At 40.6% G+C, this 144179-nt stretch overlaps 1 protein-coding gene and 3 pseudogenes across 1 annotated transcript; 1 reads left to right on the forward strand and 3 right to left on the reverse strand.

Annotated features, from left to right (window-relative positions):
• Window positions 1–31516: 31516 nt before the first annotated feature.
• Window positions 31517–32801, reverse strand: LOC147463872 (monothiol glutaredoxin-S17-like; annotated as a pseudogene).
• Window positions 32802–32861: 60 nt separating this feature from the next.
• LOC147463873 (V-type proton ATPase subunit E3-like) lies at window positions 32862–38746 on the reverse strand (annotated as a pseudogene).
• Window positions 38747–39411: 665 nt separating this feature from the next.
• On the forward strand, window positions 39412–39973 carry LOC147463874 (mitochondrial adenine nucleotide transporter ADNT1 pseudogene; annotated as a pseudogene).
• A 21795-nt stretch (window positions 39974–61768) lies between these two features.
• Window positions 61769–63590, reverse strand: LOC147463875 (protein JINGUBANG-like). Its single transcript, XM_086491710.1, has one exon. It carries the CDS (start codon window positions 63357–63359, stop codon window positions 61929–61931), a length of 1431 nt encoding a protein of 476 aa, XP_086347836.1. The 5' UTR covers window positions 63360–63590; the 3' UTR covers window positions 61769–61928.
• Window positions 63591–144179: the final 80589 nt, after the last annotated feature.

A 144179-nucleotide genomic window follows, 5' to 3' on the forward strand; every position in this document is an offset into this window, starting at 1 on the left:
TTTTTAATTGCCAAAATTTTAAAATTTTAATAGGATTATATTAATAGAAGGGGATTTATAATTGATTTTAAAGAAAAACCCATAAGTTTTTTTTTAAAAACGGGGTCATTTTATTACCTTAAGCATGTAAGTAAAGGGGTTTTTTTAATAGACTTTGTACACACTCCCCAAGTCAAAATATAACGTACTTTATAGAGGAATATGAGACTGAAGAATTGTGCCATCACAATGAAATTCTATTCCACGGGTGATGGCTACAAAGAGCTTGCATGATCTATTGTCTTCTCCTATAAGATCCACAATCAGTCTCGTGGAGCTTCTGAAAATCAAACTATATTTGTGGGAAAAAATGAGCAAATTTTTTGAAAAAGATGGGATTGAGGATCCATCAAAAATATGAACTCCTAGACAAAATTAAGAAAATAATCATCTTGAGAAACCCAAAGCAGAACCTGGCCCAATGAATAAGGCAGTCAATTATTGCAAAGGACAAGAAGGAAAAACCACCTTACCCTTGGAATACAAAGGAGTAAAGATGATAGAAATACTTGACAGTGGGGTCAGAGAAATGGAATTTAGAAAATATGGGACAGATTAGTTCTCAAAAAAATGCGGATGAAATTTCAACTAGCCGAACGAGTATGTGGAGAAACCCTTAGGAACGTTGGAAAAAGTAATTGTATCCTCATGTGGGATAGAATATGAACATACCTTTGTTGTAGTAGATTTTGCAAAAGGCAATAGCTTTGAAGTTATTTTGGGATGATCATATATACATCAACTCAAGATGGTTCAAGACTGGGGTTATGATCATCTACTTACGACACAAGGGAATCGCAACCAGGGTTAACACCAAAGACCAAAGTCCGCTCATTGCGTCGTGCACACACACACACACACACACACACACACTCCACACAACACACAAGACATGTACAAGATACCAAGAGTATGAGGAAGCAGCATGAGAAGTTTCATTATCAATTCTCACCCATACAAAGAGTAGTGAATGTGCCAGTGCAAGCGTAATCTTCACCACGTAAGCCTAACCGATCCCTAATAATTACAAAATTTTGGATTATTTACCCATGGTAAAAATTGGGTATTGGCTTGAAAGAGATAATTATCACAAAAATATGGTGGACTAGAATATCTAGCCTCTCGTTAACACTAGTTTGGTACCAAAAAGGACACATTGTGTCCTCTTTAAACGAATTTAAATAAATTGGTACGTGAAATCTAGAACACATCTCAAGAAATGCTTTTGCAAACTTATAAAATGTTATTCAAAGTACTCATAGAAATTATAATCCATCACTTTTGATCATAACCTCAATAGTAGCTACACTCATGAAAAGAACCTATGCAAAACAACATCCAATGCTTCATTAAAACTCGTACTCTAGCCTAAGAAAAAAATGAACAGGGTGCATGCAATAATCCGTGGTAACTACTTATATATGTGTTTAATATTTTTGCAATTTTCATGTGAGAAAAAAATCCTTTGTGACTAGAATTAAATATAGAAAGTCCTGTGGGTCAAATATCTAACATTAACAAATTCAATTAACGATCACAAAAAACATTTGATTCATCTAAGTTTACAATGTCTTATGATTCATATATACCAGATCTATGAATCCATTTCATAAGGTGATAATTTTTAATGGTTATGCAAGCCACATTTGGTGATTTATTGCGTATCCAAAAAACTATACATGTTGTAATTCTAATTTTTTATTTATTAAAGATAAGCCTTAAAATAAAGTCCACTTTTAAATTTTTACCTTCATCTCATTGATTTGTATACAAATACCTCATATGGACACAATTGGGAGATTTATAAACACACTTTCATTAGTTTTTCATAGCAATGTTTTTTTTGCAAAAAATTAACACTACAATTTTTGAAAAATGAGCTTAAATTACAAGATGCCTATAACTTTGAACCCTTGAAAAATGCTTAGTTGATGGGTATTAAACTTTAGATACATTATGCACCTTAGGTTTTGTCCCATATAAACCTCATCATGTTAATGAATTAAAGAGGCCTTGAAAGACCAAAATTATCCTCTTCGTCAACATTTTCAAGAGTTTGGTCTTTTGATTATAACAAAAATCTAGTCCCATAACTAAGTTATGAAGCTCAATTTCTTGCTATAATAAATTTTTTCCTATCCATACACCTTGAAATCTATGCAAAATTTTACTTTGATGAGAAGTTATATTCAATTTATCAAAATTTTGTTAAAACTGCACTAAATTTCTATGATTTTTTCATCTTAAAACTTATCATTATAATCTTAATTTGGTAATAATTTTGGCAAAAGTATTCACCTCATAGTTGACCTAAGATATGAACGTGACCTATGAATATTATTTCTAGATTCACCGAATAATTATGACAAGTTGCTAGAAAAACAGGACACTTTAGTGTCTCAGGACATTTGAGTGTCCGATTTACAGAACTAGTGTTAAGTACAATTTTTTTTTATAAGACTAGATTCTACCCAAGTTTATGTATGAATTACAATGCCGACTTTAGGCAAAAATGAATAAATAAGTAAATGTCTTTTGTTGACTAGTCGAATTTGGCATGATCTGGTCCTCTGCCTCAACACTCCCCCCTCCCGGCTTCTTGTCGTCCCTGATAAGACTTTACTTTTTGAGCAGGGGCTTTCTTTGTTTCTGTTCATCCATGAACTGTTGAAAGTCCATCATCATTTGTTGCACTTGATCCTTCTCCTCTGGCTTGAATATTCTTGTAAGTGGGTTTTCTTGTTCATGGAGTGTATAGGCTACAGATCTAAGTCATAGATCTTTGTATATTGGCATGAGGATAGTTGAGTTGATTTCAAACTAGCCTATGTAGAAGGCTTCCTCAAATGTTTGCATGTAGTGGCTTGGAAGAAACATGATTCTTGAGAAGAGATAGTAGATGACCTTCATCCTTGGGGTATCATTAAGATTGAAAATAATACATTTGTACCCCTCCAAGTATGAAGTCAATTTGACTTTTGTGGCCTTTTTATTCCTAAAAGTATTGATACATGATGAGAGCATGTAGCAAATTTTCAGCATCATTTTGCAGGCAATGTCTGGTTTACCTCAAACCAAGCTAATCATTTGTTTGATTGCCTTCCTCATATATGCAAGTGAAGGTGCCTCTCTGGGTTTGGGCGGTGATTGAACCATGTAGTGTGAGAGACAAGAAGTTGCTCAAAGTCATCCCACCTTTTTCTTCTAAAGATTGGGGAATATGTGGGGTCAATCTGAATGTGGGTTGCAGAAAAGGAATTTTCCATTACTACTTGCTTGTTCTCCCCCATGAACTTGATTTTCCATTTGGGCCTTGCCTCTTTGATCTTCTCAATGGTCCATTCTAATAGATTCACATTCTTGTAGCTACCCTTAGCATCTGGGAAATTTGTCGATAATAGCTCCTTCTTTTTCTCTGTGGTCAGCCACTTTAGTAGTGTGCAGGGAAGTTTCGGTCCAGGAACCTCCTCTCGTAATTATTGTAGAGTGATATATTTCAACAAATCTAATTTCAAAAAATGGTGTTCGTAGAGGAGATTCTTGTCCGCAACATCCCTTGTCACCATCCAATAGATGTGAGTATTCTTGGGGTATTTTTCGTGGTTCAGATGAAGTATCAATAGTTGAACCCCCCGAGTATTTTTAAGAATTGATCTCTCAATTCCTCTGAAATTCCTCCACCTCCTTAACGAGTGTCTTGATGGCCTTCTTCTGCCATTCCTTTGCTCTTGCTGTGAAATGATTCTTCTAATGTTATTCTTGTTGTTTGCGTTAGGGAAAATTTGGACTCTCAAAGGGGCCCTATAAGGAGGTTTGACTTTGTCTGTCTTGTCCAAAGTGGGAAACCTGGTGAAGTACATAAACGCTTTGTCAAAACCCTATCAACCAACATATCATTGGAAATATCTTAGAGTAGGTTCTTAATTCCCAAACTCCAACAAATTTGGAGTTGATTTGTAGAAGTTATGGCCTCCCCATTGAAGCTAAAATGTGGGGAGTGATTCTATTTATAAGACGGAGTTGTCACATCAAAAAATGGAATCTTCTGCAATATAAGGAATGTGATGGCATGCTATATATCAATGGATAGGTCTCGATGAATGCATCCTAAATCCAAAAGGTCTAACAAGGTTTGATTTCATTTGTAAAACATGCGTCCGTTTTGGACAAGAAAGAGAAAGTCAAAGTCCTTATAGGGCCTATTTTTTTGAGAGTCCAAATTTTCTCGAATGTGAGACTTCAAGAGCCTACTGTAAATATGCAATCTGCTTCTTGTAAGCATCTGTCTGTTTTAATGCTACTTGAAGAGATAAGCATGGGGTTTTTTGTGAATCCCTCTAGCTGTTGATTTTGATCATCTATTCGACCTTTAATAACTTCAATGGACACCCTCTACTTTTGGACCAGATCTGCTGACTCCTTTGCACTTTGATGAGATTGCTAATATTGTTTTTCTTTTTATTCTAGGGCCAGTTTGTTGCTTTGTGATATAACTTCCTGCATTTGCATGGCCATCACTTCTTTTTCATAAAGTTGTTTGTACTTTGTAAGCTCGTCACACTGATGTGCTCGAGTTGGACATTTCTTCTTTGCAACTCCTCCACCAGGCTAGTGTTGGTCTCAACCAACTCCTTGTTCTCAACCTTTATTTTGTCCATATTTTGCCTAATACTCACTACTAATAAATTCAGGTCAGCATTTTTATGTTGCTCTTGTTCATATTTGAGTTTTATTTGGAAAGTTTCTCTGCTCATTTCATATACCAGCTCGGAGATCATAGCTTCCCTAGCCATATTTGACATTGGTTCTTGAAGGAAAGGTCCTTGGGAAATTTCCATTGTAGTTGCTATTGTTGTTGCTTGAACTGATTTCCCCATTTCTTTCATTTCTTTTTTTCTTGTTAATGTGATTGTAGGCTCACACTATATTGCAGCTGCTTTTTTAGATTCTTCCATGTGTAGAGTGTCTTTGTGTGAATGTCTAGGCAAGGGTTTTAGCCCTACCCTCTGATGTTTTCTCCACATCTTTTGTATCTTTGACATTGCCATTAAGACCTATTTTTGATCTTGTGCCTCTAATGAGAGAGGTACACCAGTTGTCCCGAGGTTTTCTTGTATTTTGAACAACCTTTAGGCTGATATACTTCTGTCTATACCTATTCATTTTTATCTTTTTCTTCTTGATCAAATATCATAGTGTTTTCTTGGAATTTCTAGCAAGCACTCAGACTGGTCATCTTGGCCTGCTGACTCCTTTTGTGTTTTTGGCTCCTAGTGTGGCTCTTCTATACATGTCATTGGTAATCCAGTCGTAGCTTGGGCCTCTTCCAGACTATATTCATCTGCCATGAAGTCTTTGATTATGTTTTTTGCTTTCTCTTTGGGTGTGAGGTTGGGTCCTCCACCTTCATGGGCCTCTTGCCTGGTGCTGGTTGGTTTGTTCAATGTGAATGTTAGTTTCATTGATCAGATGTTCATCTGCCATGAATTCTTTGATTATGTTTTTTGCTTTCTCTTTGGGTGTGAGGTTGGGTCCTCCACCTTCATGGGCCTCCTGCCTGGTGTTGGTTGGTTTGTTCAATGTGAATGTTAGTTTCATTGATCAGATGTTCCATATGGATCAAAGTGCTTGGCACAGCGCTTGGTATTTTTAATTCCTCAATATGTGTTTCTTGATATTTCTCCCGCTCTTGCCTTTCCTGATCTGTTGATAGATCTACTGCATTCAATCTCCTACGTTATCTACCATGGATTCGTCAATAGGGCCCTCCCTTGTAATAGTGGTTGCTTGATGGTGGTCACACTTTATGTTTTTCCTTACTTATTTAGAGGTGGAACCCTCTTCCTATTGCTCTTGGATCTTGGTCGTTTTAGCTTCCTCCTACTCCAATTCTCCTTCAGCTGGACTTTTTGATGTTTGACCAGTTTGTTCTCTTATTTTCTCCCTCATCATTTCTGACAAGCTTTGGGCTTGTTCTTATTTCCTTAGTCATTCAGCCTTTTTTATTCTCCTGAGAGGCCTTGGCTTTGCTTCCATTCCTCCTCAGCCCGTTGTTTTCTCTCATGCTCTTCCTTAGCCTTCTTCTTCCTTTGTTCTATTTTCTGGGTATAGATAGACGTTGGATTTCTCTCTTGAGATGCTGGGTCTATGGGTTGGAGTTCAACCTCTTCCTCATGAATCAATTTTTGATCCAATAGACTTGGAGCTTGTGGCCTTCATCTCTTACATCAAAACGAGGTGATGATGACCATGTAATAGAGATTCTACTAGGAAGCTCACCACCTAATAAAACTCCTTATCAAGTTTCACAAGCTCAACAAGAGGAGATCATGAGGCAAGTGCATGAATTTGTGGAAAAAGGGATGGTAAGGCCTAGATCCTCTCCGTTCTGTTCACTAGTACTTTTAGTGCAAAAGAATCACATGTGTGTCGATTATAGAGCACTAAATAGAATCACTATATAAAAAAAAGTTTTCCCGTGCCGAGGGTAGAAGATCTATTTGATAAGCTACAACTTTTGGCCTGACAAATTCTCCAGTCGCATTCAAACTCATGGTGGGCAAAAATCTTCAGGCCACTCAAATTCTCTTGAGGAGTACAAGAGACACCTCTAGGTAATCTTTCAAGTTTTGAGAGAGAATAAGCTCTGCATTAATCAAAAGAAAAGTGAATTTTTCCTACAAGAGATTCAATAATTCTTAAGTCACATTATCTCTAAAGATGGCACCTATATGGATCCAACAAAATTAGAGGTAATAAAAAAATGGCCTAATCCATGGAATTCATAGGAGCTACAAAGATTTATAGGTATGTGTGCATACTATAGATGCTTCATAGAAAAATGCTTGCTAATAGCAAGCCCATTACATGACATAACAAAAAAGAATGTTAAGTATTCATGAACTGTAAAAGAGCGAGAAGCTTTAGAGAAGCTTAAGGAGAAACTTATCCCTCAACTTGTGCTCACACTACTATATCTTTGAAAGCCATTTGAGGTCCAATGTGATGCTTGTGGTGATTTTCTTAGAGCTATTTTTCTTCAAGAAGGGCATGCCATAGCATATGAGAGTCAAAGACTCAACTCCAATAAGCGAGTATTTGGCAAATGAAAAAAAGAGATACTAGCCATTATGGGTACCCTAGACACGTGGAAACACTATCTCTTGGGGACTCCCTTCATCCTATGAACGGATGACAAAGCCTCAATAACTTCATGATACACACCAAGCTCTCTAACAAACAAATGAGGTGGGAAGATTTTCTTTTGCAATTTAAATTTCATATTTCTCACATTGCTGGCAAGCATAATCAAGTGGCCGATTCACTTTCACAATGTCCAAGGGTAAATGTGGTGTCAATAGCAACTCACAATGATCTATCTTTTATGATAGATGAGTATGCTATTGATTGAGACTTTAAGTATGTAATTACAGTCTTTGCATTAGGGAAGAAATAAGAGCCATTCACCTTGGACAATGGTTAGCTTCTAAACGGAAATAGGCTATGTATTACTCACCCATACAATAAGAAAGTTGTCATAATAATCAATATCTAATTCTCCTAAATGATTTTCTCATATTAAACTGATCATTTAATGTGGGGAAGTGCCAAGGGAGAAAAAGCTAGAATATTGGTTAAGTTAGCAGACCGGCCACAGTAGGGATCCAAAGGAGGGAAAATAGGGATCCAAAGGGGGGGCCATCTGCAAAAGAGCCATGTGAAACAACGGGCTAAAAAGACCCTAAGGTTCAGCCCATTAAGACTTCCAAAATGCTAAGGTTCCAAAATTCAAAGGTTGTGTCCAAAGGTCAACCTTAGGGAAAATTGGATGCTTAGTGTGTGCCCAAAAAGTCTTTCTACATCCCTACATGGGAGGGGGCGAGCCCCAAAGCTAGGGGATGAGAGAGAAAGCCACACACACACACACAGGCTCCCTTTACACAAAGGGAATGAGGGACACATGTCAGCTCCCTAGGCCAGATGCCCACAAGGTATGCCCAATTCCTATTGGAAGACCCTTGAAGTGGACCAATGAGAATTAGGCTAGAGTAAATCTAGTTTAATTAATTTAAAAACATTTAATAAAAGAAACCAATAAGAATTAAGTGTCCTAGAAGACTATTGGGCAGTCTCCCAAGGGGTCCAATGAGCATTCAGGAGCCCCATGGCTTGCCTGATTCCTATTGGCCAGGAGGCAAAAGGGTCCAATGAGAGTTTAGTTTAATTATTTAATTATCTAAAGCTCTCACAAAAGGGGAAAGGGGGACACATGTCAGAAGGCTATCACTTATGCTGCTTAATCCCTATTGGCTTGACCTGGGGAGGTCCAATGAGGCAAAAGCCAGACTAACTTAGCAGCTAGGGCTCGCCCAAGAGAGGGAGGGGGCTGATTTTTGCTTGGCATTGACACACACACACACTCTCACACTTGACCATGTGTGAAGGGAAAATACTCTATCTCCTCCCAAGATTTAATGGAGAGCTCATCACCTACTCCAAGCTTGTGAGATAGAAGCCTACATCAACACTCTCTTGGCATGTGGATGCAAATCCAACCAAGAGCCAAGCTTCAATGCATGCTCATCTTCTCTACCAAGCTAATTTCTAAGCTAAGCTATGCTAATATGAGTGATTATGTGAGGAGATGTACTTCTTTCTCGTAAGATACTTCTTTTTCCTCTCAATCTACTCTCATACCCTGCTAGCTCTCACCATCTTCGAAGGTGTGTGAGGTCTTGGGTCTGAGAACGGGGATAATTCAAGTTGTGTTTGATTAAGTGTTTTGCTTGGTGTATGAAGCTTCCATCTTCATTGCACTAGCTCGTCTTGAAGGAACACAAAGAATTGTATTGTACAATGTCTCTCTTGATGGGAGAAACCATAATACAAAGCCTTTTGGAGGGGGGACCGGCTCCATGCAAATCCGGTCCTCAACTGTTGTCAATAGCTTAATTGCTCTCTCTTTTGAAAGTATTGTCGATGCTATCTAACTAGGTGTTATGCTTTTTGTTGCTCTCTCCACCCAAGCACTCTTGTAATTCTCATTAGGAATCAACTCTAATGAAATGCTCACTATGTTCATGCTAATTTCCGCTACACATAAGATTTTAGGCCATTAAATGTTACATTTCATGTATGAATCTCATGCTTCTTGTTATGCGGGGCAAAGAGGGATTCCATAATCTACTCTTCAAGGAGTAGAAATGTATTTATGTTGGCCTACCATGAATAAACATACAAGAGTATGTTTCAAAATATGTGGTATGCCAAAAGTCAAAATTTGACCGTGGGAAGCAACTTGGATTATTTGAATGGACATGCTTAGCAAGAAAACACACTCTATGTCTGTCAAAGAGACTATTAATGCACATCAAATGGGATAGGCTTAGCAAGAAAACACACTCTATGCCTATCAAAGAGACTATTAAGGCACATCAAATGGAAACCCTCTTCAAATCTCAAATTTTCAAGTATCATGGCTTGCGAACATCCATAGTGTCGGATAGAGATCGTAGAATGACCAGTAATTTCTGGAAGGGTCTCTTTGAGAATCTAGGAATTAGATTAAATTTCTCTTTTAGTTTATCATCCACAAACAGATGATCAAAGTGAAATAACGATCTAGTGATTCTTGATCTACTAATATCATATCTCAAGGAAGTAGATTGGCGTTCTCAATGAGAGAAGTACCTACCTCTTATAGAGTATGCGTACAATGACATTGTACATACTTCTATGGGGAAAGCCCCTTTCGAGGTTTGAGAGGGAAGATCCAGAGTCTCTTACTACTTACTGTACATGGGAAGATCTTCGCATGCTGATGAGTATAGCCGATACTTACAAGAATCTTTTCCAAAGATTAAAGAGGTTATATCCATCTCACAGCAAATGAAAAAAGGGTTGCTACTAATAAGCACATAAGAGCCTTAGCCTTTGAGGAAAATGATTAAATCTTGCTAAAGTTTCTCAAGGCTCGTCTAAGGCATATTACGGACAATAATGCTATGGGCCACTAAGAGTATTATGCTAAACTAGCAAAAAGATACTATAGTCATTTTAAAATTCTTAAGCTAATCAATGAGATGGATTATCAATTAAAGTTTCCCAACCATTGTATCATGCACAATGTTTTCTATGGGAGCCTACTTAAGCCTTACAAAAGAGCGCCGCCAAAAGAAGCAATAGTTGCAGACCCTCCAGAAACCAAAGATCAAGAAGAGGTACGTCAATCTGAGTCCATCCTAAGACATGAAGACAAGGTATTAAGAAACGATAAGGTTATCTGACGATAACTTATTAGGTTTAAGAGCTATCCTTTTAAAGATTCTAGATGGATGCAAGGAAACCTAGCTTAAGGATAATATGAACTTTGCCACAATGCTTACAATGATGCCTTAGAGTAAGCATATGAAAATTCATTTTACATGAACAATGTTTTTGTCTTATAAGACTCTCTCTTTCTTTTATTGCGCACAAAATATAAGAAGTATGCTTGCTTAGGATAATGTTTGTCGTGAGGAAGACTCCCCAAACACCAAGTAGAACTTGTCACTCTACATTGAAGGCCTATTCAACTTGAGAGTAGCGGAAATTAATGAGAGTACTTTTGAGAAATGACTTTGTGAGCATAGCGGGTGAACATAATTGAAGATAGCAACATAATCATAGCAATTAGTTAACTTGGCATGAACAATACTTTTGCAAGAGAGAGAATTTAGAGAACATGACAACAGTTGAGGACCGGATTTATGTGAAGCCAGCGGTCCCCCCCTCCAGTAGGCATTTGTATTATGATTTCTCCCATTAAGAGAGACTTGCTACAATACAATCTTTGTGTTCCTTGTAACCTAGGTGATGCAATGAAGATGGAAATCTTCATGCATCACAAGCATAACATAGGCTAGAAGAAAGCTTTAACTATCCAAGCCTCAATCCCAAGACCTCAAACACCTTCGAAGGTGGAGAGAGCTAGCAGGTAATGAGGGTAGGGAAGAGGAAAAAAAAACATTTCATAGGAGAAAGAATTAGTTCCTCACTTATCATAACTCTTCTTGCTAGCATACATAATAGCATAGTAATGAAGAAGAAGGAGATGGAAAGCTTAAGAATTGAAGCATGGATCTTGGTTGGATTTGCACTCCATAGCCAAGAGTGTTGGTGTAGGCTCTCAGCCTCTACTTGCTTGGAGAAGGAGAGGGAGCTCTTGCACTTTGAATCGCACACAATGAGAGTGTTTGTGAGTGTGTGTGGGTGAGTATACCCCCTAAGAAACTCCCTATCTTTCTTGGGTCGACCACCCCTTGTAGCCCATGCTTGAAGCTCATTGGACCCCTCCAGGCCTAGCCAATTACAAGCAGGAGGCATTACAAGCAGTAAGGGTAGCCTTGGGACAAGTGTCCCCCTTTCCCCTTTAAGAGAGAGGACTTGATAAATGCAAAATCAATTAATTAAATATCCTAAATTATCATTGGACCCCTTGGGTGGCCAACCAATAGGCTTCAGGCACACCATGAGGACAACATGAGGAGGAACTTGACAAGTGTCCCTTTTGCTTTCTTAGTACCATGCATGCCTTGTGTGAGTGTGTGGGTGTTCTCTCTCATCCCCCCTCTTGCATGGCTTTCCCCTTCCTTGTAGGGATTTAATCTTGACCTTTTGACACCTCAAGCCCCTCATGCATAGGCCCAGTTCCCACCACAAGCTTGGCCCTTAAGCACTTTAAGCTTGGGTTGGGTTCTCACCTCAAGTGCAACCCTAGCATCTCAATCATGTCAATCACCTCAAGCATCTCAATCATCAATCACCTCAATCATCAAGAACCTCAAGCACCTTAGTCATCAAGCATGACAAGTAGGACAAGCACCTCGAGCTGGGTCAGGTTCCCGCCTCAAGCTCAACCCTAGCTTACCTAAGGTCAAAGGACTTTTACACACATTATTGGAGGTCTTCAATGAAGCTAACCCTAAGTTCTTATGCTCCATTGGTTAGCCTTGCTCTTTGATAGACCATCTCTCATTTGGGCCCCTTTACAATTGGCCCCATGTTGAAATAGATCTATAAGCACATGTCTATATCTTAACCCTTGTTCCCGTTTATTTTCCTACATTAAGTGATCAGTTTAATATGAGAAAATCATTTGGGTTGGTTAGATATTAGATATTAGATTTTATGACCCATTACCTCTCTCTTGAAATCATAGTCGTCCTCGACTATGAGGTAGAAGAGATAAAGCCTTAGTCATTAGTCAATTTTACTTAGCGGGTAGAGGATCCATTTTTACCCTACGACATCTTTCCAAGATGGATGACTAATCCATTTATTGCTTGGGAGACATAGCTCCCACAAGCATGTCTGCTCTTTGGTCAATTTCATTCTCCCAAAGTAGAGTGAGAAATTCTACTTGGTGTTTGAGAGACGTCGTCATCACAAACATGATTCTAAGCATGCATAGTAGTTAAATTTATGCACAATTAAAAAGATGGCCAGTCTTATAAGACAAAAACATGAGTCATTTAAAAGAAATTTGTACATCTGCTTACTCTAATGTAGCATTGTAATCATTGACAAGGTTCATACTATCATTAAGCTGTATTCCTTGCATCCATCTGCATCTTCAATAGGATAATTTTTTAGCTCAATAAGATACCGTCGGATAATCTTACCATGTCTTAGTACCTTGTCTTCATGCCGAAGGATAGCTTCAAGTTGTAGCACCTCTTCTTGGTCTTCAACTTCGGGAGGGTTTTCAATAATTGGTTCACCCGGTGGCTCTCCTTTGTAGGGCTTAAGTAGGCTTACATGAAAGGCATTGTGTATGTGCCAATGGTTGGGCAACTTGAGTTGATAAGCCGTTTCATTGATGGGATTCGAAAAGGACCATAGTATCTTTTTGCTAGTTTAGCATAATACTTTTGATGGCCCGTAGGATTTTTGTCCGTCGTTTGCCTTAATCGAGCCTTAGGAAACTTGAGTAAGACCCAATCTATTTCTTTGAACATTAAGGCCCTTCTGTGCTTATCAGCAATAGCTTTTTGTCTTTGTTGAGAGATGGATATAGCCTCCTTAATCTTTTGAAAAGATTCTTGTAGGTCACGGCTATACTCATCGGCCGGCGAAGATCTTCCCATGTACTTTGAGTAGCAAGGGACTTTTAGGTCTTCCCTCAATGATCTCAAAAGGTGCTTTTCCCATAGAAGTATGTACAGTATTATTGTACGCATACTCTACAAGAGGTAAATACTTTTCCCGTTGTGAGCATTAATCTACTTCGGTAATGTAAGTCTTGAGTAGATCAAGTATCATAAGATTGGCTATCTCACTTTGGCCATCTGTTTATGGGTGATAGGCTGAAGAGAAATTCAATCTTGTTCCTATATTTTCAAAGAGACCTTTCAAGAAATTACTGGTCATTCTAGGATCTCTATCTGACACAATGGATGTGGGTAATCCATGGTGCTTGAAAATCTGAGATATGAAGAGAGTTGCCATTTGATGCACCTTACTAATCTTTTTGACAAGAATAAAATGTGCTTGCTTGCTAAACCTGTCGGCTATTGTCCATATCCCCGTATTCCCATGGAGAGACTTGTGTAATCCAAAGATGAAATCCATGGATATACTCTCCCATGGTTAATTTGGGATAGGCAATGGCTGAAGTAATCCAGGTTGCTTCCCTTTATCATACTTGGTCTTTTGGCATACTACACCTTTTGACACATACTCTTATATGTCCACATTCATGGTATCCCAATAGAAGTATGTTTCTACTCCTCGGAGAGTAGGTTGAATACCTCTATGCCCCACATATGGAGGAGCATGGGATTCATACATAACTTTCTTACAAAGGAAATGTGTAACACATAGCCTATTGTCGTGGAGAAGATAACCATCTTGCAAGGTGAATGGTTCCTCTTTCTTCCCCAAAGCAAGGGCTGACATTATGTCTCTAAACTCAGGGTCAGTAGCGTACTCATCTAGCATAGAAGATAGATCATTGTGAGTAGCTATAGACACCGCATTAACTTTTGGTCGTCGTGAAAGTGCATCGGCCACTTGATTGTGCTTATCAGCAATGTGAGCAATATGAAAATTAAATTGCGAAAGAAAATTTTCCCACCTCATTTGTTTGTCGAAAAGCTTGGTTTGCGTCATGAAATACTTGAGACTTTGGTGATCAATTTGTAGAATGAATGGAGTCCCCAATAAGTAGTGCTTCCATGTGTCTAGGGCATGTAGAACATCAAAAAGATCTTTCTCATAAATGCCCAAGACTTGTTCATCAGTATTAAGCCTTCGGCTCTCATATGCTATGGCATGACCTTCTTGAAGCAAAACTTCTCCAAGGCAATCACCACAAGCATCACATTGGACCTCAAATGGCTTTGAGAGATCCAAAAGTATGAGGACTAGTTGGGAAGTAAGCTTCTCTTTGAGCTTATCAAAAACATTTTTCCCCTAAGCAGTCCATACATACTTAACATTCTTCTTAGTTGAGTCGTGTAGCGGTCCTGCTACTTGAGAGAATTTTGCTATGAAGTGTCTATAGTATGCACACATACCAATAAAGCTTCCTAGCTCATGTAGATTCCTTGGGTTAGGCCATGCTTTTATTACCTCTAATTTTGATGGATCCATATGGATACCATCTTGAAAGATAATATGACCTAAGTATTGAATCTCTTGAAGAAAAATTCACTTTTCTTTTGGTTGAGAAAAAGCTTATTCTCCCTTAATGCTTGAAAAATCACTTGGAGATGTTGCTTATGTTCCTCCAAGACTTGGGGTAGATGATGATATCATCAAAGAACACTCCAGTGAAATTATGATAAGGTCTAAAAATTTTCTCCATTAGACGATTGAACGTAGCTGGTGCATTAGTCAAGCCAAAAGGCATGACTACATATTCATAAAGACCAAACATTGTGCAAAACGCGGTCTTTAGGATATCTTCATCCACTATCCTTATTTGATGATATCCACTCTTAAGGTCAATCCTACTAAAGTAGGTAGAGCCTTGTAGCTTATCGGATAGATCTTCTACCCGAGGCACGGGAAATCTGTTTTTGATAGTGATATGGTTTAGTGCTCAATAGTCCACACACATATGGTGTGTACCATCTTTCTTTTGCACTAAAAGGACTAGAGAACAAAAGAGAGAGGAACTAGGCCTCACCATCCCTTTGTCTACCAGCTCTTGTACTTGCCTCATGATCTCCTCTTGTTGATCTTGTGAGACTCGATAAGGAGGCTTGTTAGGTGGTGAGCTTCCTGGAAGGAGCTCAGTGCGATGGTCATCACCCCCTTGTTTTGGAGGTAAGTCCATAGGGATATCATTGATGAACACCTCTTGGAATCCTTTTAGAAAATTAGACAAGTCTAAATCTTCTTGATTCCTACCATTTACATTTGATGAAACATTAGGATCTTTTACAGACTCTTTGACAAAAATCATGTATGCAAAAATTGAGCTCTTCATTGACTTATAAAAAGAAAGAGGATTTACAAGTGAAATAGTGCGACCACGATCAGTAGCATCTATATACATGTTCTTTCCCCTATAGGTGAAGTAGATTCTCCTTTCAAGGAGCTTCATGTTGGCAGCCATGCGGTCAAACCATGGCGCCCCTAGGATAGCATCCTCATGTTGGAGAGGAGAGATGAAGAAGTCTTCTTTTTCGACATAGCTTTGGACATGAAGCCTCAACTTCCCAATCAAGGGAGTTACGGAGGCCTATTGTCCCTTGAAAGTTGTGTCAACCATTACAATATCTCCGATCTCGAAAGCTTAAATGCCCAACTTGGTGGCCAACTCCGTTGATATGAAGTTGTGAGTAGAGCCAAGGTCAAACAAGATAAAGGCATCATGCTCCCTTATCTTTCCCCAAGCATAGGAAAGTGATGATCCTTTGCAATGAGCATCCTCTTTTGGAGCTTTGATGGTGGAAGCCCTAGGAGTCTCATTGCAAGTATTCTTCTTGGGGCAAGAACGATAGCAATGTCCTTGCTCCCCACACTTGAAAAACTTATGGTCCTTGCAAAAAGCTTCAAGCTCTTCAATAGAAAGTTTGTTTTAACTTTGTAAACTCCCTTCTCCTTAGACCAATTGTTGTTGTTGTTGTTGGAAGTGCATTGGGAAGAATTTTGAACATTGGTTTTCCCCTTTGCATAATTTTTGTCTTTGTTCTCCATGGGCTTGACATTACGTCTAGCCCCTTGATGGAAATTGATGCATGAAGCAACCATGATGTGATGGCTTACTTTGCTAATAGTGCTAGGCGGTTGAGAGTTGATGTATTTGGCCATCTCTTCAGGTAATCCCGCATAGAATTGCTGCCTTTGCTCGACAAAGTCTATCTTTTGAAGGACAGTAGCCTTGAGATGTAAATCCCAAAACTTGTCTACATATTTGTGGATAGACTCATGGGAGAGAAGCTTTAAGCTGTGCCATTCGGTAAGCACTTTGTCCTTTACATCGCTTGAAAGGAATTGCTTCATGATGAAAACTCGTAGAGTTTTCCATGTCTTTGGGGCTTCACCATTGCCACGAAGGCTAGAAAACCATTGACGAGCTTATTTTTGGAAGTGCATAGCTACATGGTGTAGCTTGGAGGACTCTTTGAAGCCCTCGTCTCCAAAGGCCGCATCAAATTGCTGGATGAAGGCCAACACTTTGTCGGTAGCACCAAAGGTGCCATCATAGGTGAGAAAAGAGATACTCTTTCCTCCCTCCTTGAACTTCTTAAGCTTTTGTGACCTTTTCCATGCAAGAAATGATTTGCAATGTCCTCCCCTCTTGTATTCTCTAGGAGAATAGCCATAGCTTTCATCAGAAGAGGAGGAAGGTGAAGAAGAAGGAGAAGAGGGTGACCTCTTGCCAACCCTTTTCTTCCTTTGTTTCATCTCTTCCCTTTCAGAGTGACAAGGAGAAGGACTATGTGTTGATCTTTTCCCCTTGGGAGGAGTGGGCGATCGTCAAGACCACTGTCTTCATGGAGCCACATCTTTAGAGGAACTTAAACTTTCATTGCTTTCTTGCTCTTTGAATTTTTGGGTGTCTCTTCAAGAGGCCTCCTAAGCTCTCTCTCCTCTTGGAGAGGAAGGGAAATTCCATAAGCACGAAGTTGTTGAGTAACTTTTGGCTTGCAAAGGAGGGTTGCCCATAGCTTGCTGCAACCTAGTGACGAGATAACTTTCATGTGCAGAATCAAAGCTATCAATGTTCATTCTACTCTCTTGATTATTGTCAGCCATGTTCAAATTTTATGTCTTTACTTAATGTATTCTTTGGCAATTTAAAACCTTAGTTGCCACTCCTCTTAGCCTTTGAAAATAGGCTCTTAAGTATCTACATCCATGGCTTAAAGTGGTTAATTATAGAGAGTAGAGGAGTAGGTCTAACATAGCAGAGTTGTTGAGGGCTAGCTCCTTTCGGACTTCTTATGGCTCAATAATGGTAAAGCCATAGGCAAGTCTAAAAAGACTCCATTATTAAGTCCAAAGCTCCCGAGGTATGCACCATATCCCACATAGTGGGCTAAACAAAACCAATAATAGATCCAAGTTCCACTTACCCTAATATAATTAACAACATCAACCATTTATAGGCTACTTAAGGACCTCTCTTCTTAAGCAAGAAAAGAGAAACCAAATTCTTTGATACCAATGTAATGAAATTGGCATGTTTAACTTGAGACTACCGGAAATTAATGAGAGTACTTTTGAGAAATGACTTTGTGAGCATAGCGGGTGAACATAATTAAAGATAGCAACATAATCATAGCAATTTATTAACTTGGCATGAACAATACTTTTGCAAGAGAGATATTTAGAGAACACGACAACTGCTGAGGACCGGATTTATGTGGACCCCCCTCCAATAGGCATTTGTATTATGATTTGTCCCATTAAGAGAGACTTGTTACAATACAATCTTTGTGTTCCTTGTAACCTACGTGATGCAATGAAGATCGAAAGCTTCATGCACCACAAGCATAACATAAACTTGAAGAAAGACTTAACTATCCCAAGACCTCAAACACCTTCGAAGGTGGAGAGAGCTAGTAGGTAATGAGGGTAGGGAAGAGGAAGAAGAAACATTTCATAGGAGAAAGAATTAGTTCCTCACTTATCATAACTCTTGTTGTTAGCATACATAATAGCATAGTAATGAAGAAGAAGGAGATGGAAAGCTTAAGCATTGAAGCATGGCTCTTGGTTGGATTTGCACTCCATAGCCAAGAGGCTCTCAGCCTCTACTTGCTTCGAGTAGGAGAGGGATCTCTTGCACTTTGAATCACACACAATGAAAGTGTTTGTGAGTGTGTGTGGGTGAGTATACCCCCTAAGAAACCCCCTAGCTTTCTTGGGTCGACCCCCCCTTGTAGCTCATGCTTGAAGCTCATTGGACCCCTCTAGGCCTAGCCAATTACAAGCAGGAGGCATTACAAGCAGCAAGGGTAGCCTTGGGACAGGTGTCCCCCTTTCCCCTTTGAGAGAGAGGACTTGATAACTGTAAAATCAATTAATTAAATCTCCTAAATTATCATTGGACCTCTTGGGTGGCCAACCAATAGGCTTCAAGCACACCATGAGGGCAACATGAGGAGGAACTTGACAAATGTCCCTTTTGCTTTCTTTGTACCATGCATGCCTTGTGTGAGTGTGTGGGTGTTCTCTCTCATCCCCCCTCTTGTAGGGCTTGCCCCTTCCTTGTAGGGATTGAATCTTGACCTTTTGACACCTCATCCCCTCATGCATAGGCCCAGTTCCCACCACAAGCTTGGCCCTTAAGCACATTAAGCTTGGGTTGGGTTCTCAACTCAAGTGCAACCTAGCATCTCAAGCATGTCAAGCATCTCAATCATCAAGCACCTCAAGCACCTTAGTCATCAAGCAGGACAAGCACCTGGAGCTGGGTCGAGGTCCCGCCTTAAGCTGAGCCCTAGCTTACCTAAGGTCAAAGGACTTTTACACACATTATTAGAGGTCGTCAATGAATCTAACCCTAAGGTATTATGCTCCATTGGTTAGCCTTTCTCTTTGATCAACCATCTCTCATTTGGGCCCCTTTACCATTGGCCCCGTGTTAAGATAGATCTATAAGCACATGTCTATATCTTAACCCTTGTTCCCGTTTATTCTCCCACATTAAGTGATCAGTTTAATATGAGAAAACAATGTATCTTGAAGTGTAATCAATTCAATATTTTTCAGCCTTTTCCCTTCTCTTTCACCTGCTCTTGTGTTATCCCGCATTGCCGGCAATGTGGATGTGTGTGCCCCACGGACCGCTAGTGCTTTGTGTGAGAGAGTGATATCGAGTAGATGTCTGCATGTGTAAGGGTTGAGAAGGACTGTGGAAATGGGTGTGATTTTTGTTGTGGTCTTGTGGAGTGTATGAGCATTGGAAAGTGAGCAACTAGTGGTCTACTAGTACAAATTGTATCTTTTGAAGGTGTTTTTGAGAGGGCAGAGGTGTTGTGGAGACCCTAAGCTATAGGCAGGCCTTTGGGTGTGTGTTGGGTGTGTTCCCCCGTTCCCCCTCTCCATCTTTTGATGCCCCCATTGAGGAGTACACTGATTTCTCCCAACTTGACAGGAAGTGAAGTTTTTTGCGTTGGAAATCATGGCGATTGAAGCTACGAACTGATTTTTCAAAAGCGAGGAGAATCTTGACAAGTGGATGTTGGATTTTGAGTTGTATATGCTATCACTACGTATGCCAAACAAGGATAGCAAAATGCAAACATTCCCTTTGGTGATGGGAGGAAAACTTCTGAGATATGGTATGAAGCTTTGAAGGAAGGTAAGTCGAGGCATGCTTGGTTGGCACTACGGGCGCGTTTTCTGCAGGACTTTCACAAAAGGAGGCATCCCCAATCAAGATGGATGCAAAACTGAAGGCACTCAAGCAAGATGTAGGTGAAGAGTTCAATTTATTTTTGGATCTTTTTAAAGAATGTTGGGCAGAATTAGCAGTAGCCATGTAGTTGGCTAATGGGGATTATTTCAAGCTGGATAAATTCATGGCATGTCTGCATCCTAAAGTGAGCGAAAAGGTCAATTTTGAAAGCCCAAAAAGTAACCTCAATTTTGTGGCTATTGCAAGGTCAAAGACCAAGAAGATAAAGAAGAAGAATGAGAAAGGTGTGTTCAGTTACAAGACGATGGCTCTTTCCCAACCATAGAGTCCAGGAGAGGTTGCTCATGAGAAGAACCATGGACACCGAGGTGTAGCAATTGTGCCACAAAATTGGGTGCGAACTTTCTAAGATCTATCCAATAAAATACAAGAGTTGTGGCTAATCATGATGGATAGATAACAACCAAGAGGAGCAAGGAGCAGGCAAGGCTATTGCCACACAAGCGTTGCAATTTTATTAAAGGTCCATTTAGAACCTTTTGTACCTTCATCTTTGAGTGCAAGTGGTTTGAAAATTTGTCTAGACGACATGAGAATGGAATCTACATGGTGGACTCTAGTGTGTATCACACGAGGAGGTATGACAACTTAGTTTTTCCATGGAATTGTGAGAGAGGGTGACTGTAAACATTATTTACCCTTATTTTCTTGATACATAATGCCAATGTCACTCACTTTGAACTTCTCTTCTATAGATCATCTATATTCCATCGATCCATCAACCAAAACTTTTGTTTGTAGTTCCTGTAACACCTTGGGGAAGAACCATTTTTTCCACTAATGAAGTGGAGATCATCTTCAACCCTCTCCCACCTATTACATTGGATGAGGGGGAGTGGATGAGGGGGAGATAGGGGAGAGAGATATTGATGATTCAAGTACCAGTATTGTTGAAGTAGAGGACCATCTCACGCCAAATCCTACTGGTCAACAAAATCCATTTACATATTTATCCATTTTTGCCTGAAGCCAACATTGTAATTCATAAATTTGGGTAGAATTTGGTCTTATTGAAAACTTATCTTTTTACTTAACGAGAGTCTAGATAGCCTAGTCCACCACATTTTTGTAATAATTATCTCTTTCAAGCCAATACCCAATTTTAACCAAGGGTATATAAGCCAAACTTTTGTAATTATTAGGGATCGGATAACTATTTGTCTTATGTGGTGAAGAGTATGCCTACAATGGCACGTTCACTACTCTTTAAATGGGTGAGCATTGCTAATAAAACTTCTCGTGTTGCTTTCTCTCACTCTTGGCATCTTGAACGTGTCTTGTGTGTTGTGTTTGAGTGTGTGTGTGTGTGTGTGTGCGATGCAATGAGTGGTTTTAGCTCTAGGTTGCCTCGTGAGTTTTCTCATTATGAGTTATTAATGGTGTTTTAAGTGAAACTAAGCATGGACAGAGGTAAGTAGGCCGTATTAGATTCCAAAAAAAACCCTCATTTGTCATTTTTGGTGAAGGTAAGAGATGGAAACGGTCATGGTTGCTCACCCACTGGATGATAACTTTACAGGTTTGGTTGTTAGGAACGTGTTGCCCATAGTCTAGAGGCCCCTAATATCTAGTTTCATGCCATTTGGAGTTCAAGACACCGTAACGACCATTTGAGTGATAAATAGACCATGTAGGAGACTTAGGCATTATCCCATTAGTTGCTTCCTGGCTTGAGAGTGACACCTTTCTCCTGAGTGTATTGTTGTTAGGACATTGCATTCAAAGTTTCCATGCACTATTCAGGTCAGTTACACCCTCGGATTGACATATTTATGTTAGTTTGAGTTCTTGCTAGCTACTACGTCCAATCATAACGGCCTTCAACATTGATGTCGTTGACAGGGACGTATGACTTACACTAGCGAAGGAAGTTGCAGTGAGATTCTTAATTATCTAGTGCCTAAGTGTTACAACTCATTACATTCATCTTTAGGTGGGAGAGTCAATGAGGCATGCTGAACTCTCAAGTAGACTGAGGAATCGAGTGTCCTCCTTTGGTTACCATATAGGTTAGGATGACCCTAGTTGTTTGTTTTAGTGCATTGTGCATTGAGTCCACGTTTGCGCCTTGTTGTAGTTTGTGTTGGTTATGGTGATTTGTGATTAGAGTCAAAACTTCCGCTATCTTTTACCCCGCTACCACTTCATTTTACTATTTTTGTATGTTTTTCTTACTTTATTGTTCTAGGTTAGAGATGGGAGCAATATTTAGATTAAGCCTTAATTTTGGTGTTGCATAGATCAATCAAAGTTGCTTTTGAGTGCTAGATTGCAAGTTTTGAGAGGTTAAGGTGACTGAACAGGCAAGAAATGTGCATAACTAGAGAATTACAAGTGCGAATTGAGAAATTCTTGCTTCTGCACTTGCATCTACCTTAAAAGGACTAATATGGAAGCTTTGGCTGATTTTTGAAGCCATCAAATGTGCCAAAAGAACAAATTTTCATTTATGGCAAGGTTGGAGAACCAACTCATCTGAACTAGTTTTAAGTGGTGATTTTCAGTGGTGCAGGGTGTCATTGAGTAGCACAAGAAGTGGGGAATCCATAAAAAACCATTCAGGTCCAAAAAGCTTACCAATGATCGTGGTCTTTGCCACTTGGCCCATTTTCACAAAAGAAGTTTCCCATCTGGATCCTCATCCTCTGTACAATAAGAATCCACTTATCCCAAGTCCAACAGATCTACAGATTGTCAGGTTGAGCCAAAATTGGCTTAAGTGGCCACAATTGAAGCTTTTGTGTCATTAGACTGACCAAATCTCATCAAATTAGGTCTAACATAAGGGCAAAAGACTCCACAGAGGAAACCCTAGCTACAGGAAGCATCAAATTTTCAAAATTTACCAAGTGACCGACACATACATGGCTAAATCTGGCAAAAGTGGTGCTAATTGACCCCTAGCAGCCCAAGGATCCCAAATATACACTTCATATCCAATTTGGATAGGGGAAAAGTCCTATAAACTGCCCAAGAACTAAAACCCAAGCTCTAATTATGGAACGAAGGTGAAACAGAGGCCAAAAATTGTCCGAACACTTCATACAAGGTGTATATAGACTCACTAGATAGTGGCCAATCGGCATGAATCGACTATGTTGAAAAAGCTTACCAATGGCGTAGCTATTGCGATCACTACCACCATGCTCAGGTTTAGGTTGTGACCATACCAACACATAGGCCATCTTGCAAGGTTTTTAGAAATACCTTGGTTGAGTTAAATAGACTCCATAATCACACTTAAAGACCTTATGGAAGTTAGGGCTTGAATTTTCACAATTCTGACCTAAATTTTAGATTTTTTTTGCAATTCTTGTAAATTTCAATGAAGATTCTGAAGGAAGTTTTGGACAAGCACTCAAAGGACCAAGAGACAAACTGTTTAATTTTGTGTACATGCATCCATGTTATCCAAAAAGCAAGGCAACAACCAAGGAAGACTGCAAATGGACTTGTGAGGTATAGGGTTTTGGTTGATTGTTGAAATAGTGATAAATATATTTATGTAAGATCAGGAAAGTATCTTCAGAGAGATCATAGAGCAAGTGTAGACCAAGCCATCCTAGTGTCAATAGAAGAGAGCATGAATAAAGCAGGTTTAGATCCCCTAGATCCACTCATAAAAGAGAGCAGTGAGACTGACACCTCTTCAGACCAATCTCTTTACTTTAAGGCTGACCAAAACATTGTAGCTCATCAATCAAGACAAGTTGAAGAAGGCAACACTTCCAGGAGTGTGGATTGGGCACCAAGGTATATGACCATCTTTAGAAGAATCGAATGCACATGGAACTTAAAAGTGTATGTACCGAAGAAAATCCGGCCATAGGAGTGCAAATAGTTCAAGTATATGATGATGGAGATAGGTTTTGAGATGAAGAGGGATTTCATTACCTCATTGTCAGAGATCCGAAAACATATAAGACATATGGAGACAATTTTGCAAAAGGGAAGTTGATTTCAAAGATGGCAGACATGCCGCCTCAAGTAGATCTCCCTAATGCCATGAGTCTTACCACACACCGAGCGAGGTTTTCCGAGCAAAGACAAACCCGAGCAAGTGTTTGTATATAATATAGTAAATTTTATCATCAACATAATATTTATTGTTTCTTATATATTGATGCACCTACAACAAAAAGAGTTTTCACTGGCTAAACTTGGAGGATTTTAGTGTAAAACTAGTTAAAAATCCAAAAAAAAAGTGATAAGATATTCAATGTTCTTTTTTCCATTGGTTCCTACAAAAGGTTTTGATGAACACTTTCATAGGATCCTCTCACTCTCTCTTTTTTAGTTAAGAGGATAGAGGATCCTTGGAACACCATTACTTTTCAAGTCATAACCAAAACTCCTATTAACTATTGTAGTATTCAGACCTCCACTCACAATTTTAATTGGCCTGGATCTTTTGATCATTCGAATTGTCTTGCTAAAAAGTGAATATTTACAACGTGACTTTATCAATGCTGATGACTAGCCTGTTGTACGGATATGGCACATCAAAAAGAAGCCAAACTATAAACTATTAGATAATGGCTCGACTTAAAACACCAGTTAGCAGGCATCATGGGCATTTTTCCCCCCCAACGCAATGAAAACTGGCTTAGACAAAGCAGACAGCTCCATCAAACCAGACTTTTAGCATGGTTAATAATAGAGCCACTTGCAAGACAGTGCGACAAGCTCTATAATTTTCAATTGCATTTACATCATTCCTCGAAATTGCATTGGTATGATCAACAAACTTTTGGAGGCACATTTGCTTCATAGAGCCAGGTATGTCTATGGCAGTGAGTTTGCCCTACTGCATAAAAACTTTAACATACCAATCCAAGTTATCGGATGAGATAGCATAGAGCAAAGGAGAAAGTGGGCACCCTTGTCTTATGGATTTATGCAATGGAGTAACATCTGTAAGAGTACCATTAATTGAAATTCTAGTTGACACATTCCCAAAAAGGAATGTGAAAAAGTTTCTGTCCAAACCCATATCATATAGACTTTGAAGTATGAACTCCCATTCCATTCTATCATAGGCCTTATCATACGCTCTATGGCCGATTGTTTGTGAGAAGATCTTTTAGAAGAGAGTTTTTTGCAATTTTGCAGTGGAGTGATCAGCATCATATCTATTAAGCAATGAATTATTATGCTCTTTGAATGTTGTACACTGGTGCTAGTACTACTACTTGTAGTCAGCTGAAATATTGGCAGCTGTAGGAATCATAACATAGTAGTGCAAGCTCGTGCTCATGCCTCTTGCTTCTTCCCAATATCGGATGGCCAATTAGCTCTAGCTTCCTAATTGCATGATTTACTACTTGATTTCCGCTGCAATGCTGCTTCATCTCCTTGGAGCTACATCACATTAACCAATTCTTGCGGACCATATTTTGCGTTGAATCGATCATGAGAGATGAGAGGCCAACAGCCTGATAGCGTCAGCAAGAAAATGTGCTGACAAGTGGGGACTCAAGTACTTGAACACTTCTAACACCTTAACATTGTCTCGCCCAAATGCCTCTTTAAGGGGATGATCACATAAGATATGCAATTTCTCAGTACTACTCTGGAGCTTGTGAGCCTTGATGTAGTCCCATACTCTCTTGACGGCATCAGGCCTCGGGGTCTCCGAGGTTTGCAAGATGGGAGCCAGGCTGGAGGAGACCCTATAGAGGATATAAGCGCCACCTCTGGGCTTGGGCTTGGGCTTGGGGTCAGGCTCGAGAGTGGTTTTGAGTTGGGCCTTGGGCACTTTCTTGCTCATCTATTCACCAACTCATGCAAAACGCAGAGCAGTCACACACTAGACCAGGGGCAAGATTCCAATCGATGGCAAGAAGACAAATTGGGATTGGGTGGGGTTGAGCGATCGAAGCTAACACTTGCACGTACAATACCCCATACTGTAGTAACAAGGTTGCATGATACAGCCGAGCATTGGACGGCCTGTACCAAAAAGCACCTGAATGGACAAGAAGAGAGAGGTAGTGGTGATGGCGAGGTACCTTTACACAGCTTGCCGGCGAGAGAGGAAAGTGCTGATGCGATGGGATGGCTGCAACATCACACACAGAAACCCTCGCTTCTCTCTCTCTCTCTCTCTCTCTCTCTCTCTCTCTCTCTCTCTCTCTCTCTCTCTCTCTCTCTCTCTCTCTCTCTTCCCCCCCCCCCCCCCCCCCCCCCGGGGAGGTCACCTAATAAAAATGTAAACCTATCACGTGAGTTCAACAGAAGGGTATTTAAAGTTCTTGAAACTTACATAAATATATATACAGAAGGGCATTATTTTTTCAAATTTGAAAAAAACTTACAGATTTTAAAAGAAAAGGGTATATTATATTCCTTAAAAAATTCACAGATAAGGGGTTTACAAACATGTCTTGAACGCAGGTGATATGGTAGTTTTACACAAAATGAACCCCCCGAGCTCTCTCTCTCTCTCTCTCTCTCTCTCTCTCTCTCTCTCTCTCTCTCTCTCTCTCTCTCTCTCTCTCTCTCTCTCTCTCTCTCTCTCTCTCTCTCTCTCTCTCTCTCTCTCTCTCTCTCTCTCTCTCTCTCTGGGGCGTGCCAATAGCCTGCATGAATTGAAATGAGCTATAAAGTTCAACAGTATGGCAAAAATCCACAACCTGCAAGTAACAAGCTGCCTCACTAAGTCGGATTGTTAGGGACACACAACCCTAACAGGTATTCAATGCAGGAAACATGCAGTTTACAGGAATCAGGAACAGTAAACCGAGTATTCGTACACCATACTACAAAGTAAATAAGCAAAGAGCACCATAAGGAAGAGGAAAAGAGACTGCCATCATAGTATATTCATCATCATCACCCAATCACAGAGTAAAAACAGCAGTACGAGATCAGGAGAGAGAGAACTGCATCGACAGTGATCTAAAAACTGCCTCACGCCATCAGATACCATAAGGCACATTCACAACTACCCAAAAATATAATTACTAATGTCCACATATCCCTAAGGTTCAAAAGTTAAAGGTCTTAGTCACAGTTCAAAATATAATATCCTGAATACCCTGAATGCCTTGACAGATCAGGCACTAACACTTGGCACACCTGGTGGGCAATGTTTCTCAAACATTGTGAGAACCCACAATATCCCTTGATCAAAAAATTCATCCACCAGCTGATCCTTGAATTCAGTCTGTTGTGAAACTGCTACTGCATTTGGAGTTTCCTTGTCAAGTTCTTCAACCTCTACATCCACCTGAACTGTAACTGCCTCCTTAGTACTTTTAGTCTCCTGACACAGTTTCTCATCCACAATCATTTGCACTGGATCATTTAAGTTGTGAATTCCTCCTGCAGCTTCTGTGTCCTCCTCTGCAACATCTTTAGCCTGTCCTACAGCTGCACCTTTTCCTGTGTCTTCAGTAATATACTCTTGAACTCCTACTGCCACATCAGTTCCTGCAAACACTTCAGAATTTTTATTCACAAACACATGCTCAGATTGTTGGCCTCCTTGTTGCTACAGCTGCATCTTCAGTTCCTCAAACTGCCCTTTCAGGTTTGTGTACCGCTGCTTCAGTTCAGTATTTTTCTTCTCCAAAAACAAGTTTTCCTCCTTCATCTCCTCCTCTGCAAACATCTGATATGGTTTACTCACCACATCATACACCATGACTTTCATTTTCTCCCAAACTCCCTTCATGTACTCCATCACTTCAGTCTTCATTTTCTCCACATTTACTGAATTGAGATACCTTCTACAAAGTAGAAAAATCTCCTCTTCTTCAAGTGATTTCAGGTCTTTAGGCCCATTTTCATATTCAAATACATATCCAAATTCAATAGCAGGTTTACGTTCAAGTTCAGGTTCATCTTCAGCTTTCCCTTCAAGAAGAATGAAGAAATATTCAAGGTAGGATGTAAACTTTGCAACCATTAGACATTGTCTCTTGAACACATCCAATATCTCTGCATGTAGATGCAACACTTGAAGACCTGATTAGACTCCGCATGCCAAAACAATTGATTTCCTTGAAAATCTTGATTCAAGAAAAACCAAAATTGATTTGCTTCTTCATCAAACTGATTTGATTCAAGGCTTAAAAATAACAAAGTGAACTCTTATTTACACATAGAAAACACCACCAAGATGGCTTGCTCACATTTCTCCTTGAAAATAGAAAGAAATCCACTTTGTAGCTGCAAAACTGTCCAATAAGTAATATCTCCCTGAAACTGAAAACTTTTAACTTCTGCTCCTTGAAAAACTTCCCTTATGTCATAAAGCATGAAGGCATAAAACCAATGAGATATAAGAATATCAACATCATCTCCTCCATCAACAACATCACATAGAAATGTAGAACCATCTTCAAGAAAACCAACTTCACCATCATCAGGAACTTGCAAAATACTTGCGTAATCATCAACCAAAACCATCTCCTCAGCATCAACAAAACCATTGACATTAGAAACTTGGTATAAATCATCAAGAATATCATCAGTAAAATGAACTTCATTGAAAAAAAATGGACTTCCAATATCCATGACTGAATTTGTAAAAGCACCAACATCATAAAGATCATTGATAACAACATCATCATTCAAGAAACCTTCTGTAACATCAAGATTTGAAGAAAACTCCACATTCTTGATTTGAGAAAGTTGAAGCTTCAAGTCCTCAATTTGATTATCCTTGTTCAAAACAACTTGCTTAAGAGCAGCATGAACTTCATAACAGTAAGAAATATGCAAGTCGGCTTCAGTTTGAACCTAAGAAATCTCCACCATCAATGATGCCTTCTCTTCTTGAAGTTGACTGATTTTGAGAAGCGCTTCATTTGCCGCAACCATACTTGAATGCCTCTCATTATCCAACTCTAATGAGAGATTGTTGATCATCTCTGCTTGAGAAATAGCAAGACTTCGATATTCAGCAAATTCAGGTACTGAACTCCTTTGCAAATCAGTTTTTTGCGGATCAGGGACCTGAATTCTACAACTCTGCAAATCGAGAACCTTCGATATCAAAACTTGTAATTCAAGGACCTGAAATTGAAGATCCTTGTCTTCGCAACCTGAATAATTCATATCCGCTCTTGGAAATTGGCTTTCGGTCTTCAAAACACTAAAAAACTCTTCTCCATCAACACAAACACCTTTCGCACTGTCACCTGTCGAATACTCCTCATCAAGATTCATCAAAAACTAATTCATCACATCATCCTCATCAGTAGCACACATTATGTCTTTATCTATCTTCGGATCTTCCACTGCATTACACTGAAATCTGATGTCTCCCTGAATTTCAACATCTTCAAGATTGATGTCAAATGTTGGTATATAGGTTTGTATGGGATATTGGTGGCTTCTCTTGCTCAATCCCATTTGTATTCCCTTCTTCTCAATCAGTAATTCTTCTTTTGGGAAACTTTCCTTCTCTTCCTGCAAAGAGGTGAGTCTCTTCGATGTGAGGTTTGGGGATAGCTGGCAATCCTCTTGGCTCCTTTGGTTCATGAGTTGCTCCTGGCTTCCTCCTTCTTCCTTCATCATCTTTTGGACTATATCTCCCTTGCATTGAACAAACTCTCCTTCCTGAATCAACTTCTTCTCTTCAATAATCTAAGTATCTACAACTTTGATCCCATATTCAAGAACATCAAAATCAGGTTGAAAAACTTCAAGTACTGAAAATTCAAATTCAGGCTTTGAAACTTCAGTTTTTGAAACTACAGGTGCCTGAAAAACTATTGGTACTTCAACATTGTGCAAACCCTTGAGTCTATTTGGAGTGTGGTTTTGGGATACTAAGTGCTCCTTTTGGCTTCTTTGGCTCTCAGGATGCTCCTTTTCTTCTGCCCTTTCCAACATCACCTTCTTGACTTCTTCAGGTTGGCTTTGTGCTTGAACTTCTTTCATTGATTTCAGACTTACACCAAGTGCATTTGGAGAAGTTAAACATGATTGTACCTGATTTTTCCCAACCAAGGGAAACATTGGTGTTGTAACTCCCCACTCATCATCACTTTCGTCTTCCTCCTGAAACTGATCTTCATACTTCTCTGTCAAGCCTTCAATTGCTTCTTGTAACACCTGTATCCTGCGCATACTAGAGCACGACTTTCTTCTTTTTCCTTCACGACCTTCATGCTAGTCTTCCGCCTTGTCAAGCAGATTAGAAAAATCATCCAAATCCTCTTGTGCATCACATAGCTCCTCATGATCTGATGCATCTCGAAAAGATCTGACGATTCGATACAACTTCTTGCACAGTTTATGCATACAGTATTTGACACATACATCTTCCTTTTGACAAGACTTACACATGTAAGGACATTGCTTTGCACAGTGCCCATCTTTTTGACAAATAGCACACTTTTTCTTCTTCTTCTTTGCCATTAATCACCCATCAAAAGAATAGAGAGAATTTGTACCTCTTTAAACCCTGAAACTGCTTAAACTGCATTGCAAATTGAAATACCTGAAACTGTAGTATGTAAACTGAAAGACTGAAACTGCATTCTGCAAACTGAAAAATTGAAACTGCATTTTGCAAACTAGAATGCTATAATCTGCAATATGTAAACAGTTGAACTGCAAACTGCAAAATGAAAACTGTAGACTGCACAAAAACTGTCTGCACAGAAACTGTCAAGAACCCCTATAAACACTTGCAACTTGTCAACAATTGTAATTTTGATTTCCCCTAGCAGATTCGGGAAGAAATCCTCCAATAACTTTGATGTATGTTCCTCAGACACTTCCTGCGGGGTTACACAATTCAAGAATTCCTGCAGGTGGTCGAGGTCGACTAACATGTCAAGAACCTCTTGAATTCTTGAGTGCCATATGCTTCAGGCTGTGAATTTGAACTAGTTGCAAGAACCGCTTTAGAGAGAAAGTGGCGGTTAGAGCACGAGAAAGAAACTTCGCATCATAACCGACTCATTGTTTTGCTTTGAGATTACTGTAATTCTCTCCCATGTCGATTAGGACACGCACAGCAGGATCGCCAAATGTTAGGGGCACACAACCCTAACAGGTATTCAATGCAGGAAACATGCAGTTTACAGGAATCAGGAACAGTAAACTGAGTATTCGTACACAGTACTGCAAAGTAAATAAGCAAAGAACACCATAAGGAAGAGGAAAAGAGACTGCCATCATAGTATATTCATCATCATCACCCAATCACAGAGTAAAAACAGCAGTACGAGAGTAGGAGAGAGAGAACTGCATCGACAGCTATCCCAAAACTGCCTCACGCCATCAGATACCATAAGGCACATTCACAACTACCCAAAAATATAAGTACTAATGTCCACATATCCCTAAGGTTCAAAAGTTAAAGGTCTTAGTTACAGTTCAAAATATAATATCCTGAATACCCTGAATGCCCTGACAGATCAGGCATTAACACGGACGATTCAAATGCTTGAGAGACCACAATTCTCAAATATTGCACAATAAACATATGAAAAAAAAGCCACAGTTACAAGGTCCAATGAATTGCAAGAATTCTATAATATATTGGGTACTTCAATGTGTAAATTTTGCACAAATTCATGAAGGTTTTACCAATTATGAGAGCTCTGCTGCCTTCAGCTCACCGCTTGCTGTTAGCTCCAGGATGATATGTCGCACCCTCCTATTAGTTCACCAAGTTGTGGATAAGTCGGCCAGTTGACATACTTCTTCATACCTTCTCAAACCTCATTATCACTAAGAATATCAAAGGTACCAAAAGATATACCCTCCTCTTGTAGTATGCTCACCACCTTGGAGTTGAAGCCACAACGCACCGCATTAGAAGAACCTTTCATGAAAAGCGTAGCGGGCGATGAATTTATCAAACACTTTAGTCTACTTTCAAGACTTTCTTTATGGACCACGCCTTTCTCCATCAGTAACTCCTTCAGTTCCCCGCTCTTCTACATCCTAGTATCTTAGCGACAATATCACAGCCACCGATGAATTCACCAGCAATATACAATTGAGGGTATGTTGGCCAGTTAGAAAAATATTTGAGACCTTGCCTGATCGCCTCATTCTCTAGAATATCAAAGCTTCCAATTTCGACGCCAGTATCTTGCAGAATCTCTAAAACCTTGCGGCTGAATCCACACCTTGGCTCATTGAGTGAGTCAATATCGACGCCTTGCGGCTGAATCCACACCTTGGCTCATTGAGTGAGTCAAAACCTTGCGGCTGAATCCACACCTTGGCTCATTGAGTGATCCACACCTTGGCTCATTCAGTGAGCCCTTCATGAACAACATTACTAGCTTGGAGGCAACAAGACTCTTTAGCTTTTCTTGCAAAAGCTCACCCTTTCATGCCTGCCTCTGAGTCATTTGCAGACATAACATAACCATTCATCTTACTTGCATCTAATTTCCTCTATTTCTGATGTCTTCTTCTAACATTACTAGCTTGGAGGCAACAAGACTCTTTAGCTTTTCTTGCAAAAGCTCACCCTTGCATGCATGCCTCTAAGTCATTTGTAGACATCACATAACCATTCATCTTAATTTCCTCTATTTCTGATGTCTTCTTCTAACCACCTCTAGGGCCTGTAAGCTCAGATACCTTTTGAGCCAATTCAGTTGGGTTGGCGCCCTCCAATTTATTTACCAAGACGCCATTCTTGAACAAAACAAAGAAGGGAACAGCTAAGACATTGTAAGCCTCTGAGAAATCCTGTGTCTCTGGTGCTTCAACCTTAATTTGAAGAAGTGGACGGTGGGATTGTCAAAGCAAAGGCGGGACACCATGACGCCCAAAAATGAAGAGCAGCCAAGCCCTTCTACTGCAATACCTCATCCAGCTCCGCTTTGCTACGTGAATCCTTGAGTGCTGCAGCCATCTTCCAGCTCCGTGGACTTCTCAGAATCGCCCTCCTCTCTCTCTCTCTCTCTCTTTGAAAAAATGAACTTGTTTAAGAATGAAGTTCTTGCAATGGAGACTTCAATTGATTATGATCCCTTCCAGTATCACGAAACCTTATCGCCCTCGAATGAAGAAGCAAAAAAACAACTAATACAAATGCTTCCTTTTATTAACTCGATTCGGCTAACTGACGAAACCAAAGAGAAAGTAGCTTCAACAAGGCCAAATGATCTCTATTGCAAAGCATGAAGAGGCAAAACTCATCTTTTGGCCAAAACCATCAGGAATTAGGCCCCTATCCCACCAAATAAGCGCCTCCGAATCTCAGGAAGCTTCTGCTTAAAGATCACTCCTAGCCTGGCATCCAGCGTATTCTCACAAACAATGCGCCCATCTTTTGATGCAAGAGTGTCCAGGCCTCTTGGGATCATGTGCAGGAGGTAAAAACTTTTGATTATCCACATGAATGTGCACATGGTCAAACATTGGCCTTCTCCATGTACTCATTCTTTGCATCCTCTAAGACCTCGCAGATGTGATCCACGTCACTTTCCCGACAGAGGGACAATAAAGATGGCTCTTTTAATCGAAGTAAAGCCTGAACAATCAGGTCTTTCAAAAGCTTTCTATAGCTGTGATGATGATGATTGACAGATGCCAATTGCTTCTCAGCAGCCTCTTTCATGCCTTGCACAAGATCGTCTTGTGCTTGTAGAACTTTCAAGCGAGAAGCATTCAGTTGCATGAAATAATCTATTCTCTTGCGTATCTCTAACTGCTTCTGTTGGGGTATAAAGCCCAATGTGGTCACCCAGGTAAGTGGGCGGGCCGCCAGGTATGTACACATATTCTTTTGTAAAAACCTAATAAGAACTCACTATGCTCTACACATTACAGTAGAGCGAGCTCACCATATCGTCGTGCTCTTCTTCTCGCACTCTCTCTCGCGTCGCACTTCCGCTCGTACTCCTTCAACTCGTATCAGAGCTCAGATCGAGGCTCGGGGCAGCACTGCAGGAGGCTAGAGTCACCAGCTCATATTGGAGTGAAATTCAACAGGCAAAGACACGGCCCCAAATCTTGTGGGAGGCCACGTAGGGCTTGGCGTGCTCAGAATTTCATTCTGAGGTCATCTCGGCCACCGTTCGGCTTCGACAAAGTTCTGTGCAGGCCATTTTCGACTACGTGGTCTCAGCGGGTGCAGATCCGACTCTGCAAATTTGGGTTTTTCGGCCTACGACTGTAGGTGCTGAGGATATCGACACTCCCAGAGTGTTGATTTGTGGTTGTTTACACATCGAAGGATGGCTCACAGTTCTTGGAGGCGTGTCACATACGACACGGGCGCATCTGCAGAATCTGAAGCTTTCTTGGTTCATTTGACATGTTGATATTGGTTCAGAGGTCAGTTTACAGGGGAAAATCTGCCGAATTTTCCCCAGAAAAGCAAACTACTGTGAAGCGTAGCTATGGCTGGATCACATGACACTGTTCTTTACAATATCAAGAAAATGGATGGAACCAATTTCCCATTGTGGAAGAAGCAGATTTGGCACGTGTTGGTACAAAAGAAGCAGATAAAACCTATAAATCTCAAGGGGATAAAACCAGAAGATATGGACGAAAATGAATGGAGCGAAATGGATGAATTAGCACTTTCTACCATTATGCTGACTTTGGCAAAAAGCGTTTACTTCAATTTAGCAGACGAGATGTCGGCTTATCAAGCATGGTTAAAGCTGAGTGATCTTTATGAGAAGCAGAGTGCAGCTTCACAGGTATACTGGCTTAAGAAGCTTGTTGACTTGAAGATGACAGAAGGGACACCTATGTCCAATCATCTGAATGAATTCAACACAATCTATAGTCAGTTGTCAGCTCAAGGTGTCAAGTTTGATGAACCTGTTAGAGCTATGTTCCTGTTGATCACATTGCCGGAAAGTTGGGACACTTTTCGCACAGCTTTGAGTAATTCTGCACCTCCAGATGGTTTGAACATAGCAGGTGTAGAAGGAAGTCTGCTTACTGAAGAAACCAATAGAAAGACAATGGACAAAGGCAAAGGAACAGCCTTAGTTGTCAGGGGAAGGACCAAAGAAAAGTACAAAGGTGGAAAGAGGAATCAGTCTCGTAGCAAGTCCCGCAGTGCTAAAGGCAAGAGTGACATAGAATGCTACCATTGTGGCAAGAAGGGTCACATGAAAAGAGACTGCAGAGAATGGAAAGCAGAAAAAGGCAAAGAGAAAGCTGAAGACCATGGTGAGAAGAACAAGTCCTCAATGAAGATTCAATAAATAAATGTGACAAACACTGTTGCAGAGGATGATAGTCTAGTGTCAGGAGACATCTACTTCTTGAAGAATACAATGGACTCAGCTCTTCTTACAGCATCTGATGGAAATGCACTGAGTGACTGGATTATAGACTCAGGGGCATCACTTCATGTGTCTCCAAACAAGGAGTGGTTTACCTCTTATGTGACCACTAAAGATCATGTTCGGCTAGGCAACGGGCAGACATGTGAGATCTTAGGTGTTGGAGATGTTCAATTGAAGTTTCAAAATGGCTCTTCTTTCACACTGAAGAATGTGAGACATGTTCCCACAATTTCAAAGAGCTTGATCAGCACAGGTTTACTTGATGATGCTGGCTACGTCACCACTTTTGGACAGAACATGTGGAAGATATCCAAGGGTTTTATGACAGTAGCACATGGAATAAAGTCTGGAGGACTTTACATGATTTATGTATCAAATGTCTGTAAAAATGTAATCAATGTAACCGAGCAGCCGAACGTTTCTTTGTGGCATAGCCGGTTAGGACATATGTCCAAGAAGGGAATGGAAATCTTGTCTCGTTCTGGTTATTTGCCTGGCTTTTCATTTAATGATTTTGAATTCTGTGAACATTGTCTGTATGGTAAGCAAACACAGCAGCCACATAAGCATAGAAGCAGTAGAAGAGATACACAGTTGGCACTTGTTCATAGTGATTTGTGTGGACCTATGCCTAACCTATCTCTAGGGGGAGCTTCTTACTTTATGACATTTATAGATGATTACTCGAGGAAAGTATGGGTTTACTTTCTCAAGCACAAGGATGAAGCGTTTAGTGTTTTCAAAATGTTTGTGACACTTGTGGAGAATCAGAGTGGCAAGAAGCTTAAATGCTTACGCACTGACAATGGTGGAGAGTATGTTTCAAAGGCCTTTCAGGACTTTTGTGAGTCAAAAGGTATAAAACGTGAACTTACTGCTCCTTACAATCCTCCTCAAAATGGTGTTGCTGAGAGGATGAATAGGACCATACAAGAGAAGGTCAGAAGTATGTTGTCTAATGCACAACTGCCAAATGGGTTTTGGGCTGAAGTTGTATCAACAGCTGTTCATCTTGTAAATAGATCTCCTAGCAAGGTTTTGCAGAAGGATTCAGTGCCAAAGATGGTATGGTCAGGCAAAATGCCCTCATACAAGCATCTCAGAGTCTTTGGCTGTGAGGCATATACTCACGTTCCAAAGGAATTTAGGAACAAACTTGAGCCAAAGAGTAGAAAGTGCATCTTTCTAGGCTATGGTAGATGGGGTACAGACTTTGGGATCCCGAATCCAGAAAGGTTGTCCGCAGCAATGATGTTCACTTTAATGAATCCAAATATCATTCTAAACCAGAGAGGGTTGAGGAGATTAGAAGAGTTGTCTTCCAAGAAGATGGACCTGCACGTGCAAGACAAAATGTCAGGGCTCAAGAGGAGCAAGGACAGGATAGAGTGGAACCACAAGTTGTGGCTGAGCCTGAGCCACCTATTGTGCGTAGATCTGGACGTGTCACGCGACCTCCTGATAGGTTTGTTCCATCTATGAACTATGTCATGTTGACTGATTGCAATGAGCCTTCATGTTACAAGGAAGCAGTGCAAATGAAGGACTCCGAGAATTGGCAATTGGCCATGCAGTCAGAGATGACAGCTCTGCATAAAAACAAGACATGGAAGCTAGTTAAATTACCACAGGGCAAAAAGGCTCTACCTTGTAAATGGGTTTACAGGTATAAGATCACCGCTCATGATAGTCAGCCAAAGTACAAAGCAAGGCTTGTTGCCAAGGGCTTTAAGCAAGAACAAGGCATTCACTTTGATGAAGTCTTCTCTCCGGTGGTCAAGATGACTACATTGAGATGCTTTCTTGCATTGGTTGCCATATTAGATTTGGTGTTGCACCAAATGGATGTCAAGACAGCGTTCTTGCATGGTGATTTAGATGTGGAAATTTACATGCAGCAGCTAGAAGGGTTTGTTGAGAAAGGCAAGGAAGATTGGGTATGCCAGTTGTTAAAGAGTCTTTATGGCTTAAAACAATCACCGAGGGCATGGTACCATAAATTCCACAAGTTTATGCTTTCTCAAGGCTACAAACGTAGTGAGTTCGATCACTGTCTATATACAAAGAAGGCTAAGGATGGTAGTTGGCTGATCCTTATTTTGTATGTGGATGACATGTTGATTGCTGGCAAGCACTTGGAAGAAATTTCAGCTTTGAAGTCAAAGATGGCAAAATCTTTTGACATGAAAGACATGGGTGAGGCAAGTCATATACTTGGTATGCGCATTGAGAGAGACAGATCAAAGAATTTGATTTGGTTATCTCAAATAGAGTATATTGACAAGGTTTTGCAACTTTTCAATATGGAGAAGGGAAAGGCACTGAGTGTTCCATTGCCACCATATGTGAAACTTAGCAAACAAGATTGTCCTTTGTCTGAGGAAGAAAAGGCTGAAATGGATAAGATTCCATATGCGTCTGCAGTGGGTAGTTTGATGTATGCAATGATTGCTACTCGCCCAGACATTGCATTTGCAGTGGGAGTAGTAAGTCGATACATGTCAAACCTAGGCAAGAAACATTGGGAGGCAGTGAAAGGAATATTGAGATACCTGAAAGCTACAAAGAGTATGCGTATATGCTATGTGAGTCAGGAGTTAAGTGTAAAGGGTTTTACAGACTCAGATTATGCAGGTGACTTAGACAACCGAAGGTCTACGTCAGGGTATGTCTTTACATTGGCTGGTGGAGCAGTATCATGGCGTTCTAGATTACAAGATTGTGTTACTCAGTCTACTACAGAGGCTGAATATGTTGCAGCATCAAAGGCATGCAAAGAATCAATTTGGCTTAATCGACTAGTAACAGATTTGGGAATCAAAGAAGAGATGCATGTGTTATATTGTGATAGTCAAAGTGCTATACAATTGGCTCGCAATCCAGTTTATCACTCAAAGACAAAGCATGTGGATGTGAAGTATCATTTCATCAGGGAAATGCTCGAGGATAAGCAACATCAGCTTGTCAAAGTTCACACCACAGAAAATCCTGCTGATCTACTTACAAAAGGACTTCCCTCAGAGATCTTTGCGCATTTTCACAAGCAGTTAGGTGTAGGGTAGTACATCTCTTGTATGTTAGCTTGTATAGTAGCTTCTCTCACACTTAAAGTACCACATTGGACTTTAAGTGGGAGGTTGTTGGGGTATAAAGCCCAATGTGGTCGCCCAGGTAAGTGGGCGGGCCGCCAGGTATGTACACATATTCTTTTGTAAAAACCTAATAAGAACTCACTATGCTCTACACATTACAGTAGAGCAAGTTCACCATATCATCGTGCTCTTCTTCTCGCACTCTCTCTCCCGTCGCACTTCCGCTCGTACTCCTTCAGCTTCTTTTTGCGTTCATATTCCTGCTTTATTTTTCGCTTCTCTGCTTCAACAATTTGAAGCTTTTCAATGTTGAATTCCTCTTCAGCAGAAACAGCAATTTCATTAGCTTTCTCTTCCGCTTCCTGTTTGATGAAGCGGACCATCTGTTGCACTTTCTTGGAGACCTCTGCATCGTTCATCTTGGCTTAAACCCACACGATCTCTTCTACGTTGTCGAACCAGTCAAAAAAAAAACTCTTTGAAAGAGCACGCTCTTTCAGAGAGTTTTTTTTTTTCGACTCAGAGAGAGAGAGAGAGAGAGAGAGAGAGAGAGAGAGAGAGAGAGAGAGAGAGAGAGAAAGGAGGGCGATAGTGATAGTGATGTTGGTGATAGTGATGGTGATGCTCGTGCATACATGAGCAGCATTGCTAATGCTGAGGCGGAGGAAGTGGGGCGCAAATTAGCGGCTGGGGTAGAAGGAGGTGAGGAGGCCGAGTTGTGGGCCAAGAAAAGAAATCACCGTTACAAGAAAGGGTACAAGAAGAAGGGCACAGGAAGGCATGGGTGGCGCAGGCCACCCTCACTAACTCAGCAAGCTACTTCGTCCGAGCATGTCTTCTGTCCGATTTTTGGTTTTGAATAAATAATACGATGTCTGCACTTGGGTATCAAAATGTGTTCTTTGTTGTAACTATTTTACCTTGTAATTTTTGGTGTAATTTTTGTCTATCTTGCCTTTTTGTAAGGAGAAATGTTCATCTTAAGGGTGTTAATGCTCCTTCTTTAAAAAACAAAATGAGAGAGAGAGAGAGAGAGAGAGAGAGAGAGAGAGAGAGAGAGAGAGAGAGAGGGAGAGAGCTCTTTTGTACCCTAAATTACTGGCAATCACCGGACATGGTTCGAGATAGGCTTACAGTGCAGACAGAGGATTCACCAATGCGCTATCGAGGAATGTCCATGGAGCGTCAATGATAATGAAAGAGGAAGGACCATTAGCGGTCTACAAAGGTTGGTTGCTGTTTGTTATTGGTGTCATCCGTATGTGGGTTTGAATATTGCGGTATATGAATCACTCAAAGACTGGTTGTTGAAGAGGAACATAGCAAGCAAGCTAGAAAAGAATGTTGATTTGAACGTCCTTACAAAAATTGGATGTGGAGTAGTAGCACGTACAGTGGGCCAGACCGTGGCATATCCACTTGATGTGGTACTGAGGAAGATGCAGATGGTGGGATAGAAGGATGCCTCCTCTGTCATCATTGCGGATGGTCAAATAAAGGCACCGGTTCAGTACACTGGGATGATTGATTGGAAGACTGTTCACAATGAAGGCTTTGGAGCCTTGTATAAAGGCCTGATTCCCAATTCTGTCAAGGTTGTTCCTTCTATTGCTTTGGCGTTTGTGACATATGAGGTGATGAAGGATCTTCTTGGAGTCAAATTCCAAATATCAGATTAAGCAATTGTAAATGGACAAACGATTTGAAAGCACATTGGCCGTAGTACTAATTTTTAAGAGTCTCTAATTTTTTAAAGAAGGAAAATTTAAATGATAAGTCCGGGTGTGTGCTAGTAGCGGGGGGGCAATCACTTTTACTCTTTTAATACTGAAAATCAAGAAAGATACCGCCAATTGCACGAGCTACCATTCGTTGAAGCCATTAGGGCTACCAATTGCAGGAGTCGGTAGCTGCCATAAGAACACGTAAAGAGGCGGTAGCAAAGACATGCGTAGAGGAGCTTTTGTGGCCCTTCGCGGACGGATCTCAAAGTGTGGTTGTGCTCTGCAAGGAAAAAGCCACAGGTGCTCTTATGGTCTACAAGATGAACTGGGTCCATGCCTCTGCAAGTAGACGACTAAAGAGTACAAAGTCTGCGGCCGGTGAAACCAGCTGCTCTCACGTTCATGCCGCACTAGAAGTCCACGGAAGGAGAAGGCTAGTCCATTTTTTTGTTGGGGGCTTTTTAAGCCTCAAACAAAAAGCTGCGGGTGGTGGGACGGTTAGCCCATGCTTCTTGGTTCTGGTCAGGGCAGGCAAAGATCAATTCTTGCATAGTTTTGCTTCGTGTCGTGAGGTAGTACTACTTCAAGTATCTTGGCTGGAATAATCTACAAAGTATCTACGTAATAAAAAGAGAAACGACCCAATAGATAAGTGTGGGTGTGCGCTAGTCTGGTGCTTTCATATCGAGAGAGAGAGAGAGAGAGAGAGAGAGAGAGAGAGAGAGAGAGAGAGATAAAGAGAGAGAAGTGTGATTTAGCAGCGACGCCACTCCGAAGGTCTCCTTTTGCTGCCTCTACCCATCTCCAACAGAAGTTTTGAAATCTTGCTTCGCAGGAGCGCGTGCTACTTCAACAGTCACGACAATTCTTCACATTCGATGCTTAATTGGGTTGGGGAAAACCTACTCAAGCCGCAACACCAAAAATGATTGTGCGACAAGAGATTAGGTCGGGCTGCATCAACATCCAGAAGCTCTCCTTGTGACAGAGTACAAGGTCGCATGGTGCACGACAGCACATATATGTTGATCCTACAGCATGCACAATCTCCACCTCCTCAGCCTCTTCCCTTCCAGCCTTCCCTGCCCATATATGATCCCCTCCTCCTCTCTCTCTCTTTCCCCTCCATCTCTCTCAATCTCTCTAAACAAAATTCCACACCGACGCGAGCTCTTTCAAAGACTTTTTTTTTAAGAGATTGAGAGAGAGCGAGGAGAGACAAAGAGAGGGGGAGGGGTTTAAAAAAAAAACCTAAGTTTAGTGTAATCCCACTTGCAAATTTTGAGATTTACCTCTACATTTTAAATTTTGAAAAGTGAGAAAACCTACAAAAAATCTAGAGAAATTTAGCGTCATTTGGTGTAAAAACCTTCAAATTTAATCAATTTACCACTAAAATTCTCATAGTGAGGTTTGCCAAGTTTTCTGAACATTTCTTTTTCGAGCATTGGCCCTACACGTACGTGAAAGAGTTCGCGTCTCTTTCAAAGAGATTTTTTGAAGGGTTTTGTTTATACTATATAGTTATTGAAAATGACGACGATTGAACTTTCCTTGCCCAACTCCTTCAAAACCAAATTTGTCAATGATTAGGACCCTGAGATTTACCTTTCCTAGCCAGCACAATTTTTTGAACATGGCACAATGTTGTTTGTTGTAGAACAACCAACCTCCCTGTTACCCCTTGGAGGGGGTCACCTTATGGGGTGCTAAGGACTGAGGCCTGGGCCACATCATTCTACAAGAGGACAGATGTAATGCTAGACTATCATCCATTTGAATTGTTATGAGGCATTGATGGACGTACAGCTCTCAAACAATAGAAAGAGTACAAAAAAATTGGAGGTCTAAGCCGCATTAGGAAAAGCATTTCAAAGGAATACAATGACAATCATACACCATGGCGCTAAGAAGTGTATTCAGCATAGGGGCATCACATGTTGGGTGAGCAATCTCGGTCGAGGCATAACGGACAACTCAAAAGACTAGGAACCCCGAGCAGTCTAGGAGCTTTGAGCTATGCTTATATAAACATGGAAAATTTAAGAGAAGGTTTTTACACTAAATCTCTCTAAAGTTTGTAGGTTTATTCACCTTCTACTTTGAATTTTGAAGATAAACTCTCAAAATTTGTAGGTGAAATTACACTAAACCTAGCTTTTTATCGATATGGGTAGGTGAAAGAGAACTAGCATGTGAACAAAGTTGTCATAAGAAAATTATTCGTAGCTTTATCGACCTTGCATACTCTTCTATCAAAGCACTTTGTATAAATCCCCCCCCCCCTCCCCGCCCCGATAGAAGGCTACCTATGATGGTGTGATCCAAACTTTAATATATACCATGATGTGGATTTTCTCAAAAGAATAGTCTCATTTCAATAATAGAAGTATTTTCAAGTTTCCACCGTTTTCTCTAGAGTAACTTAGAATTCATAATATGTTATCGTACATCAACCCACAATAACTTGAGGTAGAGCAAGAGAGAGGAGAAGAAGAAGCATAAGAAGAAGTGAAGAGAAGCTCGAGCTCCCAGACTCTCCTTATTCATGAGATTTGTTTGAGTGGCAACCACCTTACTCTTTTAGTGTAAGTCCCGTGGTCCTACATGTAGGGAGGTAGGAATAGGAGATCTATATCCATTGGAATCATGGTGCCACTATTCCCAACAAGGATCAATGGTGGTAGAAATGAGCTTCCAATATATGAGGGCAACTAGAAGAATATTAACATGCCATCGTATGGGTTCCAATTGTTCTAGCCCATCAAAGGAAACATTCTACCAAAACCTTGTTCAAGGGGTTTTTTTGGTCAAAAAATTGTGGTCGTTTTACCATTAAAATTAGGTGTAATCTTGTTTTAGTTTTTTTTTTTGTGCTTGAAGTCACCTAAAAAATCTTGTTTGGTTTTGTTTTGTATTGTGTGCCTTGGCCATTCTTGCTCGTTTTAGGGATTGCTCGAAAAATCTCGCTCGATATTTGAGATTCCTCTAATGCCATCAAGGTGTTTAACAAGAAGTTAGTGAAAGTTTAGCAAGACAAGGAGACATAGGAATGCATGAGTACACAAACGGTAGGGCCAAATCATATTTCAAATGCCTGACACCCTACGCATTAGAGCTAATCATGGAAAAGATTCTATACGTGTGACTCAAGCAAAGGGAGTAACATAAAGTATGTTGACAAGTATGGACGCAAATATGAGCCAATCCTTCTTAGGGATGTAGAAAGAGAGATAACTCCAAAAGTGCTGACACATGCTTATGAATAGAGGCTACGGCCCATACAAACCCCTAGCAATTCTAAAAATCCCTTCACAGATGATCACGACACCACATCGCATAGAAATAGGCAACCATTGCACAACCCTTAAGACTAGCAAGAAACACCGTTGTCATCGCAAGCATGGCTCCAACATTATGCAACATCAAAACAAAACTCAAACAAAGGTGGTTATCAAGAATGCAAAATCTAGTAGAGATAGGGGGGGGGCACATTGAGAACGAGAGCGAAGAGAGAGGGTTCAAAGAGAAGAACAACCACCTGCAAAACTTGCCAGGAATTATGGATTAGGATCACCCCTAGGGGCGGAACCCTTACAAACACTTAGACCAGAAAGACATGATAGAGGAGGCCTGGGAGACCCTATGCGTAGGTTTGTAGATCACCATGGGATCATACCATCTCAGGTCCATAAATGGGTGAGCAAGAAGTATTATGAGAAAAAAAATCCCAGGGATCACATGGTATCCTTTGTGCGCATAACTAGAGCTGCGGAAGTCATATATTTTCCAACACAATTTTTAAGGTTTGGATTGACTCTTAAAGAGGACATGCCACCGAGTTTGATTCCGTGGAACATAGGGATTTTGAGTCGATCAAAGAGGTGTTTGACTATTTATCAAGGAATTCTCTCAAAGAGGAATATCTCATAACATTGTCTCACAAATCCTAAATTCACGCAGAAAGAAAATGAATCTATATGAAAAGCTACCTTTAAGGCTAAAAAGATACGTTAAGTTCTATCCATTAGCAGAAGTACCAACCCAATCAAGGTTAATGCTCATTTTTATTAAAGGACTGAGGAGCGCATATCTCCAAAAAGATCTACACATGGAAAAGAGCACTACATTGAATGAGTTAACAAAAGAAGCTTTATACTTGGTAGATAATTTTGTTGTCTACTAGAAACGAGATTATAAGAACTTAGATGATGATTCCTCATCTCAGTATAGTGGATTCAAGTCTGCCAAGTCAGTATAGAAATTCAAATCTCCGCTAAATCAAGAACAAGTCATCGAAGAAGTGCTTAAGAGGATTAATCTGTTTGCTACGCTGCAAGTTAAGCAGCCTAAGTGGTGTGTGATAGAGAAAAAATGGACAAATCACATGATGGAAGAGTGCTATTACAATAAGGGATACGTAAAAAAATGCTAGTATGCCTTGCAATCCCTAGTAGCCCAAGCTCAAGTCTCACTAATGCCAAGATACTCGACAGGAACCCTTTCGGGACCAATAGGAGTTGAAAGACCACAACTAGTCTTAGGACACCAACCTTCACTACCAAGAACAAGACCTGTAGGAGTCAAATCTGCACCAATCGTAGAAGAGCCTGAGGAGAAAGCACCGGTCTCAATCTCTACATATTGCAAGGAGCCTAGTGGATATATGACCAAGATAGGATATTATCCACCTGAAGAACCAAAAGCACCAGAATCATGGTGCATGATTGAATCTATTGGACCACCGAATGATACACATGCTTTAGGAGAAGGTAGATATAGTTGGGATGAATGCACATTTCTATTTATAGCTAATGGAGGATTAGCATGATCAAGGCCTGCTTATCCACAGAGAGATTCTCAAGGAGCACCTCAACAACCTAAAGGACCATGTTATAAGTGTGGTGGTGACCACTAATGAAAGACTGTCCTCACATGGAAATCATAAGAGTGAATGCATATTGTCCTGACTGTGGACTCACTCATTTGATTTTTGATTGCTTGAAGAACCCTAACAAAGGAGAAAAGGTAGAATGGAATATACTAGAGGCAATACCATCTAGTAGTGAATCTGAAAACAAAAATGCGATACCAATCCAAGTAATCACAAGAGCACAAGCTCAAAAAGTGGCAAAAGAACCCATCATAGAAGAACCAAAAATAGATACTCCTAGCATTGATTGAAGAGTCAGTGAAACACGTGGAAACCTAGGAAGGCTAGGATGAAAGCTAGGAAGGAGAATGAATAGACTTCCTTAGCCGAAGAATTGAAACAAATGAGAGAAAATTTGAGGAAACTTAAAGAGGAAACAAGCAAAGAAGAGGAACATTAGGGAAATTTTGGACTCTCAAAGGGGCCCTATAAGGACTTTGACTTTCTCTCTCTTGTCCAAAATGGGTGCACGGTAAATTTTTTACAAATGAAATCAAAACTTGTCGGACCTTTTGGATTTAGAATGTACTCATCGAGATCTAATCCGTTGATATATAGCATGCCATCACATTCCTTATATTCTAGAAGATTCCATTTTTTGATGTCACAACTCTGCCTTATAAACGGAATCTCTCCCCACATTTCAGTTTTAGTGGGGAGGCCATAACTTCTACAAATCAAGTCCCAATTTTTTGGAGTTTGGGGATTCAGAAAGATCTTTCCAGTGATATGTTGGTTGATAGGGCTTTGACAAAGTGGTTATGTACTTCATCGGGTTGCCCACTTTGGACAAGAGAGGCAAAGTCAAACCTCCTTATAGGGCCCCTTTGAGAGTCCAAATTTTTCCTAATGAACCCTGAGGTAGTACCAGACCTAGGTATAGCTGAGAAGCCCAAGAGCACTAGTTCAAAAGGATCGATTTCGGTAGAAAAGTTTAACGAACCATTAGACGCCCTTCTTAAAGCCTATGATGCACGGCTAAAAAATAATGAGACTTACCATAGCCCAAGCAAGATTTCTTGAGCAAACTAAAACCCGATTGAATATCTAATTGGCATCTGCCCATGTTGTGCTATGTGTGCTCTTAATGTTTTGCTTGCTTACATTTAATTTCATGTCTTGAACATGTATTTGAGTTTGTATCCACCATACATTAAGCAGCCATGTCCAATTGCTATGGTTTTCTATGTCTAGTACTGTCTCGCAAGAAAGGGAATAGATTGCAACAAACTCTTGGACACTAAGAATGACATGAGAGAGACATTTTTCATGCCTTGTGATCTATGACTACATACACATTCATAAGTAAAAGTTTTGCTTGCATGTACAAAATTTTGAGAGAGAGAAAAGATGAGAGGACATTAGGAAAAGTTTGGAGCCTTGTAAAAGCAACCATTTCAGTATAGAGAGAGATAATGAGAAATTCATTATCTCCTTTTCCATATAGATTTTTTCAAAAATCTGAACATCTCCTTCATTACAAGGTATTTGTATATAAAACAAACAAGTAATCCAGTAATGATAGTACTTTAGATTTGTGATGGCTAGGAATTCAATGTAGAAGTGTTTTGCATTTTTAAAAACTAAATTCGGCTCATTGAGCTTAATTTCAACTAACTTTGATAAATAAAAAAATGAATTTCAACATGTGCAAATTTTGGAATATGACATAAATCACGAAGTGTGGCTTTCTAACCCCATCAAATAGTACCACCTTAAGTAATGGAGTGGTAGATCTAGTATATATGTTGCATAAGACAATGCAAATTTAAAAGAACTAAATGGTTTATGTGGTCATTAATTGAATTCACAAATGTTGCATATTTGACCCACACAACTTTCTATATTTAATTCTAGTCACAAAGAATTTTATTTTCATGTGCGAGTTGCGAAAATGTCAAGCACGCCATAAATTGTTGTATGCACCCTGCTCATTTTTTTCTGAGACTAGGGTACGCTTTTTGGTGAAAAATCAACTACTATTTTGCCTAGGTGCTTTTCATGAGTATAGTTACTATTGAATTTGTGTACAAAAGTGGGGTATTATAATTTTTATGAGTACGTTGGCTAGCACTTTATAAGTTTGTAAAAGCATTTTTTGAGATCTTGTTTAGATTTCATCTAACATTTTATTTAAACTCGTGAAAAGGACACTAAAGTGTTTGGTACCAAACTAGTGTTAAAGCTCGCAACCCAGGAAGAAGAAGCCCATCACAAATTCCAAGAAGACAATCAAGGATGAAGAAAATGTTGCAAAAGACCAAGATGTTGAAGATGATGAATCCCCTTGCTTTGTTTATGATTATAATTCATACATATTGTACAATACATATGATTACCACCCTCTACCTCATTCTACTGTATCACTTTGGAAATAGACCTAGAGTGCTTGGTCCTTGAACACTAGCTTAAGTGTGATTACCCCAAGACGAGTCATTTTAGCACATATGGTGATTTCTATGTGATATAATTATAGCTATCTTCACTCACAATTGTGACTTAGCACTTGACTAAGTCAATCTAAAGAAATGAAGGATAATAAATTGGAATGCCTAATGTCAAAGGTGTAGTCAAAAAGGTGAATTGGATGATGATCAAGCCTGTTACCATGGAAAAACTTTGTAATACCAGACAACAACTACATCTTGGATCTACCACAATAGGTATCCTCTGTATCATGCTCTATGTGTCAACCTCCCACCGTGGGCCTTTTTTGGCAACAACTATAGGCAAACACTACATAAGTGGGAGGGGAAAGCAAGAGAGTGAAGTGATAGAGAGAGAGAGAGAGAGAGAGAGAGAGAGAGAGAGAGAGAGAGAGAGAGAGAGAGAGAGAGAGATATTGCAAGTGATAATGCTCAAGAAGATATTGTAGGTGATTAAAAATGTGAGAGGGAGGAGAGAGGAAATGATAGAGAGCAATGGACCCAATATGTTTGTTATATCTAGAAATGACACAATGAATGACGTACAAGAGGGTGGGATCCTTGTATAGAGACTCCTAGATTTTTACCTACTCTCATCCCAACAAATAAATTAATGGGGCACCCAATAAATATGCCCCTCATCTCAATTGATGATAAACTATCCCTAGTGACGAAATCTCGTCCTTGCTCGGGCATAAAAGGGGAAAAGTGTAGTTAACAAGAGACTTTGATCCTAGGAAACCCTAGGAATAGGGGTTTTGTCTCATGTCAACCTATTAGGTGATCACAACATGTCATAAAATCTAACATCTAACCAACCCAAATTATTTTCTCATATTAAACTGATCATTCGATGTGGGAGAATAAATGGGAACAAGGGTTAGGATATAGACATGTGCTTATAGGTCTATCTCAACACGGGGCCAATAGTAAAGGTGCCCAAATGAGAGATGGTCTATCAAAGAGCAAGGCTAACCAATGGAGCATAAAGACCTTAGGGTTAGCTTCATTCAAGACCTCCAATAGCTAGTGTTAAAAGTCATTTGACCTTAGGTAAGCTAGGGATGTGCTTGAGGTGAGAACCCGGCCCAACCTTAAGGTGCTTGACATCCGTGAGATGACTCATGGGCTTAAGGGCCAAGCTTGTGGTGAGAACTAGTTGAGGGGCTTGAGGTGGCACAAAATTCAAAGTCAATCCCTACAAGCAGGGGGCAAGCCATGCAAGAAGGGAGGGTGGTTGCTTGACCACTCTCTCTCCCAAAGGGCACCCATTGCCCAAGAGGCAAGTATGACACATGTCAAGCCCCTAGCTAGGTTACCCTCATGGTGTGCCTAAAGCATATTGGTTGGCCTTCCAAGGAGTCCAATGATAATTTAGCACAATTAATTAATTTTTTTAGCAGTTATCAAGCCCTCTCTCTCAAAAGGGGAAAGGGGGACACTTGTCCCAATGCTACCCTTGTTGCTTTTGGTATGACTCTTGCTCGTGATTGGCTAGGCCTAGAGGAGTCCAATGAGTTTCAAGCATGAGCTACAAGGGGGGGTCGACCAAAGCAAGTAGGGGGATTGCTTAGGGGGCATACTCTCCCACACACACTCTCATTGTGTGAAGTGCAAAGTGCAAGAGCTCTCTCTCCTTCTCCAAGCAAGTACAGAGGCTGAGAGCCTACACCAACACTCTTGGCTATGGAGTACAAATCCAACCAAGAGCCATGCTTCAATGCTTAAGCTTTCTATCTTCTCCATCTTCATTATTATGCTATTATGTATGCTAGCAAGAAGAGTGATGTTAAGTGAGCAACTAGTTTTTTATCCTATGAAACGTTTCTTCTTCCTCTTCCCTATCCTCATTCCCTGCTAGTTCTGTCCACCTTCGAAGGTGTTTGAGGTCTTGGGAATGAGGCTTGGGATAGTTAATGCTTTCTACAAAGTTTATGTTATGCTCGTGATGCATGAATCTTTCCATCTTCATTGCATCACCTAGGTCACAAGGAGCACAAAGATTGTATTGTAATAGGTCTCTCTTGATGGGAGAAATCATAATACAAAATGCCTAGTGGAGGGGGGACCGGCTCCACATAACTCCGGTACTCAATTGTTGTCATATTCTCTAAATTATCTCTCTTGCAAAAATATTGCTCATGCCAAGTTAACTAAATGCTATGTTTATGTTGCAACCATTAATTATGTTCACCCGCTATGCTCACAAAGTAATTTCACAAAAGTACTCTCTCTAATTTTCGCTACTCTCAAGTTAATAGGCCAATTCCATTACATCGGTATCATAGCATTTGGTTTCTCTTTTCTTGCTTAAGAAGAGGGGTCCTTAAATAGCCTATAAATGGTTGATTTTGTTAATTATATTAAGGTGAGTGGAACTGGGATCTATTATTGGGTTTTTTGAGCCCACTATGTTGGATATGGTCCACACCTCGGGATCTTTGGACTTAATAATGGAGTCTTTTTAGACTTTCCTACGGCTTTACCATTATTGATCCATAGGAAGTCAAGGAGCTAGCCCTCGACAACTCTGCTATGTTAGAATTACTCCACTACTCTCTATAATTCACCACTTTGAGACATGGGTGTAGATACTTAAGAGCCAATTTTCAAAGGCTAAGAGGAGTGGCAACTAAGGTTTTGAATTGCCAAAGCATACACTAAGTACGTACGCAAATTTTGTTAACATGGCTGACAATAACCAAGAGAGTAGAATGAACATTGATAGCTTTGATTTTGCACATGAAGGTGCTAATGATGATGCCCCCATGTTTGTCAATTATCTCATTACTAGGTTGCAGCAAGCTATGGGCAACTCTGCTTTGCAAGCCAAAGTTACTCAACAACTTCGTGCACTTATGGGATTTCCCTTCCTCTCCAAGAGGAGAGAGAGCTTAGGAGGCCTCTTGAAGAGACCCCCAAAAGAAGACCCTCTGTCCCATACAATAGGAGGAATCCAAAGAACAAGAAAGCAATGAAACTTTAAGTTCCTCTAAACATGTGGCTCCACGAAGACGGCGGTCTAGACGATCGCCCACTCCTCCCAAGAGGAAAACATCAACACACATTCCTTCTCCTCGTCATTCCAAAAGAAAAGAGAGGAAACAAGGAAGAAAGGTCTAGAAAGAGATCACCCTCTTCTCCTTCTTCTTCTCCTTCTTCTTCTCCTTCTTCTTCACCTTCCTCCTCTTCCGACAAAATCTATGGCTATTCTCCTAGAGAATATAAGAGGGGAGGACATCGTAAATCTTACCTACATGGCGAAGGTCACAAATGCTAAATAAGTTCAAGGAGGGAGGAAAGAGTATCTCTTTTCTCACCTATGATGGCACCTTTGGTGCTACCGACAAAGTGTTGGCCTTCATCCAACAATTCAATGCGGCCTTTGGAGATGAGGGCTTCATAGAGTCCTCCAAGCTATGTCATGTAGCTATGCACTTCCAGAAATCGGTTCGTCAATGGTTGGCTAGCCTTCGTGGCAACGACGAAGTCCCAAAGACATGGAAAACATTACGAGTTTCCATCATGAAGCAATTCCTTGCAAAGCGATGCAAAGGACAAAGTGCTCACCGAATGATGCAGCTTAAAGATTCTCTCTCATGAGTCTATCCACAAGTATGTAGACAAGTTTTGGGATTTACATCTCAAAGATACTGTCATTCAAAAGATAGACTTTGCTGAGCAAAAGCAACAATTCTGTGCGGGATTACCTGAAGAGATGGCCGAATACATCAACTCTCAACGATCTGGTTCTGTCACCAAAGTAATCCATCACACCATGCTTCACGCATCAATTTCCATCAAGGGGATAGACGAAATGTCAAGCCCATGGAAACAAAGACAAAAATGATGCAAAGGGGAAAACCAATGCTCAAAATTCTTCCCAAGGTACTTGCAACAACAACAACGACAATCGGTCCAAGGAGAAGGGAGTTTACAAAGGCAAAAACAAACTCTCTTCTGAAGAGCTTGAAGCTTTTTTCAAGGACCATAAGTGTTTCAAGTGTGGGGAGCAAGGACATGGCTATCGTTCTTGCCCCAAGAAGAATGCTCGCAATGAGACTCCTAGGGCTTCCACCATCAAAGCTCCAAAAGAGGATGCTCATTGCAAAGGATCATCACTTTCCTATGCTTGGGGAAAGATAAGGGAGCATGATGCCTTTATCTTGTTTGACCTTGGCTCTACTTACAACTTCATATCAACGGAGTTGGCCACCAAGTTGGGCATTTAAGCTTTTGAGATGGGAGATATTGTAACAGTTGACACAACTTTCAAGGGACAACAAGCCTCTGTTAGTCCCTTGATTGGGAAGTTGAGGCTTCATGTCCAAAGCTATGTCGACAAAGAAGGCTTTTTCACCTCTCCTCTCCTACATGAGGATGCTATCCTAGGGGTGCCATGGTTTGATCGCATGGCTGCAAATATGAAGTTCCCTAAAAGGAGAATCTACTTTACCTACAGGGGAAAGAACATGTATATAGAGCTCATTTTTTGCGTACATGATTTTTGTCAAAGAGTCTCTAAAAGATCCTAATGATTCATCAAATGTAAATGGTAGGAATCAAGAAGAGTTAGACTTGTCTAATTTTCTAAAAGGATTCCAAGAGGTGTTCATCACTGATATCCCTATGGACTTACCTCCAAAACAAGGGGGTGATGACCATCTCACTGAGCTCCTTCCAGGAAGCTCACCACCTAACAAGCCTCCTTATCGAGTCTCACAAGATCAACAAGAGGAGATCATGAGGCAAGTACAGGAATTGGTAGACAAAGGGATGGTGAGGCCTAGTTCCTCTCTCTTTTGTTCTCCAGTCCTTTTAGTGCAAAAGAAAGATGGTACATACCGTATGTGTGTGGACTATCGAGCACTAAACCATATCACTATCAAAAATAGATTTCCCGTGCCTCGGGTAGAAGATCTATCTGAAAGACTCTACCTACTTTAGTAGGATTGACCTTAAGAGTGGATATCATCAAATAAGGATAGTGGATGAAGATATCCTAAATACCGCGTTTTGCACAATGTTTGGTCTTTATGAATATCTAGTCATGCCTTTTGGCTTGACTAATGCACCAACTACGTTCAATCGTCTAATGGAAAAAAAAATTAGACCTTATCATAAATTCATTGGAGTGTTCTTTGATGATATCATCATCTACTCCAAGTCTTTGGAGGAACATAAGCAACATCTCCAAGTGATTTTTCAAGCATTAAGGGAGAATAAGCTCTTCCTCAACCAAAAGAAAAGCGAATTTTTCCTTCAAGAGATTCAATACCTAGGTCATACTATCTCTAAAGATGGTATCCGTATGGATCCATGGAAGTTAAAGGTAATAAAAGCATGGCCTAATCCAAGGAATATATATGAGCTAAGAACTTTATTGGTATGTGCGCATACTATAGACGCTTCATAGCAAAATTCTCTCAAGGAGCAGGACCACTACATTAATTAACAAAGAAAAACGTTAAGTATTTATGGACTACTAACAAGGAGAAAAATGCTTTTGACAAGCTCAAAGAGAGGCTTACCTCCCAACCAGTCCTCATGCTTCCGGACCTCTCAAAGCCATTTGAGTTCCAATGTGATGCTTGTGGTGATTGCCTTGGAGCAGTTTCGCTTCAAGAAGGACAAACCAGAGCATATGAGAGCCGAAGGCTCAATACGGATGAACGAGTCTTGGTCATTTATGAGAAAGAGCTTTTAGTTTCTCTACATGTCCTAGACACATGGAAGCACTACTTATTGGGGACTCCATTTATTCTAGGAATCGATCACCAAGGTCTCAAGTATTTCATGATGCAAACCAAGCTTTTCGATAAACAAATGAGGTGGGAAAATCTTATTTCGCAATTTAATTTCCATATTGCTCACATTGCTGGTAAGCACAATCAAGTGGTAGATGCACTTTCACGACAATCAAAAGTTAATGCGGTGTCTATAGCTACTTACAATGATCTGTCCTCTATGATAGATGAGTATGCTACTGACCCTGACTTTAGAGACATAATATCAGCCGTTGCTCTAGGGAAGAAAGATCAGCCATTCACCTTGCAGGATGGTTATCTTCTCCACGGAAATAGGCTATGTGATACCCATTCCCTTCGTGAGAAATTTATGTATGAATCCCATGCTCCTCCCTATGCGGGGCATAGAGGTATTCAACCTACTCTTCGAGGAGTAGAGACGTATTTCTATTGGCCTACCATGAAAGTGGACATACAAGAGTATGTTTAAAACTGTGTAGTATGCCAAAAGACCAAGTATGATAAGAGGGAAGCAAACTGGATAACTCCAGCCATTGCCTATCCTAAATTCACCATGGGAGAGTATATCCATGGATTTCATCTTTGGATTACCCAAGTCTATCCATGGGAATATGGGAATATGGACAATAGTCGATAGGTTTAGCAAGTAAGCACACTTTATTCCTGTAAAAAAGACTATTAAGGAACACCAAATGGCAACTCTCTTCATATCTCATATTTTCAAACACCATGGATTACCAACATCCATCATGTCAGATAGAGATCCTAGAATGACCATTAAATTTTGGAAAGGTCTCTTTGAAAATCTAGGAACAAGATTGAATTTTTCTTTGGCCTATCACTCACAAACGAATGGACAAAGTGAGAAAGTCAATCTTACAGTACTCGATCTACTCAAGACTTATGTTACCAAAGTAGATCAACGCTTACAATGGAAACAATACTTACCTCTTGTAGAGTATGCCTACAATAATACTATACATACTTCTATGGGAAAAGCATCTTTTGAGATCATTGAGGGAAGACCTAAACGTCCCTTGCTACTCAAAGTACATGGAAAGATCTTCTCTGTCGAACGATGAGTATAGTTGTGACCTACAAGAATCTTTTCAAAAGATTAAGGAGGCTATATTCATCTCTCAACAAAGGCAAAAAGTTGTTCCTGACAAGAACAGAAGGACCTTAAAATTCAAAGAAAATTGTTGGGTCTTGCTTAAGTTTCCTAAGGCTCGATTAAGGCAAACGACAGGGAAAAATCCTACAGGCCATCAAAAGATATTATGGCCCTTTCCAAATCTTGAATCATATCAATGAGACGGCTTATCAACTCAAGTTGCCCAACCATTGGCTCATACACAATGCTTTTCATGTGAGTCTCCTTAAGGCCTACAAAGGAGAACCCCCAAGCGAACCAGTTATTGAAGACCCTCCCAAAGTTGAAGACCAAGAAGAGGTGCTACAACCCGAAGCTATCCTTTGGCATGAAGACAAGGTACTACGACATGGTAAGATTATCCGAAGATATCTTATTAAGTTCAAAAATTATCCTTTTGAAGATGCTAGATGGATGCAGGTAATATAGCTTAAGGATACTATGAACCTTACCCTTTTGAAGATTCTAGATGGATGCAAGGAATATAGCTTAAGGATACTGTGAACCTTGTTAATGCTTACAATGCTACATTAGAGTAAGCAAGTGTACAAATTTCTTTTAAATGACCCATGTTTTTGTCTTATAAGACTAGTTCTCTTTCTAATTGTGCACAAATTTAAATAGTATGCATGCTTAGATTCATGCTTGTGATGACGACGTCTCTCAAACACCAAGTAGAATTTGTCACTCTCCTTTGGGAGAATGAAATGGACTAAAGAGCAGACATGCTTGCGGCAGCTATGTCTCCCAAGCACGAAATGGATTGGTCACCCATCTTGGAAAGATATCCTAGGGTAAAAAGGGATCCTCTACCCGCTAAGTAAGATTGACTAATGACTAAGGCTTTATCTCTTCTACCTCATAGTCGAGGATGACTATGATTTCAAGAGAGAGGTAATGTCATAAAATCTAATATCTGACCAACCCAAATGATTTTTTCATATTAAAGTGATCATTCAATATGGGAGAATAAACGGGAACAAGGTTAGGATATAGACATGTGCTTATAGATCTATCTCGACACAGGGCCAATGGTAAAGGGGCCCAAATGAGAGATGGTCTATCAAAGAGCAAGACTAACCAATGGAGAATAAATACCTTAGGGTTAGCTTCATTGAAGACCTCCAATAGTTAGTGTTAAAAGTCCTTTCACCTTAGGTAAGTTAGGGTTGTGCTTGAGGTGGGAACCCGGCCTAAGCTTAAGGTGCTTGACATGCCTGATGACTGACATGCTTGAGGTGCTTGATGATTGAGATGCTTGAGGTGCTTGTCATGCTTGAGATGCTAGAGTTGGGCTTGAGGTGAGAACCCAGCCCAAGCTTAAGGGGCTTAAGGGCCAAGCTTGTGGTGAGAACTAGGCCCAAGGTTGAGGGGCTTGAGCTGGCACAAAAATCAAAGTGAATCCCTACAAAGAGGGGGCGAGCCATGCAAGAAGGGGGGGTGGTTGCTTGACCACTCTCTCTCCCAAAGGGCACCCCTTGCCCAAGAGGCAAGTAGGACACATGTCAGGACCCTAGCTAGGTTACCCTCATGGTGTGCCTAAAGCCTATTGTTTGGCCTTCCAGGGGGTCCAATGATAATTTAGTACAATTAATTAATTGTTTTAGCATTCTTCAAGCCCTCTCTCTCAAACGGGAAAGGGGGACACTTGTCCCAAGGCTACCCTTGTTGCTTGGTATGACTCTTTCTTATGATTAGCTAGGCCTAGAGGAGTCCAATGAGCTTCAAGCATGAGCTACAAGGGGGGGGTCGACCAAAGCAAGTAGGGGGATTGCTTAGGGGGCATACTCTCCCACACACACTCTCATTGTGTGAAGTGCAAAGTGCAAGAGTTCCCTCTCCTTCTCCAAGCAAGTAGAGAGGTTGAGAGCCTACACCAACACTCTTGGCTATGGAGTGCAAATCCAACCAAGAGCCATGCTTCAATGCTTAAGCTTGCCATCTTCATCATTATGCTATTATGTATGCTAGCAAGAAGAGTGATGTTAAGTGAGGAACTAGTTCTTTCTCCTCTGAAATGTTTCTTCTTCCTCTTCCCTACCCTCATTCCTTGCTAGCTCTCTCCACCTTCGAAGGTGTTTGAGGTCCTGGGACTGAGGCTTGGGATAGCTAATGCTTTCTACAAAGTTTATGTCATGCTCGTGATGCATGAAGCTTTTCATCTTCATTGCATCACCTAGGTCAAAGATTGTATTGTAACAAGTCTCTCTTCATGGGAGAAATCATAATACAAATGTCTATTGTTGGGGGGACCGGCTCCACATAAATCCGGTCCTCAATTGTTGTCATATTGTCTAAATTCTCTCTCTTGCGAAAGTATTGTTCATGCCAAGTTAACTAAATGCTATGTTGATGCTGCTACCATCAATTATGTTCACCCACTATGCTCACAAAGTAATTTCACGAAAGTACTCTCTCTAATTTCCGCTACTCTCAACTTAATAGGCCAATTTCATTACACAACACATAGTTGATACTACGAGTAAGGTACATCTACCTCGAGAACAACCAAGATTATCCATAAAATAGCCCTCACTCCCTAAACTGCTCGTGGCAGATACTGGAGCAACCACCAAATAGAAGGTTTAACTCTATCACCCCCTCTTAGATTTTGGATGGGGAACCAATCCAAGAGAGCTGGCATGAACGAATAATGTCACCTGTGGTAGAGTTTTGGTGAAGATATCAATGGGGTTATCTAGTCAAATAGACCAAATTTCCCACTAAGGCCGGAGTTTTTTCAAGCGATATCCCCTTCTTAATCATGCTATCTTGGGGATGGAATCAAGGAACCACCCACTTAAAACAGTGATGCACTTAACAACCAAGGCTAATAGGGATGTAACCTTTTCACAAGTAATACCGGATCTGCCCTAGTCCATGCTATCCGTAATCAAGAAATGTGTCTACTAGGAGCTAGAGTGCACCAAAGTGTAGTGGGGGTAGAGCATTAGCCATTTTAAAAAAATAAGGAAAAACAAGCCATCTTTTTAGAGTGGCAAAGATAACCCCACTACCACTTTGGAAAAGGGAGGTACTAAGCTAAGTTTACGTTCAGGAGAAGCTCTCCTCATTTCTAGAAAAGGTAGACCAATGAGAAAGTAGAATCTCACACACTTGTTCTCCTACATTCAAGATGGTTTTTCTTTCTCAAGTATGGGTGCGACACAATGTTACAACTACCCTCATTAATCCCACTACCCTCGGGTTCAACCCAGCCCTAAGGTTTTTCTTGCATAAAACATCGGCTAGGGACGCACTTTCAAGTCAGAAGGAAATTATTGGTACTAGGTCACTTTTGAGTTTGCATATGCGGCATCTTTGTCTCATCTATTTGCAAGCCTTACATGCGCACTCTATAGTATTTGCAGCATGGTCAATACGGGCGTCCAAGGCACAAGCAAGGTCGCAAAATTTCATTAACGACACACTCGCTATCCTTTTCCAACGGTGCCAAATTTGGCATAGTTATAGAAGGGAAAGCTCATATCTGTGTGACCACCATGCAAGCTCAATTATCCATCCAAATTACTAATAATTGAGCCTCCTGTGACCTCCTAATTGTGTATTTACTGAAGTCAAAAAATTGTCTAGATGTTAGGTGGAAAAGTATGGTGAGAATTCAGTACACTTCAGAATTTGCATTGAAAACATTCCAACGAAAAGTGTACCCTTGCAATTGATGAATAAACTCGTCCATGCAGAAGGCCTCGCTACATAGTACAGACAGAAGAAGCCCCGAATTTTTGCCCCAGGGAAGACAAACAAACAATGAGATGATTGGAGGATTAATATACGAATTTGATCAACAATAATCGAGATAATCATAGCTACAATTCACATCTCAACCAACTCACAAGAAGTTGTTTTGGATAGATTCTCACAATAATGCTCACATTGTGACTTACTTCAACATCAAGAGCTTCTGCGAGGGAGGCATCGCATACCTAGCTAGGTACGATCGGGGGCAGGGCACCACCGGCCCCGTGGGGGGGGCCGTGATCCCCTACCTCCAATCGTACCTAGCTAGGTATGTGGTGCCTCTCGAGCGGAAGCTCATGATGTTATGCATTATATGAAAAACACTGAAAAAGACTCCATATTCCTACATGAGAAAATTTCTGAATATGGTTTTGAGAAGCCTGTATATGGTACTACCATCCGCATTGGGCCGGTGCCAGATGCGGATTTTATGGTCTTTGTGAGAAGAGAAGATGGTGTTATCTGTGACAAGAAGGGCTTTGATAGGCAGGCTGCCAATGCCAAAGCGTGCGCATTCGGGGAGCTTTGGGGTTTTGAAGACAACGATGTCGCCGAAGTTGAGGGCAGTGTAGAGAAGGCCACCAAAGAGGCAAAGGGAGGAGGCTTTGATGGAGATAGTCAGGGTACATAAGTAGGCACCTACGGTGGAAAGGGGCACATTGAGAGAGTAAGGAGAGGGGAAAGGAGATTCAAAGGAGCGGCGATTGGAGCTCGGTGTCCGTAGAAAGGGGCTATGGCTGCCTGGATAATCGACATCCAACACATGTGCACCGTTGAATCGTCCATAAAGGATGTCATCACCGTGAAGCGCGTCGGAGAATGCGGAGTCGGCGTCGTTAGACGCATCAAAGGGGGGTGTACTGTGAGTGGAAGCTTCCCCTGTGGAGCTGGCAAGGGGGGCGAGAGGTCTAAAGTGAGAAGGGAGGAAGGGGAGGAGGTGGAGCAGTGGTGGCGGTGTTGGGTGGATCTTGGACGGAGGAGAAAATTGGAGAGGGGGCTTTGCATGGCCCGCTGGATTGGAGTGTCAGTGTTGTGTCTGTGAAAAACAAAGGAAGAGAGTGCGTGTCAAATTAGAAGCTAATGTGTGTGTGTGTGTGTGTGTGTGTGTGTGTGTGTGTGTGAGAGAGAGAGAGAGAGAGAGAAAGAGAGAGAGAGCAATCTTCGACAATGCAGCATAGATGATGAGAGCATATCTGGGATGGTCATGTGCAATCTCGTTGTTGAGAAAAAAACGACGGAAGAGCTAGAGTCTAAAATCAATCAATTTTGCATGCTTCACAATCCAGTGATGCAAAAGTGGATTTCACAATACAAGGATGCAAAGCAAGAGTGACAAAGGGTACGAATCGAGTGGAGATGGGGAAGACAACCATCAATGCATTATCCGGCGGGTCTTGAGAGCCTACCAACATTCATGAGCTTAAGATGGTTGCACAACCAATTGATCAGTGCATAACCAATTGATTAGTGCAAAAAGCAATAAAGCATGAGTAGAACAGGCCAGATTGGCTGGCCAAAGAAGATTGGAAGAATGCAAAGCGAGCAGCACGCAAGAATCCTGACAAGTGGAAGCAATAGAAGGAGGCAGCCAAAGCATCAGTAGAGGCACGGAGCTTGCACCACTTAGGGAGCAGCGGGTGGGCATCATTTGAGGCCGATTTTGTAAGTGTTTTTGCATCGCCCTTTAGGTTTGGTAGTTATGGATAATTGTACTTTTAAATTCTAGCATAATGTATTCTTTGTATGTTTTGAATAGTGATCGATGACAGGACGTGACCCCACACCGTATGAGCGCAAGTATATGGGCAGAAAGGGCTTACACGCCCTTATGGACATTCTCAGTTCTTGCACCGACATGGTTAGTATTTCACTTTACTCTCTAGACTCTTACATTTGTTGTATTTTAATGATAAGCTAAGAAATAGATTGTTTTGTAATTATATGTTTTTACTTACAACAATTTTTATCGTTTTTTTTCAGAATCCGACAGATACGCCGCTTGGATACGATGAGACGTCTGATTAGACGACGTCAATCTAGTCATAGCTAGATAGTACTAGTTTTCTTTTGTCATAGCATGTATATATGATGACGTGTGCACGTCATTTTTGTAAATATTGGTCAACGATGTATTTTCTCAATAATGACAATTGTGTTGTAGCTATTATATCATATGATTTTGCCTATGATGTGTATAATTTGTCATTGTATTACTTTCGTCGAACTACTTTTGTCTGTCAGCTTTGCATCTTTATTTTGGAAAAAATGTTTAATATGGTTGATGGGTGGCACCCACTGAATGTCCTGCCACCCAAGAAAATTTATTCTCGAGCGTCGCTATAGGCGTGTCTATATAAGGTTCTGTAACGTCGCTATAATTGTCGCTAAATGAGGACTGGTTGCACCGCTATTTAGAGACGCTAATAGCGACACCTATAGCGACGTTTCCATTTCGACACTTTTAGCGACGTCGGGGGATGAAAAAACCGATTATAGTTTCGTCGCTACAACCGTCACAAGTGCACATAACCTTTTGTAGTGCATGAACGGATAATGTCACATGTGGTAGAGTTTTGGTGAAGATATCAATAGGATTACCTAGTCAAATAGAGCAAATTTTTCATAAGGCCGGAGTTTTTTCATGCCATGTCCCCTTCTTAATCATGCTATCTTGGGGATGACATCGGGAACCACCCACTTAAAACAGTGATGCACTTAAGAACCAAGTCCAATAGGAATGTAACTATTTCACAAGTAACACCAGATCTGTGCTATTTGTAAAATCGATAAATGTGTCTACTAAGAGCTAGAGCGCACCAAAGTGTAGTGGGGGTAGAGCTTAGAAATTTTCGAAAAATGGGAGAAACAAGCCATAGTTTTAGATAACCCTACTACCACTTCGAGAAAAGGGAGGTACTAAGCTAAGTTTAAGTTCGGGAGAAGCTCTGCTCATTTCTAGAAAAGGTGGACCAATGAGAAAGTAGAATCTCACACATGTTCTCCTACATTCAAGATGGCTTTTCTTTCTCAAGTGGGTGCGACCTAGTGTTACTACTACCCCTCACTAATCTTGACCCTAAGGCTTTTCTTGCAAAAAACATCAGCTAGGGACGTGCTTTCAGGTCACAAGGAACTTATTGGTACACTCCCACTGCCACATGGAGGTTTCAAGGCTGCAACTACCGGGTTACTTTTGAATTTGCATATGTGGCATCACTGCCTCATCTGTTTGCAAGCCTTGCATGCACACTCTGCGTGGTCAATACGGGCATCATCCAAGGCACAAGCAAGGGCGCAACATTGCATTAACAACGCACTCGCTAGCCTTTTGCAACGGTGCCGGATTTGACAGAAGGGAAAGCTCATATCTGTGTGACCACACTGTAAGCTTACTTATCCATTCGAATTACTGATAATTGAGCCTCGTGTGACCACCGCCTAATTGTCTATTGACTTAAGTCAAAAAATGTCTAGATGTTAGGTGGAAAAGTATGGTGAGAATTCAGTACACTTCAGAGTACACTTCAGAATTTGCATTGAAAACGTTCCAACGTAAAGTGTACCCTCGCAATTGATGAAAAGACCCGTCCATGCAGAAGGCTACGCTACAGACAGAAGAAGCCCCGACTTTGTGCCCCGGGGAAGACAAACAATTAACAAACGATGAGATAATTGGAGGATTAATACACAAATTTTCATCAACAATAATCCAGTTAATCAAAGCTACAATTCAATCTCAACCAAATGATTATTGCAATGGCTCCACAGAGACAGAAAACTATATCTATTGGAGGAATCATGATATGAATAATAAACCTATAATTCCTCATATAGATATACCTCTGCAGACAATCAATTAATTTGTATATTACATCAAGGCCTGATTAATTAAGTTAGTGCCACTCTCATGATCCTCCTTCTCATACAGAACCGACCATACCTTCGTCGTACCGTCATGGCTTGCGCTATACACATAGCAGCTCCGTAGCGTGCTCACCGCCATCGCGATCGCCTTCACAGGCCCATCGTGCCCTTGCAATATTGCTAAACATGTGTAGGACCCCACCCCTCCTCTCCTCCACACCCTTATCATGTTGTCTGCCCCCCCACTGCACATTAACTGCCCCGAAACCGCAAGACATAGCACAGGCTTCCTATGCCCCCTTAGCCTTGCCTCAAGCTTCCATGCTAGCTTGTTCCTTGACACCCTTTGCCATACATCTACACAACAATCCGAACCGCCCGAATAGAGTATGCCCGGTGCATTGTCTGCCTTCATCACCATTGCATTCACCGATGCTCCTCCGTGCCCACTCAATGTTGTCACTTGCACCACCTTTTTTGCACTCAGCTTCTTCCATATCTTTATCGTGCTATCTGCAGATGCTGTGTAGATCAAGTTGTCCGAATGGGGGCTCACAACAATTGCATTTATGGCATCGTCGTGTGCTTTCACCGTTTGCACACACCGCATGTTGCGAAGATTCCAGACCTTGAAGGATTTGTCCCAGGAAGCAGAGTACAAGAGTAGAGAAGTGCTATCAATGGCCATGGCGGTGATGGTGTCGACGTGCTGGATCCAGAGGCGCTTGTGGTGCCGCCGTATTTGAATGTATCTCTTGCTGAGGATAAGGTTACGCAAGTAGTCAGTGGCAGAGGGTAGAGTTTTGAGAAGCCTGTATATGGTACTACCATCCGCATTGGGCCGGTGCCAGACGCGGATTTTATGGTCTTTGTGAGCAGAGAAGATGGTGTTATCTGTGACAAGAAGGGCTTTGATAGGCAGGCTGCCAATGCCAAAGCGTGCGCATTCGGGGAGCTTTGGGGTTTTGAAGACAAGGATGTCGCCAGAGTCGAGCGCTGCGTAGAGAAGGCCACCAGAGAGGCAGAGGGAGGAGGCTTTGATGGAGATAGTCAGGGTACATAAGTAGGCACCTGCGGTGGAAAGGGGCACATTGAGAGAGTAAGGAGAGGGGAAAGGAGATTCAAAGGAGCGGCGATGGGAGCTCGGTGTCCCTGGAAAGGGGCTATGGCTGCCTGCATAATCAACATCCAGCACATGTGCATCGCTGAATCGTCCATAAAGGATGTCATCACCGTGAAGCGCATCGGAGAATGCGGCGTCGGTGTCGTTAGCCGCATCAAAGGGGGGCGTACTGTCGGTGGCAGCTTCCCCTGTGGAGCTGGAAGGGGGGGAGAGGTCTAAAGTGAGAAGGGAAGAAGGGGAGGAGGTGGAGCGGCGGTGGCGGTGTTGGGTGGATCTTGGGCGGAGGAGAAAATTGGAGAGGGGGCTTTGCATGGTCCGCTGGCATTGGAGTGTCAGTGTTGTGTCTGTGAAAAACAAAGGAAGACAGTGCGTGTCAAATTAGAAGCTAGTGTGTGTGTGTGTGTGTGTGTGTGTGTGTGCGTGTGCGCGTGCGTTCTGAGAGAGAGAGAGAGAGAGAGAGAGAGAGAGAAATCTTCGACAATGGAGCTTTGAGTCGCTGCAGAGCCCTTCAATTTTAAATGGGTGTACGTGAAACAGGTAAAAGGGGGACTGCTGGGGTTTTATAGAGAGAGAGGGATGGAGGAGGCGGCTCAAAGAGTTGGAACTGCACACGCACCGGGCGCTCCCGCTTTACCGGCCAACTTCCAGGTCGCAGGCGCTGACGTGGAGACACGCTTGTCATGCGACAGCAAAAAGTCGCGCGCCACGTAGCCTTCTTCATGGCCCACGTTATACTTTTTGTGATCTTCCAGATACGTGTCAGCACGCCATCGCCTTGCCGGCCTGGCTGTTGCTCCTGCTCGTTTCTTTTGTGGGTGGTTGAGGCCTTGAAGGCGTTCCAACTCCCTTCACGTTAGCTCCACCCATTTGGGGTCACGTTCAAATTTACTTCACACCCAAATCATCCCATTTTGAGACACTAGCTACTCAAATGACACTCTAATCGATCTACAGCCAGCAATGTAAGGGTAAGTAAGATCAGCCACTCCTTTCTAGAAGAAGGGAAATCTAATCTTGCTGGGTGGGCGTTGCTATAGAAAATCTATAGAACATAACAAGACATATGCAGATTGACATCCAGCATCTAGCAGTGAAGTAAACAAGTACAAAGTGCACTTGCGAACTTTAAGAAAAGAATTGCATATTTGATGATTGATTACCCCTGTAGTTGTCTGTAATGGTCCACTTTCACAACTTTCTTTACAATTGTTTGAGCAGTGAGACTAAGGCACGACTTCTCTTTGTCGTACGTGTTCTGATATATTTTGGAGCGTAGTTGGTTACTTGCTTAGTTGGTTGTGATTGCGGTCACCTCCGCTTTTTTGTTGTGGAGCACGAGCGGATGAGTAGAACCAATTGACAGGCAACAACAATAGCTCAGCTTGGGGCTGAGCATTGGGAAGAAGCAAGTTGTTTCCCACAGGGCTCATTATACAACAGAGGGCTACTAAATGGGATAATTGAATCGAGCAAAGAATTGCAGCTTAATCATTCTGCTTAAACCCTACTCTTTAACCTACTTTGTTAGTTGTTTGCAGATTGCCCTTCAACCTGACAATATTAGCCATTTAGTCTCTAGACCGAGGACCCATCTTTGAGGCATTCATCTTACTCTAAATCAAGTGTAGTCAATTTTTTCTTATTTCTCTAGAACCTGAGAGAGAGAGAGTAATGTGTTGTCATAGTTGAAGGGAGAAAGGAGTCTTGGCTGTCAATCACAGAACCTGGTGCAAAACATATCTAAAGAGGAAAACATTGGGATAAAGGGTTGTCCTCGTGCTAAAGAATGGTTATGTAGAGGAGAACATTGGGCCATCAAGGACATATGTAGATTGACATCAACCACCTAAGAGTAAAGTAAACATGTAGAGAGTACATTGGGTATTGCAATACATAAGTTGAATTGCCCAACTATGAGAAAAGAAGTGCGTAGCTATTTGATATATAGATATGATGATCGAGGTTGAGCATCTACTAGTGAGGAAAACATGTAACTAAACTAAACTTCAGAAAGCATTGACAAACTCAAAAAATACAGAAAGCATCAAAAGACTACAAAAATTAAACTACACTACCAACCTAATAATCGTATGTGTGTCGTCCAATTGTGCAAGCTGGAGCACAATGTTTGTGTCAAGCTACATAAAAGCAATGTGAAAGCTACATAGAGAGAGAGAGAGAGAGAGAGAGAGAGAGAGAGGAGGCATAAGGAGTTGGAACCGTACACACACCGACGTTCCCGCATTATCGGCCAACTTCCAGGTTGCAGTCGCTGACGTGGAGACACGCTTGTCATGCGACAATAAAAAGTCCTATGCCACGTAGCCTCCTCCATGGCCCACATTATACTTTTTTTAATCTCCCAAACACGTGTCAGCACGCTATCACCTTGCCGGCCTGGCAATTGCTCCTGCTCGTTTCTTTCGTGGGTGGTTGAGGCCTTGAAGGCATTCCTTCATGTTAGCTCACTCGTTTGGAGTCATGTTCAGATTTACTTCACAGCTGTATCATCCCCTTTTGGGATACTAGCTACTCCAATTCGATCTACAACCACTAATGTAGGGGTAAGATCATCCACTCGTTTCTAGAAGAGGGTGGGTATTGCTATAGAGCATCTATATAACATCACAAGACATATGCAGATTGACATCAAGCATCTAGCACTGAAGTAAACATATCTGAGGAGAAAGATGCTACAATAAAGGGTTGTACTTGTGCTAAAGAATGGTTATGCAAAGGAAAGCTTTGGGCTACAATGCATTGCCAAACAAGGACATATGTTTATTGAGACCAACCACCTAGGAATAAAGTAAACATGTACATGGTAGATTGAGTATTGCAATACATAAGTTGAATTGTCCAACTATGAGAAAAGAAGTGAGTACGTAATTGATATATAGATATGATGCTCGACATTGAGCATCTACTAGTGAGCAAAACATGTAGCTAAACTAAACTTAAGGAAGCAATGACAAACTCAAAAAATACAGGAAGCATCAAAAGACTATAAAAAATAAATTGCACTACCAACCTGATAATCATGTATGAGTGTTGTCCAATTGTGCAAACGGAGGACAATGATTTTGTCAAGATACATAAAAGCAATGTGAATAGCTAAACACTTTGTCTTTTGATGAATCGTCACAGAGTGAAAATGCTAATTATACAGTGCACGTCATGTAAAAGTGCCATACAAAATTATGGTGGAGAGTTGGTATTGTGGTCTCTCAAAAAATTATAAGAAATGAAAGCGGTACCCTGCCACGTATGCTTTATGTGTTGACCAAGCAAATGCATAAGCAAGGGCAATTGGATGCAGATAATGGACCTTGCAGTGTTGTCAGGCTAGGGTCGTCGAGATGAGCAGTGTACCCATGGTTGAGCTTATTGTGGATAGAAGTAGGACCAAAGGTTGCTATTTCTATTAAACCATTAATAAAGCTTGCTCAAGTTTGTGTGATTGGTGCCGTTTTGAAGAGTTATTATCTGATTCCCTCCTCCTCGTGTCTTTGCATCTATCAGCTTCATCATTGCCAGCATATCCTTTGTAGCTATCCCTACAATCATCATGCTCTCAATCACCATCCCTGTGGATACAATTGGCATGGTCTCTTTGTCTTGCCCACCTTGTCTCACATCGATCTTCATCATAGTGTTGATCATGTCTAATGCAATCTCCATAATCATCTCTTCTAAGAATTTTTATACTATGTCAATTGTCATGTTCACTTCTGTTATCATGTCTACCATCACCAGTGCTTCCATGATGTTGTCTACCATGATCTCCATCATCATACTAATCATTTCTATTACAATCTCCATGAGAATCTTTAAATGCCCCATCTAAATGAAACATGAAAACGATGCATTAATGCATTAAAATATCTCTGTATAACATACATGACTAAGTAGAAGCATCGGACCCCTGTGTGGGATCGATGAATCCACCTATCCACATCCGCTCCTTTTACGCACAGAAAGAAATTCACTTTGTCCTTGGGAGTGAGCCAGAACACCTCCAACTTACCTAGGGTAGACATAAGCCAAGGTCATTCCCTCCATGAACTTGAGCTCTGAAAGGATTCCAAATACCAATAGGTGGTAGAAAATCAACACCAACCATACCAGTTTAAGTGCCACGCCTCTTTCGTGCCACATCGAGTGTTTAGGCCAAGCCAAATCAAGATCCCCGTGCGTTATCCATGCATGTCATTCAACCCTCAACACACAAACCATGTAGATGAGCCTAACAAAAAAAAGAAGAAAATATAGGGTCTACACTCCCGATCCAACAAAACCCCATGTCATCGACTGTTTTGTTTAAGGCTAAGCGATTAAGGCGGCCTAATCTTATATCGACGTTGTCATCATATTATAACACATGAGTTCAACCATATCATACCATCTTTCATATGCACAAACAACCCTTTCCAAGGCAATCAGGTTGTACAAGATCTCTACCCTTATATGAGTGAGATAAACCATATCATACCATCTTGCATATGCACATGAGTCCAACCATATCATACCATCTGGCATATGCACAAACAAACCTTTCCAAGGAAATCAGGTTGTACAAGATCTCTACCCTTAAACAAGTGACATAAACCATATCATAACATCTTACCTTTGCTATTGTTGACTTCGGCAAGAAGAACAATTATGACATCATTCTAGGAAGACCATTCATGCGGCAATTGAAAATGGTCCAAGACTGGGGATACAACCATGTCTACCTTGGACACATGGAAACCATGACAAGGATAAAGTTGAAAGACCATAGCTATAGGGGCGTGAATCGAACCCCTGTGGAGGAGTTTGATTCTACTATGATAGCTAGATTAGAACTTCCAGCATGGTTGGGTAAGCCTAAAGAACTATGGATGAAAGGAGCTTTCGCAATGCGGAAGCTTAAGGTAAGAGGAATGTATATTCTTAGAAAGGGCGATCGAAGATAAGGACTATATCCCACAACCATTTCCTGAAGAAGCATTAGAGCCACTATAATGGGAACACATCTTGGCTACTCTAGATGTATACGCTATTCAAGACGATCCAACAACAAAGTTTTGTGATAAAGATGGCTTGGATGTCATTCCTTATTTTGCGAGTGTGATCCAAGAAAACAAAGAGAACCAAGCATCAACAAGTTCCCGAGATGAAGTGCAAACAAAGGAATGTGGAAAATCAAAAGAAGAAGAAGAATATGAGTTCCATGACTCCATATAACAATTGGAGCTTCAAGAAGATGCCAACAACGAAAATCCGAACAACCCAACAGGTGACATAAATGACACTTTAAATAATGCACGGTATTATGATTGTCCGTGTCAAAGACCGAGTAACCAATGTCACCACTGCAAGAATAAAGTACATCAAAAGTGGATTCCAAAAGAAAGGTGGTGAGACAACCGCAACAAGCATCGTCATATGTGGCTCTTTTACAAGAAGAAAAGACTCAACCAAGAAGAACACAATCATGTCAGCGGGCTAATAATGCTCTAATCAATTGGCTAGAAAAGTCATTCCAGAAACAACAATCCAAGAGCAAACAGATAGTAACTTTCCATAACCAACCAAACCACCAATGGAAAGTGCAAGAATTCAACTTTGATTAGGATAGTAGCGACAATGATGCTTCTTATGACATCTCCTACTAGGAACTAAGGTCATCACTACCACTAACAGCTTTCGTAACAACCATGGAAGGTCGAAAGCAAAGAACAACAAGTCAGAGCCAAAAAGTTCAACGAATCTGGATACCAAAGAGCCAATTCGGCCAAAGCAAGTATGGATCAACAAGAAGAAGATCTTTGATGAAAAATCACAAGATCCAACACCAAAAGAAAAACAATCCTATTGTGCAAGAATGGCTAAGAAAACCACAAAGTTGCAAGCTTTTGCAACTCAGATTTGGGTTCCAAAGAAGTTGAATCAAGCACAAAGAGGTCAGGAGTTTATTTGGATTCCAAAACGGTTAAAGTATCAACTTCCAAAGTCTGAATCCCATCCCTAACCAAGCGTACAAGGGTTGCACACAAAGACAAGGTGGATCCCAAGGAAGTCTCTTCCTCGTCTCTTCAAACACAAACAAGGAAAGGAGAAGTATGGGTTCCCAAATGAGCATCATCAATGAAACAACCATTTTATCACAAAGAAGTGGGTCCTAAAGGAACCCAATAAAACTACCATCACTGCATTGCCGCTTGAATTCTTTCAACTCCTCCTACAGTTATAGTACAATTAGAAGAGAGCAAGTTACTCACTTCACCACTGCATGTTGCACAAGGCTTACAGATCAAGAGATAAAGTGAATGTACACGAAAAGCTCAGAAGAAAAATAACCAGAGGCAACCAAAGAGGAAGTCCAAATCTCTCTATAACCTTCAATCAAGCAAACGGCACATGAGCTTCAAAGACCATCACATTGCTTAGAATAGGAAGCCTCGCTAGCAAACGCCAAAAAGAAAATTTCTAATTATACGCGCAACATAATCTTTTCCATGCATTGACTATGTATGCATAATAGGGCTACATTATAAGGCCTGCATTGGCACAATTTTTAGTTGCCCAAGCACATCATTTACCCTTGACAATACCCTGTCGTCCAAGAGGACTCCAAATAGGAGAAGGGGAATCATTCCAAATGCGTACCTAATATTATGAATATTAGAGGGCAATGTCTTGTGAGCTGCATTGAATTTTTTACATTTGATTGTGATAATTTTTTACAAAATTCAGAGTATATGCCCCCTCATAATAGCATTAAAGTGGGAGTACGGGGACAAAAGCCATATATGAGCCCCTAGGGACATGTGTACAATGTACATATTGTTTAGAATTTTGTTTGATTGATTTTGCTTTTTGTTAAGTTGATTTTTGGTTTTATATAGTTATTTTTTGAGACGAAAAAATTCCATAATCCAAATGAAGAAAAGATTGAAGAAATGCCTGACTATTAGAAAGAGAAGAAGCTACAGGAAAATGTCAAAACTTCACGAGGTATGTCTCAAAAGCCATATTCACAAGGCTATAATGTCAGAGGTAAGAAAGAATGTTGATCAGTCTTCAACAACAATATGAGGCCAAAAATGACTAAGAATGGCTATAAAACTCCGGAATCGTCTACAAGGACAAAGAAAGTTGGTGATGCGACCAAATGAAAGCACCCATCAAGTGTAAATTTTCCTATCAAACACTTCATGCGACTACAAGGCCGATACAGGAAGTAGACCTTTATACTGAAAATCTTCTATCTTGTATGTGACTTAATGAAGCCTAGCAAACGAAAGGGACTAACCGTACTGACAAAAAAAAAACCAGAAGAAATGACAATTCAGTCATCTATCGCGATAGATGTCTATAGGAGCAACCATGGGTCAAGCCAAATTTTGGTGGTCATCATTGGTTCTACTTGTTTAGAGGATGCTCATGGTATAATTTATTTCATGTTTGGCAGCTAGAAGTTTGTCAGAGATGCCCATCAATCATTTTCGAGACTGAAATACAAAAAGTTAGCTTAGAAAACCCAAATAGAAGTCCAAATCAAGTCAAACTTTGTCAGTAGGCTATGTATACAGAATACAAGCTAAGGGTGATATTTTTTTTTTCAAAGGATGAAAGTCTAACCCCTAGCCAAAGATTCAATTTTCCAAATCTAAAGCCATGATATCCATCTACATACCTTGTACATCATCTATATGAGTTTTGGGGACAAATGGACAATGATAGCTCATAGATGGTCATCTATCGTGAATGATGTCTGGATAAGGCCCTTTTGAAGCAAGTTACTAACTTGGGGAATTAATTGGGGTTTGTCAGGCTTTAATTGAGTCATGTATCAAGTAGAAGCAATATAATGATTTACACAGCACACAAAAGCTAATAGTGGCAAATGCAACTTTGAACACCTTGATGCAGGAACAAAGAAGTCCCCAATGAAGAAAAGCAGAGAGATGAAGGCTCAAAGCCATAAGTCATTCATGAAGGACAAGAATTGGACATCAAAAGAGATTCTAGTAAGGAATTTATCGAGGCATCCAAAAGACAACGTACAAGCAGTGGAGCAAACCAAATCAACAATGACAACAAAGACCGCATTGACATTGACGATCAGGTCATGTTAGGGATGACATGAACTCGAAGGAGGGGAATGTTGACCCATGGGTCAATAGTGCGGCATAATTCAATTTTTGTGCCAAAGTCTTATTTTTTGAGAGTTATGAAAGGATGCGGATTATGGTTAAAAACATCTTCTATAATGAATAGCTATATAGTTGCAGAAGCCAGGGTGCAATGGCACTTCCAAATTGTAAATATAAATCCATTTGACCATTGGAACTCTAGTTTTGGTTTAATCTATGGTAGCCTCAGTATATAAGGTACCTAGGTCGTTTCATAAAGAGAATTTAATCGTAATGAAGGTTTTGTGTTGCGGCGTCGTCGACTGTGTGTGAGAGAGAAAGAGAGAGCATGAGATACATCCTGACGCTACTTCTTGCTCACTCATCACATTGGAGATTCAACTACACCATTGTGATATGCTCATAGAGAGCTATGCAACAACGCCAATAATTCCACGCAAAATGGAGCACATGCGCTAATGCATCTACAAGTTATCTGTGGTCGTAAGTGTATCAAGTGATGCTTGTTTTCTACGTGCAAGTAGTCGTTAGAATGGTGGTGACATAAGACACCCATAGGTACTCATATATTTTAGTTTTGGACACTTTCAAAATTCTGATTTCTTCATATGCATTTTTCGAAGATGGGTTTGGAGTGAAGATTTTGAGTGTGGAGGCTTTGGGAAAAGTTTACCCTAGTGAGGGGCGGTGTTCCTTAAGTTTCGTACGATTCTGGTATGATTTGGTGAGTTTGCTTCCGTTTGTGTATACGGGGGTGGGTGGTGTAGTTGAGAGCAGTGAGATTCCTGATTTTGATTTAGTTGCCCTTCTAGAGTTTTATATCTTGACAGGTTGTCAAGAGGATTTTCCGCTACCTTAGTGGCACTTTATATCTTGGCTTGTTTTATCCCAAGGGGAGATCATTGTGGCCAGACTTACATGCTTTTTCGGACTTAGATTGGGCTGGTTGTTTTGACATGTGAGTGTCCACAAGTGGTTTTTGTTTCATGCTTGGCAGTTCATGTATATCATGGTTGAGCAATAAGCAACCTACTGTGGCCACTTCGAGTTGTGAGGCTGAGTACAGGGCAGTCTTCACAGCTACGGTTGAGTGTGTATGGCTCAGACGCCTTATGGCTGATTTGGGTGTTGGACAGGACACTGCCAACACTATCTACACTGACAGTCAAAGCGCATTGGCAGTTGTGAGGAACCCAGTTTTTCATGCTCGCACAAAGCACATTGAGGTGCATTACCACTATGTCAGGTAGAGGCTCTCAACAGGAGAGATCAGCTTGGCTTATGTGCCAACACAGGACAACCTTGCAGATCTTTTCACAAAGGCATTGTCTCGTGAGAAGCTCGAAGCTTTCCGCAAAGCTTTGGGCTTACTCCCCTTTGTGGATTGATCATGTCCTCAGGGCATGGCACTTCCCTTTACTCATGTGCCAGCTCTTGTTCACCGCATCACTCTGGGGGGGATTTGTTACCATATACATGTGGTAGTGATGTGTGTGAACATACGAGGACCGCTAGGGCATTTTTTCCCTCTTTAGGAGGTTTTTCCCCCCGTGCATTGTATATATGCCCATCACTCTAGGGCTATCTATCTTTCCATTGCACACTAAGTAACACACTCTCTATTGTGTGCCTTGATCGTCCTTCGTCTTCTCCAAGCTGTGTGTGTTTCTCTGCAACCCTAATTCCAACAGCATGTTGACATGGGGATGCGAAGCTAAGCCGGCGGGACGGCCCGGGGGAGGGGGGGGGAGGGCTCTCGGCTATTCTCCCCGTTTCCTCTATGGCACTATCTTGCTCTCGCCTCATAGATTTTTGGAGCTAGGGGGAGGTCCATCCTGCCACCTCTCTTTGGAGGAACTTGGTGACATGGTCTTCTTTTGTTTGGCCTATTCGTGAGGGCGTCTATGTTGGAAACATGGCCGGCCTTTGTGGCACGGATGGGCAATATTTGATGGAGCTTGGCTCTTGTGAAATAGCCTGTGGTGGTTCCTCTTGCACGACTGCTCTGGTTTGGTGGACCGCGGTTGTAACGGCGGGGTGCTTCCTTCCGGTGGCTTCCTCGCCTCTTGTTTTGACCGTGGCCGGGTAGGCCGGTGATGGAGACTATAGGACTTCGCCCCTCTCTTGATAGTATGGCTTCTTCGTTACAGTGATTACCTTGCTCGTACGTGTATACTCCTGTCTTTCGGCTTCCCTTAGGCACTGTGGTTGGAGATGGCAGAGCCTCCGTCGGTGATGGTAGCCAAGCTGCGTAAAGGACTGGGCTTCTGGTAATAGTTGTTAATAGGTACTTCTATAACTACAATCTAATGTAACCATCTGTCCCTTGAGGCTCAACATGAGCTTCAGGCTAATTTGTATATTTCTTGGTGGCATTATAATACAAGTACTCACAATTGTGAGTTTTGCAAAAGATCCCTTCACCAACGTGGCCAACATGAAATGGAACTTCTACTACCTAGCTTAGGAGAAAGGGGGACTTGGCATCAAAAGGAGATGGACCAAGAGCCCTGTTATTACCACCATCGTCGTCTAGTTTTCATTCGCAAAAGAGAGAACCTTAACTCTATCTCTATGCTCTTTGCCCTTTGGTTGGGCCAAATGAGCCTCAATCTTTGATGAGCGCGTCCGCACGTCGGGATGGCATCCCTACTCCGGACCCACCCTAGCTACGAATGCCGCTTGCGCAATGGATGGCATTTGCACGCCATGAGACGCTCGCTACATGAAAGCTAATGACCGCCTGTAGGTAGCCAATGCCCGAGAAGCGAAGCTTCAAACAAAAAATGAGTTTCAAATTGCTTTGCCATATAGCACGAGCAATTATGAGCGTCATGGCCCACACAGAATCGCCGGTTAGCGATGCCATGCATTGCCAACTCTGCCGTTTCTGGCGGAGTGGAGTGAAGGGAGTCCTCATTCAACGATGTCCCGTGACTACGCTCCGTGCGAATGCGGCACACAACCGCATGGCTGGGTCAACCCCAGCCCGTGCGAATCCACCCTATCTTGAAAGCATTTTAAGCAAGCGAGCAAGTACGTGTCAAGGAAGCATGCAAAAGGAAAGGACAAAAACGAGCTTTTGATGAACAGGGGGCCCGGGGGTGAGGAAGGTGTCTTTTCTTGCAAACGACTATTGTTGGATCGGCCAATGATAAATAAGTGATGTAAGCTTCCAAAGGGTTGCCATTGGCCAATTGCAATGAATTCAAATCATCATTATACAACTCACACTCAATCCTCTAGGCTCTCGGCTCTAGGCTACAGGGTCTACAATCTTCCAAAACACTGTAAAGACTTTTCGGCCAAAGAAAATAGACAAGGGATTCTGCAGTGATTGCGATTGTCAATGCCGCTCTCTCCAAATATCTTTTGGCTGCGTTCACACCAGGGGCCAGGGCTTGCAAAAAAACATTTTTTCTAACCAGAGAAAACATTGGCACACTTAATAATTAGCCTAAAACTTTCCCAGTTTTTAGGTTAGATTTGAAGCATTTGCCAAAATTTACACTACAAATGTAAAATTTTCAAGGCATGCTTGAAATCTAGGTGAGGTTTCGCAATTTTAGCCGATTAAAATTACACTAAATCCTAGGTTTTTGCAAGAAAAGACCCTTTTCCCACCCCCTGTTCATCACTACGTGGTCGGCTATAGGCCTGCAAGGGATCAATAATCGGCACAATGGGCATATTTGTAAATCTCGAAGACCTGCAAATTGGAAATTTAAGAGTTGAATTACTTGCACTAAACTTTTTCGGTGGGTTCCTCTAATTTTTGTGTAGGTTTTCTACACCTCTCATTTATTAAATCCAGATTCCATAGGTAAGACTCGGCGTTCGGGAAAAGTGCGCCTCCTTGAGCCGGTTGAAAAATCAAAACAACCAGTTGAAGGGAGGGGGGAGGAGAAAATCCACTTGGAAAGTTTAAGAAAATAGAGTTAAATTGCAAAAAAGACCGGTTATTTGGAACATTTCCTCTGTGAATCTACCGTTTTGTATGTTTGTGAAATTGATTTTTCTCAAACACCGCTAAGATCACAATGAAGATAGCTTTCCTCTTTTGTTAACAAGTCACATTTCCACTAGGCTTTGATTGAACCTCTAAGGAAGAGTGAACAATGAACATATGAAATGTTGTGTTTGCCTTCCGAGTTCCCACACTAGCACTCATGTTTTTGCCTTTCTTTTCAACACGACCTTGCAAACTTGACGTGTGAGCGCGACTCAAACGCCTTGTTTGAATGAATATCTTTACTTGATGCTATGGAACTTTCCTTGAGGGAAAGAATTTGGGACACCACTTTTCACACATGTATCAATTGAAAGCATCTAGGCTAGGCCTACATTGAGATCAGGATGATGCTGAACCTTATGTGCTCAAACACCAACAGAGACAACCACGGCTTGCCGAAAGCATTTTTCCTACTAGGCCAATGGTCACGCGTGGCACATTTTTTAATAATTGATAATTGCGCAAATTGAGCTTATTTTCAAAAATAAAGATGGCTATGAAACCATCGACATGGTCACACATGGTTCAGTAGAAGCGTATCGATGCCACCTAGAGGTTGTTTGGCGACTGAGAGAGAGAGAGAGAGAGAGAGAGAGAGAGAGAGAGAGAGAGGCTAAGACATGGTGTTCAAGCTGAGTCGTTGTTGACAGGCATGCAACGCAAAAAGTGCAGGCATCAACTCTTGGCTAGGGTGATGCCACAGACAAGAATTACATCTACTAATATAATATGGCAGAGGCCGTGATCCTTTACACGTGTCACGTTCTGTGAGATAAAGGCTTATAGCCAAAAGTAGGGGAGCGAAAAAGAGAGAGAAAGCTCAGAGGGGGAGCGAAAGAGAGAGAGAGGCCGCCAAAGGCAGCCGGAAATACTCGTATAGTTAATGCCTCAACTGGCTCCGTTGTGTAATTGTGCCGATTTTGGAATATTTGCAAAAGGGTGTGCCTAGTACAACTGAGCTGGCTCACGTACTGGCATGTGACCATAATAGCAGCTTAGTTATACATCCATCCTACAGATAACTGAGCTCCTCCAGATAACTGAGCTCCTACAGATAGCTAAGCTGGAGGATGGAAAAAAAGGGCACACTTTAAACTCTGCCAATTTTTGCATTAAAATTTGAAGCACTTGTTAGTATCCACAATACAACTTTTAAAATTTGAAGCATTTGTTGGTATTGACACTACAACTTCTAAAATTTTATCGGCTTTCTTCAAGGCAAGCTTAGGCCCATGTCACACTAGGGCGGCAACCATCAATGATGTGGCCTTAATTGGGCGAGTGCCGTGGAGGGTTGTCCCGAGGACACTACCACACTAGGATGGATGTAGCCTTAGTTTATTTGGTCAACCCTTGAACTTCTTTTTGAAATCGATCGGCCACCCATTTCAGATTTCCATATACAAATGTGCGACCTCTTACATCTAATTATTCATAGCTTGCGCTATTAAAATCCGGATTGAGGCAACTTTTTTCAGTGTCTATAATGCATGCCGCCTGCCCCTCGATGTGCTAGATGTTCTCTGTGCGACCACATATGGGCCAATGTGAGGAGTGCATCACACCCCTACAAGAGCTACGCAAGACAAGGCTATTAGTTCTTCACTACCTTTATGAACATATGAACATGAGGCATCCCCTCTTCCATGAGCTTAGTAGTTTAGGTGCCACATCTCTTCAGTGCACACAGGCTGTTTAGGCTAAGCCAAGGCAAGGTCTTCGATGCTCTAGCCATGTAGGCAGGTTCAATCTCCAATGCACCAGCCGTGTAGATGATCCTAACAAAATGACGATCTTGGCAATACCCTCAATGCAACATAGTGCTGGGTCATTGTCCTTCTCATGGAATGTACGATGTAGATGGCCCTAGTCTTGTATGCAAGATGTCATGAAAAACATAGCACATGAGTCTGTAGCTCTCGTCTTGCTACGTCTTGCTTGGCTGGCCTCGTAGAGAAATTAGAAACTAGAAAGTAGCTTACACTATAATGGGTTGTAGTGTAAGGAGATGGGCACTATATAAAAACAGAGCTATGATCGAGGGGGGATGTGAAAATGGAAAAGATAGTTCAAAGGAGATGAGCACATGACCAATTTACGAGAGGACATTTATTTTGAAGTGAGTTGTGTGAAAGAGAGTGTAGTTTTGGTTTGTTTTGGAAATGAAGCAATAAGAATATTATCATTGAAGCATCAACTTAGTGGAAATAAAAGACGTTATAACAAAGAGAGAGTTGCTCACTACATAGATTCCTTGCCACCTGAGTTGAGCTTAGATTGCATATCTTGTAAAAAACACACAATGTTGTGATGCACCCTATTGATTTATATTCTGCTAGACTAGTTAGCCTTGAAAAATTTAACATTCTTTGTGTATCACAATAATCACATTTTTAAAAAATGCTCATCTACAAGCACACAATGTCCACCCATATTGGACGGCTATGAAAATGACATTGAGCATCACAAAAGGCTCGTAAGATTTACCAAATGTCACCTAGGACACCACATAAATGCCTTCTTCTACAACATCTTGCTAAGTCATATATGCTTCAACAGAGAAACCGAACTACTATCTGTTGAAAATTCAAGAGGCTCATACTTCCTAGAATGTCAAACAAGGAATCTAACCCAAATTAATGAGGACCTAGAAATGTATATTATGGAGTATACACAACAAAATATGCTAGTATTTTACCAGATCGGCCAACTTATCAATAAGATCATTCAAAAGATTGCGTTGCAAAGACCAAACAAATCAATGACAAGCTCCATAGAAAATAAGCCACCCATAGATCTCTATTACTTGAAGTCATTAACTATGCTAAAGGAGTTTGTTGGTTTCATCAATACAAAACTCATTACTAAAAAAATGAGCATATACAAGCAACTACTAGCTATTATGAACGGTTTATACATTGTTACACAAATGCCACGGAGTGGAAAAACACATTTGATCAAATATTTGACATATGAATACGTTAAACAAGACAAAACTTTCATGCTCACAACATTGAATGGAGTGGGCATCAATGACACTTAGCAGCATATCATCCATAGTTTATTACCAGTTCAAGATACCAACAAGAATTTAACAATATCCCGTCTCTATCATGAAACTGATGATAGACATATGGATATAAAAGAAGCCAATGTGATAATCATTGATGAACTCTCCATGCTCACAGAAACTACTTTTGATCTTGTCATGAGGCAAGTCCCCCTCCCCATCCATGTAAAAGGCAACACATTGCTAGATCCTGTCAATGAAAAAAGTGTCATCTTTCTTGATGACCTTGCCCAACTAACTCCCTTATGTAATCAGCCAAAGAATCTTTGTTACGAATGTCATATCACGAGATCTACTTATTGGCTACACAAAACTTTCTATAATGTGTCATTCTCTATAAGACATTCCACGAACCATGGGTTGCTTAACTTCTTGTTTATTATTCATGAAAGAAAAAATCCACAATTAATAAAATTGACTCCACCTTGAGTGCATGCATTTTGGATGAATCAAATTCACATGACTAAATTAAAAAATCCTTAACAATAATTTGTACTCTTTGATTAGACATGCAAAACTACAACACTATTGCCTTGAATAAGTTGTACACGTAGAATGGATTTACATAGGTCAAACTGAAGTAAAAATTCAAGAGACATCAGTGTAATTTAACAATGCCTTATAGATCCTACATTCAGTGAGCTTGACTCCATTGCAATTAGTGCATGTTGTATGATCACCAAAAACATCCATCTAACAATCGGTGCAGCAAAAGGTGCAACATGCATGATCATTGAGATAACAAAAAGAAAAAAAGGACAAGGTGGAGATAATTTTCTTGCATCATTGACCTCATTATTTGCACCAATAAAATAATGATACTCTATCAAACCAAGCACAAGAGGACTTTAGTCAATGGAACATGGTACCATAAATCTACATTTTCCTTCACATTAACATATGCCATGACAAGGCACAAGGATCAAGGTGCAACAATATCTAGCAGAGTCTTGCTAATCTTTAAGGATGGCTTTGCACCATGTCTTGCCCATGTTATGTTTTCAGGAATCAAAGATCAACAAAACCTGAGAATTCTTACCAAGACCACCCTTGACATATTCTAGCTTGCTCCACTTGAGATTTTCTATGGACTGCAACATACTTAGAGTGTTGTGTATATCATTGATATCAAGTCATTACTATGGATGCACGGTGGTTGTTTTCTTGAAGCAATCTTTTGCTTGAAAAATTCAAAAAGTCTCTACAAATCTATCATGTTATCATTAGTAGATATTGTGGTATGCATGTAAAATTCACTGCATAATATGTTTTCTAGACTTGTGTACCTTGCTATTTGCTCATTTTGTTGAGCACGAATGTTGCCCTACAATACTGACAATATTAGTTTCTTTAAAATCAATACTAGAACATGATACAAAGGAGAAAAATATATGCTTCCAACAATACAAATAAATCACTAGCACAAATACAAAAACGTTGAAGAAATCAATGATTCACAGAACGATTGTTGTACTTTAGAATTCATGAATGTTATCATAAAACAACTTGATAGAGGAATAGAAACAATGATATAAACATATTTTGGACTATGAGAGGTGGTATATGCACGTGGCCTTGATGGCTTAGTTAATGTCTATCAAATTGAAAAATTGTTCTTGTTCCCCAATTGTGCCATGACATCAAAAAGCTATAGTTCTTCGTGAAACCTGATAATTTCACCTAGAGCATCTTCAAGTAGTATAAACGTCCCTTTTCTTTTGTTCGGTATTTCAAGTGTGAGGCTTTTATGTGGTCATTCAGTGAGGCATTTGTACTTATTGATATTGAATGCAAGGACATTTGAATGGTTCAATAGATAGAAAGTTAATGGATCATAGAGTGTAGGGTAGCACTACTTGTCCAAGAACTCAATGGATTATCTAGCTGTTGTTGGGGTATAAAGCCCAATGTGGTCGCCCAGGTAAGTGGGCGGGCTGCCAGGTATGTACAAATATTCTTTTGTAAAAACCTAATAAGAACTCACTATGCTCTACACATTACAGCAGAGCGAGTTCACCATATCGTCGTGCTCTTTTTCTCGCACTCTCTCTCGCGTCGCACTTCCGCTCGTACTCCTTCAACTGGTATCAGAGCTCAAATCGAGGCTCGGGGCAGCACTGCAGGAGGCTAGAGTCACCAGCTCAGATTGGAGTGAAATTCGACATTCTGAGGTCATCTCGGCCACCGTTTGGCTTCGACAAAGGTCTGCACAGCCCATTTTCGACTACGTGGTCTCGACGGGTGCAGATCCGACTCTGCAAATTTGGGGTTTTCGGCCTACGACTGCAGGTGCTGAGGATATCGACACTCCCAGAGTGTTGATTTGTGGCTGTCTACTCATCGAAGGACGGCTCACAGTTCTTGGAGGCGTGTCACATACGACACGGGCGCATCTACACACAGACTGTAGGCGACATCCACTAGTTCATCAGGTAGCTTGTGTTTGCTGCTTGATATTCCAGATTTCATCCTGACATTGTAGGTACTTCCACATGGGATGTATTGTCAGAGATGATGTATGTCTGCTGAGGGTTTGCTGGCTGTGAGTCACGCAGCAAACAACCGCCGCAGCGGTTACAGCATACAGTGGGAAATTTGTGGATGTATGACTTTGTGGGAAGTCTATGTACTGTCAGATTTACTGCAGCCTTTGTTGAGGGTCGAGTGAGGTTTTGTTGAGCTGGGGGATTCTCGAATGTTGAGATCCTTTCGGTGATACAGGTCTTGGAGCGATCCCTCGAGCACCCTTAGATAGGCAGCTAGGATGTATTGACTGTGAGTTAGATAGTTGGGATTGCATCTTTGCTTTACTGCCGTTGAGGCATTGTCGCAGTGTATGCTTACAGGACAGTGACAGGACAGTCGGAGACAGTACAGGTGCAGGACAGGTTTACCCACAGCTTACAGTGTCAGAGAGACAGTGTTTTTGAGCTGTTTTTTGGTCTATTTTTTAGTACACTAGAGCCATTTTACAAAGGAGACTCTGCCAAAATTTCTGCAGAATCTGAAGCTTTCTTGGTTCATTTGACAGGTTGATATTGGTTCAGAGGTCAGTTTACAGGGGAAAATCTGCCGAATTTTCCCCAGAAAAGCAAACTACTGTGAAGCGTAGCTATGGCTGGATCACATGACACTGCTCTTTATAATATCAAGAAGCTGGATGGAACCAATTTCCCATTGTGGAAGCAGCAGATTTGGCACGTGTTGGTACAAAAGAAGCAGATAAAACCTATAAAGCTCAAGGGGATAAAACCAGAAGATATGGACGAAGATGAATGGAGCGAAATGGATGAATTGGCACTTTCTACCATTATGCTGACTTTGGCAGAAAGCGTTTACTTCAATGTAGCAGACGAGATGTCGCCTTATCAAGCATGGTTAAAGCTGAGTGATCTTTATGAGAAGCAGAGTGCAGCTTCACAGGTATACTGGCTTAAGAAGCTTGTTGACTTGAAGATGAAAGAAGGGACACCTATGTCCAATCATCTGAATGAATTCAACACCATCTACAGTCAGTTGTCAGCTCAAGGTGTCAAGTTTGATGAACCTGTTAGAGGTATGTTCCTGTTGATCACATTGCCGGAAAGTTGGGACACTTTTCGCACAGCTTTGAGTAATTCTGCACCTCCAGATGGTTTGAACATAGCAGGTGTAGAAGGAAGTCTGCTTACTGAAGAAACCAATAGAAAGACAATGGACAAAGGAAAAGGAATAGCCTTAGTTTTCAGGGGAAGGACCAAAGAAAAGTACAAAGGTGGAAAGAGGAATCAGTCTCGTAGCAAGTCCCGCAGTGCTAAAGGCAAGAGTGACATAGAATGCTACCATTGTGGCAAGAAGGGTCACATGAAAAGAGACTGCAGAGAATGGAAAGCAGAAAAAGGCAAAGAGAAAGCTGAAGACCATGGTGAGAAGAACAAGTCTTCAATGAAGATTCAAGAAATAAATGTGACAAACACTGTTGCAAAGGATGACAGTCTAGTGTCAGGAGACATCTACTTCTTGAAGAATACAATGGACTCAGCTCTTCTTACAGCATCCGATGGAAATGCACTGAGTGACTGGATTATAGACTCAGGGGCATCATTTCATGTGTCTCCAAACAAGGAGTAGTTTACCTCTTATGTGCCCACTAAAGATCATGTTCGGCTAGGCAATGGGCAGACATGTGAGATCTTAGGTGTTGGAGATGTTCAATTGAAGTTTCAGAATGGCTCTTCTTTCACGCTGAAGAATGTGAGACATGTTCCCGCAATTACAAAGAGCTTGATCAGCACAGGTTTACTTGATGATGCTGGCTATGTCACCACTTTTGGACAGAACATGTGGAAGATATCCAAGGGTTCTATGACAGTAGCACATGGAGTAAATTCTGGAGGACTTTACATGATTTATGTATCAAATGTCTCTAAAAATGTAATCAATGTAACCGAGCAGCCGAACGTTTCTTTGTGGCATAGCTGGTTAGGACATATGTCCAAGAAGGGAATGGAAATCTTGTCTCGTTCTGGTTATTTGCCTGGCTTTTCATTTAATGATTTTGAATTCTGTGAACATTGTCTGTATGGTAAGCAAACACAGCAGCCACATAAGCATAGAAGCAGTAGAAGAGATACACAGTTGGCACTTGTTCATAGTGATTTGTGTGGACCTATGCCTAACCTATCTCTAGGGGGAGCTTCTTACTTTATGACATTTATAGATGATTACTCGAGGAAAGTATGGGTTTACTTTCTCAAGCACAAGGATGAAGCGTTTAGTGTTTTCAAAACGTTTGTGACACTTGTGGAGAATCAGAGTGGCAAGAAGCTTAAATGCTTACGCACTGACAATGGTGGAGAGTATGTTTCAAAGGCCTTTCAGGACTTTTGTGAGTCAAAAGGTATAAAACGTGAACTTACTGCTCCTTACAATCCTCCTCAAAATGGTGTTGCTGAGAGGATGAATAGGACCATACAAGAGAAGGTAAGAAGTATGTTGTCTAATGCACAGCTTCCAAATGGGTTTTGGGCTGAAGCTGTATCAACAGTTGTTCATCTTGTAAATAGATCTCCTAGCAAGGTTTTGCAGAAGGATTCAGTGCCAGAGATGGTATGGTCAAGCAAGGTGCCCTTATACAAGCATCTCAGAGTCTTTGGCTGTGAGGCATATACTCACGTTCCAAAGGAATTTAGGAACAAACTTGAGCCAAAGAGTAGAAAGTGCATCTTTCTAGGCTATGGTAATTATGGTGAGATGGGGTACAGACTTTGGGATCCCGAATCCAGAAAGGTTGTCCGCAACAATGATGTTCACTTTAATGAATCCAAATATCATTCTAAACCAGAGAGGGTTGAGGAGATTAGAAGAGTTGTCTTCCAAGAAGATGGACCTGCACGTGCAAGACAAAATGTCAGGGCTCAAGAGGAGCAAGGACAGGATAGAGTGGAACCACAGGTTGTGGCTGAGCCTGAGCCACCTATTGTGCGTAGATCTGGACGTGTCACGCGACCTCCTGATAGGTTTGTTCCATCTATGAATTATGTCATGTTGACTGATTGCAATGAGCCTTCATGTTACAAGGAAGCAGTACAAATGAAGGACTCCAGGAATTGGCAATTGGCCATGCAGTCAGAGATGACAACTCTGCATAAAAACCAGACATGGAAGCTAGTTAAATTACCACGGGGCAAAAAGGCTCTACCCTGTAAATGGGTTTACAGGTATAAGATCACCGCTCATGATAGTCAGCCAAAGTATAAAGCAAGGCTTGTTGCCAAGGGCTTTAAGCAAGAACAAGGCATTGACTTTTATGAAGTCTTCTCTCCGGTGGTCAAGATGACTACATTGAGATGCTTTCTTGCATTGGTTGCCATATTAGATTTGGTGTTGCACCAAATGGATGTCAAGACAGCGTTCTTGCATGGTGATGTGGAAATTTACATGCAGCAGCCAGAAGGGTTTGTTGAGAAAGGCAAGGAAGATTGGGTATGCCAGTTGTTAAAGAGTCTTTATGGCTTAAAACAATCACCGAGGGCATGGTACCATAAATTCCACAAGTTTATGCTTTCTCAAGGCTACAAACGTAGTGAGTTCGATCATTGTCTATATACAAAGAAGGCTAAGGATGGTAGTTGGTTGATCCTTATTTTGTATGTGGATGACATGTTGATTGCTGGCAAGCACTTGGAAGAAATTTCAGCTTTGAAGTCAAAGATGGCAAAATCGTTTGACATGAAAGACATGGGTGAGGCAAGTCATATACTTGGTATGCGCATTGAGAGAGACAAATCAAAGAAGTTGATTTGGTTATCTCAAACAGAGTATGTTGACAAGGTTTTGCAACGTTTCAATATGGAGAAGGGAAAGGCACTGAGTGTTCCATTGCCACCATATGTGAAACTTAGCAAACAAGATTGTCCTGTGTCTGAGGAAGAACAGGCTGAAATGGATAAGATTCCATATGCGTCTGCAGTGGGTAGTTTGATGTATGCAATGATTGCTACTTGCCCAGACATTGCATTTGCAGTGGGAGTAGTAAGTCGATACATGTCAAACCCAGGCAAGAAACATTGGGAGGCAGTGAAAGATACCTGAAAGCTACAAAGAGTATGCGTATATGCTATGGGAGTCAGGAGCTAAGTGTAAAGGGTTTTACAGACTCAGATTATGCAGGTGACTTAGACAACCGAAGGTCTACGTCAGGGTATGTCTTTACATTGGCTGGTGGAGCAGTATCATGGCGTTCTAGATTACAAGATTGTGTTACTCAGTCTACTACAGAGGTTGAATATGTTGCAGCATCAGAGGCATGCAAAGAATCAATTTGGCTTAATCGACTAGTAATAGATTTGGGAATCAAAGAAGAGATGCCTGTGTTATATTGTGATAGTCAAAGTGCTATACAATTGGCTCGCAATCCAGTTTATCACTCAAAGACAAAGCATGTGGATGTGAAGTATCATTTCATCAGGGAAATGCTCGAGGATAAGAAACTTCAGCTTGTCAAAGTTCACACCACAGAAAATCTTGCTGATCTACTTACAAAAGGACTTCCCTCAGAGAGCTTTGCGCATTTTCGCAAGCAGTTAGGTGTAGGGTAGTACATCACTTCTCTACATCTCTTGTATATTAGCTTGTATAGTAGCTTGTATAGTAGCTTCTCTCACACTTAAAGTACCACATTGGACTTTAAGTGGGAGGTTGTTGGGGTATAAAGCCCAATGTGGTCGCCCAGGTAAGTGGGCGGGCCGCCAGGTATGTACACATATTCTTTTGTAAAAACCTAATAAGAACTCACTATGCTCTACACATTACAGTAGAGCGAGTTCACCATATCATCGTGCTCTTCTTCTCGCACTCTCTCTCGCGTCGCACTTCCGCTCGTACTCCTTCAGCTGTGACCTCCTCTCTAGTACCCCACATGCAATAGTATGTGAAGTTTTTGACACACACTAATTGAGATGTTGACGACACTAGGAAATTGTACGTGTAGCTATCGTACAGAAAGAAGTCATTGTATGTAATTGTGGGCATGCATGACAACATAGGTTTTAAGGGAGTTGGATTTCTTACAAGAAGTGCAATTCTTCCATGAATATTTGACTTCTGCATGCTCTAGAGCATCTAGCAATAACATTGAAGTGAGGGTCGTAGAAGTCTTTATTTGAGTTTTTTGGTCCTATCATTCAGTTTGGTATGTGAAATTTTTAATTGGACGAGACATACAAATTTCTAGATTGTAGGCAAGAATGTCACATTTCCTGCTTCAATCTTGTTAGAATTAGGGTTGCAAGGGTAAACACACAACTTAGAGATTGTGAAGAATCTCAAGGCATACAACAAAGAGTGTATTGCTTAGTGTGCAAATAGAAATATAGTTCCGTCCTAGAGTAAGGATGTATATACAATGCAAGGGAGAAAAAACCTCCTAGTGAGAGAAAAAGTGCCTTAAGTGTGTTCACACACATAACTTACAAATATATGGTAACAAATCCCCTTTAAGAGTGATACGGTGAATGAGAGCTAGCACATAATGTATAGAGAAGGGCCATGCCATAAGGACATGATCAATCCACAAAGGGAATCAAGTGGAAGCAAGCCCAAAGCTTTGCGGAAAGCTTCAAACTTCTCATGAGGCAATGCCTTTGTGAATATATCTACAAGGTTGTCTTGTGTTAGCACATAAGCCAAGTTGATCTCTCCCACAGAGAGTCTCTCCCTAACATAGTGATAATGAACCTTTCAGTGCTTTGCATAGGCATGAAAAATTGGGCTCCTTGCAACTATCAATGTGCTCTGACTATCATTATAGATCAAGTTGGTAGTGTCCTATCTAACACCCAAATCAGCGACCATAAGGCATCTGAGTACACAGTCAACCGTAGTTGTAAAAACTGCCCTATTCATAGCTTCACAACTAGAAGTGGCCATAGTAGGTTGCTTCTTGCTCAATCATGATATGCATAAATTGTCAACCACGAAACAAATACCACTTGTGGACACTCATGTGTCATAACAACTATCCCAAATTCCAATATGAGTCCAAAAAAACAAGCAAATCTGATGGCGATGATCCCCTCCTGGGATAAAAAAACCCAGGATGCAAAGTGTCATTCAAGTAAAATAAAGGATCCTTTTAATAGTTTGACAATGCTTAGATCCCAGGCTATGCATAATTCTAATGACCTATGACACTTCAAAGTGAATATCCGGCCTTGTATTGCATACATAAACAAGGCATCCAACAGTAGCCTCATAAAGAGAGACATCCGCAAGATCTCTAGCATCATGAAGGGTCAATTTTAAACATGTTTTTATTTGTGTTGCAGTAGATTTGTAGTCTTCAAGTCCAAACTAGTAATGTCTCTATGTATCTTGCTTAACACAAACCAATACCTCCATCACACTGCTTAAACTTTATGCTCAAGTAATGATACAAAAGTGCCAAGTCTTTCATCTTGAAAGTAGCATTCAATTCAACCTTGAATTCAGCAATGTGTGTTTCCTTTGGACTAGTAATTAACAAATCATCTACATATATGTTAGCAACAAGCTTACACGAATACCACGAATACCATTTTTCGGAGCTCTCGTTGTAAAACATTTATTATTTTTAATAAATCGAGAATATTGTAACTTTTTTGGATAAACCATGTAATTGATGAGCCAGGGCTACAAGCTTCCAGATTATATCAACCTGTCATTATTTATCTTTAGTTACAGCTCCCAAATTATTAGTTTTGACCACCAAAAACCTTGGCTAAGATATAAAAGCCAATTTTTGTAAGTTATTTGTAAGTCTTGGATAATGAAATACAACGTGAGCAATGGTGCTCACTTCTCTCCTTCTTGTGCTTCCTACTCCCTCCCCGATTGTCACATTGTAGTCATGTTTGTTGCATTGCAACCGCCGCAGGTAAGAGTTCTACGCATTGACGTAAACACATCACAATAATTCGTAGCTTTTGGCATCGCCGACCCATGGCCTAATTTCATCATAAGTAAGAATTTACACTTCAAAATCAAAAAATAAGCATAGGCGGGGTATTGGGGCATCATTGCTAAGCATTTAGGTGCATTCTGGGTCAAAAACGACTAGGTCAAAAATCCATTGTTGTTAATAATCGCGATTTTGGCACTTGACCTAAAGTAGGGTTTGAGACCATAAGCATGTGTGTTTAGGTCTTATAAAATTATCCTAGAAGTTTTGTTACAATTGGATGTCATTTGATGATGTAATGGATGTGATTTGTTTGCCGATGAGCGATTGGCTTTTGGTGATTTTAGTCACTTGAGTGTAGCTTGAGTTAATTTCGAGTTGTTTGTTGTTTTCCAAGAGATTGACAATGTCTTGTAGCGTCTATGCACTAGTTGAGTCAGCTTCATCCCGTGGATTGACAATTTAATCATGGTTCTCGCTAAAACTGCAATAAGATAGGATAATGAGGTTAGACTACCGTCCCACATTTGGCGCCACTGCCGCGGAATGAAGAGACCTAAACTAGGGAAAAACACGAGCGTCTTGTGAAGTTATCCTTTAACTTCCTCTAGGATCTCCTAGAGTAAAAAACTTTCTTTTAGAAATCGCATAGCCTAAGATTGTCGTCTTTTGCCGTGTAGAGGTAGCTTGGAGGTAAGTTGTACTTGCCGAGTGCCTTTAGGATTGTAGGATTGTAGAGCTAGATTAGGATTTTGTGGATGATTGATAGACGAGACAAGTCTTAAGATCAAAGCTCAAAAAACCATAAAAAAAAAGAAAACGAGTGTTTGTGGACACTTTCCACAACCCCATTGCATGAGAACCTAGGAGTTGGGTAAGTAGGATCCGAGGTGGATTTCAGAACATTTCTCTCTCTGAAAGAATCATTGTGAGTTGTCGAAGCTGCAGAATTTCAGGTCTACGGTTAGAAATAGTACGAAAAGACTCCAAACCACTCAATTCGACTGGAGAGTAAGCTTAAAAGTTGTATGAACCAGCGGGTAAGCTCAAGGACAATTTGAGGTAAAAATTTCAAGAGTTGGCCAAAACTCATATTATTTTCTTTTTCTTGACAATTTAGGCCAAATTAAGTTTTGACTTGATTCATAGGCTTAAAATAACTCATGAAATGACTCTCCATGGAAAAAGTGCAAAAATTGGTTCATTTCAAGCCTGAAGTAAATAATCACGATTATTTACTTTCAGCTCAGAATTGACCAAGGTTGATAGCAGTGACTCATTGCATGTGTACAAACAACTTTTGTAAAGGCACATTGGATTTGGATCACCAAACTGGCAAAAAACTGGGTACTTTCGAAGACTTGAGTGTAAATTGGAAAAAAATAGTCCAAACTTGATGAAAGTTGATTCATAGGCTTGTATTGATGTGATAGACACGTGTACATGCTCAGTTGACCAAAAAGATGCAAAAATTTGCCAGTTGTAAATAATCGCGATTATTTACATCTGCCCCATTTTTCATATTTTTTGACTAAGTTAGCATACCACTAGTTTTACCATGTTGTAACAAGTCCACAAATCAAATTTGGTGAGATTTGGATCTTTGGATTGAAAATTGTGACCAAATTTACAAAGTTAGTTTGCGAACAGAAAACTGATTATCATTTGATAAAAAAATTGTCCAAACTTGATGAAACTTGGCTAGAGACCTTAAGTAGAGGTGCTTAACAGATCTATGTCAAGGCTGGGACAAAAACTTGCAAAAAATTAGCTAGAGTAAATAATCGCAATTATTTACATCTTCTTCAAAAATAGACAATCTTGTATATTTGAGCATACCATAAGGTCAAGCTTAGCAAGTAGACCTTACAAATCAATTTTGGTGAATTTGGATCACAAAAGTGAGACTTAAGCCAGATTCTTGAAATCAGAGTCTGCGGACACGAAACAGTTGATAAACTTGAACAAATTTTGTCCAAACTTGTTGAAACTTGTCCAAGGACCTTAACAGGTTGTATACTTGGCAAACCAAGCCAAAAAGTATAAAAAGCTAACAAAAGTAAATAATCACGATTATTTACTACTGCTACACAAAGCCATTATTTTTGCCTTTTGAACTTCTAGAGTGTGAAACTAGCATAATACAAAGCCACCAGGCAAATTTGGATTCAATCGGATCCAAATTGGTACATGTTCACTTAGTTTTTAGGTTGTAGATTAATCCTTTGATTTTTTACCAAAGTCGAGTTTGAAAATCTCAATTGCTGACTGAATTAGCTCATTTTGAAGTGATACACATAGACCAATCACAATAGTTAGCAAACATTTTACTATTTTTGTGAAAGAATAGCTAACTTGATCAAATTTGTACAGAAATCAGATTGCAAACGAGGAATCAGTAGCTTGATAGAAAGTGCAATCCAATCAAGTGGAAGAAATTGACAACAAGTTAATCCAAAGATAAGTACTCTATCCAAGGCTTCACAAGTCTTTATGAACCTTAGATCTGGTCATGTACTAGGAAATCAAGGCATATTTGGAGAAACCTCCAGTAGAGTATCCACCGAAGAAAGCGTGAATCAAGGCAATTCCTTGCATGCTATCCCGGAAGAAGTCTCAGACACTTTTTCTGATTCGACGTCCGAAATTTCTTCTTATTCGCCTCAATCAAAAATCAGAACGACAATGCGCTATAAGCATATACTCACTTTTTATAAGACTAATCGCCATGGAGCTCAGGTTTGATCCTAACGAAGAGTACGCTATTCGCATTAATGACCATGGTATTGAGTTCGAAGAGGAAATCAAGGTAAATAAACAAGAAAAAATGTTCATAGATCGAAACGGAAATGAGTATTTACAAGTCGAAAACCCTGACTTGATAGACAAATGGGGGTTAGAAGTAAACATCATCATTCTAGATATAGCCGCAAAAGAAGGACCACCTACCTTAGAATACGAGGGATACGATCAAGTTGATTCATTAGGCAAAATTTGGACTCACAAAGGGGGCCTTTAAGGAGTTTGACTTTATCTCTCTCTACCAAAACGGGTGCATGGATAAATTTTTGCAAACAAACTCCAAAGTTGGCGGAGATTTGACAGTTAGAATGTCCTCTTCAAGCTCTATCTACTGATATATAGCACGCCATGAGATTCCTCATATTTTAGAAGATTCTTTTTTTTTGATTCACCTATGATGTGACAACTCTGTCGGAATCTAAGTGAATAAAAAAAAGAATCTTCTAAAATATGAGGAATCTCATGGCGTGCTATATATCAGTAGATAGAGCTTGAAGAGGAAATTCTAACTATCAAACCTCCGCCAACTTTGGAGTTTGTTTGCAAAAATTTATCCATGCGCCCATTTTGGTAGAGAGAGGTAAAGTCAAACTCCTTAAAGGGCCCCTTTGTGAGTCCAAATTTTGCCTAATGTGAAGCCTTTGAAACGGCTTAAAATTGATAATCCTAGTATTAGAGTCTATTTTTGGGATAGAAACATAAAAGATCTTCTATGGACTTCGCATGCCAAATCAGAACAACTATTTTCCATGAAGATCATTTATGTCTTCAAGATCAATGAAAAGGAACCAGCAGATCTACCAACCTACCTTTTTAGGGATTGTTATAACAACAACTTTGTTATGATGACTCCTGAGGAGGTGGAACAAACCAAATATCAAGGATATTCCATAAGGGATTGGATCTTGGGCCAAGGACCTGGGCCAAGGACCAAAAACTATTCCAAGAGATGAACATCGTGAGAGATCTTTTGAGAGTAATGTTAAGAGACCAGAAACCACCTCATCACGTAGAAAACCGAGTGACACTACGGCCAGTCCAGGGCTACATGAGTCACCATTTCCGATAGACTGGTTTGAAGGACTTGAACAGGACCAACTGCCAGAAGACCAGGAGTTGAACCAAATAGACGCGCCAGACCAACTGATTTTTAGAAATGGGTTAGAAAATACAATGGATCTGGGGATCCATATGACCACTCAGCAAGCTTTAAGCAAGTGCTAAGAACAGAACGGATATTTGATTTCTATACTCAATTCGAGGGGTTTGGAATGACATTAGAAGGAAAAGCATTGACATGGTTCCAAAACATTCCACCAAGGTCAATCATGGACTTGAACACATTAGCTCAAGGATTTGTAGCTGCTTGTTCCAAAACAGGGATCAAACACAATACTGTAGCTCAAATCTACAACTTTAAACATAAACAAGGTGGGTCTGTTAGGGATTGTGCAACTCGAATGAAACAATATATTGCCAGATGCCCAAAGCTAGAGATACTTGCAGAAGAATGACTAGTATCATTATTTCTATCATTGTTTCTAGAGGGACTGCTAAACAAGGAACTTCATGCTATAATGTATAGAAAGACGCATACAACCCTAGAAGCGTGTGTGTCAGATGCTATTGACTTAGGAGACAATTGTGATATTTTCAATGAAGAAGATGTCCCTAAGGATAACCAAAGTGAGAAAACAACATCCACTAAACCAACACAAGTGGGAACGGCTGCTACAACACCACTTTCAGCCATAGAAGACATGCTTAAAAGGATGAATGACATGATGAATAACATGCAAAAAGCACCTATGAGAAGACCAGAGCAAGGGATACCTCAACACGGCCAACCAATTAGATCTCAAAAATGGTGTGCAATTGAGGGTAAATGGACCAACCATGAGACCAATGAGTGCTACTACCGACCAAAGTATGATGGGAATGTTCAATACGTGCCCATGAGGCCCCAAGGATAACCCATGTGCAGATACCAGCCTAACATGGCACCAGCTCAAAGACCACCAATGGGTATGGAAAGACCTCAACCTATGTTGGGTCAACAACCTCCATATCCAGGACATAATGCAGTGCTTGTAAAGTACATATAGTCAGAAGGAGTCATAGATGAACAAGCACTAGTGCCTGTTACACCCTATGTTGAGCCTAGTCCATCTACAGTAATGGTTGAAGGAGATTGGTATACTTGACATCCACCGCCAATGGAGGAACCTGTGACTTATGCTCCACCAAAGATCGCACCAATGTATTATGTAGCTAATCAATGTGTTAGACCTCCTATGGTAAGACCTATGATTAAGCCAAGAACAAGAAACTGTCACAACTGTGGTGCAGAGGATCATTGGAAAAATGAATGCCCAGAGCCTCACAAAAACCTCAACCCAGTTGAAGCTTATTGCATACAATGTTGCAAAAAGGGAGGACACCTCTTAGAAGATTGTCCTAAAAATCCTCTAAACAAGGAGAAAACAATAGTAAATGTAGTCCAAGTGATAACCAGTAGCTCATCTGAGAGTGAATCGTTTGTTCCAATCAAGGTAATCACTAGAGCTCAAGCTAAGAAAAAGAAACATACTCCTCTGATGATTCAAAAAATACAAAAGTTGCCTCTCAAAAGACCAAAATAAGTAGAAGCAAATGGTATGAAGTTAAGAAAATAGAAACAAAGAGCTGAAATTGAGGAGAAAGAAAAAGAGCTATTCCAGGAAAAGGTAAAGGAACCTGGAAGCAAAATCAAAGAAACAACCGTGAAATCTGGAGGATCAATTTTGGTGGATAAAATTTTTGAACCTATTAATGCAGCCTTGGAAGCCTACCAAGCAGGACTTAAAGCAGGCCAAAACATGAAAAACAAATGGAAAAACTATCCTTCTCAAGACATGGAAGCAGCTAAGCTTGAAGCTTATCAAAATTTGGTAAGAATCACGCAGGAGTTGCTAGAAAAACAAAAACCCAAGCTCAAAAGTATAACAAAACCTGAGGAGGTTGTGGTGAGAGACAATCAAGAAAAATCCAAAGTGGTGGTAGAACCCCACTTGGAGCCAAAAGAGCCAGAACTTATAGTGCCGGACAATGAAGATGCCTTAGACGGAATTCCATTCGTAGAGGAAGGCTGTCCAGGACACTTATGAAAAAACGTTCGAGAGATCAATGATGGGAGCCTAACTCTAAAGTCAGCTCCTATAGGGGAAGTTTGGTTAGACAACCTACCTCCTAATATGGACATGAATGTACAATCCCTGTACGGGGATTACGGATCTGAAGCTTCAGGAATGTCTAAATTATTGACCTTGAAAACATTACCCTCTTACTTGGAAGATAACGAAGTTGAATCCATAGTGTGTAAGACCACTCAAGTAAAAAGAGCGGAATAGACCCTGGAAGTAGACAATATTCAATCAATCATGTCTACACCCATCAAATACACTCTTACTTTGGGAGAACTGTTAAAAATTAGACCATATTTATGGAATGACCTACAGAAAACCCTAGAGAATATGAGAATAACGGGACTCATCGTGAAAAATTTGGAAAGATTGAAACAAAAAATGGATAACAAAGAGATTCAATCTGTTCCAATGAACAAAGTTGGAGAATATTACAAAGGAGAAGAAGGAAACACCATTCTTCCGAAATATAATGACATTGAAACCATGGCAATACTGGATAGCGGGGCAGGCTTAGCCATAGCCATGAAAGCAGTATGGGAATCCTGGGGACAACCATCCATTAGACAAACTCGAATGAAATTGAAATTGGCTGATGGACATATTGAAAGACCCTTAGGATTGCTAGAAAAAGTGATAGCTAATTCCTGTGAGATTGAATATCAACACATTTTTGCCATAGTAGACTTTGGGAAGGAACTTAATTACAAAATCATATTGGGAAGACCTTTCATGCAACAGATACAACTTATCCAAGATTGGGGAAACAACTACCTGTACTTGTGGAATCTATAACAAGGGTTAATCTAAAAGATCACACTTATAGAGATGTCTTGAAAACACCCATACAAGAGTTCAATTCAGCCTCTTCGGCTGAAACTAAGCTTTCTTCTTGGTTAAACAAAGACACTCCTATTTGGATGTGCGGAGCTTCAGAAAATGGAAGCTTAAAAAGAGAAGAATGTACCTTAGAAAGGGATTGCACAGACCAAGCCTATGTACCTGAACCCTTTCCAGATCATTTGTTTGAGCCATTTAAGTGGACTCAAATTTTAGCGACAATGGATGTATGTGTGAATACGTCTACTTAATTTTGCAACGACATAATTCCTATCCAAATGATTTCAACCCTCAACATTGAAGATGAAATTGAGAAACCGAAAGACTTGATGAAAGATCAACAAGTCTTTTCAGACCTCTACTACGATGCAACAGATGAGTTAGAAGAACATTCAGCTACCTCAGAGGATTCGGGGTCAGAAAAAGAATATGTGAGAGCTAAGCTTCTCCTACAAGGAGTGGAGGAAAAGTTTTTTGACTTTCCTAACCAAAAATCGAGAACACAAAAATGGTATAGATGAAAAAGAGACACCAGAAACGTGAAAACAAGACCTATGCCATTAGCCTCTAGTAGAACACAGTTCCTGATGCAGATAGATGCACATGATTGTGTTAAGGACAAAGTCACTGGCAGATATCCTTCAACTGAAAATCCAAAAATGTCAAAAACATTGAGAAAAACAAGGAAGGATACTCAAGCAAAGCCAAATAAACAAGACAAGGAGCCAACCATGACACGAGTTGAGCGGAAAAAGAAATATCAAGAGTTAAAAAAAGCTCTAAAGGAGATATATACAACCGAAATGGAAACCACAGAAGAAGATGGTAAAGATGTAATGAGTGTTCCACCCCATTACAAAAAATATACTCTTCAAGACAGAAAAATCATAGTAGAACAACCTGTTAGAGAACTGCAAAAACAAGGCGAGTCCTATGAAGGGCCTGAGAACGCCAAAAAAATAGACTTGGCTTAACCAGGGGAAGAACCTAGGCCTGCCTACATTGAAAACGACCTAACAGAAGATGAAGAAGAGCTTTTACTAAGCCTACTAAAAGAATACCAAGATCTCTTTGCTTGGTCTTACAAGGATCTCAAGGGTGTTGATCCAGAAATTTGTCAACATACCATACCCATGAGAGATGATGCGAAACCAAGTAGACAAAGGCCATACACATACAATGAAACATTTTCCAGGAAGATCAAAGAAGAGGTTGAGAAACTAAAGGAAGCTGAATTCATTTACGAAATTGAACACACAGATTGGGTGTCTCCAATCGTGGTCGTACCCAAGAAGAATGGAAAATTACGAGTGTGTGTCAACCTCAAGAAAGTGAATGCAGTTACCATTAGAGACAAATTTCCTCTTCCAATCATTGAGCATGTGTTAGAACGAGTTACAGAGAAGGAAGCTTACAGCTTCTTAGATGGCTTTTTGGGATACAATCAACTTTTGGTTGACCCAAAAGATCAACATAAAACTGCTTTTGCAATGGAATGGGGTATTTTCGCCTATCGGGTTATGCCCTTTGGGTTAACCAATGCTCCTGCCACATTTCAAAGATTGATGAGTCATGCTTTTAAAGAATATGTAAGGAAGTTCTTGGAAGTATACATGGATGATCTATACGTACATTCATTAATCCGAGCTGATCATTTTGAACACCTCAAAAAGGTATTTGAAAAATTGTAGACTTTATAGGATTTGCTTAAATCCTAAAAAGTGCACATTCATGGGTAGACAAGGAAAATTTCTTGGACATATAGTGTCTAAAAATGGCATAGCTACTGATATGGATAAAATTTATGCTATTGCTGATTTGCCTAGACCAACAACAATCAAGGGGGTTCAAGCCTTCATGGGACATTGTGGATATTATAGACGGTTCATTTACATGTACGCTATAATTGCAAAACCTATGTATAGCTTGATAACACACTTTGAATGGACTGATGAGTGTGAAGAATCCTTCATGAAGCTTAAGCAAGCTCTCACCTTAGCTCTAATATTGAAAGCACCAGATTGGAATAAGATATTCCACATACATGTAGATGCTTCCAATTTTTCCATAGGGTGTATACTAGCTCAACCAAGAGACGGGAAAATTGATTTTCCTTTTTCTTATGCTAGTCGACAGTTGAACATGGAAGAAAAGAATTATACCACCACTGAAAGGGAAGGATTAGGAATGATCTATGCCGTAAAAAAGTATAGGCATTACCTATTAGCAAACAAATTTGTGTTCTTTGTGGACCACCAAGCCTTATTGTACGTGATTAAGAAACCATGCAGCATAGGAAGAATAGTGAGATGGTTCATCATTCTTCTAAAATTTGATTTCATTGTAGTTGTAAGAAAGGGCACTACTCATGAAAGAGCAGATCATTTGTCAAGGATTGTTTCAGAAGAACCTCCTAAAGGAATAGATGATGATCTACCAGATGCATATCTGCTCTCCGTGGAAATGATACCTCGATGGTCAGAAAATATGGTTTCATTGATGACCATAGCTCAAGTGGATTCGCAAATACCACTTCCTATTACAATTTGATTGATTGAGCAATCGTCTATGTATCAATTACTAGCTGGTAGGCTATACAAAAGAAACCGAGATGTAATCTTGCTCTTATGCATTAATCCTGAAAAGAAAAACCAATACCTAAGTCAAGCACATGTTACCATAGTGAGACTTCACTTTGTAGAGGACCAAACTATGCAAAGGATCTTGAGATTTGGAGTATTTTGGCCAACTATGAGGAGTGATGTTCGCTCTTTTGTAAAGGACTGTTCTCAATGTCAAAAAAAAACACCCATACCTCACGTAACATTGTTTCAAATGTCACCTGTTCCTAAGTGGAGTAACTATCTAGTTACTTACTTATAGAGCGGAACATTTCTTGATATGAATAAACGCCGTGAAAGAGCAATTGACGTTGAAGCAAGAGACTGTGCTCTTATTGAAAACCAGTTGTATCAGAGAGATAAGGATCAACATCTGCGTATTTGTGCAAATGAAGATGAATATATTCCAATTATAGAACAAACACATGCCGGATTAGCTGGAGGTCACTTTTCTAGTGAGACCACCGCAAGAGCTATCTTGATGGCAGGAATATGGTGGAAAACACTCTTTGCAGATGCCAAAGAATATGTTCAAAGATGTGATTTTTGAAAGGAGAAAAAATTCCAACATGAGTAGATAGCATGTCCTTACGACGACCAATGATGGGAGCTAGAGCTTTTGCAAAATGGGGTATAGACTTTGTTGGGCCAATACAGCCACCTGCTTATAGAACCCAAGCTCAATATATTATTGTAGCTATGGATTATTTGACTAAGTGGGCCGAGGCTAAAGAAACTCAAAAGAATGATGCTAGAACCACTACCGCATTCTTATTCGAGTATGTATGGACTGCCAATAGAAGTTGTCAATGATAGGGGAACTCATTTCCTCAATGAGGTAATTGAGTATCTGCTTAATGAATTTATGGTCATCCATAACAAGTCAGCCCCCTATCACCCACAAGAAAACGGACAAGCTGAGCATACGAATAAGATTCTTAACTCGGTATTGACTAAGGTGGTTAGTTCGAAAAGCACAGACTGGAACTAAGATAGAGACCATTCAATCCCTTGCTACAAATCATTACCTTGTTGTGTTCAAGACCCCTGAGATCTTGTTGAATAGTTTTAGTTCAAGACGTTGGATGATCACAAAGTATACCCTCTGCATGTTTAGGTGGATAAAGCCTTTCAAACTCAAGGTCACTACTTTAATGAAGTTTCCAAAATTCACGATTGCACTAGAACTACTTTCAAACTCAAGGTTCCAAAATTCACGATTTCACTAGCACATTCATTGAAAGGCAATAGTATCCACCTTAGGGTAAGTCTTAAGGGCTAAACCCTACTTGGCATCGATCAACCTATCTAAGTACACTAAAGTTATGTATTTTGTATGATTTAAGCAGCCATTTACATTCTTATGGACAATGGAGCACACTTGTTCCCTTTGTGGGTCTCTAGGCACTTTGTTTGTGAGTGTCTCACAAAAAGTACCTGCCTAAAAATGCTCCCACCCCTCCCACTTTCTTAGCCCTTAAACTCCTTCCAATTATTGGAAAATCTCTACCACGTTGAGAAAGAAATTTTAGTATTTAAGTTAGTACGAATAATGCATTTGTCAAAGCTTGTGTTTTGTAGAAATATTTTATGCTTGTTGGAGGTCGAGAGAGAGAGAGAGAGAGAGAGAGAGAGAGAGAGAGAGAGAGAGAGAGAGAGAGAGAGAGAGAGAGAGCTGAGAAAGGAGGGAAAAAGAAAGAAGAGGGGGTGACAAGAAATCAAGAAAGATTGTGTAAGAAGTGGAAGGGGGAGAGGGGCAACTAGAGGATGAGAGAGGAGGGGGTTGGAAGTTGGTGGTGCAAAGTTGAGGAGCAAGAGGGGTTGTTGTGGTTCAAAGGAAGGACCGCTTGCCACTAATGGTCGAGGTGGCAATGGGTGGTATCTGGTGGTAGTGAGCAGTAGGGGTAGGAAAAAAAATCTTGCTCCAAATATCGTTGCACAAAGCTCACTCCAAATCAATCCCCAATCATACATTATTGCCACTTTCTTGAATGGTGATATATTTGAGAAAGTATATGTAACATAGCTTCGCAATTTTATCAACAGAGGACAAGAAAAGAAAGTGTGCAAATGCAAAAAATATTTTTGGTTAAACAAGGATTTTGTAACAGTCCAAGAGAAAGCAAGAACGTGAGGGTGATGTATATCTTATCCTCATCTTATATTGTGGACGGTAGTCTAACCTCACTATCCTATCTTATTGCAGTTTTAGCGAGAACCACGATTAAATTGTCAATCCATGGGATGAAGCTGACTCAACTAGTGCATAGAGGCTACAATACATTCTCAATCTCTCGGAAAATAACAAACAACTCGAAATTAACTCAAGCTAGACTCAAGTGACTGAAATCACCAAAAGCAAATCGCTCATCAGCAAACAGATCACATCCGTTACATCATCAAATGACATCCAATTGTAACAAAACTTCTAGGAAAATTTTATAAGACCTAAGCACACATGCTTATGATCTCAAACCCTACTTTAGGTCAAGTGTCAAAATCGTGATTATTAACAGGAGTGGATTTTTGACCTAGTCTTTTTCAACCCACGAATGCACCTAAATGCTTAGCAATGATGCCCCAATACCCCGCCTATGCTTAGTTTTTTATTTTGAAGTGTAAATTCCTAGTTATGATGAAATTAGGCCGCGGGTCGACAACGCCAAAAGCTACGAATTATTGTGATGTGTTTATGTCAATGCGTAGAGCTCTTACCTACATTTGCAATGCAACAAACGCGACTACAATGTGACAACCGGGGAGGGAGTAGGAAGCGCGAGAAGGAGAAAAGTGAGCTTCCTCGGCCTCCTGTTCTGTGGGTTGCTCAAACTTGTTGTCCTCTCCTTGTGCAAGACTTACTGCCCTTTCCGGTTCTTTGTCGTGTTCTTTTTGTTGATCTTCTGTAGACTTAGCTCCTTTTTTGCAATTTCAGTTGCCTTGGTTGGTTCAAGCTCTCTCTCCTTGTTGGGTTCAGGTTCTTTGGCTTCATTTTCCGGTGAAGGTGGTGGATTCGGCATAGGGTGATCATGCTCTGAAACGGGTGAAGAAGGGCGAGGAGACACATCACCCTGGTCATGTTGTGATGATCCTTGTGCGGGTGCTTCCTCTGCTTGATTTTGTTGTTCTTCCGTCTCTTTCGCTTTTCTTGCCGCTTCTTGGGCTTCCCTCATCTTCAAGGCTTTTGCCATTTGGTACATCTTTTCTAGGGCTTCTCTCTCTATGTTCATTAGGAACTAGTTTTTAATGAAATTCTCACTATGTTATCAATTTCCGCTACACACAAGTTATTAGTGCATTAATTGTTACATTGGTATCAGAGCTATTGGTTTCCCTTTTCTTACTCAAGAAGAGAGGTCCTCAAGATTGCTACAAATGGTTGGGGTGTTATTAATTGCAAAAGAGTAAGTAGAATAGGGATTGTTCATCCTTGAAGCACGCCTGCTTTATGCAATTAACAGGGATACCGCATTGAGAGCTATGGTCTTAATAATGGAGTCCTACGGGGCTTGCCTATGGCTTAACCATTATGGATCTATTAGAAGCTTGACAGGAATTGGTGATGTCTTGGCTATGTTAAACCCTCTCTTCTATTCCTTGCAATTAATAATAGTCGAGCCACGGCTATAGATGCTTGAGTGCTTATCTTTGAAAATAAAGAGTAACAACTAGGTCTTGAAGTACCAAAGTATAATTAAAAATTTACATCTAAAATTTCCTAGTATGGCTGACAAGGGAAAAGAGATTGAAATGAATGTTGATAGCTTTGATTTTGCTAATGAAAGAGCAACTAATGATGCCTTTATGCTTGTAACCTATCTTTTTTCTGGGCTTCATTAAGCCCTAGGCAATCCATCCCTCCAAGGTGAAGTGCTAAATCAATTGCACACCCATGGTATTCTCCAAACTCCCCACCAAGAAGAGAGGAGTACCTAGGAAGGCTCCTAGTGAGACTTCCAAAAGAGGACTCTCTCCGATAAAGGAAGAAGAGGAGGATCCGTACGAAGGGCTCAAAAACCTACTACTTGATGAGGAGTCTCCTTCCCAAAGGAGAACCCAAGTTTCAATGGTAGATCCCCCACCAAAAGAACGAGAAAGAAGCGAGTCTCCTCCTACCTCCACAGAGATGGCTCCACAAAGACGACAGGCAAAATGCTCTCCAACACCCCCTAAATGGCGAAGAACATAGCATAATCCTCTACACCATAATTCAAAGAGGGAAGAGAGAAAAAAAGAGAAGGAAAAGGCGAGAAAGAGGTCACCTTCTTCTCCGTTTTCCTCATTCTCTTTCTCTTCTGAAGAAAGTGATGGTGCACAAAAGGAGGAACAAGGGAAGAAAAAGGCGAGAAAGAGGTCACCTCTTCTCCATCCTCCTCATCATCTTCCTTTTGTCAAGAAAGTGATGGTAGAGATCTCAAACTGCCCAAGAGAAGAGCCATAGGAAATTCTATGCCGCCTGGAAAAGGTCGTCCAAGCTCAAAAAGTTCAAAGAGGGAGTAAAGAACATCTCTTTCCTTACCTACAATGGCATTTCTGGTGCTACAGACAAAGTATTGGCCTTTCCAACAATTAGATGTGGTGTTAAGAGATGAGGGCTTCAAAGAGTCCTCTAAGCTACATCATGTAGCTATGCATTTCCAAAGTCCGCCAGGCAATGGTGGTCTAGTCTATACGAGCAAACGGTGAAGCTCCACAAACATGAAAATCTTTAAGAGCTTCCATCATGAAGCAGCTTTTGGCTAGAAATACTAAAGACAAAGTACTCACTGAATGGCGAAGCTTGAAGTTCTCTCCCTATGAATCTATTCATAAATATGTAGACAAATTTTGGAATCCACATCTCAAAGCCACTGTCTACAAAAAGATGGATTTTGGAGAGTCAAAACAACAATTTTGTGAGCGTTTATTTGAGGATATGGTGGAGTATGTTAACTCCCAAAGGACACGCATCATGCAGACATACACCATACCATGGTGGCTTCAGAATCAGCTTCCAACAAGGGGCTAAGAGAAATCTTAAGCCCATGGAAAACAAGGACCGTAGTGAGCCTAAGGGGAAGGACAACGTCCAAAAGTCTCCCAAAGGCAACCCCAACAACAACAAAGCTAAGGAGAAGGGAGTTTATTAAGGCAAAAATAAACTCTCTCCTGAAGAGCTAGAGTGTTATCAAAAAGATAACCATTGTTTCAAGTGTGGGGAGCAAGGGCATGCCTATCGTCCTTGCCCCCACAAGAATACACATAATGATCCTCCTAGAGCTACCTTGGTTGAAATTCAAGAAGAGGATGCTCATCACAAAGGATCTCCTCTATGTCATGCTTGGGGAAAGGTAAGAGAACATGATTCTTTCATTCTGTTTGCATTGGTTCTACTCATAATTTCATATTCAGAGAGTTGACCACCAAGCTAGGCATCCAAGCCTATGACATGGGGGAGGTACGTCCTACCTGTCGATGGTGATTTCAAGGGGCAAGAAGCCTTAGTCACTCCCTTAGTTGGGAAATTGAGGCTCCATGTCCAAAGCTATGTGGACAAGGATGATTTCTTCATCTCTCCTCTCAAACATGAGGCTGTAATCCTAGGGGCACCATGGTTTGATTGCATGGCTGCCAATGTTAAATTCCCTAAAAGAAAAATCTACTTTAGGTACAAGGAAAAAGATATGTACATAGATGCTAAGGAGTTGGGTAGCACCATTCCCATTGTACATAAGCAAGCTTTCAATAAGTCAATAAAGAGCTCTATTTTCGTATACATGATTTTTGTTAAAGATTCTAAAAATGAACCTAATATTTTAGCAAAAGAAGATATAAGCAATAAAAAGGAATTAGAGTTATCCAATTTCCTCAAGGGATTCCAAGATGTTTTTATTGACGACATCCCTTGTGAGCTACCTCCCAAATGAGGAGATGACGACCATGCAATTGAACTTCTTTCATGAAGCTCATCGCCTAATAAACCTCCTTATCGAGTTTCTCAAGCTCAACAAGAGGAGATTATGCGGCAAGTGCATGATTTAGTTGAGAAAGGCATGGTTAGGCCTAGCTCATCTCCATTTTGTTCACTAGTGTTATTAGTGCAAAAGAAAGATGGCACATATCGTATGTGTATCGACTATAGAGCACTAAATATGATCACTATCAAGAATAGGTTTCCTGTTTCCACGAGTAGAAGACCTATTTGATAAGCTACAAGGATCAACCTACTTTAGTAGGATTGACCTAAAAAGTGGCTACCATTAAATAAGGATAGTTGATCAAGACATTGTAAAGACTGCATTTTGCCCTACATTTGTTCTTGACGAGTACATAGTCATGCCTTTTGGCTTGACCAATGCACCAGCCACATTTAACCGCTTGATAAAGAAGCTATTTAGGCCTCACCGAACCTTTACTGGAGTGTTCTTTGATGATATAATCATCTACTCTAATTCACTAGACGAACAAAAGTAACACCTCTAGGTAATATTTCAAGTTATACAAGAGAATAAACTTTATATTAATCGAAAGAAAAGTGATTTTTTCTTACAAGAGATTCACTATTTAGGTCACATTATCTCTCAAGTTAGAGGTAATAAAAGGATGGCCTAATCCAAGGAATCTGCATAAACTAAGAAGCTTTATAGGTATGTGTGCATACTGTAGACGCTTCGTAGAAAAGTTCTCACAAATTGTGGGACCATTACATGACCTAACAAAGATGTACCTCATAGATCTTTGTGTGATTGCATGCATTTGTTGAGAAGCCAATCCATTTCTTGCAAAACCCATTTTCAACACATGCTCTTTCTCATGGAGGGATTCGGTTCCATGATACCTTGCCTCTCTAATTATCACTTCATGCACATCCTTTGTGAACACTTGTTCTGCAAACTCATGAGCTCTTATATTCATATTTGAGGGTACATGCCATATTTGAAAGGAAGCAAAAGACTTTAACAACTTCCTCACTTTGAAAAACCAACCCTTCATGCCTTCTTGATTCACCTTCCATGTACCTTGAACTTACCGCGCAATCAACATAGCATCACCTTTTATTAGAAGCCTCCTTACATGCCTTTTAACACATTCTCCGAAGCCCAAATAGAGGCTTGGGGAATTCACCCTTCAGTACCCCCCTATATAACATGCATTCATGGGGTATTAAAAAAACCCCTCTTTTAACATGTCTAAATGAATAAAATGACCCTTTATTTTAGGAAATTTTTCCAAAAGTGAATGTAGAAACCTCTTATTTTTTTGTATCTATGTTAAATTTCCTAAAGTTTTTGCATTTTAAAACCCCTTCTTTTGAACTCACGTAATACATTATCATGATTATATAGTGCACCCCCCGAGAATAGAGGCTTGCATACTCAACCTCATGATTACTCTTTATATCCACTTCTTGGCTTCCAAACCAGCATTCAATGCCATCTTTACCCACAAATACATAACCTATAGTGCCCTTATTAATGCTCCTCTTAAAAGCCCCATCAAAATCTAAGGTACCCTCTACATCTTGAATCTTCTTTTCCAAATCTTTTTTCAACTCATTCCTCACATGAATCTCTTTAAAAGTGAGCATATCTGCCATACTTTCTCTCACACTAGCCTCCTTAGTAAAGCACATTTCAAATTGTTGCAAACTAAGTATCCACTTTTGCAATTTAGGAATATCCCCATTATACCTTAGTGCATGAGGCAATAAGCTACGTGATGTCAACACCACAAAAGGCTTACAAATAAGATAAGATTTCAGCGTTTTTGTTGCATATATCAATGCCCAAACCAATTGCTCGACATCATGCCAAGACTTTTGTACATCATTCTTCACCTTGCTTATATAGTAAACCGGCCTCATGTAAAATTGCTTTTTGCCTTTTTGCATTAATACTGCACCAATATCATGCTCACCCACACTCAAGCTCAACTAGAACATTTCCCAACAAGGAGGCATCGTCAAAGGTAAGCTAGATAGTTTTTCCTTAACATCCTCAAAATTTTTTTGCTCATGCTCAGTCCAAACAAAAGGGTCTTTTTGTGTTTCCTCTTGCAAAGGGTGCACATACTCATCAATCATACAAAAAGACCTTGACAAGTACCTTAGATTTTGTATAAAACTCATCACTCAGGGGGTTCACCTCTTAGACATGTAAGAACCACGTAAGTTCAAATGGATTCCAAAATTTAAAATTTAAAATTGATTTTAGAGAAAAAACCATAAGTTTTTTTTTTTAAAGGGTCATCTTATTACCTTAAGCATGTAAGTAAAGGGGTTTTTTTAATACCCTTTGAGCGCACGTTATATGGATAATTTCCTAAGGGTGCACCCCTTGAGACTCATCAACTCCTTTGTACTTTTAGAACTTCCCATCATAAGCAAACATTCCACTTTTGCAGGATGTGGAGCTATCCCATTCTCACTTACCTCATGGCCAAGAAGTATCACTCTAGCTCTTGCAATTTTACTTTTCAAAGGATTGAGTTGACCCCCATCATCATCAATCCTTTTAAACATCATATCAAGATTTTGCACATGAAGAATTCTATCATTGTAAACACAAAAATCATCCATAAAAACTTTTACAAAGCTTCCAAGGTAAGGCCCCAAAACTTTGTCCATCCAACTTTGGAAGCTATCATAAGAATTGAAATCATTAAACCAAAGGGAATCACCCTATAGAAAAACACTCCCCATGGGGTCAAAAAGCTGGTCTCATTTTGATCTTCATATGCAATCCCAATTTGAACATACCCACTAAACCCATCACATACCAAATATCTCTCATGGCATGCAACAGTGTCCAAAATCTCATCTTGAAAGGGAAGTGGATAGTGATGCCTCTTTGTTGCCACATAATGGCTTATAGCCACAAATATTTTCCATTTATTTTCTTTTTTGGAAATATAACCACAGGGGAAACCCATTCTTCATCATCCACAAGGTAGATAAAGCCAGCTTCCAAAAGGTTACTCACCTCCATCTCTAATACCTTTCGTCGATTGGTGCCCAATCTCCTTAGCTTTTGAGCAATAGGCTTTGCACACTCTTTGAGCTTTATTTCATGAAAACAAATTCTTTGTTCCCCTTTTTCAAGCATAATCTTTGGCAAACAACGTGGGATACTTATCAAACAATGAATCATATGCCTCTCTCTCTCTCTTGACTAGTCAAGTCACCTGCAAGCATATCCATTAATTCAGCTTCTGGTACATTCGGCTCATGATCAGCCCCGTGGTCATTTTCTGATTTCATAGCATCCCTTTTATCACAATTTTCATTACATACATGTACCCCACAAATATCTACATCAAGATCAAGAAGGCTTTGATCATAAACCTCATCATCAACACATGTAGATGATGCACTAGAAGAACTGTCACACATATCATAAGTGGATGACAATAAATCTTGATGCATAGCTGGTTCATCATCAATTTCCAAAACCTTACATTTTTTCATATCATATATAATCCTCTTGTCTTTAGGCCTATCCACAAAGAGGTCAATACATCCCCTGTACCAGTCCTACCGTGACCTCATAGCAATCAACCAAGGTTCATGTAGTGACGAGGAACGCCCACCAAGCAAGACTCCAAGCTTTGCAGGCATCACATGAATGTCCATGGTAGCCCTTTGAACCAAAACATTAAGGTCCAAATCATGAATGACTCCCAATAATTTCACTCTACTACTATTTTCCATCTTCACACTAAAGAAGGATTTGCCTATGAGTTGCAATCCCAATTGTTGCATTGTTTCCTCTTTCATAATGCACACTTCGGCTCCACAATCCATGTAAGCTTTATTCACCCTTCTTTCATGGATCCAAGCATCAACCCAAGGAAAAATATCAGTAACTTTATGAAGATGCACTACATGTGCATCACACATCTTTACCTTTACCCTTCTACCACTAGCTAGTTTATGCCAATGCCTTCTCATAATTGAGCTCAAATGCAAGAGTTCCCCATATGATATGTTGGCCCTCTTGTTCTTCAAGTCTTCTAAGAGGTTGTATTGACCCTTCCCAAGATGAAAATCATCTATGTCTATCTTCCTTCTCCTTGCTCTTACCTTTGCCTGCTTGCTACTTTTAGCCTCTTCCATAGGTGACTTGCCTTTATGTACATATCTCCTTAGCTTTGTCCTTGATCTTTCCTCTTTGAAAAGGCCTTCACTCTTGGATTTTTGTGCCCTTGTTCTCTTATTTGCAAAGACATCAACCTCATCATCTTCATCTCCCTCATTAACTGCCTCCAAAATTCCTACATTAAATTGTGGAGGTGCTTGAGCTTGATTTTGTCCCTATTGTTGTGCATGTCCTTGGCCTTGGAGTGGTTGCACATTTCCATTAACATAACCTTCATTACCTTTTTTACCTCTGTATGATAGTATATATACCTCTTGACTCTCTCCTTGGTTGTTTGCAATTGGGCGATATATGCCCTCTCTCCCCACAATTGTAACACATCACATTATCACCTCTATTCCTTTGAGGTTGTTCTCCTTGAGGTATTCTTACTTGTTGTTGGGATAGCTTGCATAGAAGGGTTGAGGTTTTCTATTTTCTTTGTCAATCTTTGAATGTATCAATGAAGGGATTCGTGTCCTCTATTGTCCACGCTTGGAGATTCCACATGGTTTTCCCTTTCAACATGCATATCCAAAGGCGAAGGCTCAACCACATTTTTCATTGATACATAACCATCCTTTTGATGTACATTTTCTTCTCTTTTCCTATTTTCCATCTCATGCCTTCTCACCTCCTTTCTCCACTGCTCTCTAGAAACCTTTACTGCTTCATTGTAGGTCCCTGGGTCCTTGAGCTCCACCTTGTCTCTAATGCTTTGATGTAAGAGAACCACATAACTATCTCTCTTCAAGAAAATTGATTCTCTTCAAGTCCCTTTATGTTTTTTCTCCAACAAGCTTCAAACCTGTTTATGTGCACATTGATGCCTTCATGCATGTTCTCCTTGTTGCAGTATTTGTTCTCTCCACAAATACTCAAGATCATCTTCCTTCTCAAACTCTTCTCTCAAGGCATGATTTACTTTACATCATATTCAAGCCTATCTTCATACCATTCACGTGCTTCACCTTCAAGTAGCAAACTCACCAAATGTACCTTGAATGCACCATCATCCCTATTGCTCTTCAATGAAATCAATTCAATCCTTCATATGAACTTGTCTACGTCTTCTCCTTTCCCACCTTTGAAGACTTCATACCCATCTCCCGCCATAGGCCTTGAGTTGATTTTCAAATGGATGTCAATTTGTAGATCAAAACCTTGTTAAAAGGATTCTCTTCTCTTCAGTGGGGGCACCAGTTTATGTGAGGGATTGGGGGGCTGGCCTCTACAACACCTCAAGCCAACACAAAGAAAAGAGGATGAGGAGAATAGCTCTCTCAAGATAATATGGGTTGATCTTCTCTCATAATAGGTGACAACCTCACTCGCACTCAGCCTCGACTAGCTTCCCTCTACACTGCTAAAACTCCCACTATACTTGGATGTACTAAAGGAATTAAGGGAATCAAGAAAACCAAAGAAAAAAATTAAATTAAGAAAATGGAAATCTTTGAAATGTCACTATAAGAGGTGCTTCACATTAGTGATGCTCGCAGTGCGACGCTCAAAAGAGAAAATCCACGGCGTTGCTATGAGCGTCGCTATTCTATTTGTTGCATAGCGATGCCTATAGAGATGCCCATAGCGACGCCGATAGGGATAAAAAATAAACTGAGAGCGTCAAAAACTTAGATCTTAGATGTGAGTTTTTGGCGCTCAAGCGAAAGAGGTAACCCATCCCTCTCTCTCTCTCTCTTTCTCCCCCCCCCCCCCCCCCCCCCCCCCCCCCCCCACCCCACCCACACACACACACACACACACACACACACACACACACACACATGAGGAGAGGAAGGAGAGCGAGGTATGCTCCTTCCCTCTCCTCTCTCTCATGTTCCCTTCCCCTCTTTCTCTCTCTCCCTCTCTCTCTCTCTCTCTCTCTCTCTCTCTCTCACACACACACACACACACACACATGAGGAGAGGAAGGAGAGCGAGGTATGCTCCTTCCCTCTCCTCTCTCTCATGTTCCCTTCCCCTCTTTCTCTCTCTCCCTCTCTCTCTCTCTCTCTCTCTCTCTCTCACACACACACACACACACACATTGTGTCTTTGAAAGAGAGAGAGAGAGAGAGAGAGAGAGAGAGAGAGAGAGAGCACATGCATAAACAAAACACACACACACACATGCATAAATGAATAATGGATACACACACACATTAAGAGAGAGAGAGAGAGAGAGAGAGAGAGAGAGAGAGGAGAAAACAAAGAGAAAGAGAAAGAGGGAGAAAGAGAGAGAGAATAAAAAACCAAAGAGAGAGAGAGAGAGGGAAAAGACGAAAGAGAGAGGTAAGGGGAGAAAACAAAGAGAGAGAGAGAGAGATTAGGTTAAGATTTAAATTAGATTTAAGATTAGGTTAGATCACATTTAGATTTATGTTTATGTTAGTTTAAGGTTATGTTAAATTTAGATTTACGTTAAATTAAGATTAGGTTAGATTTAAAATTAGGGAAAGATTTAAGATTAGCTAGCTATGTTAGATTTAAGTTAGATTACATTTGGGTTTAGGATTTAAGATTGGATTAGATTTAGGTTTATGTTGAGTTTAAAATTAGATTAGATTTGGATTTAAGATTAAAACAAGATTTAAGATTAACTAGATTAAATTTAGATTTAAGGTAAATTACATTTAGGCTTAGGTTAGATTTAAGATTAGATTAGATTTAGGTTTATTTTGAGTTTAGATTAGATTAGATCTAGGTTTATGTTTGATTTAAGATTAGATTAGATTTAGGTTAGATTTTAGTGCATGTCAATGAAGGCGCGCTTTGCCCAAAGAGCAAACACTAGTTACACAATAATATGTATATTCCCATTAGAACTGACACCTATTAACTCACACACTAACCATATTCATTAGGTTAGATTTTGGATTTAGTTTTTATATTAAAGTCTACCTTCAAGATTACGGTAAAAAAATTAGAGTTAGGCGAATGGTGATCCCTCTCTTCCTCTCTATGGATGCGACCTTAAGTTGGGAAGCTTTCAACGGCATGATACTCGGATTGGAGGCCAACATGTAATGTGATAAGTAATCCCTTGAACAAAGATCTGTTGTGAAGAGATGTTAACATGATGTGAATTGTTACAGCTAGAGAAGAGGCAAAGGGGTTTTGTCCATTACATGCACTATCATGTACACGTGGGTGTGTAGATTTCTCGTACCCACAAATATAGGAATTGACCAATTAAGATAAGATTATAACGTGGTGGTTCTGATCTCTGTGCACCTCTAGACCGAGGTGTGCGGGGATTGGACATGACTAGAGAATGTGAGGTAGTTTACATTGTGAAGAGAGAGAGAGAGAGAGAGAGAGAGAGAGAGAGAGAGAGAGAGAGAGAGAGATAAAAGATGGAGGATTCCAATAGAAGATTAAATTTATGTCCAGGTTATAAGATTTTTACCTTCATTATGAGTAGTGACGAGGATGTGGGGCCGTCCAACCGAAACACCTATCTCAACAAGGATCTTATGTCCTTGTAATCAATGCAAGCATGCTGTGCGATGGACAAGACGCGTTTCTTTGCAGCACGTTCGCAAATTTGGCAAGTTTGATCCATCTATTATAAAGCGAGTTGTTGCCAATTATAACTCGTCGGACTCTGACGCTGGCCAACATGCAGTAATCTTGCAACCCAATAGACGTATTCGCAGGCGCTTTGGTCAAGCAGTATACATGAGGCCACAAGATGTAGCCTCTGACAGCTCGGAGGATGATCATGCATAGCACATTCCTAACGAGGAAAATTTGAGCCCGAGATCGATGAAATGATCGAGACGATCATGGATTCAAAAAGGCTTATCTATGATGATATAAAAAGTGAAGCCAATACGCCATTGTAGGATGGAGCACGTGTGTCTAGATTGAAGGCGCTCTTGGTTCTTCTCAACATGCATGCAAAGTTTGGATGGAGTGACACTAGGGTCACAACGATTTTTAGGTGATCCATTACAATGTCTTTACTTTAATAAAAAACTCTAGATGTATAATGATTTGATAGATTACTTACACAAGTGTACCACATTTTTTTCGCTGTGTAGATTGCTCAAAGAGCACATACCGCCAGCGGATAATGTGATGCCAAATTCCAAAGAGGAAGCAAGAAAGATCTTGCAAAACTTGGGGATGGATTACAATTCGATTCACGCTTGTCCTAATGACTGCATTCTTTTCAGAGGGGAATACATAGACATGGAGAAGTGTCTGAAATGTGATTCCGAGAGATATTGAGTAGATCTCCACGGAACAAAAATTCCACAAAGGATTTTGCGACATTTTCCTCTGCTTCCTTGCGTCAAGCATTTCTTCAAATGTAAGTCCATGGCCGCCCTATCATCATGGCATGATGAGAATAATTCTTTGGATGGTGTGCTACAAATTCCTGCAAACTGCGCAGCTTGGAAACTTATAGATGAAACATGGCTGGATTTTGCCAGGGAAGCTCAAAATTTGCGCCTAGGCTTGGCTATGGATGACATAAATCCATTTGGTCAGAGATCAACATCTTACAGTGTATGGACCGTTGTCATCGTCAACTACAACATTCCCCCGTGGTTGACTACCAAGAAGGGGCACCTGTGGCTAAGCTTGATTGTGCCGGGGTGGTATAAAGTGAAGATTATGGATGTGTATCTTTGTTCACTATTGGAAGAGCTACAACAATTGTGGATTGGCATAGAAGTGGTGGATATGAGCCGACACACAGGTCGAGGAAATGCTTTGATCAGATGTATTCTAATGTGGACCATGCATGACTATCCCGGACTAACAGAATGCTCAAGTGATCTAAACGCAAACTCAAACACTATAAATCTTGGTTTTTCTCAAGCTTATGTATTGTCATGTGTGTACATGCAGGGCTTCAAACAAGCGGATACAAAGCATGTGTCACATGTGGACCTAGACTAAATGCACGTCAAGCGCCCTCATTGAAGAAGCAAATCTACAAAGGTCATCAAGCGTATCTTCCAGAGAATCATGTGTTACGTGGTGGCTTTTTGGGAAGAGAGCCACCGAGGATGTTTGCACAAGCATGGTTAGAGCAAAAGGAGATGTGTGATGACGGTTTGCCCCCAGGGATGAAGAGACTCTCTCTATGGTATGAGTTACCATATTGGCCCCGACTCATGATCAATCACTTGCTCGATCCAATGCACATATTCAAGAATGTGGGTAATCTGCTATGGGACCATTTGACCGGCAAGAAAGATACTTTGGGAGCCAGGGTTGACATTAGAAACGTGGATCATATGGAGAAATATTGGCTGCAGATAGCATCCGATGGATCAATAAAACTCCTTAAAGTGCCATGGATTTGGACAGGAGCCCAAGAACACAAAGTAAAAGAGACCATTCGACCTGTGTGGACCCCAACTGGCATAATGCACTCGCTCCGAACATATTTCACTAAAGAAGGAAAGCTTACCGGTTTGAAGTCACACGACTGGCATAAAATGTGTTAGGTATGTTTGAAGTGGAATATATCATAGTGGGAATTGTATAACAAAGTTCTGTGTGGACTTTAATATCATTGCTAGACGTGCTTTTCAGTTTATTTTACCGGTCGCCATTGAGGGATGTTTGACTCCTTACGTCCGTAACACTATCTACAAACTTGCAAAGTTGGTGCAATGGATCTCACAAAAGGAGATCAATGTAAACTCCATACCATTCGCCAAACTAAACGCTGTGGAGGTTGTGTGCATGCTTGATAAACACTTTCCTACTACCATGCTAACCATTCAGGTGCATCTTCACATAGTTGATGAGGTGGAAATAGATGGCAGAGTACATTCCAGATGGATGTTCTTTTTAGAACGTTTCATGAAAACACTTAAGGGATATGTGCGTCAGAAGGCACGTCCGAAGGGTAGCATGGCAGAAGGTTGGCTGGTATCAGAGTCCCTTTTTACATTGGAGAGTGGCTAGACAGATTTGATAAAGCCCAGGACACTCTATGGAGAACCATAGATGATGAGCGCATAGCTAGGTTTGTTATGTGCAATCTCAGTGTTGAGAAGAAGATGACGAAATATCTAGAGGCTAAAATCAATGGATTTTGCATGCTTCAAAATCCAGTGGTGCAAAAGTGGATTTCGCAATATGAGGATGCAAAGCAAGAGCAACAAAGGGCACGGATCGAGTGGAGACGGGGAAGACGACCACCGATGCATTATCCGGCGGGTCTGGAGAGCCTACCAACATTCATGAGCTTAAGATGGTTGCACAACCAATTGAAAAGCGCACAACAGTGCGGTGAAGAAATGACTGAGGAGGAGTCGGAGTACTCTCGGGGTTGTGCGACCGAGGTAAGTTTGCAATGTACGACTAGTGACTTTCTAGATGTTTGAACGGCCACTCATAATCTTTGTTGGTTGTAGTATAAGTCATACACAGCAGCATGGTGTAAAGGTCGACATTTTTAGGGTGGAACGGATTGACAGAAAGCATTTTACTCAAGATTGTGGAATCGTGGCAAAATTTGAACAGTCTAGTCAACGACGGTCCTCTGATGTAGATCCTATGGTGGGGCAGAACTCACTTACTTTGGCACGGTTCAAGAGATTTTGAGGATCAATTATAGATTATTTTTTATCGACTTGGTCGACGTGCAATGGTTCATGATAAACATGGAGGGTCGCAATGCTACTATGAGAAGAGGAGATTCTGGTTTCCTTGAGGTGGATTCAAGTAAAAAATGGACCAACCTAAGAGACACTTTCGTACTACCCGAGTATTGTGAACAAGTAAGCATGTAAATAGTTAACATCCAATTTTAAAAGTTATGTGCTTGGAAGCTGTCATGTAAGCTATGTGGTTCTGGAAGGTGATATTTCATCCCTCAAAGTCTGCATCAAACTGGTGGTACGTCATAGAGGTAGCCCCTTGTAGTGCACAGACATATGAGAGCTACCATGTGCCAATCACAGCGGCATCAATGAAGGAGATAGGAGAAGATGCCCAGTTAGAAGCCGTTGAGGTGGTGCCGGACGAGCATCAAGCTGCTACTCTCTATGGGGTGTATGCAGAGGATCTCAAAATGAAATGGAGGACATCTGCCTAAACGGAGAGCTCTATATAGATATAGGGAGTTATGCTGAGCTATGCGAGGATGAGAGAGAGACGTCTTAAAGCCATAAACATTGTATTTGAACAATTTTTCTCTGTTTTACAATATATATTGTATTCACGTGGCTATACTTGAGAAATTTAAATTGTGTTTAATCGTCATCGCGTCCGCTCCAGGTGCGTATGGTCCAGGTATATTCTCACAAGCAGGGACACTCCTCGGTGTGTCGTGAAAGTCTGATATGCCGACGAGCACTGCGCTCCGAGTGAGATGGAGACTGAGGCTACAATCGCAAAGGAGGTGATCCGTCTCTACTCATAGATGTTGCTCGTCCCTCCACTAGATCTAGTTGATTGGATGAAAGAGATGCTAAGAAACACTACTACTGCTTCTTTGCAACTCTTTCACCCGATCAACTAGATCTAGTGGAGGGGTGAGCAACATCTATGAGCAGATACGCATCGCCTCTTTCATGATTGGAGCCTCAGTCTCCATTGCACTCAGAGCGTAGTGCTTTTACAAGATACATAGAATGCTCCTTATGAGTCCTCTCTCTCTCTCTCTCTCTCTCTCTACTTGTCCATGTTTTCTTCTCCATTCAATATTAAGATTAAATGTTCGTGTGTTTTAATGCAGGTATGGATGATAATGAGTTTCTTTTTTCTTTGTTACCCCAGCAGAGGCAATGGTACGAGGATTGCCATAGCTTTGGAGCACCATCACGTCGTTCTATTCCTTTAGCATCTCCCTCTGTTTTGGAGCATTCAGCATGCTCCAAAGCTTCGGTGTTGAATGAGACGATCCTCACACTCGTCTAGGCACTGACGCTCTAGTGGTGGCGGCGACGATTGTTGTAGGGATGCGCCACTGATGCCTCGACACCGCCTCGTTTTTTACGAGGCTCTTTACCTTCCCCTTCTTTGTCCGCCCCCACACCAGCCACGGCATCGCCATCTATGCCAGGTTTTGCACGGCTATCAGCCGTTCCTGGCTACACACCACTACCTACTCCTCCGAGAGTCACCCTAGTCAACACTCCTCGTTTTGGGGCCCAGACTCCAATGGAGATACCTTACGTCGTACCCCCATCGAAATGCCGCTAGAAACCCCTACCAGGACACCCAGGTTCACGCGTCACAGGCGAGAGGGCTTGCCGTACTCCGTTGACTTCAGTGGTGGCATCATCTTGGATGATGAAGGCAAGAAGGTGATCTTGCGCATGCGCAGTCTTTGCTCTTAGGTGTTTAGACACCACATACTAAACACCTAGAGTGAAGTATCAAGTGAATCAAAAGATAGTCATCAACATGCTGCATGACGAGTTTCCCATGTCAACACGGGATGACGGCTTCAATGAAGACTTGACGAAGGTTCGAATGCGTGAATACTGCAAGCACAAGCGTTCTAAAGTGCAAAAAGTAATAAATCTTGGGTGGGACAGACCAGATTGACTGGCCAAAGAAGATTGGAAAAATACAAAGTGAGCAGTGCATGAAAATCCTAACAAGTGGAAGCAACAAAAGGAGGCAGCCAAAGCACGAGTAGAGGCAGGGAGCTCGCACCACTTGGGGAGCGGCGGGTGGACATCATTTGAAGCCAATTTTGTAAGTGTTTTTGCATTGCTCTTTAGGTTTGGTAGATACGTCTATTTGTACTTTTAAATTCTAACATAATGGATTCTTTGTATGTTTTGAACAGTGGTCGATGATAGGACGTGACCCCACACCGTACGAGCATGAGTACGCAGGCAGAAAGGGCTTAAATGTCCTGATGGACATTCTGGGTTCTCACGACGGCATGGTTAGTATTAGGGTTTACTCTTTTCTATTTGTTGTATTGTTTTGTATTGCTTGGACGCGATGAGACGTTTGATAAGATGATGTCAGTCTAGCCATAGCTAGATAGCATTAGTTTCCTTTTGTCATAACATATATAATGAGATGACGTGTATACGTCTTTTTGTAACTATTGGAAAACCATGTATATTTCTCAATAATGACAATGGTGTTGTAACTGTTACATTTGCAAAGCTTAACAATCAAGTGATTTTGCCTATGATGTGTACAATTGTCATTGATTTACTTTTGTCAATTTTGTATCTTTATTCTGTAAACAATAGTATGGATGATGGAGTTAATGGTTATATTGTCTTGTGGGTGACTACTTTGGCTCTATACTTTGCACTTTCTTTCAAAGGTGAATCTGGGCTTATCTTGGATTCATTTAGGTTTACTCTATTATTGAATGCCCTGCCACCCAAAATTTTTTACTATCGGGCGTCGCTATAAGCGCCGCTATATAAGGCTCTGCAACATTGCTATGAGCGTCACTATAGGTAGCCTGTAACCATTTCTATAAGAATCACTATATGCGTCGCTATATAGCAACAAATATAGCGATGATTATAGCGACATTCCCATAGCGACGGTTTTAGCGACACCGTGGAGTATAAAAACCCAATGTTTTTCCGTCGCTAAAAATGTCACAAGTGCACAAAACCTCTTGTAGTGTTTTTCTCATAAAACCAAGGGCTTCACTTCTTTCCAAATGCCCTTCCATGTGCTAGTAGAGATTCCATAGGCACTCCCATATATACAGATAGTTTGACCAAAACCCATTCAAATCAAGCCCAATTTGAAAGCCCAAAAAATTTGGCCAAAAAACGCAAAAAAATGATGAAAAATTGGGGAAATACTTGCCCTTTTGGACAGTACAAGCAAGGAATTGCAGTGCATAGTTTACCCTCGACTAGCTGCACCACAAGGAGCTGCACATAACATGGCTGCCATACCTCAAACCAAGATGAAGAGATATAAATATGCCAATCAACCACTTCCATTAGCCCATTGAGGAGAGACACACTCTCAACTCACCACATCAAGCTCTCGCAAGGCAAGAGGGGCACCCCTACACCAAAACCCCCACCCTTCACCGCAGGCTGCAGCAACATAGAGATTCTTCTTTAGAACTGAAAACTCCCATTCACTCATGAACCCAAGATGATAAAATTTTATTTTTTATTAATATTTTTAAAGCACTTACCTACTACTTGAAGTCTCGACACTTTTATATACAAAAACATCAAAACTATGTACCCCGGACAACTGGCCCGCATGCGTAGAGACAGTTGGCACACACAACCTTTGTACAAGCATACTTTATTTACATTTAAGGGATCCAAAAGAATCATAAAACATCTCTCATAGACTTTGGGGTGTCTCACAACATTCTGCCAAAGCATGTCACAACGTCACCAGACTCACTTGTCTTCACCATCACGTGTGTGATGCCTTGTAGTTCTCGCCAGGCAAAGGAGCTATTAAGAAGGACCTTGTGATTGTAGGGATTTTTTGCAATGCAATCAAAAGCAAGCAACCATGTGTATCTCTCTCTTCCTCCTCTACGTAGTCCTACTGCTACGTGCGCCTCCTATCTATCTCACTGCCTTCGCCTGGCACATCTGTCTCTCCCCCTCTTTTTGTCGTCCACGCCTCATTGCAAGGGCATCTGATATGCAATCTCTTCCTTCATTTTTGTTTTTCTTTCCCCCGCTCTCTCTCTCTCCCACTCTCTTTGCCTTCTGTTGCACACATGGCACATCTATCTCTCTCCCTCATTTTTTGGTCCATGCCTCATCGCAAGGGCAACTGATACGCAACCTCTTCTTGCATTTTTGTTTTTCTTCCCCCCCCCCCCCTCTCTCTCTGTGCTCCATGTGCCATTTTCCGCCTCACCATCGCCCAGTTTGCACGGCCCTCGTCCGACCTACGCTCCAACATCACCTTGTAGTGGGGCGGTAGGCCTGTCGTCGGCCCCTCACCATTTGCGCCTGAGAGAGAGAGAGAGAGAGAGAGAGAGAGAGAGAGAGAGAGAGAGAGAGAGAGAGAGAGAGAGAGAGAGAGAGAGAGAGAGAGAGAGAGAGAGAGAGAGAGAGAGAGAGAGAGAGAGAGAGAGAGAGAGAGAGAGAGAGAGAGAGAGAGAGAGAGAGAGAGAGAGAGAGAGAGAGAGAGAAGCGTCCATGTTGAGATGGAGAAAGAGACATGTTGCAGGTGTAGGCAGCAAACAACAAGATGCATGGCACTATCGAGAGGATGCAAGGCATGTGGAGCTGGTGAGAGCATGCAGATGATCGTGGTGAAAAGAAATATCCCTCTTTCTCTCTCTCCTTCACGTGCCTCACCCTAGATTCTCATGAAGTCAAAAATAAAGATTGTGCCCACCTCTCTACTGCACATGCAATGCTGTGTATTTTCCCCCAACGGCATGAGAGCATCCCTTTAGATATCCTTTAATAAGCCAAAAACAGAATGTTTTGTGCACCTACTTTGAGCTTCAAAGTGTATTTTGCAAGCACTACCCTTGTATTTTTGGTAGAAAATCTCTCATGAAGCTCTTTGGTGGGTAGAGGGGAGGCCCCATTGGGATTTATTGCAACAAGGCTCAAATCCTTGTTTGGGGTTTACCATTGGTATTTGATTGCCCACCATGGTGAAACTGACATGGAGCCCTTCAATGAAAAGCATCCTGGGATTTATTGCAACAAGGCTCAAATCCTTGTTTGGGGTTTACCATTGGTATTTGATTGCCCACCATGGTGAAACTGACATGGAGCCCTTCAATGAAAAGCATCCTGGAGTTTTTCATCCCACTCGCATGAAAGGACTAGGTGGACCAATGGATCAAAAGTGGGGATGCCATGGGGATGAAGAAGGGGCATGGAAGATGACAAGGGAGTGATGGGAAAAGGGATTCCAAATCCCATGAATTGAAGGTAGTTGTTTGATGATACAATAGGGGGGAGATAACCTTGAAAGGGGCACCACATACCGAGCTTGAAAGAAGGCAATGGCTACTAAGGCAATCTACACAATTGCTAGACTCGATCAGTGTAGGGTTCACATGCCTAAGGCTTTTGAGGATAATAGTCTATTTTCTTTGCAAAAAATGGAATTCCAGGTCTTTAATATTGCATGGAAAATCATAATTTGCTCAAGAAAACCCTTCGCAAATGCAACCGTTACTGTCACTCTAGTTGTCAAGACCACGCAACCAAGAACTTGGTAGAAAGAAGTCTTGGTGCCATACACATTTATGTCAATTTTGACTCTTGGTGATGAGTCTTTTTGTGTGTGCAATGAAGGCCATCTTCATGGCTTCATCCAAACTCTATTGTGTTGGCATGATGAGAATGATATGTCATTGGCAAGATGGGAATGCTATGTCATTGGCAAGATGATTTATGATGATTTTATATTACCTCTCCCATAAAAGATACAATGAATACAAAATCCCTAGTTAGTTATGGGCTTGTTGCAGCTTGTGTGTTTGCTGACACACTTTTCACTTCAGCATTCCCTATGTAAACAAAGCCTAGGTGCATATCATCTGAGAGCACATGCGGCTTAGTAAAACCACTAACACTATCTCAAAAGTTTACAACAAAAAGTCCATTTATACTAGGAATTTGGACAAGTAAACCTAGGAACAGTTCAAAAATTGAATCCTCATTACCAAGAGATCAAGGGGAAGGAGCAAATATTGCTCAATCAATCCCAATAAACTCACCAATCACAAAAACTTCTTCTCTTTTATTAAAAAAAATTGGGTTTATCATAGTAGTTTAGTGATCGGTTGATCCAAAATGTTATCAAAACATCATTATTGCTGGATTGTATTTGGTAGAACCACTTAAGTGTTAAATAACTCCAACATCGATAACTCAATACTAGTAGAAAACCAAAAACCCAACATATTTTAAGGGTGTTTTCCTATGATAAAAAAATATTATTTGCAACAGTCCGTTCAAAAGTAAACACGAGCCGATTGTATTTAATAGAGGTAGCGCACCAACCTGAGATGGATGGTTTTGTCCAGCATCTCCATTTTGTAATTGAGCTTTAAGAAGGAAAACTACGCGACAACAAAAACAAAACACCAATGAAGAACACACAACACTCTCTCAACTAACTTTCCAAAACACGCACAGAGCACATGCCAAGGCTAAGCGAGGGGAAGAGATTTTCTCAACTTAAATAGAGCACCCACCAGCTGAAATAAGACATAGGTACTCGGAGATTCTACTTACAAGATCCTCACAGAGACCAAGTGGGTTGGCAGTGCCATACTGCTCTTATTCCACCATAAGTTTATGGAAATGTCCCAAGAGTGAGGGTGAGAGAGAGCATGCGAGAGAGAGAGGAGGACACGAGGGCTGCACCTAAGCATCGGGCAAGGAAGAGATGATTAATATTACGCTCGAGAGGAGAACCTCCATCAAAAGGGCACATACCTAAATGTACAAGGGTAATTAACCCTTTGGAACATAATATTAGGGATGGTTCACCCAATAATAAAATGACAAAATTTATTTTGGTATTTTTAGGGTAGAGTTTCACCACATACTAGCCTAGAGGGTTATGCCAAAGCCATGAGGGTTCTATTTTTTACATATGATATGTAGAAAGCGAGTGTTTAGGGGTGAGATTAGTACTAATAATAGCTAGATTATACAATAGTGTTTACAGGCTAGTTCACCCCGAAGTGAGCTACCCTCACCAATTTTTTAAAGCCAAGATTAGGTCCTAAAAGGGCTATAGTTTTAAAGCCACACATGGAGGTCTATTAAACTAAACTGGTTCAGGTCCAATTTTTAGTTTGAGTCACAAGTTTTAAGGTGTAATATAAGCAACATGTAGACCATAAAGTGACATGTGTGTGTGTGTGTGCGCGTGTGTGTATTTTAGGCTTTAATGGGAGGTCCTTCAATGCATAGGCTCGGGTCTAGATTAATTAAAGTAGTTAACCAATCTGAGACTGATATTTCAACATGCAAGATAAGTCAATGGTCTGTAACAGATTGACAGTGGTGTGTATGTGTGTCCGCCCTTACTGAGGCACCATACTTAATGAGTCGACAATAGGCCCATTGAGTATGGGCCTACTGCCTATTTAATGTGATGAGATTAGTATGATTAATTCCTAAGTCAAGCCAGTCGTTACGTGAAATAGCTTTTGTGATAGTGTTAATTAGGTCAGCCCTTTTCAAACCATTGAGGCAATATTTGTTAATGAGGCGATTGATTTTCTCCCAAGAAATGAAGCTATCAAAAGAGGAATACATCATGTAAAGTATACTTCTACAAGAATTCAGTGCAGCTTTAGGCGGTCGATGACTTTTCTTTTATATAAACTCTATAGTGGAGATATTTAGGTTATCCCTTTTCCAAATGAAACAGAGATCAAAGTTATCATTTCAGGGGTTGTGTAACAAAATTGAGAAGTTCAAGAACTATATAGAGGTGGAAAAGAATTATGAAGGAGTATCAAAATCCTTTCCTAGAGTTTGTTCAATTTTGAGGCACTTGAATATATAGATGTGATTTTCTTGTGAAAAGATCTATTATTAAGGCTAAGAATATCGTCCATATACCTATAGGAATGAGTAAACAGAGACAATTTGTGGTTTATATTTGTGTTCTCCATGGTTTTCAAAAACAATTTATACTCAAAGTAAGCTAGGTACAGGTTACACATAAGGGGGGAGCAGCAAAATCCCATGGCTTTGGTTGTAGCATATGCCACCAAATTGCACAAAACAATTATCAAGAATCCATGAAATAAAGTCTCATAACTTAGTCTCTCCGAAGTGAGCACTGAGTAGTATGTGTTGAGTAAGCCTTTTTAATCCATTCAGGTTTATTTGCAAGAGAAATTTAAGAGAGACCTCTCAAGTTGGCATTATTAAATGTGACCTTGATCATCTTTTTCAAAATGTTTTTCAACCCAAGTTCATCATTGAAGGGAATGTTTTTGTAACACTGAGTGATACCAACAAAGAAAAGATAGAAAATTTGTTTAGGGAGATTGAGTGTTACTTTTGTAAATTTTTTCACAAGCCAGTATGGATTGTAATGGATTTTTAGAAAATCCAAACATACTTTCTATTTTTTGCACCAACTAATTCAAAATCGGTTAATTCAAGATCCAGGCATAAAGTAATGTCTTTAGTAATACTTGTAAAGATACCATTTGAAGCATCTGAAATCCATCAGCATTTATGTTTGTGGTGTTTATAAGCTAGGAATAGCACATTTAATTTACTACCTAAGGAGAATAGCCAAAACTCCTACAATGATCAATGATAAGACTAGAGGCATCATTAGGAGACAGGTTAAGTACAGTAAACTCATACCTAGCAAGTCATGAATGAGCAACCTTCCATGCAAGGTTTTTGCATAAAAAGGTAGGACAATTAGTGCCATTATCTTGACCAACAATGAACCAATTGTGTGAAAGTTTTTGAAAAGTTAAGCTAATGTCAGGTGTGATCCAAGTGCTATTGGTAGATAACCAATTATGTGGCACGAGAGCGACTTTTTGTAAAAAGGCATTGTTTAACCAGATTGGTTAAGTCCAGTAGAAATGTCTTCTTAAGTCAGAGAGTGTTGACTAGAGTAGTCAAACAACTAAGTAAATCTAAAAGGGAAAGGTAAGGGTTTTTTTGGAAAAAACCGAAATGTGATTCAAACCCTTACCATAATTCTCTAAACTATAAGATTATTAATAATTCTGGAATAGCATTATTCGGTAAAAGGTCATTGTTGTAAATCACATTCTTAATAGGCTGATGATATGTCCATCCTACCATGACATTTTTCAACAAGTTATGGTTACCAAAAAGTATATTAGAACATTCACAAAAGATAGATTTGGACGAAAACCAATCAAGAAGTTCATTGTGGTATAAACAGTGTACATAGATATACAACCACCAAAAATAGTCTTTCTCCTGCAAGGGCAAAAAATAATCTACATATCAAAATGACTACATTTCAAGGGGATGTCGAATAGGGGTGCTCCTTCCTCTTCCTCTAGTGTAACTACAAGACTTTCCTCTATTAAAGCTACTAGAAGCGCCAGGTGTTAAAAAAGATGTAAAAGAGCTGTTGGAGGTAGTTAGTGAGTTAGGTCTTTTGAGAGATGGATAATCATCATCCTCAATGCAGGGTTTGAGTAATCCAGTGGCAATTTCAACACCTTTTTAGTTGGTATAGGTGGTGAGGTAAGTGCCGAGCTCATCAAATTTAAGCTCTTTGAGAATGTCAAGCATCAAGATTTAAAAGGCATTGAAAGAAAAAAGTCCTTCCAAATGATTGAGAATGTACCAAATAGCATGATCAAACCACATAATGCTAGAATCACAAGAAGCCTTCGGGTCAAGGAATTTATAGGCACATTCCAAGTAAGGTTGAAAGACATTCCAGATTGATTTTGTGTAGAAGTCAGGATTGCTCTTGGCAAACTCCATACTTCCTTTTGCGTGAATGTATAGGCCAACATTAGAGGCACATTTAGTCTGATCAATAAAATTGAGGTTAAAAGGGGTGTTAATGAGCTCCCCTTTGTCCAAAATTTGTCCACCTTTCAATATTTTGAGTCAACAGTCTATATATTGGTAGATAGACCCAAGTTTCACTGAGTATGGGTTCCAAAAAAGCTTTGTTCGGAAGAATCCAAAGTTGATGGTCCACTTCAAAAGATTCCACTTCAATTTGTCCAACTAGTAAGAAAGGGAAAACTTTAGAGACTTTTGGAACCATCTCTAAAAGGGTAGAGTCACTGAGGATGCATAAATTATTTTAAAATTCTTTAATATCTTTCAGAGTAGCACCGTCTCTACAAAAGAGGCCACCGGTTTGTGGGACAATACGCGTAGCAGGGGTACTAATGAAAGCAGGACTAAAGCCCACAACTTTTTGAGAAAATTGATAAGTTCAGCACCAGAGGAAGAAAATTGAGCAAGATATTGACTGTATTGTAGAGCTGATACAGGTAGTTGGGAGATATATTGGGAAATCATAGCCACCCCATCATTGGTATCTTTGTCCAGAGTAGCCAAAATTTTGACCCAATCATTGAAGGAAAGCATATGTAGGATAGATGACTTTTTGTCTGCTACTACTAGGACAGAATCATAGATAAGTTGTGATGCTTCCAAGTTGCTTATACATCAAAGGACAAGGGAGCTAGCCACAAAAAAAGGTTATGAAGCCAACTCAAGACCTTGGGATAGGGATAAGGCCTGTAAACAAAAGTTTGAGAAATTATATTGTGCTTATTTTGGATAAGAGATCAGTTTGCCTTTTTATTTTCTAGCAAGAAAACGTCTAGTTCTAGGTGGCTCAGCTTTTTTTAAGGGGGTGATCCTTTAAGTATTGTGAAATGTTTTCCATTATGTTTGTGTGTTTTAATGGGTCATGGATGAATCTCATGTGAGAAGTCATCTTTTCATTAATGTGTATCTGAAACACCAATCAAAACCAAGGTAAGTAAGCACGGATTAACCTGCAAACCTAAAACCGTCAAAGTCCAAACACTATGATAGCCATGAGTAGGAATCCAAAACTACAGCCTAAGATGGACCACCTAAAACCAGTCAACCTAAATAGGAGTTATAGACACTAGTTCCACCAAACCACTATAGCCCTACACATTTCTGAACACAGTGTCCTGGTCTTCTAGCAATCTAGGAGAACCTTGTGTTAAGGATGTGTGTGTTGTTGTTTTTAAACTTATACTTATAAACAAAAGAACATAACAGTTCAAAAGACAGCTGGCTTTAGAAAAGGGACAAGGAATAGCGCAAAAATGACTCAGTCTTTGATTCATTTTTGTACATTAAAGTGAGAATGAGGTATCATTCTTGTGTTTTTGTACAAAGGATAATCAGGAATAATTGAGTGAAAGAGGTCAGGTAAAACAATGAAGAACAACAACTAAGCCAAAAAGATCCCAAGTAAAGATAGATTCCTCACCTGCATCCATATAAACAAGTTAACATATTTGTTAGCCTTGAACTTTTTTTACAGGTGTCAACGAACCCTATCAGTTGTTATCCATATCCTACTTTTTAAGAGCTTTCTAATTTAAACCTACCATCCAAGTAGTGTTGAAACAATGAAGTTGTCCTTGAGCATTTCACTTTTACTTCCTTATAAGTTGTTTTAAATTGTGATCAAAAGGTCATCACTCCTTTGGATCCAAATGAGATCAAAGGTTATAAATAAGGTTACTAAAATGTATATATATATTTCTTAATAGATTAAGTTTTGATCAGAAGGCCATTACCCCTTCTGATCCAAGTGTTTTACCCAATATTTTGTCCCAAAGAAGTTTAAGATACGAAGTTTTTATGGCCAAACCACTACCATTTTTATAATGAGATATTTCTAAGTCCTAATCTCTTAAAGTAACTAGTGCTAGCAAGGTGATTTGTGAAATCAAGTGATCAATAAACACACAAAGTTGGCATGAATGTCGTGGGATTTTCTCAGATTAAATTAGCAGAAACAAATATCTTAAAGACTTCCTAGTGTTATCAAAACTTGAAGTAGTACTAGAACTCAAAAAACCCAAATCCATCCGGCTGCCTTTTCTACATAGATTTGCTTTAGAACTATGGTATAAATGAAACTATTTCAAGTGGACAATCATTCCAGATAATGACCAGCTAGCAACAACCTTTTACCTACTGATATGATCAAACCTCTAAGAGTGTGTGAAAAGTAAAATGGTTTGTAGGTTTTTAGAGTTAAATCTTTTTTTGGCCTGCAAATTTGCAAGCCTATTGTGCATTAAATAACATGAAAGTGTCTAGTACTCTAAAAAGCAGTAGTACCAAACTAAAAATCTTTTCAACAAGTAAGCCCAAATGTAACAAACAAATCCCCTAAGTTTTTTTTTTCCTCATCCGCTAGCACATGAGGCTTACTAAAACCACTAACAATATTTCAAAAGTTTAAGAAAACAACCAATTTATAATAGGAATTTGGACAAGTAAACCTAGGAACAATAAAAAAATAGAATCCTCATTGCCAAGAGACCAAGGGGAAGGAGCGCATATTGCTCAATGAGTCCCAATAAACACACAAATCGTAGAAACTTCTTTGCTTTTTAAAAAAAACTTGCAGTTTTATCACAGTAGTCTAGTGATCAAAAATGTTATCAAAACAACATCATTGCAGAATTGTATTCGGTAGAACCGCTTAAGTGTTAAATAACTCCAACAGCAATACCAACTTAGTTTAAGGGTGTTTTCCTATCATCAATAAAATTTCTCTACATCGGTATGTTCATAAATAAAAAACAAGCCAATTGTATTTAGTAGAGGTATGTCACCAATCTGAGATGGATGGTTTTGTTCAAACATCTCCATTTTGTGGAGCTTTAGGAAGGAAAACCACGCGATTAAAATAGCACAACACCAGTGAAGAACACACAACACTCTCTCAACAACTAACTTTCCAAAACACACACAGAGCACACGCCAAGGGTAAGTGGTGGGAAGATCTTCCCTCACCTTAAATAGAGGACACTCCAGTTGAAATCGAACAGAGACCTTCATAGATTTTGCTTACAAGAACGACATAGAGATCAAGTGGACTAGCAACACCATTCTCTTGTTATTCCACCATAAGTTTATGGCAATGACGCAAGAGTGAGGGTAAGAGACAGACAGACAGAGAGAGAGAGAGAGAGAGAGAGAGAGAGAGAGAGAGAGAGAGAGAGAGAGAGAGAGAGAGAGAGAGAGAGAGAGAGAGAGAGAGAGAGAGAGAGAGAGAGAGAAGAGGAGGACACTAGGGCTGTAGCTAAAGATCGGGCGAGGAAGAGATGATCAATATTATGCTCGAGAGGCGAACCTCCATTAAAAGTCCACATACCTAAATGTACAAGGGTAATTAACCCTTTGGAATAAAATATTAGGGATGGTTCACCCAATAATAATATGAAAAAATTTTGCTGGTATTTGTAGGGTAGAGTTCCACCAAACACTAGCCCAAAGGGTTATGCCAACGCCATGAGGGTTCTATTTTTTACATATAATACATTTTTGAGGCATCAAGTAAGAGTTTTTAGGGGTGAGATCAATACTAACAATAATTAGATTATACATTAGTGTTTGCAAGATAGTTCACCTCGAAGTGAGCTACTCTCACCAATCTATTTAAGCGAAGATTAAGTCCTAAAGGGGCTATATTTTTAAAGCCACACATGAAGGGTTATAAAATTGAGTGGCCGGGTCACATCCAATTTTTAGTTTGAGTCACAAGTTTTAAGGTGTAAAATAAGCAACACATAAACCATAAAGTGACATGTGTGTGTGTGTGTGTGTGTGTGTTGCTATATTTAGACTTATACTTATACACAAAAGAACATAACAATTCAAATGATAGATAGATTCAGACAAAGGACAATGATTAGCACAAAAACAACTCATTCTTTGATTCATTTGTGTACATCATAGTGAGAATGAGGTATCATTCTAGTGTACACAAGATAGTCAAGAACAACTTATTCTAAAGTGGAAGAGGCCACGTTTGACAGCGATCATGATGGATAGCAGCTTAGCCAAAAAGATCTTAAGTAAAGGTAGTCCTCATCTACATCCATATAAACAAGACAACAATTTTTTTAGCTTTTGAATACATATTACAGGTGTCAAAAAACCTATCACTTGTTATCCATGTCCTACTTAAAACCTTTTTAACTTATACCTACCATCCATGTAGTGTTAAATGTTAGCAAGTATCCATTCTCAGAATAGTAATTCATAGATGAAAGTGATATGTGTGTGTGTGTGTGTGTGTATGTGTGTGCACGTGTAGTATGTGTGTGTGTGTGCGTGTGTTTAATGATTTAGTCACATCCAAAGCAAACCATCCTCATCATGGTGAAAAAAAATTAGTAGCCCCAAAAGGGGATTATAGTATTTCAGGCTTTAATGGGCAATCCTTCAATGCATAGGCTCAGATCTAGATAAATAATATAGTTAACCAGTTTGAGACCGATATTTCAAGGTGCTGGATAAGTTAATAGTTCGTAACAAATTGACAGTGATCTTTGTCAATGTAACTTTGTTAATTCTCCTAAAATGTTTTCATTAAAATATCCCTCCTACTAACCTCACCTGAAACATTAGCATGATTACACAATGCACTCCTTGAGGCAAAAATATTATATGGTCGCTTCTTTTCCACCTCTTGAAGCACCCTCTATGCATGTTTGTGAAGTTTGTTTTCTGGGTAAGATACAATGTTCAAAGTTTCCAAAGTATGGTTCAGTAAGGGCTACATGCAGGTTACAAATTATGAATAGTGATGTTTGTGGGCCTATGCAAACTCCATCCTTGGACAATTATCTATACTTCATGGTTTTTGTTGATGATACTCCAGACATACATGAGTGTATCCGCTTAAAGCTAAGTCCGAAGTGTTCATGTATTTCAAGCAATGTTTTATTATGGGTAAACATATCAAAGAATGTATCATGGGAACCCTCCGTTTAGATCACGGTGGGGCAGGGTGGAGTATATGTCACATGAAATTAATGAATTCTTGGCTAGACATAGGATAAAATACAATAGGTATTTTGATTTGTAGATGGGTTTCCTAACATCACTCTTATCGTATTGCAGACATAGCAAGAACCACGGACATAATTGTCAATCCATGGGACGAAGCTGACTCGACTAGTGTCTATTCGCATCTTCTCCATCATCATCTGCATTTGCTTTGCATATTCATTAACCTGGATGATAACTTCATCCGTTGTTTCCCATTCTTCAGATTCTACATGAGGCTGCTTAGATGGCCCAACAGATTCAGCTTCTGGCTCTTTAGATGGTTCAACAAATTTTACGTGAGGTTTTGTAGATTCTTCAACTGATTTTGCTTGTGGTGTTGTAGAAGGTCCTGCTTCATCTTTGTCTATTTCCTTGGGTTGTTCATGATTGGATTCCTTCTCTTGTTTCTCTTCTCTTTTTGTTTCCTCACCTTCATTGGATTTGTCAGTTAGTGAAGGGCTTGGACTAGGACATGGTTGATCTTCTTGTTTCGTAGCGGGTGAAGGTGGTCTAGGAGACATGGTTGATCTTCTTGTTTCGTAGCGGGTGAAGGTGGTCTAGGAGACATCTCTCCTTGTTCATGTTGTTGTGTAGCTTTTGCTTGCCTTTGTTTCTCTTCTCTTTCTTTTCTTTGTGCTTCTAAAGTCTCCTGTATCTTTAAGGCTTCGGCTTTCGTATACATTCTGTCAAGCAGATCCTTCGGATCTTCTTGGATCTTTTTCTTGGGGTTATTGGTTCTATGACCCTTGATTTCCCTTGGACTCCATGATTCTGGGTTTTCTCAGCTTGGCGACTTCTTTCATAAGATTCTTTCTCTATTTCAAACCTTGCTTTTTTCTACTGAGGTTCTTCTTGATGGGCTTTCATTTCTTTTCTCTTCATTTCTTCTCTCATTGCCCTTTTCTCTTCATTGTCAAATCTCTCGTCACTGCTATGGGATTCAGATGAGCTTTCTGTTGATTCTTCATCTCATTTATAGAGTCTTTTCTTCTTTGATCTAGTGGCTTGTGGAGAGTGTTGAGATGAGACTATCCATGTATTCTGATCTGGGGCTGGCGGCAAGTTGTTGGCCATCCCAATGGCATGGTATGCAATCTGGGTTAGAACTTCTAGAGCTCCAGATATGTTACTCTTCCTTCCTTCTTTGTGCTCTTGAGTGTTGTAAGCACATATATTGAGCATGATCTATTGTTTGTCTTGTTGTTGACTTCAACACCTGCGTGAAGGTAGTTGCAACCGCATGATTTGAAGTAGTGTATCTTGGTGGTCTCTTTGAGAGGAAATGGAAGTGTTGGTGATAGAGACAGCAGGCGGGATCCTCCACTTGCTTTAGAATGAGGTCGGAGAAGGTGGAAACATCTGTATCCTTTGTGAATGTACCAGTTGTTTTCCTATTGGCCCTCATTGTCATACCTTTAGTGGGCAATTTTAGTGCTACGGCCACTATGTCCTTGTGAATGACCACTTTGACTTTTTGGCCTTGTTGATCCATGATCTGAGCTGATCCATCCTCTTTGATTGTTGATAATAGTTCATAGGCTCTCTAAAAGTCTACTCCACATGGCTCTTGATCATAGAATTCTTGAATTCCTAACCTTCTGCTAGCTTGTTTTGTTGGTGGCTTTGTGGCTACATCATAGACTTCTTTGAGTAGCATTTGTAACTCTACCGGATTTTCATCTTCACTCTTGAATCTGCCAGTGAAGACTGTGGTGTTGTGTTCTTCAAACTATTCTTTTGATAGGAAGGTTACCTTGGCCGTTTTCACTGAACTTGGCTCCCACTGGTATGGTGGCAACTCTTGCAGATTTTCTTTCTAGGTCGTTATCTTCTTGGCTTTCTTAGCAGCTTGCATTGCACCTATTAGGAGATTACAGTTTCAAAGTTAAAAATTTCCACAAATTCTACTTTGAAATGTCCTGTGTCTGAATTGTTGGCAAATGATGTCCATTTTGCTTCAAATCAATTTTGGAGCATGCATAGATGCATAAAAACATGTAAAGATCAAAACCATTCAATCTAGGCAAAATTTGCAACCAAAGTAAATAATCGTGATTATTTACAGCAAGGGAATTTTTCCTACTTTATGAATTTTTGACTTCACAGGCTTGAAAAACATGTGATTTAGATACTCTAAGTGAAGTGTGGGCTCATTTGAGTGCATAGGGTGGAAATGGTGTCAGATTTAGGCTTCAGACTCTAAAACAATACATATCATGGGATTTTGGATTTTTGAGATCCACATTTGATCAAACTTGGTTGGTGGGTTTGTCACATCATGTACTTTGGTCCCATAAAGTCAAAGATGAAATTTGAACTCATTCTAGTGAAAAAGTAAATAATTGTGATTTTAACTTTTTCATCAAATTGAACATTTTTTTGTTGCAAATTGGTTTTATAGACATGCTATAGAGTCTCTGTGTGAGATATGGGATGTTTTGGATCAAAAAATGTGACATTTAACACAAAATTTGGACAAAAGAGCCTTTAGTGCATTTTTTGACAAAATCTGAGATTTCCTTGATCTTTTGGGCTCAAATTTGACATGTGGCATGAGATAGATGTGTACAAGTGTGTTACCATATACATGTGGTAGGGATGTGCGTGAACACACTAGGACCACCGTAGAATTTTTTCCCTCTTTAGGAGGTTTTTTCCCCCGGCCCGTGCATTGTATATACGCCCATCGCTCTAGGGCTATCTATCTTTCCATTGCACACTAAGTAACACACTCTCTATTGTGTGCCTTGAGCTTCCTTCATCTTCTCCAAGCTGTGTGTGTTTCTCTACAACCCTAATTCCAACAATTGATATCAGAGCAGGTTGCGTCCTCTCGGGCTTAGTCGCCATAGCTGCTCCAGCACCACGCCTGTTCACTTTCTCCAATTACAGTGAGGTTTGGAGAGCGTTCGCAGATTTCTGATTCGGACGCATTTCGGGCTCCATTTCAACTACAGACAGGTCTGCACATGCAATTTTGTCATTTTGTGCAAAATTTTTGTCAGTGCCTTTTTTGCATAACATGTGTCTTACAGTCTTCTACGGTTTGTGCTATATAGCACGTGTTGTTTCCGCTCCATTTCTCCTCTTTTCGGGCAGTTTTCACATCAGGTGCAACATTTACCATGGCTGACAACAACACAGATGTGTTCAAGATGTTTGTTGCTGAGGACAGGTTGGATGGGGACAATTACCCTATGTAGGCTTATATGATGCAACACGTTCTTATGTCAAAGGGCCTCTGGAATATTGTGCAGGGCATTGATGTACATCCTGGTTCTGAGGATGTAGGCGATGTTGAGGATGTTGCAGGTATTGCTGCAAGGATTGCTGCTATTAGAGTTGTTTTGCCTACGGTAGAATAAGCTCGTTGGAATGTAAAGGATGCTCAGGCTCATGCATTGATTGCGTTGAATGTGAAGAACACCATTGTTTCTAACATTTGTTCAGCAAAATTTGCAAAACAAGCTTGGGATATTCTAGCAGGTCTTTATGCAAGCCGCAATGAGGCTAAAATTGCTTTGCTGCGTAAAGAGCTGGAGTCGAAGATTATGCATGAGGAAGATGATATAGACACTTTTCTTGCTGCGCTGTCAAGGATATCAATGAGCAACTTGTTTCTGTAGGTGAAGTCATTTCAGATATTTCCCTTGTGCAGACTGTTCTTGATGCCTTACGAGATTCTTACTAGCCTTTCGCTAGTACTTGGAGACTTATGACCGAAGGAAATCCACAAGTTGTCAACTTTGATGCATTATGCACATTGTTGCTGCAAGAGTCACGTTCCAAAAAAAAACAAGACTAGACAGCGTTGTGAGCGGGACGAAAACACACACAACGCCTCTATAATGACCCGAGACACACTCTTGGAATGATACACACACACACTATGGAGCACCACTCGGCTTACACAATCCACCTGACCGAGACAGGGAACACACCGATGGAGTGAGAGGAGAGAGACTGTCTGTTTACCCACTCCACAGAGAGAGAGACACACACACACACACCCAAAAAACTCAGCTCAAAAGAGGATAATCTCTGATGTTTAGATACAATTGAGCTTGGGCCAACACCAATGGGGCAAACAACTCACACAATATGGGTAAAATATGCCAGATACAATCATAGATTAAAGTAGAAGCTTCGCTCATAGGAGAAACTTACACAAAAAAAATATCAGAAAAACAGTGAGTAATTTGGAAAAATGAACAGTGTCATCGTGTTTGGACCGGCCCAAAACCCCAGTCTACAATGTCAAAGTGCTCAAATCCGACCTCGGATGAGCAGTTTATGGCCAAAACAGGCTCCAAAAACCCCAAAAACACAGTTGCAGTTGTTCCTCCTCTCTTCTCCACGTTTTTTCTGGTCTTCTCTCCATTTTTTCAGTTCCTGCACTTAGCTTTATTACTTGGGCACCCTTGGCCTTTTAGTTGACCTCAAACGGACCCCGAACATGCAAAAAACCGACCTTGCAGTGCATAGTTGTCACCTTTTTGCATCCATCCGCACACCTGGCACTCAACTTTTTTCAATAATGCATCCCGCCACCACGTGAAGTGACCCCAAAATATGGTCGTCATGATGATCTTTTTGCATAATTATCACAAGAAAACACCCACGTTGTGTCTGTACTCATCCACGTGCAAGTATTGACCCCATTCGACCTCATGATGCCACTAGATGCCATCTGACGCACCTGCTTACCTCATGTCATCGGCCCGTGGATAGCTTTCTCGAGAAGTTTTACACGCTATCAACTCTTCATTATTATAGAAAAAACATACTGGTACTAGTGATAGTGAAAATCGATGCACTATGTACACGATGTCCTACCTGTACACATGTGGGCCCCACGTAACCACCTGGCTCTGAAAAATGGGCAATCCTTTATTTGATGCACCATGCATGTGTATGTACATATGTGCAATCCCTTTCTCCAAAAAACTCCTGACATAATTTGCCCATCCCCTAGCCTGCTAGATCATTCATGATCAACAGCAACAAAAAGAGATATGAGACTCGCCGTATCACAAGTCTCCTCATCCCTCACCAACATTACTTGTTCTGCAGATAGCTCATCTTGCTCCACCATCATTAACCTAGCATGATACAATTTTAGACGCAATCCATTTACCCTTGACTTATGTAGAATCCCATCTAGGTTAGCCAACTGATATGTACCATTTGGAAAACACTCCACTACCTTGAAAGGGCCTTCCCACTTAATTTGAAACTTCTTTTGGAAGGTGTTGTCCAACTTACTATTGTAGCGCAAAACCAAGTCATGCTTCTTGATACCCTTACTTTTGACCTTTTCATTTATCTTTGCCAAAGCCTTATCCTGCATCTGCCCATAATGTGTTCAATGTGTCTGATGCTCCATGCTTCAAAATTTTTTAACAGGCCTTTAATTCTGAAACACATTTCCTTCAAGGAGGTGTTCTTACTCTTCCACACACCCAGCACTTGCTTCACAACTAACAAGGCATCAATCACCTTTTATGCTCAACCTTCTAATCCCATGCTTCAAACAAATGTGTAATCCGGATTCCAACATAGCATATTCAGCCTCATTGTTACTATGCGCATCTAATTTGAACCCTCTCTTGCATACTAGCTTCCCCTTTGGATCATAAAGTGTTGTACCCCCTGAAGCGGCATCATGGCTCTTTCTGTATGAGCCATCAAAGAACAACACATGTGCATTTCTGATCTGTGGCACTTCTTCAACTACCTTTCTCACTACCTCTTCCTTAACAAGAAGGGGATTTTCCTTGTAGGTCAACAAATCGGCTAGGGTAGCCCTTGTACTGTCTTCCACTAAAAAAGAGAACTCAAACTCTTGCAGCTCAATTACACATTTCTTCACCACATTTGACATGTTAGTGTCATTAATTAACTGTAGCAAAAAGGCATAGCTCTTCAAGAAAACAAAAGGTTGTGGTAGCAAGTAATGACGAAATTGTCGACAAGAAAATATTACACTGACCATCACTAGCTCTACTTCCGAGAATTTTCTCTCTCTGCTAACAACTTCACCCGGCTTGCACAATACACTGGCCTCATATAATGGCTTCCCTTCCCCTTTTGCAATAGCATGGCTCCAATGGCATCATCCCCTACTGATAGATTTACATAAAACACTTGCTCCCAATCACGAGCCTGCATGGCGGACAACCCCCTAACACCTCATGAAACACTTCTTCACACTTGTCATCCCATTGCAATGGATCATGCTTTGACACTTGTTGTAATGGATAAAGGAGCTGTGAAGACAATGGAATAAACCTTGCCGTGTACTTCACTTTGTGTATAAAGGTTGCCAATTTCTTTGTACTCGTAGGTGATGGAAGAAGAATAATAGACTTAACCTTGTCTGTATCAGCCTCAATGCCATTTTCTGACACCAGATGGCCCAATAACTTCACCCTTGGCTGTGCTAAATGACATTTCTTTGGATTAAGTTGTCCTCCACATTCATCATATCGAACCAATACCATCTGCAGCTTCTCATGATGTTCAGCCCTACTGCTGTAGACACAGAAGTCGTCCATAAGAGCTTTAACACAATTAGCAATGAATGGTTCCAATACCCAATTTGCCCTCTCTTGATAGAAAGATGGTCCATTTGACAACCCAAATGGAAATACCATGTAGCAATAGCTAGCAGCCCCATGGCGTAATAAAAGTTGTCTTTGTGCGGTCTTTAAGAGCAATCTTCAATTGAAAATAGCCTGAAAAATCATCACACACATTGTACCTCTCATAACCTGCCACTGAATCCAAGATCTGATCGATGAATGGAAGAGGATATGGGTTCTTCTTAGTGACTGTATTTAAGGGTTTAAAATCTACACAAATCCTCCACTTCCCATCCTTCTTTGGGCTGACTACTACTGGACTCACCCATTCTGTGGTCTCCACAGGGACTATGAACCCTGCCTTCAATAACTTGTCCACCTCTTCCCGCAAGGCTTCCATTTGCTCTTGACCCATCCTTCTTAGCCTTTGCAGCACTGGTTTAGCACCTTCTTTCAGCTCTATATGCATCTCTTCACCCTTGAACCCTCTAATCTCTTCATATGAAGTAATGAACAGATCAGGGAAACTAGCTAGCATGTGAAAATATATCTCCTTCTCCATAGATGAGAGGTCTCCACTGATCATTTGTGTCATCAATTCCTGCTTCTTTGACAATTCAACCTTGTTTTGCATCAGCCCTTCAATCACTTCATAAGGCCCTTCACTTTCATCTTCAACCTCATTTGCAAATGCAACTAAACTAGACTCCTGGATTTCTTTGTCCATCAAAAGAAATGCAACATCAGCATCCTCATCACTGCTGGTAGTACTATCACTGTCCTCATCAATCATTGTGGAAGAGTCTTCATTACTAGACTCATCTTCATCTTCATAAAGCACTTCCAATCTTTTCCTTGTGTCCATATTATATAGCTTCTTGGTACCTATCTTTCCACAGAGGATAATCGTACCACGTCGCCAATCTTGAACAGCTCCCACTGCACGTAACCATGGTCTGCCTAGTATAATAGGATATGCTCCCAACCACGCTGGCATCACATGAAAATCAACCACTGCCTTTGCATCATATGATTCCACTTCTAAGCTCTTTACAACACCCAAACATTTTACTTTTTGATGGTTTGTCAATCTAATCCGAAAACCTGAGACCCCAGTTACTGTAAGACACATCTTCTCAACGCATGAGTGTGTTATGACACATATTTGGGCTCCACCATCCACATAACCTTGTCCCAAATTTTTTCTTTTGTGCCACACATCTACTATTGGACAAATGTCTAGTAGCTCGTCCATCGCCAACACCTTCACTGAACCTCTCTCTGGCTCTTTCTCCATTGGGTTGACCATCCTCTTCCATTGTCGCTTTAGTTTAGGCACCATTTCTATAAGCTGCCCAAAAGTAACATCGGCTTTCCTACTCATTAAATCCTCCTTCAAGTCATAGCTTAATTGCCCATCCCCTAGTGGAAAATCTAAAACATGAAACTTGCGACGAGCCCTCCTTTTTCTCTTGGCCTTGACATCCTCGCCTTCATGACTCTTTCCCTTCTTCTTCCTAGGACCTGGGGCACTTCTTCCTTCCTTGTCCTCTGTGGTCCTCTTCCCAATAGGCATCACTAATGTATCCTCTAGCTTTGATGCCTTCTCCAAAGTAACCACACTTAACACTTTTGTCTTTCCCTTTTCCTCCTGGGTTAATCCATTGGTTCCTTCCTCTCCCTTAATTTCGATGCCATAATCATTTGACCTAGTTAGCACCTGTCCTGGCAATGGATACATGTCTCCACCCATCCTTGGTGGCTTATCACATTGCGGGCTGATGTGTCCTAACTCTCCGCAATTATAACATGTGGGCGTCTGCCTCCAAAACCTACCATTACTTTGTCCAACACCATTCCTAGGTCTTTCTTCACCTCCTGGCTGATTTGCATACCTCCCTCGACCTCGATTATTTCCCACTTGACCTAGCATGTTTAGGATGATATTCTTCATTAAATCTACCACTTGCCTCATATCTTGCCTTAACCCATCATCTTGCACTGCTGTAGTGACCACTGCTGGCATAACCTAAGGAGTAACAGCAACCACTGGTTCATGATGAACCCCTAGCATGCGACCTGGTAAAGAGTCCATAGACTGAAATTCAGATCTCATGGGCAAAGACTCTACTCCTAGCTGGCTCATTTTTCTCAGCTTCCACTCTTTGTTCCTTGCTACCTCTAGTGCATCTTCACATGTCCTAGGATTCTTTAGCTCCACTCTCCAACGAATATTCTCCCAAAGACTAGCCAATAACCTGTCCTTCTTCATCATGTCAGGCGGGGGTACTTGTGGTGCTAAGGCCTTGCACATCCTCTCCCATGCCAATGAGAACTTATGTATGTACGCATCTACTTGTTCACCTTCCTTCTGCACCAAACCTTGTACTTCTTGCCACACTTTGTCAGGATCTTCTATCTTCACAAAGTCCACTTCCAATCCATGCCTTAGATTGTCCCAACTCAATCTTACAGGTGGATCAGCCACACACAACTCCTCTTCAAATGATTTGGACCAAACTCGTGCATCACTCATCAAACAAATTTGGAGAAGACGTAACATTTGCGCCGGGTCATGAATCTGGTTGCTAATGCAGGCAACCTCCATCTTTTCCAAAAATTCTTCCACATCTTCATCACTTCTTCTATGAAACTCCGGATAAGAGAAAGCCATGGCTACCCAAGCTACAATGCTTTGAGAACCCCTTCAAACACACGTGCAAGAACCCAAAACTTTTGACTAACTCAATTCCCAGAAACTTCAATGGAGCTCAACTTTAGATAAGGACAAACACATGCACATCAAATGAGTTTTCATAGTTAATCATTGGAATTACAACAGGCAAAGGACATTCCAGGATCTCTCTTAATCTTCTTGGCTCGAACATAAAAACTATGCGTTGCTGAAAAAAATCTTCCTGGACACATGAACATTTATCTAGATTCTCTGAGTTAAATGAAAAGGAGTGAATTGAGGGCCATTGTGATCATCCATGAAAGCCAACCATGCAGCTCCCAAGAAGGCACACCTGTCTTATCCTCTGATTTTGCCAAAATTTCAGCAGCATCACAGCATAAATGGCTCAAAAGACCAAAAAACCAGCCATCACAACTCGAAAAATTTTTGGCAGAGTTTCCCCAGAAGTAGAGCAGTAGGAACCCAAAATATAGACTGTATATGTATGCATAAACTTCCAACAATAGAACCCGAGAATCAAGTAGAAATCACTAGTACATAGCCTATGGCGAGGTCATGAAAAGGGTGCTCCAGCTACCTATATCACCGAAAGGATCTCCACATTTAAGAATCCCCCAGCTCAATAAAACCTCACGCTATCGACCCTCTCATGAAGGCTAATGCAAATCACGTATAGTCAAGTCTCAGAAATGACTATCTTCTAGACCGAGTCTCAAAAATGGCTAGGACTGCCAAATAAAACCAAATATGGCTCCACAAAGACGTACAATGGCAGTTTCCACAAGTAACGTACAATACCAGCAGACAATGCGCTCAACCAGGCGCCCAATGATGCATACCCACGGCAACTGCAAGTAACTTCCACTGTCAGTGTATCACTCTGATCCAGCTACCTGTACCTGTGTGAATCACCTATACATGTACCTGTCCCTGTAACCTGTAACCTGTAACCTGTAATCCCGAATCTCGAAGCTTGAAGCTCGAAGCAGAAGGTACTCGAAGAAGATCCTCCGTGGGGGCGCCAAAAGAATGTGAGCGGGATGGAAACACACACAACGCCTCTATAATGACCCAACACACACTCTTGGAATGATACACACACACACACACTATGGGACACCACTCGGCTTACACAATCCACCTGGCCGAGACGGGGAACACACCGATGGAGTGAGAGGAGAGAGACTGTCTGTTTACCCACTCCACACAGAGAGACACACACACACACACCCAAAAAACTCATCTCAAAAGAGGAGAATCTCTTATGTTTAGATACAATTGAGCTTGGGCCAACACCAATGGAGCAAACAACTCACACAATATGGGTAAAATATTCCAGATACAATCACAAATTGGAGCAGAAGCTTCGCTCATAGGAGAAACTTACACAACCGAAATAGCAGAAAAACAGGAGGAATTTGGCAAAATGGACAGCGCCATCACATCCGGAACGGCCCAAAACCCCAATCTACAATGTCAAAGTGCTCAAAGCCGACCTCGGATGAGCAGTTTACGGCCAAAACAGGCTCCAAAAACCCCAAAAACACAGTTGTGGTTGTTCCTCCTCTCTTCTCCATGTTTTTTTTTGTCTTCTCTCCATTTTTTCAGTTCCCACACTTAGCTTTATTACTTGGGCACCCTTGGACTTTTAGTTGACCTCAAACGGACCCCGAACATGCCAAAAACTGGCCTTGTAGTGCATAGTTTTCACCTTTTTGCATCCATCCGCACACCTGGCACTCAACTTTTTTCAATAATGCATCCCGCCACCACGTGAAGTGACCCCAAAATATGGTCCTCATGATGTCCTTTTTGCATAATTATCACAAGAAAACACCCACGTTGTGTCCGTACTCGACATCCACGTGCAAGTATTGACCCCATTCGACCTCCTGACGCCACTAGATGCCATCTGACATTAGCACATGCTTACCTCATGTTGTCGGCCCGCGGAAGCTTTCTCAAGAAGTTTTACATGCTACCAACTCCTCATTATTATAGAAAAAACACAGTGGTACTGGTGATAGTGAAAATCGATGCACTATGTACACGCTGTCCTACCTGTACACATGTGGGTCCCACGTAACCACCTGGCTCTGGAAAATGGAAAATCCTTTATTTGATGCACCATGCATGTGTATGTACATATGCGGAATCCCTTGCTCCAAAAAAATCCTGACAGCGTGTAGTCGAACAGGTTTTTATTGCTTCTCAAAGAAAAGCAATGCAACCACTTCTTATGGTTCTGCTGAGAGTGGCAAAAATTCTATTCCCAATGCTTCTACTGGCAGCACTTCGCCTGGCAATTCTGGTGATAAAGGAAAAAAGAAGATGCGTTGCAATTATTGTAAATCTAATGATCACTTGATCAAGCGGTGTCCTAAGTTGAAGGCCAAAGAGGCTAGGAAGAAAGAGGGTGGTTCCACTACAAATGCCGGTTCCCACTACAAATGCAGCCATTGTTTAGTCTTTTGTAAAAGGAGACTATAATGCTGATGTTGATGCAGAATGGGCTTTTAGTGCAGAGTGCACTTACAATCCTGTTGTCCATGATGCATGCATGTCACTTGCTGTAAATTCACATGTGTGGTATTTTGATAGTGGTGCTACAAAGCACATTACCTCACATTGTGAATTGTTCACCTTTCTTGAGTCTGTCCGTCATGGGAATTTTCAATTCAGTCACTTGTGCCAACGATGCCTCTTATCCGATTGAGGGAGTTGAAAAGATTGTGCTTATTGCTGCAAATGGCAGTTCTTTCACACTTAATGATGCACTGTATGTACCTGGGACAAGAAGAATCTTTTGTCTGTATCTGCACTTGCTAGACTTGGACTTGTAGTCAAATTTGTGGATGACTGATGTACAGTTCATGATCTCAGTTTTGGTGATAAGATTGTTGCATTTGGGATTTTGTGCCTAGGGCTGTATAAGCTCACTTTGTATGAAAAGTGTGGACCAAATTTTGCAAATGCAGTTGCAGATTCAAGGGCTATTTCAAATGCAAAACTTTGCCATGCACGTTTTGGTCTTCTCAATTTTGACAGTTTGCTGCGTTTGCAAAAATTTGATATGGTTGCTTCTTTGCCACCTCTTGAAGCACCTGTCAAACATGTTTGTGAAGGATGTATTTTGGGTAAGATACAGCGTTCTAAAATTCCAAAGGATGGTTCAGTTCAGGCCACATGCAGGTTGCAGCTTGTGCATAGTAATGTTTGTGGGCCCATGCAAACTCCGTCCTTGGGCAATTACCTTTACTTCGTGACTTTCATTGATGATTACTCCATGCTTCATTGATTGGCTGAAAATGTATCAAAATATACTATGGGCACCCTCCATTCCGATCAAGAGGGGAGTACATGTCTCATGCATTTAATGCATTTCTAGCTAGTCGTGGGATAAAACACCAATGTACAGTGCCTTATACACCTCAGGAAAATGGTGTTGCTGAGAGGAAAAACATGTCACTTACGGAAATGGCACAATGTATGGTCAAAAGTCAAGCTTTGCCGCATTCTTTTTGGCTTGAGTCCATCATGTGTGCAACTTATGTACTAAATAGGTGTCCTACAAAAGCTTTGCAGTCTATTACTCCATACGATGCATGGCATGATAGAAAGCCTTGTATTGAGCACATGCATGCTTTTGGCTGTTTGGCAAATGCTTTGGTGCCACAAACACAGCAGAGAGAATTGGATGATAAGGCTGTCAAATGTATTTTTGTTGGTTATAGTGTTAAAAGCAAAGGTTACATGTTGTATCATCCACAAACAAAGCGTATTCTGGTTTCACGGGATGTAGTGTTTGTGGAAGATTTTGTTCAACCCTTGCTGTCATGTACTAGAGATAGTAACGTGAGCTCACATGACATTTATGACACTTTGTTGCCACTTTTCAGTGGTGGAAATACAAATGTAAATTCCAATGAGGCAAATGTACAGCCTATGGGGGTTTCTGAAAATGTTACAGATCAACCTAAAACTGATGCAGATGTACATGATGTACTTGATGAGGAAACGACTGAAAATGAGCAGGCTAGAGGTATGCCAAAATGGCTGGTGCATACATTGCGTGGCAGTAAACTGGATGCACCTTTGTCTAGCCGTACCTGTCAGGCTCTCGCCATGCATCTTATGCATCAAATTGTTATGCTTTGGCTGTGTCTAGCTTACATGATGTTGAGGAGCCTCTGTCTTTTGATGAAGCATAGAATTCAGAAAATCGGATGGCTGCCATGCAATCATAATATGATGCACTTATAGAAGATGACACATAGATGTTATTTGATTTTCCTCCTAGAAAAAAGTCCATTGGTACGAAGTTGGTTTACAATTTGAAATGCAAGCCAGATGGTGAGATCGATCGCCATAAGGCTCGACTTGTTCCAAGGGTTATGCACAACAAAAAGGCTTGAGTTGATTGGTGTCCCAATCTGGTACTACCTTGTATATCTGGTATGCATATAAATTTATGAGGGCATGAAAATCCATTTACTATCACACTCAAGTTGATTACTCCCAATGCCGGTGTTAAGTTTTTGTTGCATCCTTTGATAGCATATATTCCCGATTGTAAAGAGTTATTTGTAGCTTTCTTGTAATTAGAATAACTAACTGCATTCATTTGAGCTCCGGTATCTACTAATGCATTTCTGCTATTATTGTTCAGTTCTACTGTGATGCAAAGGTCAATTCCACCATTCATCATCCCTTGACGCTGCATCATTATGTGATTCCCATAGTCTTTCATCTGGTTCCAAAGTGTTGATGGGAATAAGTGTTTGTTGATTTCTGAAGCAGCTTTACTCTTGAGTACTCAAAGTTGAGCTTCCTCTTGAGCTTCATCAATAACCTACTGTCGTTTAATCTTTATCTGCTTTGTTGCATGCATTTTCTCTAGCAATTCATTGGTTAGTGGCAAATGGTACTTCTTTAATCGGCATCCACTAATCCAGCTAGCCATTGGTGGTTCACCATCTAGAGTGGACAACTTAACTGCTCCACTTGGAGATACATCTTCAATGATAAACGATTCATTTCCCTTTTTCTTGAATTTGGGAATGTGTTGCTTAAGGGAATAAACTAAAACTAGGTCCCCTTTTTTGAAGATTTTTGTGACTAGATGTGAATCAAAAAATTATTTTTTCTTCCGTTTTTGTGCATAGATGTAAGCTACAATTGTTAGCCTTTGTTCATCAAGCTTTTCTAAATCTTCAAGCCTCTCTGACAATTATGTCCGGTCCACTCAGGATCTTTAGCTACCCTTAGTGTCAGCATTAGAAAATCTATCGGTAGTATGGCATCAAGACCATAAACAAGATTAAAGGGTGTAGAATTTAAATATGTCTTGAATGAAACTCTATAAGCCCATAGAGCGGCATGTAGATTCATCTCCCAATCAGTTCGTCCTAAACTAGCCACTTTAGTCAATATCGAGCTAAGAATTTTATTTGTGTGTTGAGCTTGTCGATTTGCTTGTGGATGATATGGAGCAGATTTGTTATGGATAACCATAAATCCATTCAGCAGATACTCAATTACCCCATTGAGAAAATGGGTTCCCCTAGCACTGACAATTTGTATTGGAATTCCATATCTTGTGCATACATTCTCATACAAGAATGCGGTTGTGGCTCTAGCATCATTCTTACTGGTTGCCTTAGCCTATGCCCACTTGGTCACATAATCCATAGCTATAGTGATATATTGAGCTTGAGTTCTATAAGCAGGTGGTTGTATTGGTCGAACAAAACCTATGTCCCATTTTGCAAAAGCTCTAGCTCCCATCATTGGTCTTAAAGGCATGCTATCTACCCTTGTTGGCATTTTTGCTCGTTTTCACATGCATCACACCTTCAAACATATTCTTTGGGATCTGCAACAAGTGTTGGCCACCATATGCATGCCATTAAAAAATTGCTCTAGTGATGGTTTCACTAGAAAAGTGACCTAAGTAAGAGGGTAGTGTTTTTAGAGTCATTGGTTTAGACATTCCTGATACTTCAGAGCTGCAATCCCCATACAAGGGTTGTATATCAATGTCCATATCAGGAGGTAAATTGTCTAACCAGAATTTCTCTATAGGAGCTCATTTCAAAGTTATGCTCTCATCATTAATCTCTCTTGCTTTTTTCCATAAATGTCCTAGCTAGTCTTCCTCCACAAACAGA

This window comes from Adiantum capillus-veneris, chromosome 2 (assembly GCF_014529385.1).
Source record: "Adiantum capillus-veneris isolate H3 chromosome 2, ASM1452938v2, whole genome shotgun sequence".
Taxonomy (NCBI): Eukaryota; Viridiplantae; Streptophyta; class Polypodiopsida; order Polypodiales; family Pteridaceae; genus Adiantum; species Adiantum capillus-veneris.

Coding starts and splice junctions, on each gene's coding strand:
- LOC147463875 (XM_086491710.1), bottom strand. CDS start 63,359: ATGCAAAGCCCCCTCTCCAATTTTCTCCTCCGCCCAAGATCCACCCAA.